Genomic DNA, 144,179 nt, shown 5'->3' with positions numbered 1-144,179 from the left:
TCGTAAATTCTTTATAAATTCCAACTCCTAAAGTTTATACTATTGTAATAGGTGTTAACATAAGTTTAGTTCGTTTGTTTTCCAAATAAGGAACTTGTGGGGGTCAGAGTTCATTGATCGATGACACACACACGTGCAAAGATTTCACGTAAAATCAGAGCAACGACCGATGAATCAAGTAATCATTTAATATTGAATAGAATACATTGTATTCTGCAAGACTAATAGTATTGCACATAAAATGTCCGTCTACATAAGAGCAACGTTCTGCAGTACATTCACGCCACGCAGACATGAAAAACAAAAGGGCGTGGCCTATTAAGAGACCACGGGGCATATTAAGGCCCAGTCATCCCAGTCAGTAAAACCAAGTCAGCCCGACAAGTCAGCCCAACCAAGTCAACCTAGTCGTCCATTATCTACCTCGGTATGATGAAACCGGTTCTACTCGCATGTCAATATCAGTTTTCAGAAAAATATAACCATGAATTTTTTTGTCATTGACACCTGTACCTTCCTGAAAACATGTATCGATATGTCGGTAGTGCCGGCATTGTAATACCGAGGTAGATAGAGCTAGTAGAAAAGTTATGTATTCCTTCTAAATATACACCAAGGAAGATAAAATTAGTAATCTCCCCACAGGTCGTTATTTTTTATGCTAGCTTTAATATAATATTTGTTTTCAAACTTAATTTGAATTATATTTTTTGGCAATTTTATAAACTGTTTAGTCCGCAAGTAAATCATAAGAAACTAGCAATGATTTCCGAGTTAATACAATGCATATAGAACTTTAATTTTTAATATGCTAGCGTCATTTAAATAGTTGATACTAGCACAGTTATTCATCATCATTCTTATTCTTAGTGGTGGGGGTCAGTGCTATGCAAGCTCCTGACGTCACTGCAACCTGTAAAGATATATTGTGACGGGTATTCTTCATCATAGTCAAACCCTTATCCGCACCTGATGGTGCATACGGCATTGCATCTTTTTAGTAAATTGCAAACATTTAGAGCAGATCAGTCTTTATCATATCATACAAACATGGTTAAAATAGTGAGGCAATCGTTGAAGGAAACAAAAAAATGGACACAATATTTATGTCAAACCCTGGTTATGTAGATTGGAAGATCTCTTGATTTCCCTCAATAATCAATCTTCTCATTAAATTTGGTTTTTAAGCAAATTCACTGCTGACTATACCCCCAGATCCTCACACAATAGTTAGAGCAGTTGGAAGGAACTAACCTTTTGCAAAAAATAATAATTTGACCATGAAATGTGATTTTTCCATATGTTTGATGTTGAGACTACATCTTAATCTTTTAAATTATACGCCCAGTATGTTTCTCCAAAGTTCAGTTATGCGTGCTGCAGGAAATTTGGACAAACTCAACATATTGTTGATAGCTAAATTTGTTAATGTTTATAATTATTATGTCAACATTCCCAAGATATCCTCTTTCCAAAGACTCGAGCCTCGTTTGGGATCATGTTCAACCAACGATATTCTTGGAGCATTTCCCCTCTAGCGCATAAATCGAAGAGACATCTTACCCCGACCTAGATTTGTCTGAAGTACGTTTGTCAATGCAAAATATTCTGAGAATGATTACCATACCCCCTCTATAATGCAAGTACTAAAATCAAATATGTGATATAAACGAACATTTCGAGCATCGACTTAAATCAAAATAATATCGGTTTTGGCGCAGATGAGGAACACAGTTCTGCGTGTGAAACAAAACCATAACTATGAACGATTTTTTTTGTCTCAATAGTTGCGCTCTCAGTTTAAAATCCTAGAAAAATAACTGATTGGAGATAAGTCCATAAGCATCATCATTCCCTTTCCGCACTTAATGGTGTATAGGGCACTGCGTTCGTACACCAATCGTATCTTGATATTTTTTGTTACATGGAGGTAAGATGATCAGTCTTACGCTTCAGGCATCAGTCTAGAGACAATGAAAACACCCTTTTAAATGATTTTATATCAACCATGTCGGCAATCGAACCTGAGACCTCTTACTTATTTATTTATTCAAAACTTTATACACAATATATAAACATATAAGGGCGGGCATATTGCCTTAAGGCAATTTCTTCCTATCTACCCAAACCGTTCAGTTTGAGAAAATTTTAAGTACATGGACAGATTGAATTTTACAATTTAATACAAAAATTTTTAAAAAAAGATTATGAAAAAAAAAACACATAAAAAATTAACACGGAGAGGGGATGGGAAGGAAAGAAGAAGGATAAAGGAACAACTTAAATATTTAGATAGTGACGTTTCAATCTTGACTTAAATGTAAATAAAGAAGGGGCGTCTCTAACACATTGTGTAACACTCACCATTCTGACCATATTTGAACATCTGTATTTCTTCAATTCTTTCATCTGTTGAGGTTCGTGAAGTAAATGAGATGAAACCTTTATTTATGCGGGTGAGATTTATCTAATTGAAGTATTTCACCTACAGACTAGACAACGCCTGATTTTTTAAAAATAAATAAACTAACCAATGACAAGTCATAAGCTCTGTAGGTGCCTAGACTTCTGTATTATCTTTTCTTAAATGCTCTTCATCTCTGTTGTAATATTTTAATACAAACAGCTCCGCAGGGAGTTGAATTCAGTCCTTGTCTACAAAGATTTGGACAAAGTCAAAACATTGTTGATCTGCAAGATATTCTGTTATATATTATGTTATTTTATTTTATTAAAAGCCTTCAAAACGGATTGCCTAATAGACAAAAGTGAGCATTTTCAACACTTGCTTCTGTTCGTGTTCAAACGAAGGAATAAATCTGCTAAAGCTGCTCGCGATGTTGACTAAATTATTTTTCCTTTTCATTTAGAAAAAAAACGTACTGAACCTTTGTTAAAATCCTATGAAATAAATAAGTAAAACAAGTTTTACCTTGTTTAGCAGACTACATATAATTCAGAGGAATAGGTGACCATAAAAATATACAAAGCGGTGTATATTTATACATGGTGGCCTCCGTAGTGTAGCGGTGTAGACGCTTGACTCACGCACGGAAGGTTTTAGGTTCGATTCCCGGTGAGAACACAAAAAAAAATTGATTTCTCTCAAGCCTGGGTGTTCTGTGCTGTAATTCACCGCTGTAATTGGGTCTCTTGGCCTGTTGTGGTGGAAAAAAAAATACACAAAGAAATCGTCATTTAACTAAGTAAAAAAATATTATAATTATACTATTCTATAATTACCTTTACTTATTTTTTTCAGTGGTTTGGTAAAAATGTTCACTCAGATAGGGTAGATACGTTTATGTCGGAAAACGGGAATTAAAGTAATTTGTTATAAAAGTTTTTAAAGCTGAGAAGAATTTGTTCCCCCGTGGCATTGATTAAGTAAATAATTACTTTCTATCACCTTCCACTCTTTTACTGGTAAAATGTTTCGAGTTTTTAAATCTTAAAAGCTTAATTTGTCTCAACAAATAAGATTTATTGTTCTTTGGGTTAAAAATTCATTCAATGAAACGCTTCGAAGTATTTAACAAATTCATCTGTAATTTATTGTACTTAAAAACTTATTTTGTTTGAGAAAGTTAAATTTTTAAAGCTGGAAAACATTATCAAAAAATATATATCGATGTTTTAGTTGTTTACAAAGCTTTTGACCAGTCATCGGCAGGTTTAATCGATCATTTTTCATGCTGGGTAACATTGACCATTTAGCTTGTAAATATTCACAGTTTTAAATTCTCCGATATGTTGAATTTGAATTTTTTGGCATATCACGGTATTGGGCCACATCTTGAACCCTGGCATAAAGACGTCTGTCACTTGCAACGCATATAACAAGATGGTGAGCAAGTTAATAAAATGTATGCTTTTTAATATCTTGTGAACTGTTTCTATGGCATATTTTTTTTCTTTTAAGTTAATTTAATTATTTTACCTGTTTCCTTTTTTTTTCAATTTTTATTAGGGCTATGTATAGCGTGTGAGCTCGCCAATATATGACAGTAAAAATTTTATTGTCTTTGAATTTCCTAGAGTTTTAACCATCGAAAAAAAAGAAGATTGCAAATAAAATCAACAGACAATGGAAATTTGATGTGTATTATTTTAATAGATTGTTTATAACAGAAAAATACATAGAGAAATATGCATTTCTATTTTTTGTAATAAAAACAGTCTAGTAAATTCGAATAAATAAAAATACGCTTTATATTAACAATATTAATTAAAATGCAAAAATAATATTGAATACTTGAAAAATAAATATTACTGAGTGTAACAAACATAATTTAAAAAACGGATAGCGATTAAAAGTAAAAACTATCTTTAGTTTAATTCTTATAGCGATAAATACATAAACATTATAAAACAGGAGTTATACAAATACAAAAATAATATTGTAACTAGGCGGCTACCTACACGGTTAAATTTCGAAACACCACGCAATTTCTTATCTCGGCTACGCTATGTAAAATGAAAAAAAATATTTAAATTAATAATTTCATCACGTCATGAAGTCGCCCCTGGGAGGCGCCTGCTAACGTCAATCAACAAAAACATCCTCGTTTTAATTACAATATTTCGGCTACGCCATAAATCACTTTTTTTAAATAATTTCTCACGTCACAAAGTCGCCCCTGGGTAGCGCCTGCTAACGTCAATCAACAAAAGCATCCTCGTTTTAATTACAATATTTCGGCTACGCCATAAATCTCTTTTTTTAAATAATTTCTCACGTCACAAAGTCGCCCCTGGGTAGCGCCTGCTAACGTCAATCAACAAAAACATCCTCGTTTTAATTACAATATTTCGGCTACGCCATAAATCTATTTTTTAAAATAATTTCTCACGTCACAAAGTCGCCCCTGGGTAGCGCCTGCTAACGTCAATCAACAAAAACATCCTCGTTTTTATAACAGTATTTCGGCTACGCCATGAATTTCTTATAAAAAATGTCAAAACGTCACAAACCCACTCTCTGCTCGCTACTGACATCATTTACAAAAACATAATTATTTGTGCTTTTTTCAGGTACGCAACATTTTTTTTAAATACACCTACCTAACCGATAAAATACTATTAGTAATTAAACCAAGGTGTGCTTTAAAGTTCCGTATGGCCAAATAATATTATTTATTATTAGAATATTATCGACATGTGGTTCAAGCATTGCTGCATTCACGTTGCTTTACTTCTGAGAGCTCAACTGCTATGTTTTTCTATGGTTATGTAAATGTCATCTGTCATGTATTGGCGAGCTCACAGGCTATACTTACGCCTTTTATTATTATTATTGTTATTTCTTTTAACTTTTCATCACAAATAAATGAAAACAAAATTGTAAGAAAAATGGTCCTGCCTAAACTAAACTAAAATAAACTGAAGTAAATGAGCTGAGACTATTTAGTTGTGGCAGTAAGGCGCCATTTTATTTAGGTTAGAATGGAATGGTTTTCAGACAGCAACACTAAATCGACAAAGGGTTGCTCTTAGTCACGATTAAGATCAAATTGCCGTTCTGTGATTCAATTTTACCTAATAATTGTTTGCCTATTGCTACCAATTGTTTCAAAAACCTTTTGTTCAGTCAAAGTTATTAAATAATTTTATTTCTCCCGCACCCCCAACCCCAATTTTATTACCGATGTTTTCAAACAGGGCTCCTCTATTGAACATAACTCACCACCGAAAATGTACGATAATTCCATAAAGATATCTCAATACAATTGAAGAAGCCTTTGGGATTGTGAGGGGCAATTATGCCTAAATAACAAGACCAAAATTACCAGAAATCATTGATTTATAGGGTAACATTTCCGCCAACGATGGATAAAACTTTAAGGATATCCATCCCACGGTATCCTTCCGTTCCTTTCCTTCCTCCTAAGGCCAAAGGATTCACGTTAACTAGTTTATTATACCCAGGTATTGTTTCGGCCTATTTCTAGTTTCCACGCTAATGACAAATCAATAATAGATAACATTATCCGAGCCAAAACATTCCGTGTAATTTGTTTATTTGTTTTGTTGTTTAATAGCAAACTACGTGTTATACGACCACGTAATGTTTGATAATCACTTTAGTGTTACTTAAAAGTTATGTTTATTGTATCAATAATAACATTGTTTCTGGCGTTAATTTCATTTGAATACATTGTAATAAATTGTTTGAACGAAAACGATGTATTTTAGAAGAACAACAAATTTGGCAGAATACAACAGAATTTGTTGATTCAATGAGCCGTACATAAGAAAAAAACAGTTGAAAGAAGATAAAAAAAAACACACAATTTATTCATATCTATGATGATAAAACATGTGTGTAGCAAATAAGTTAAAGTTTTTTTATATTTTTATTTATTTATATATACGCCTTAAGGGCATTTTTATGGACACATTAATACATAGAAAATTACTATGATAGACTTTGTGAGAGTGGAAGCGGGAGAGAGGTGTTTATAATTGAATTTGATTCAGTGATCGTTTGAAAGAAGACAACTTGTTATCAAAGAAATCAAGACTGGTATGTTTGTTGGCAGACCTAAGAATTCTGGGCATAGGGGAGTGAAAACCATAGTTAATTCTAAGGTTATCGGTATGAAAGAGTAAGTTTTGTCTGAGGTTTCTAGTTGGGATATTTAATTTTATTGAGCTCAGTAGTTCAGGCGCATCAAAGAGTGAGTTGAGAATTTTAAATAGGACTATAAGGTCGGATTTATTTCGACGGTCTTGAAGAGAACATATATTCAAGGTAGTTTCTCATTTTACGTATATATGTCTCTGGATAAGCCCAACCTTTAGCCTATCTTTCTTAAAAATCTATGTTGAACTGATTCAATATTCCTGATGTAAATATCATAACATGGAGACCAGATAACAGAGAAATACTCAAGGTGTGGGCGAACTAGGGAACAGAAGAGAGTTTTAAGGGTATTGATATTTTTGAAGTCAGCTATGTTTCTGTTAATTAATCCAAAAAGTTTTAAGGATTTATTGATAACATGTTCAATATGAATTGTAAAAGAAAGTTTATTGTCAAGTATAATACCTAAATCTCGTATACTAGACACGGATGATAATATTTCATCGTATTGTGCAAATTAACGGATTTTTGTAAAGCAACAATAATATTATTTTATTATTATGATCGTCTACGCAGCTTTTACATAACAGACACAAAATTAAAATTTAACATTTTATGGTGTAAAAAGTCATGGTATTTAACTTTTCCCTCTGACCAATTATTTCAGGAAGCTGAACTTTTGAAGCTACTAGAAATCTAATACCAGCAATGCCTTAAATATATTTTATGGGCCAAAATGTATTTCCTCAAAACTTTAATATATGTAATATTCGATTAAATATTTTACTCTTATTCCCTTATTGAAAGTCCTGACTTTATTTTATAGCAAATCAGACATTATATTTCATAGATCCGAAACTATACAACGCATTTCATAAGAACAATATCGAGGCTCTACTGACAGAATGGATGAAGTCATTTAAACAAGTTCCGGGAAAATCGCATTTAAAGCTTTTTTATTCTTTCAACGCATTATTTCTCCCCCAATTTTTTTAAATTTTTAAATTTTTAAAATTTTAAAAAAGTAATTTTTATTCAAGGCAAAGCATTAAATTTGAAATCAACATCTACCACATATTTTAAAAAATATTTGAAATATGTAAAGAATGTTGACTTAACCCATTTTGTCAATACATATATTTCGATGTATTTTAAATATTCTTTAATTTAGGTGCAAGATGCTGGTTTCTAATTTTATTAGATTACTCTTTTAAAGCCTAAAAAAAAAAGTCGGAGAAATGATGCGTTGATATAATAAAAAAGCTTTCAATATTTTTATGACCAGGAATTCGTTTTAATGGCTCAATGCATTATGTCAGAAAAGAATCAATATGATAGAGATGAATAATTTTAATTTGCTTCGAATAAACTTTTGGTTGAAATTATGGATTAAATAGGAGATTCAAATAGCTTATTTTTTTAATGAATAGCATGTACTTTTATTATTATTCCCTTTTTTTTATTTACTAAAATATTGTGTTCTAATATAAGCGCATCCACAAATGTAGTCGTCCACGTCCTAAGTAACCTTTTATTCTCGCCATTTACATTTATCTGTTTTAATGTTCTTTTGTCACAGATTCGTTTTATGTAGGTCATATGATGAACCCATCCTAATGACCCTTTCTTAATCTTATCGATTACACCTATCTCAGATTTGCACTATCGCCTGATTTCCTGTCATACATAAGCCCCTCATACATTGATTTCCCACACATTCGTCTAAGAGACCGCATTTTGATAAGCAGATCATGAGCCCTGTAAATGCCTAGAATTTCATATTCCCTTCTCTAAAAATAAATGTTCTTCCTCTCTGTAGCAATAAATTTCAATGTATGATTCATCCGAAGTATTTTGTTTACCCCATGAGAGGGTGTTCTGTTCTTTGTTGTCTCATTTACATAAGTAAAACCATAAAAAAATCTATGTATATGATTTCAGTTTTCAATAAAAATATTGAAAAGTTATACTTTATAGTAATTTTGAGGTTAAATATTTGTAAATACTTCAATCAATTGTAAAAATTAACAAAGGTAACTTTAATTAGGAAGTATAAAAAAAAGAATTTGTTAAGAGGGTTTTTTTTTATTTTAATGTGAGCACATATTTAAATTTTATGAAAATGATTTTAATCTTAAGGTGATTTATAAATAAATACAAAACAATATCAAAACTGTTTTTAAAGAAACAACTATAGCCTCAACTTAGTGTTTTAAGAGAATACTATACAATCATAATTTTAACTTTTGAAGAAGAAAAAAAAATTGTTAAAAATGGTATCATTTCCCAGAGTTCATAAATATGTCGTTATATCGTAAATCGCGTAATCGCTTAAAAACCTTTATGCTAGTTGGTTGGAATTCTTAGTCAGTTGTATCAAAAAAGTTTATTTGTGTTCTTAAGATTATATAATATTTACGTCAAAATTTGGTTGAATTTATGGAATTCTTTAAAGTCAAGTCTAAATTTACTTTTTGCGATGTAAATTGAGTTGCGAAAAGTGATGATAAAGCAACCTGTTTTGACATTAACGAAACAGTAATTTTAAATAACTATTCTGGTGCTACGAGCCCCAAATCGAAAAAAAACCTAAGAACCATTAATAAAACCCAATTTATAATATTAGATACAGTCCATTTAAATATTTAATATACCCTTCTTTATGTGTGATATTTATAATGTAAACAAAATTGGCATGTTTACTTAGTAAAAGGGTTTGTTTAATAAACCAAGAATCAAGCAAAGACAATATTTTACATGTTTAAAGCACCAATTTTGTGGGATATTATTAATCAATAGATTCAAATAAAATCATCTCTTTCCTCTCTTAGCCACACCCATTCACCCCTCACTGTGTATATTTAATGCACTGTAATATTTAAACACTGAAGAAGGAAATGTGTTGCATGTTGAAATCATTTAATTTGTCAATTTAAAAAAAATCTATTAATGATTTTTTAAATTGTGTTTGCACACATTTAAATGATTTATACAAAAGCTTTCTGTTACGTACACATAACCAAAGTTGATTTAACATTTGAATGGACTTTACGCTCACACGTTCTGAAATTAAGGAGGATTGCATATTATTTACAAATTATAATCTCATCATAATTTTCTTGGCATATATTTTGTTTTGATTTCTGGTGCTTTCTCTTAAATATTCAGATATTTATTTGTTCATATTCCTGCGTATTGCCTTAGGACCTTGGACCACTCTTTGGGATAGTATCTCTGAATATGGCTGAGAGTTTTCTGGATCTGTTTGGTTTCTTGAGGGGAGCATTGGGGGCACGACCCTCTCAGAACAAGGGGGGCAAGACCTAAAAAAATAGGAAAACATCATTAAAATATTAGGAACTGACGAAACGTAACGTGGTGGCTGTTTTTTTATTACTTAATGGCAAAACACTGGACCCTCTTTTTTAACAGGGGATACGCTCCACGCAATACCGTGTAAAAAAAACCTATGAAAAAAAGATACTAAAAAAAGATCAGCGTAGGTTTTTATGTAATAAAATTAATTTTGCATTTGAAAAATTTAAAATTGTTTAGTATTCATTGGAACCGTGAAATTACATTTCTCCACATACCAGAAATCGTTTTAAAACCGAGGGTGTTCCATCAGTTTCAATTATACAAAAAAACAATGTTTTTTGTCAAGAAACGAGTAAGTTTTACTCTTTTAAAATTTTGAATTTCGCATATCGCGATTTTAATTCAATTAAACTCTACTACTTTTACAGCCCCTTTCACAGTGAGTTTGGCAAATTATATAGAGGGCCTTTGTCGGATATTGTCATTCATCTTCATGACCATTATAAAAACAATTGGTAGGAAAAACCGAATTACTTGTTACAATATTGTTATTTTATAAATCTTATGACGAGGTTATATTTATGAATATTTTAATTTCCTAACTCCAACGTCCTTCACATAAGTCAACAAAAGATAAATTCCATAATCATGTTTGTAGCACCGCTTATTTTAAGGTTATAAACTACATCAATTTTATAAATTCACAATGAAAATATTATAAGTATCGGTACCTACTACATTTGTCAATTTTAACACCAAGGGTTAAGCTAGGGTTTCCTGGGACAGCGGTGCCCGTATCTTAACGGCCGTAGTGAACGGTGATGCGGTGGGAAGCCGTCGTAACGTCGTCTAGAGAGTGGTTTCCTAGGAAAATGGTGTTAAATGGTGTTGATAACACCGTTTTCCTAGGAAACCACACTCTAGTCATCGTTACGACGGCTGTCCACCGCATCACCGTGCACTGCGGCCGTTAAAATACGGGCACCGCTGTCCTAGGAAACCCTAGCTTTAGCAACACTACTCCCCTTTGATGGGAAAGGACGGCACAAAACATTTGTTCAGTTCAAACCCAGAGACATTTGGCTTCCTGAACAAAACATAAAATTAAAATTTAATTTACCAACCATTATGAACATTTTCTCAAAGACGAGAATTTCGCAAGTATCGGTCAGTATATTATAGGGCACCCCTGAGAATCTCCCATTTCTCAACTGAAGACCTATTATTGTACCTGATTTTTTTCTTAAATATAACATGACATCAACATACTTTAAAAATATATTACAAAGATTATTCACCATCACAATCGTATATTATACGCCAAGGAAGTAAAAGAGCGATGTAGGGTATTTCAATAACTAGTAGTATATTAATTACGGAACATTAAATTATGTTTCAATTTTTTTTATTTAATTTTTATAATTTTGTAATATTGAAACCTTTTAAAACGAGGTTCCAGTGTATTTACATTCACTCTGAGAAATTACTCTCTTATGGTACCAGGAGTGTTCAATGTCCTGAATGAACATATTAAGTTTTCCGAAACGAATCCCATTTTTAAGAGAAGTGTACAAGTTTATAACGGAAGATACCATTTCAGGAGACTGCTATTAGACATTGCATGGATTTTTATACTGTAAATCGTATTGTCCAAATGTTGATTAAAATATAATTTTATGTCATTATTATTATTTTTGATCAATTGAATAATTTGTATGCTTCCACTTTCTATAGTGTGGAATTCCACTCACATGCTCATTTTTTTTTTTTCAAAAATAGTAATACTTAATGAAATTTTAAAAGAACGAACAGATGGGAAGCAATTATAAAGTAATTAAAGTAAATTTTAAATACAATATTAGAAAGAATAACAAATTTCAATAAGAAAAGTAATATTTTTTTTGGAATAAATTATAAAAGTTTGTAAAAGAAGTTGAAAAATTTAAAAACATGCTTAGTGTAATACAAAAAAAAAATTTAAATAATTGTTTTAAATTTAGAAAACCATTTTAAAATAAGATTTTAAACTAAACTAAAAATAATGACTAAAAACATAAAAAGCGATATAAACTGCAATAAAAATTGCAATAAAGAAATTTAATCAAAAAGTTTATTATTTTAAGGGAATAATCATAAAAACATTTATATCTGAGGTGAGGTTCTTAGATAACAATATTTAGCAACTTTGTCAACAGATGTCGCAAGTTTTTCCATAAAAAAAAAAGTATGTTTCATTGTCCATAGACATGTACTGTGAATAAAACACACCATCACCAAAACATCGAAACCGACAAAAACGGTATTTTACAGGAGAACTCGTCTTCCTTTCAATTAACAAGAAATACACTTTGAGAACTTACTGTTTTGACTATTTATTTTATTGATAACATTTATCAATAAAATATTCGAAACAAAACTGGTTTCTCAAAGTATTTAAATAAGAAAAAAAAAATTCTCCCGTAAATTGCTCCTGAAGGTTACGATGTTTTGGCGACCATGGGTCGAGATGGTCGAAATACGCTGCATTATATTTAACAAGGTAGTGCCCTATGGCGCCAATGGGTGCAGATAAGGGTTTGATGACAAAGGCTACGTTGAAGGTATAAGAGGTGGTTTAACACCACCACATATTTTAATATTAAATTAAAAAGTTTTCAAGGCACGTGATTCGTTTCAAGTAACAGTTAATTTCACTTTTGTGAAACTGTTTCAGCACTTGCTTTAACTACATTTTATTTATGTCTACGCTGCTCTAAACTAACTGTTATTTAGAAATTGTTTCATTTGTGAAACAGCAACTGAAAATGGCAGTAATGCTACGCCTTTTAATTGACCAAAACGCTCATCTCTAGAAGGTATATATTACGATTTGCATGTTAGTATAATTTATTCGTGTCCTGGTGAAGAGAGGAGTACGTCTCAAAACCGGTAGACGCAGAAAATTTGATAAGTGATAATGTACAAAAATTTAACAAATATGTATATTACAAAAAAAAACATTTTTGGATTTTCCTAGTTAGTCACATAAAATTGATAAAATATCAGAACATTTTTGCTAAATTGAACATTTACACAAAATAGCTCTGTAATGTCCTTAATAATGATCGTTAAGAGTTTTATAAAATAAAGTACAATGTTTACGGTGCCGTTAGTTTGTTTTCATACCGAACTTCCTAAACCCCCTGTAAACCCAAAATATTGTATCATGTCTCAAAAGGACATTTAATAGCACCATTACGCTATACATCCGACTTATTACACGTCAACGAGGATTTACAAGGACTCTTCTAAAACTTCAATTGTTATTTTATTCATCAAAATGCTAGTTTCTTTATGACACTAGTAAAATAAGTGTAATAATTCATTCTAAAGTGCGACGGAAACGAAAATTCTTTTTACTTGAATTGTTCTAGATGTGTACAAAACTAGTAATATTCAGTACCGTTTTGAAAAATAAGGAGTTTTATTTTTGTTTATATTGGGGACTAGAATTGGTTCTTGCAGTTTTTTTGTGAAAATTAAGGAATCGCTAGTGACTAATTTATCCCATCTTTCTGGCAGCATGTGAATACCATCTTGAAAGAATGACTCATATTTTGAGGCTATCCCCGAATCGTGCCATTCTTTGGCATCTTCATAAGAATGGAAGTGCTGCTCAGCCAGACCACGAGTCATCGATCGAAAAAAGTGGTAATCGGAAGGAGCAATGTCCGGTAAATACGGCGAGAGGGGTAGAACTTCCCATTAGAGCATTTTCAAGTATGTTTTGATTGACTATTATCTCAAATAATTGGCATCCCGTTCAATGCGTGTAGTGAGCCGTGGCACAAGCTTCTTTATGCCCTTAAAAATTCCCGTACTCACACATCCTTAGCCACCAAGGCGCTCTTAGATTCATTTGGTTAGGATGTTTTTAACCACCTTCCGTATACCACTTACTTAGCGCCTTTAGATTATTATATTTTTTCCTCACTAACCTTTCCACATGGGTAGAATTAAATTTTCAACCCACGAGCAGAAAAAGGTTTTGAAGTGGGAGAAGAAGCTGGCGGGAGAGTTTTTCGAGAAGGGCATATAGAAGTTTGTGTTACGGCTCACCACATGCATTGAACGGGATGGCGATTATTTTATTTTATTTTATTTTATTTTATTTTATTAGGGAAATCAACAGTTCTACATACATATTTTTAGAAAACAAACAGATATAGTGTATAAACTCAGAACCAATAACAGATTTCCACATAGTATACAAAGTTAGTAAAGAATATATATATTACATATCAAATAAATACATACAATTTATACATATAAAAATGTTATTTTCAAGTACTCAATAATCAAAGATTTTTTAAATATTAATTTTAAGAACATTAAGTTACTGTAAATTGGGCGGGATAAGGACAAAAATGCTTGAAGATAGGATAAGGAGGGGGGGGGGGGAGATGTACATATTTATTATGTGGAAAAATATACAAGTGTATAAACAAAAGCCAGTATTTTTTTTTCAAAAACGCTTTTTCTAAAAAAAAATATGTCAAGTATCTGAACATGCCTCTTATTTTGTTTTGTATGTGTCTATGCGAGTGCAGCTTACATTTTTTTATTTTTGTAATAAATTAATAAAATAAATCACGCAGGCACAACAACAAACATGTCGAAATATCCCTTACTTTTTAATCGTCTTCCAACAGGATCACAAGGTCCCTCTCCCAAGGCACACCTGAGCTGTCTCATGAGGTATCTCTTGTCACTAAGAGCTGTCTCCAAAGCATCATCAGACACTTGGGATCTGCCGGTGTCAGCTGAACTCGTGAACGCTGCCAGAGCAAGGAGTAGAAGGCACACAGAGAACTGGAAATAATTATTGAAATACTTAAATAAATTAGTTTCATTATCATCATATCCCTAATGGTACCTAGTGGTGCAAAGGCCACTGCATTGGTGTTCCAAATGCAAGGTGTTTGTTTTTTATATTGATTTATTTAAGATAATTTACAGAACGTCATTTTTGTGAAAATCACCTCAAGGGCTCTGTAAAATAAGCATCCTAGCACGCTTTGCAGATACAGAGCGCTCAGGTGGTTGGAATTCTAGTTCCCGATTTGGAATAATGTTGAATTTTAATAATTACATTTTTTTTGTATTAGTGATTAATGTATATTAATTATTCAATGAAAAAACATTTTTTCAAACATTTTTTAAAGCCATCATACTCATATCTACAGCCAAAAGTGCATTAAACACTCAATTGGTACACCAAATGCTGCGCATTTCGATTAATTGTTGAAGATAAAGTGATTAGTCATACGTCCTAGGTGATAGTCTAGAAACAATGAAATATTGCATGGTAAAACAACCTTTAAAATTATATACGTCCATCCAGGAATCGAGCCTAAGACTTCAAGCGTGGTAGGCAAATGCGCTAACTGCTAAACACTGCCAGGTGAACTTACCTTCACTCGATTCTCATTTCAATATGTTCACCTGAGAGTAGCCATCGAGTAGAAAATACTCGTCCATGGCTCTGGTTCTAATTTTAAAATATTTTTATTTCACGTTTTACGAATATGATTACCTTACTGGGCACAACCCGTGTCGAGGCATTCATTTACATGATTTGATATATACTTATAGTGTAAAAAAATAAACATAAAATAATACATATTCATACTTAGATCCACACAGATATATATAAATAATAGTGAGAAAAGAAAAGAAGAAAAAAACAAAATAATATTACTAGTACAGCTCACATATTTAACTACTGTGCAGACATTAGGTCAAGTAACGAGCTACTGTAATAAGCACCTTTACATCGGTAAGTTCCCGGTGGCCCAATATCCGCACAAATGCCAAATATATATGACATATATTCATCGAGACACTTTGTGGATACAAATACAAAGTGTATATGTATGCGTTCATATATGTGTGCATGGATGGCTCGGAGCGTGCATTCGGTATTTTTATTTGTTACCAATAATAACCTCCATAGAAAACCCAAATGTTAATTCCACAATTTTTTTTTTCTCGCTTAGGTATTTTATTTATATATTTTTGTCACATTTAATGTTTATGTCATTTACATAATTAATGAAAACATAATTCGTCTTTTTATGTTTGAAAATCTTCGTTTTCAATACTAATTATGTAATGACTGTGTGTTTTCTGATTAAAATAAAACAAACACGAAAAGTTATTAAAATTAATGACACAACTAATGGATTGTCTTATTCGCCCAAACTAATATTGAACCAACTGCTCTACAAATGTATAGTTTATGTTATGTTTTTGTTCTTTTATTGTGCGTTTTATAACAGAAATAATATAGCTGTGTATAAATTGAATATAAACTTAAATACGTAGTATTAAAAACTGTCTGAACATTTTATTATTTATCTCTGTATATTAAGTCTTTTTTGTTTGTCACATGTAAAAATATGTTTCTAAATTAAATTGTTAAGTGTCCTCGGCACGGGTAAACCCAGTAAGGTCACATTATTTTTATAATTTATTATAATGGAAAACACGAGTTAATAAATAAACACCGTTTCAAATAAGAGCTATATTTGACTTTAACACGCCTCAATTTGCAGGGTGGACACTTAATTTGGTATTATTTATTGTCAAACTTAGTTTTTTCAAATACTCATTAATTTGTTTTTGCATAATATATTATATGCGCTATAACTTTTAACATATTCATGGAACACAGATACGAATTACAAAAATAAAAGTGAATACGTAAAAGAATTGCATAACTATAACAATGGTATTAAATAAATACACATAAGCAACTAAAAATATATACATAAAAAGGAGAAAAAAAAAATTTTCAAGCATACAGAAAAGTTTAGGCGTACATATTGCGAGAAAAAAAAATCAGACTCGTTATATAACTATCAAGTCCAGAATCAAATGTATCAGACTAATCCTCACACTGATTACCATATCTGTGTAGTCTAAGAATAGGCGAGTGCATGTGAACTTGCAGAACAAAGAGGAAATCCGTGGCGGGTATGTCGACCAGGTACACGGAAGTACGCCAACTCCAGCAAATCCGGACCGTCAATGAATAAACTGATTACTTTATAAAGTAAAATCAAGTCTGTTGGAATTCTTCCATTGGAATTAAATAAAGCTGCTGGAATATGTACTTTAAAATTAATATATTTTAGATATTTCTTCTGGACGCGCTCAAGTGAATCAGGATGTACACTATAATGGGGTGACCAGACTGGAAAAACATATTCTAGACGACTTCTAACCAGGGAGCAATTAAATGATTAGATCGGGGTGATATTTTTTTAATTGCTTGTGTTACCCTACAGATTATTCCCAAAATACCTAGCGCCTTTTTTGAGATCTTGTCAACATAGTTGATAAAAATAAGTTTATCATTAAAAAATATGCCAAGATCCTTTATGCTTTGCGTGGTTCAAAAATTGTTTTAAAATTTACGGTTTATTACTTTTAGAAAAAAAAAACTTATCAACTATCTATCTCTAATGCTTTGTTTTTTAGTATTTCGCCGTAGTTTTGTTATGTATTTGAGGCATAAAACTATTATTTGTGGATATAATAAATTAGCGTTTTATTTTATTTCCCAATTTACAAGCACATTAATCCTGATTGTATAGTGAAATGCGCAAGTCTGTGATTATGTATCTGATGATATTTTTTTTTGACTACCGGCACCTAAATACAATTAAGTGGGTGTAAACGATTTATAGTCTATTTTTTTTAAATAGTCATCCCAGAGTAAATAAAAAATATAATATAAAATTAACAAGCTTGATTTAGAAAAACAGAAAGTAGACAGTTTGCCTTTTTTGATTTTTATTTCTGGTTATCAAATCAAATGCAATTTTACATTCCTACTTTCCTTCATTCAGCCTCCACTACCTCTCATTACTTTCCTTATTTTTTCTTCCCACTGTCTGTCTATTTTGTCTCTATTTCTTTTGTTATAATTTATATGAATAACTCTGTTTTAATTACTTCTCATTTTATTTTGTAAGCAGTTTAAATCACCGCTTTATTTTATTACAATCAAGTGAATACATATTTTATTGGATGACAAGCCCAACTATTTATACTTTTTTTTAAATAAACTATGTTTAAACATTTTTAACCTGTGCATCTTTTGTATTCTAAAAAAAATAAATATTTTTAGAATTTAACATAACGAAAACATCTCGTTTTGCACGGTTTTAAAATAACAAATACCAAAATCAATAAATTTTAAAAATATGTATATATTAATTTGACAATGCGTAATAGTTATATATTTTAACTATTCGTTATTGAAATGTCCAACATTGCTATTTTACTTACCTGGCGTATAATTTAATAAATAGTGACCGACCGAAACAAGATTTTCAACCAAAACTGAATTTCGGCTTCTGTTCCAGTTACAGCCGAAACCGTAACTAATTTAGGTAACTTAAAAATCACTTCAAAACGCCCAGAATTAGGTTAATTAATTAATTTTATTTTTAAACCCTACGAGTTCATTAAAATAAGAGTAAAAAAAAACCCAATAAAATAACAAGCATGAATTGAAAGAGTATCGCTTTTTGGTTTAAATGTAACTTTTTACATATGTAACAGTTCTTCAATGTACACTAAAGGAGATTATATTTATTAACTTTTAAAGAATTACAAAAATTAAAGAACTTAGAACTAGAGGTCACCGGTGACCAGTTACGCGGCCGAATCACGAGCCATAAGATGCACCCGAGTACAGCCGAACATAATCCGACACCTCCCGACCGCAGGAGTCGAAGTCTTGGCCAATATTTATCCAAAACCAAGGCCCAAACTCGTTTTATTGGCTGAAACCAAAATTTAAACGGAAACTTCGGTTGGTCACTAATGATAATTAAAGTGGTTGTGAATAATCTTTGTTGCTATTTTTAATAGTATTTTAATATCATTAAAAAATAATGGTAAAATAAATATATATTTTTTTTTAATCCCGAATTGATTTTTATCGAGTAGGTGCTTGGGTATGTATTGTTTTTTTTATTTGAAATTTATTTATTTATAAACCCTTACAGATTAAATTAATTGAACAAAATATTGTTTCTTTTTTAAATTAATATTCCATTCTTAATTTCTAACATCTTTTTTTAAGGTTGACCTTCTTGGCGTTTAATTTTTAATGTTCATAGTTATAGTTTATCATTAAAACATTATGTTTGTTAATATTTTGATTATTTTGTTGTAATTTTCCTTCTAATATTGGACTGCAAGTTTCTCTTTTCTGTTAAATAGACACTATCAAGTTTTGGTGGGTTTTTCTGTTAGTGCATATTTCAATTTATGTTGAAATTTTTGTTTGTTTGGTTATGTGTTTATTATTACAATTGATATTTTGAAGTTATTTTTGTACTTATATTTTTGTTGTCTATTGTTTGTATCTATTTTGTTATTCCTTTCTGTTTATGTTGTTCTTATGTTTATTAATGTAATTTTTTTTTGGCCGATGTTATCAAGTTTTGGTAGAAGGCCCTAATAAAGAAAAAAAAAACTTTTGGTTAGTTTTGTCTGGTAGTTTTTTGTATGATAGCCCCTGTCCCGTTTTAGAATGTTGTTTATGATATGTTCTGATATTTTTGTATTTTGTCCATGTTCACTACATTTTTTTTCAAGTTTTAGTCCTTTGTCTAAAATTACATCTGTGGCTTATTTATGAATTTTAATTTAGAAATTTTATGGATTATAGTTTAAAAAAAAGTTAGATCTATACTAACTTTAATATTATATTGTGCTTTCTTTGTAGTCTATTTATGTCATTTTGTATAATGTATAATTTTTACACGGTACTGTGTGGAATATATCCCCTTTGTAAAAAGAGGTTTGAGTGTAGTTATTTTTAAATTACACACAAACCTTTATTATTTACTTAATTTTATTCAACCGAGTATTCTCATTATTCCGAAATAACAGGTGTCTGGTTTTCCTTTTCACGGGGAGTAAATTTGCATTTATGATTTAAATTTAATGCCCAGAATATGTATGAAACATTGTGTAAACAAGTTTGGCGTAAGAAAACGTACTTATGATATTATTTGGTCATTGTCAGAATTTGCAAAATGTACTCCAAGAACAAAAGGTATTTTAAAACACGTACAAGGTGACCAAAGATTTATGCGAAAATAACAACGAAATTAGGTCCTTTAAAAATATTGACAATTGCTTTCATAAAACTTAACACTACGTTGGAATTTGTAAAAACATGAAATACTTATTGATTTTTGTGGAGGTCTTTTTAATTTCATAATAATCATCATCATCATTCCACATAAGCTCCCTAGTTGGAGTATATGGTATCCTCAGAAAGTCTCTAGGCATCTCTGTCAGCTGCTAGCTCCTGTGCATCTGTCCCGTGGTTCTGACATGAACTGCCGACGAGCAGTCAGCACCGGACGTCCGAAGCTGATACCTTGTAAAGTAGGCGAGCGTGGTTAATGCTCTCAGAAGGCATCCGCAGTATATAGCCCTGCCTTATTTATTGCCTCTGCTTGATGTCCGTTTTCTTATTCTTCATTCCTTACAAAGTCAAACCACCGCACATCCAAAAATCTTCTGAGACATCTATCTTCAAAATTTAATACTTTGCTGCTTTGGGCCCTCGTTAGGTGCCGCGATTCACATTTGTAGAAGAGAATAGGTGTTACGCAGGCGTTATATAGGCGGAATTAAGTTTTCACTGAGTTAAACATCCGATCTCCAGACTGCCATCATATTGTTAAATGTGCCTCCTGCTGTTCCTAGCCGCATTTATAGCTCTTTAGGAAGGCTGCCATTTTCCAAAACGTACTAGTATTATACTTCCAGATATTTTAAAATTTCGACCATACATTCACCATTCTGCTTATATTCGAACATCCGTATTTCTTTTATTCTTCGGTCTATTGATTACTGTAAAATTAAAGAGCTAAAACCTTTATTTTTAGAGGTAAGATTAATCTGACTGAGTTCCTTCACCTACTATTATTATTATATATAGTTGGATAATTTATATAGCCCAATTTTTGTGAAAATCATCTCAAGGACGCTGTACAGTCAATAAATATCCCAGCACATCTTGCAGCTACAGAGCGCATGGACGATTGGAATTCCAGTTCCTCATTTCAAATTATGATATATTTACATTATAATAGGTAGTAGATAGATTACAGCACGTCTTGCAGCCACAGAGCGCACGGACGGTAAAAAATCTAGCTCCAATTTACATTATGTTTTAATTTGAAAATGAAGGTTTGTGCTTAAAAATAAGAGTTAGATTAGAACAAGTCTTGCAGCTACTAAGCGCATGGCGGTTGAAATTCTAGATTTCATCAACACTTGTGAATTAGAAGCAAATTAGAGTTCTAAAATGAGCATTTTTTAATACGTGGACATAGAATTAAAAATAGTGCGAAAGGAGCGTAGAATTATATTTGAATACATCGGTCAACTCGTAAGTTTATTTGTAGACGTCGCTCAGTACGCAACTCCCGATTTGAATTCAACTTTGCCCTGTTGTGTCGTTTTATCTTAAAGAAATAGGATGGGATCACATTTCATGTGTAATTAGCAAATGTATGTGTAAGTAGCAAATGCATAACTAAAAAATTAATCCGTCAGATTGTCGAAGAAAATAAAATGGACATTTCGTATGTGTTGGCCAAAGTAGTACTTTTACTAACCCTATTTTGCTCATCTAATGAGAAAACTAATAAAAATTGGACCTCGAATTAAGCAACGCAGGGGTGGGCATTTGACCGACAAAGGTCCGTGGTTCGGATCCCACTCTACCCCAACTTGATTCCATTTTCAAATAGTGAGTTATTTACAACTCGTTAAAAATGGTCCTCAAAATTGAATATTTGGGTAAATCATAAGAACGCAAATATTTCTTTACAAAAAAAAAATATTTCGAAAGTGTTAAAAGTGTTTCTTATAAATAAATGTTTATGTGGTATAAATAAATATTTGGAAGAAATTAAAATGTATTGAATGAAAATAACCTAAGCAATGCTTTTACTATTTGTATATTCTTAACTTTATATTTATTCGCTTTTTATTTTTTATTTCAATTTTATTGTTTTATTTATTATTGTTTTTTAGTCAGACTGTAGAAAAATGATAGTGGCATTTAACCGTGTATATCTCTGTTTTTTTTTAAATTTTGTATTTATCATATTGTATATATTATGGTTAATCAAGATTTTTATTAATTATTATTTTACTAGTTTATTATTTATGTTTGTTAAAAGCGCACTCGGCGCATGACGTAAGATGTCAAAGTGACGTGATGCCAACTGCGAGCCGTTTTGCATGTGCTTGTTTCCCGAAATTCATGAATGAACGCTTGTTTTTTTTGCATTGATAGTTTTATCATTGAGATTGTAAAAATCCATTCTAGACATTTCGTATATTTTTAACATTATTTCCGATTTGTTAGAATACCATATTTGTGTTTTTTTGCTGTGAGACAATGTTTTCCAACCAACCAAATAACGAGTAAAAGAGTAATGTAAATATAAACAGTATGAACATGAAATATTTGTTTGAGCAATGAGTTTTTCGAGGGTACTACGCCGTGTGCTGTTCGCACTCTTTTCTATAGTTACGGATTGCATGACAGCGTCCAAGCGTACAGGAGGTTCTCAACATCAACCCTGATGATGGACTGAGACAAACATCATTAACAAAATCGATAAAGAAGATCTGCGTTGGTTTGAACATGTAGAGCGAATGGACGGTGAAATTACTGCAAAATATATTTAACGTGCGTTAATGGATGCTACGAACAAGGAAGACCGAAAAAGACATGGCAAGACGAATCAAAACATACTTAAAGATGAACATGTCCAAAGTCGGAATAATCGGCATGCGCGCATGATAAGATATATTAATGTAAATTAAGCGAAGTAGGTGTCTGCAAAGACAGGGTAACATAGCGTTTTATCCTCTCTGCTTATCCCTTGGTTTTCATATTGCCGTTTGGTTAATAAAGTTAGTTAGTTAGTTGATAGATTGTTTGATTGGTCTTGAATAGGATGATGCCAGGTTTTAAATATGTTGATTTTAGGATTTCGTTTTGAATAGGTGAAGCTAGGAATAGAGCGAATTTATAAAAAATGATTTTCTTTTGGGCTTAATAGGTTTTGATCATTTGGCCGGTGGAGGGGTGCTTACGGTCCGGTTCTTCCGATCGGACATGTTTCTTCCGGTTTACTAACAGGCTGATGAACTAACATACCCTATCGTCGGCAGAATAAGGAAAGACCGATAAAAATATAAAAAATGTATTTTCAAAATCAAAATGGATATTGTGAAGAAATGTTTTCATATATAAATATAAAAAAGAATTTATTTTAAAATACTTCAATAGAAAAACGCGACATGTTTGGCCTTGATAGTTGTCACGCCAAGATTTGTGAAAATGTTCTCAACAAGATTTGTTAATGGTCAGGAACAAATAAACACGAATCGTGACGTATTAGAGGCGTGGCCAATGGAATGACCGTTTTTGCAGTAATATAAAATTACAAATTGAAAAAAATAATACTACTAATAAATAACAAAAAATATTTTCTTTATTGGACATTATTTCATAAACCTTTATTATCTACTTGAAAAACGTGAAAAAAAGTTACATTTTCCTACTGGGAAAATTAGACTAAAGATGACAGACCAATCGACTGTATTTACTTCGGTTACTATGACGCCGATAAGGACATTGAAAGCTGTAAATTTAAATTCTTAAAAATGTACGAATTTTTTTAAGCAAAGAATTAAAAAATATATATGTTTGCTGTTCATTACGGCTAAAAAAATGTTTTTACAATGTGCGGATCTGAAATGAGGCCAAAGGACCTTTAAAACGGATCCGGGTAAGTGGGTGTGAAACGGCATGGCGTTTGTTTTGAAATCGTAAAAATTTTGCTGGTGTCGAATCTGCACTTCAAATTATCATGATTTCTCTCATTTTTTATATTAATTTGGTTGATTGCGGTAATACTGGTACCCAATTAAGGTGAAAGTAAGGTACAGTACAACTGTGTTGAAATATTAACAATATCTGGCAATTACACAAACACAAACTTGCTATGAATCATCAGCAAAGTCATTCAACGTGATTATAGAGTGATTATGATAATCATTAAAAGGAGGCATGACTAAATGCATAGTCCAGAGGCCGCGTACGCGCATCAAACTGAAGCCGAATAAACTACTCATAAATTAGTAGTTTTACGTTTTAGCCACTAGGTACTCTGTAGACGTCGCTAAATACGCAACTAACGATTTAAATTCAATTATGCCGTGTTGTGTCGTTTTTAAGTGTCAAAATACTGCTGAAGTTACCAGGGAAAAGGGTGGGATCACATTTCATATCTATAAGTAGCGAATTCACTAATAATATTATTAAAGAATTTGATTATTTTACCATCTGTCAGATTGTGAAATAAAACGAGATGGACATTTTGTAAGTCGGGGTGGTCGAATTTTTTCCCTGCTTTCTATTAATAAGCCTATAATATTAAACTGCATTAATTAACTTAATTTTTACATTATTATTTAGTGTTTTTTTTACGTTGGCGTAGTAAAAATATCTGTTTTATTTTATAGTCCAGTCGGAAAAATATTTTTTGTGGTAAAATATGACACAAAAGTAACTTATATTTGTGTTATGATAATATGTTGTTCGTGATCTAGCAACATTGCGCGGCCACTTCACGCATGCGCGCAGGCGGGATGTCTTGGAGGGGAGGATAGTTGAGAAACTTATGGACACAGTGTGATGAATGTGAACTGGGTTCTACGCGCCTTCTAATATATTATAAATCTATGCTAAATATATTTCGACTCGTAGGTTAAGAAACAATGAAGTACTGTTCATCGATTAGCATATAACAAACTATGGCTTTAATTCTCCAATGACGACCCGTCTTTGTCGTATTGTTTACTCAAGACAAGATCTGGACTTTTTTGGTTTTAGTTTACAACGATTTAAACGAGCACTAAATAAATAGTCCAGACGTTGTCTTGATGTCCCTTATGTTTGTCAATGCTTCTTTTATTATTTTTTAATGTTTTTAACATTTCTTATTTTGTAATATTCATCTCTATAAATTGTATAAATGGACAACGTCCGTAAATAAATAAATTTATACTCTTTACTGTTTATTTTGATTACTGCCTCTTTATTTTTATATTTGTATTTTTTTTGCACCATAACAGGCAATTATAATAGTGAATTACACCACAAAACACCCAAGCTTGAGTAAAATCAGATTGAATTTCTGTGTTCTCACCGGGAACCAAACCCGAACCTTCCATTTGTGAGTATAGCGTCTTGACCACTAAACCACGGAGGCCGCCTTTTGACGTTTATGCATAAAAAACACATTATTTTTAACTCCATGCCTATTTATTTAATAGCCGACTGGTTTCAGAGCTGCCCACTACGTGCTCCTGTGTCCAGGTATAATTTACAAATGATTATGAGTTAACCCATTTTACAGTTTTAAATGTATCTTCTTTAATTGTATATATATATATATATATTATAATTTTAATTATGCAATAAATAAACACAACGTTAGTATTTAAAATATGTATTTTTGGTAATAACTTTGAGTATGTCAAAACGTTTGCAGACTGGCTAGATTTCCTCCCTAGGGAGTTATTTAGATCTAAATATGTTGTAACAGAGTGAGAAACATTTTAGAGAAGAAAATATGGAAGTCTATGCATTTACAAAGCTTGTGACCTGTCATTGACTGGTTTAAGTGGCCACTTTACACTCTGTGTAACATTCACCACTCTGCCAATGTTTGAATATCCACATTTCCTGAACTCTTCCATCTGTTGACTTTCGTGAAGTAAAAGAGCTAAAGCCTGTATCATGTGGGTGAGATTCATCATTTAACTGGTAAAAGAATAAGTATAAAATTGGAAAATTGTTTTCAAGCGTTGCCCAGTAGGTGAATTAGCTCAGCTTCGCTCAATATTACATTTAATTTTTATTTTTTCAACCGATCAATAAATATATTGACCTTTCAGTTTGAAAGAGTTTAATTACATTATATTAACATTTTCAACCAAATAAAAACAACAATTTGACAATTATTACCTTCATGTTGGCGATTTAATTTTTATTTTTTCAACCGATCAATAAATATATTGACCTTTCAGTTTGAAAGAGTTTAATTACATTATATTAACATTTTCAACCAAATAAAAACAACAATTTGACAATTATTACCTTCATGTTGGCGAGGTCTTCCAAAAGCCTTTAGGATCACGAGCAATGAAACCTTTCGCTGAAATTAGGGCCTCCCGAATAATACAAGAACGTCACAATATATTAAATTAACAAACGAAACTAGATCACGCACTATGTACCAATTTCACTCAACGAGGATACAATTGGATTGCTAGACTTCGAAATGTGTCCACTTGATTAATTCAAATCTTCTCTGCAAGTATTCCAGGCTTCGGGCTCAGGCTTTCAATTGTTTTAATTAGTCAATTTTGAAAACAACCGGTAGCTTTTGTTCTGTATGGAACGAATTTGACAGCTTTTGTTTTTTTTTTATTTGAACTAGAATGTACCATGCTATATCTCTTGTCTGTTGTTGTGTCGGCCACTGACGTCTGTATTGGCGGAGTGTTGTGTCTAAACTGAATGTTGTATCGTCTTTCGTAATATTAAAAACAGAAGTGAATTTGTTACTGGTTCGTGGCGGAAGGCAGCCAGGCGGTAGATGGTTCAGGTAGCTATTAGCTGTTTGTTTTCTTCCACTTTCTTCGTATAGTTTTAGGAAACCCGGCGTCTTGTTGCGATTTCTAATGCATTTGCAACTGAGTCACTTTTAAACCATGTCCGGAAGTTGCAGTTCAAATGTAAGTACTCCAAGAACAAACTACCATAAAATTTATAACTTCGCATACCTAAACGATTTTTTTTATTATTTAATTATATTGTATTTATTTTATTAATTTCAAATTATATTACATTTTACATTATATATTCTCTAACTTATTATAGATTTTTAGCCTCTACCCGTGATAAGAAAAAATGTAATTTATTAAAACATATATGAATATGTATATTATGCAACAATAATATTGAATATCAGTCCAAAATAGAACATGTTAAAATATAATGGATATTATTACAGAGTTACAAATATAAAGACAACAAAATGGCGGATTATTTAAAATAAAAATAATAATAATCAAATATAAAAAATATTCATAAATACCTACAAATATTATACATTGTCACAAACCTCTTCAAAATTCCCTTTTCCGCACCTAATGGTAAAATGGGCACTGCGTTGGTACACCTATCGCAGCGTACCTTGATCATTTTTGTTACATGAAAGATGATCAGTTTTACGCTTCAGGAGCCAGACCAGGGACTATGAAATATTCTAGTGTTCATACTCCGTTTTAAATAAATATTTCACATTAACCATGTCGAGAATCAAACCCGAGACCTCTTACATGGCTGGCAAACGCGCTGACAAACATAATAATTTTTTCAAAATAATAAAAAAAAAAACACACGAAAATATGTCATAGAAAATAATGATAATTATAGCAGGTATTATTATATACATTTATAACATTATAAATATTTACAATTAATCATGACAAATTATTCAAAGTATGATATTATTTTTTGGTACTTATGTTTTACAGAAGAGATAGACGGTCAAAAGTTTATTTTTCAATATTTTTTGCATCCTTTCATGTTTCATTTATTTATTAAACTTGTGCGTACATATTTGGATATTATCGGGTTTATTGCCAAACCGTAAGTTCATCAAACCAAACAATAAAAAAATAGTAATTTTAATTTCAAAACAAGTAAAAGATTTATATTTTAGATTAAATAAATCTTACCGATATGAGTCTTTAGTGGGAAAAGGGGAATAAAGTATGAAAAAGAGGAGAAAAAAGAGGAAAGATTGAGGAAGGGAAAAGAGGTGTTTCTTCAAGGGTGATTTTTATTTATTTTTTTATTTACAAGCAAGTAAATAAGTTATTTTATTGTAGATATGCGTGTTATTCTTTTATTAACATTAGTTTTTATTATACTGTCTTAGCTTTGAATTTAAAAAATAGTTTGTATTTTTTTTTGTATAAACTCGTTTTTGTATAAATTGTCAATTTAATGATATATTTTTTATTCTGCTTTTGTGCAAACCCGTTAAAGTGTTTTTCAAAAAATATTTTGGAATTTATTATACAATTATGTTTAATATAAATATTTATTAAACTTGTATGTGGTACAGATGGAAATCACAAATACTTGGTAGAGAAGTAAATGTTAAATATTTCCGAATTCCCCAATATTTTCTTCGTCTCTGTTGAGATCCCAAATAATTTGTTATTTGAATAACCACTACTGCTACTACTATTCACGTCATTTTCCCTTAGGGGTAGGCAGAGAGACTGGACCGCCACACACCTCTATCCTGTCTTATAGGAAACCTGTAATTGGTCCTATTATTTTTGTTTATTCTGTATGTAATATTTATTAATATGATTGCGTTGGTTTCATGAAACTAAAAAAAACACGTTATTAGGTGAAATTCCTCTCAACTATTAGTGAAATCGGCTTCGTGGTCAGGTGTCCCAATTCTCGAGGTATGGCAGCCACGATTCCTTACATAATGTACGGCGTTATCCAATACTATAACCGGCCAGAGCCGTGACAAACGAAACCTGACACAAAATGTGCATTTCCAAGTTTCGTAACACTTACGGATCGCATAAATCCTTTTGTTAAACCGATTCCAGAAATCAAACAAATGTATAATTTATTTTTACTGAGGTATTTATGACGGTTGTCGGTTATATTGTTATATAGACGGCAAATGGACCAATAAAATCAGCAGACCGTATTTCAAATGGCTCGTTTGTCAAAAACGTTTTGCTAACTAACTAACTAACTAACCACCACGCCATTTCCCCGGAGGGGTAGGCAGAGAGGATAGAACGCCACACCACTCTGTCCTGGCACACTTCCTTTGCTTCCTTCACATTCATACATCTTCTCATGCACGCACGTCGATTATTCCGACTTTTCACATGACCACTTTCAAGAATTTGTTGTACTTGATCATGCCATGTCTTTCTCGGCCTTCCTCGACTTCTACAACCAGACACATTCGCATCATAAATCTTTTTAGCCGTTCTTTCATCATTCATTCGCTCCACATGACCGAGCCATCGCAAAAGACCTTTCTTAATTTTGTCGATAATGCTTAACTCAGCCTTGCATTCTGCTCTAATTTCGACATTAGGGCACCTATCATACATTGTTTTTCCGCACATTCGCCTGAGGGATCGCATTTCAACAGCATTCAGTCTACTTTCGTCCCTTTTTTCCAACTCCATGCTTCGCTTCCATACATTAGGGTTGGTACCAGAACTCCATTATGAACTGCTAATTTAGCCTCTTGCGATAGACACTTATTTGCTACGACAGACTTTAAGGCACCATTAACTTTGTTACCGGCACTAACCCTCCTTTCAATATCCTTGTCCATATTTCCATCTCTAGTAAACATACTACCCAAAACGTTTTGCTACTTTATCAAAAATATATACCTATTAAAGAAAGAGATGAAGAACATTTCAGAGAAGGTAATATAGAAGTCCAGGCATCTACAGGGTTTATGACCTGTCAATGGCTGGTTTAAGTTGCCACTTTACACACTGTGTAACATTCACCATTCTGCCCATATTTGAACATCTATATTTCTTCAATTCTTTCATCTGTTGATGTTTGTGAAGTTAAAGAGCTGAAACCTTAATTTATGCGGGTGAGATTCATCTAACTGAATTATTTCACTCACATACTAGGCAACGCCTGAAAATGTTATTTTTTCAATTTCTATACTTCTTCATGGACCAGGTGGATTTATCAACAATATTTTGGGTTTGTCCAAATTTTTTTAGACAAGGATTATATTACCTTCTCTAAAATGTTCTTTATCTCTGTTGTAATATGTTAATATAAACAGCTCCCCAGGAAGTCGAATCCAGTCATTGTTTACAAAAATTTGGAAACACTTAAAATATTGATATTAAAGAAAGAGTTAAAAATTCTTATTTCTATTTTAATTTTTACGATAGTTTGTAAAAGAGAAACAGAAATGTGTAAATAAATACATTACAAATAATTATAGGTATTGCTTGGACCTTTTATGTGTAGATTTCTAGACATATAAAATTTTGAATTTGGCCTACTAGAATATTCTGATAGTGTCTTATCGCGTATGCCCGTGGATATTTTTTGTAATATATAATTATTTAATTTTTAAAAATATTTTTTTTTTTTTGCACCACAACAGGCCAGGAGGCCCAATTACAGTGGTGAATTACATCACAGAACACCTAGGCTTGAAAAAAATCACAATTAATTTTTGTGTTCTCACCGGGAATCGAACCCAGAACCTTCCGTCTGTGAGTCAAGCGTCTTGACCACTACACCACGGAGGCCGCCATTATCATCATTCCTTTTCCGCGCCTAATGGTTCATAGGGCACTGCATTGGTACACCAATCGAAACGTAGCTTGATCATTTTAGTTACATGAAGGTAAGATGATCAGTCTTAACAATACAGGGACTATGAAATATTCTTTTGTGAAAACTCCCTTTTAAATAAATGTTTCATTTCAACCATGTCGGGAATCGAACCCGAGACTTCTTGCATGGCAGGCTAACGCGCTGAACATTACACCACAAGACCGACGTATTCTTAATTATTTATATTTGGTTTTTTAATTCGGAAGTTATAAAAGATGTACTTTTATCAAATTATTATTTTTAGACTGTTGTGTAAGGAATAAAAAAGCACTTATAGTAGGGCCAATTTAATAGGTCACATTTGATACTTCATCAAAATTTAACAATATAACCTTGTAAGGGCGGTAATAAAATTTTTTTTTTTTTTCGACTTTAGAACTGCACAATTGCTTAACTTTTTTCAATTGCGATTACATATTTATTGTAATAACGACAAAAGAGGTAATTTAACGAGTTACTTTCACTAATAAACCATTCTAAACATAATAAACTTTTTATGTTCTAAACGTCGTTACAATGTTGCATCAGTAAACCCTTTTTCTTTTTAAATACTAGGGATGTTACCCAGAAAAATCGAATGTTGATAATTTTGTTAAATTATGTACTTATCTTATTTTGTTCCTTAAATTTACAATAGAAAGTAACAATGGGACAGGGATTTGACTTATGGTTTAAAAAATAAAATTACAGTACTTATAAGTACTTTTTCATAGTAACTGAATTCAATTCACATATATTATGTTTGAAGTCCGAATCGATTCATTAACTTTAATCGATGTTTTTAAGCAAGTCACCTCACTATGAAGCTAAAACTAATGTCAAATGTGACCTATTAAATTGGCCCTACTATAGATATTTAGATTTGCTGGAAGGTAATATTTCTTAAAAGGAAACACCTACTTATTTTATGTTTTGGAATTATGTCCTTTGAAGGCGACTTTTATTTTAACTGGCGCGTCGTGGGGCCGGCCATTTGCTTTATAATAAAACTAATTGTTCTCCTATATAAAAGGGAAACGTATTGAAATCAGAATCATATTAAAGAGACGAAAACTGTTAGTTTGATCAGTGGAGACTGTTACTCACTCCATTCCTCCGCAGGGGTAGGTGGAGAGGATAGAACGCAGTATAACTCTGTTTGCGCATACGGGCCTCGCTTTCTCTACTTTATTAAGCTTTATCTTCGCAGTTGACATTTACCTGTTTGTTACTGTTGTACTTTTAAATTTGTTTTTCTACATTTCGATTAACAAGATTGCCAAGTTCCAGTACCATTAAGACGATACAGAGGTGACTAATATTATTAGAGTTGAAACGGATATCCGATAACCATCCGACTACGGTTTATCTCATCTAATTTGACCATCCGGCCGGATACCGGATAGTAGCTTAATATCCGGCGGATACCTTATATTCATTCAACCGTGAATATTTAATAAAATTAAAGCCACTAAATTTATGTATTGATATCGACCGTGTTGAGGAAAAAGGGAGTAATTCTCATTACTTAAAGTTTTTTTTTAAAAATTATAACGTTCGTCAGTATTACAAAATTTTTTTATATGCCTGAAAACAAAAGCGCAATGGGTAAAACTACCTTAAACCATTGTTAAAAAAATGACCTAAAACCATATAAGTATGCAACTTATTGTTGGATAAGTACCCAATCATTAAAAATAAATAGAAGAATTTTAACCCCTTTTTACTTTATGCTCATTAACAGTTTTGTTTTCAACTATAACAAAAATTCTATACTCGGTGGCCGGATATCTGGCTATCTGGCTTAGGGGCTCGCCGAATATCCGGTATCCGGCCAAACCACTATTCATTTTATCACTACTAATTATTTTTATTATTATGGATAACTTTTACAGCGCCATGTTCGTAATATCGGGAGGGGGGGGGGGGCGCTTTACAAAGTGATGATAAAAATATTTATTTTAATTTTACTTAGAATTTATAATGAAAATAAAATTTTTCAGTTTAACAATTAATTTCGTAAGCATTGAAGTCTCCGAGTGTATGCATATTTACTGTTGTCTTTCAGAAAAAAGTTAAAAATAATTTGAAATAAATGTAAATATGAAATTAAAAAATAAAGTAGTTTTATTTTAAATTTATATTTATAATACGTAAAAATCATAAAGCACGTTTTGTTTAACAGTTATACTTAAGGCTTTATTAACATTCACCATCTTTGAAAAAGTTTAATAGGTTTGATTTATAAGAACAATATCCTACACTAAATATATCCGATACGCGAATAACTATTGCCGAGTTCCTGGAGTCGATTTGTCAGCCTGGTGTCAATTATTGAAACCAGTTGAAAATATAAATATCTAGGAATTGTAATTGACCGAAATTTGCAATGGTAGGCACAGGTTCAGTCCCCGGTATCTGGATTATGAAAACTGTGTCATGTATTTAGCTCACTCAAAAACATTCTGGACTTTAACACTCTTAAAAATGTCTACTTTGCGCTTTTCCAATCGGTGGCTGCTTATAGCATAATTGGCTGGGGAGGTTGCTCGACAATTGTCATGAACCCCTTAATCAAGACGCAAAAACTTCTTCTTAGAGTTATGCTTCGGTGCCCTCCGACCTACCCATCTGAACCATTATTTCAATTGTTAAAAGTTCTTGATATTTGTCAAATCTATATCAAGAATGTATTGACGATTTTCTGGTCAGGCGACTACGGAAGGAGGTCCCAACTGCCAACAGAATGCCCGTACGAGGTTTTCACGTAACTTAAACTTCTTAATACCGAGAACGCGTACGATGTTTGCTCGGAGACACTTTTCATATAAAGCTGCAAGAGTGTTCAACGTCTTGGATGAACATATTAAGTTCTCCAAAACAACGTCTATATTTAAGATGAAGATCCATAATTGGATTGTATTGAGGGGTAGAGACCACTGTATGAGATTGCTTCGGGAATAAATATATAACATCGCTGCTGTCTTCATTATTATCCATATACGTATATGTGTTTATCATCACTGTCATACGTTTTGTTATATGACTTTTCTACATTCCATTTTTTGACATGCATAAATTTTTATTATTTATATTTTTCTATTATTTTGTATTTTGTTTTGATTATTTTGCATATTGTTGTGATTACTTGTATATTGTTTTAATGTGTTAATAAATATTTTTGCTTTATATATCAAAGAGTCCCGACTTTTTTTTTGACGGAATTTTCTAACAAGTAGGGACATAAAAAACATATAATTGTGTCTATGTAAAATTGTGTATTTTGTGCATTAAATAAAAACAAAATTTAATACAGCATTACAAGTATACACTTTCCGTGAATTGATGGTATAAAACTGTGGTACATGGTAATTGTATGTTATCTGAAGAACAAATAAATGAAAATGGTTTAAATCAACAATTTAAACAAATAACGAAAAATAAACCAAAACAATAGCATAAGAAAAATTGTAACATAAAAAAAGAGCTTAAAAACTAAAAATAACAATTTAAACAAGAACATAAGTTGGTCAGCTATCAACAATCATAAATCTCTCATATTCATAAAAAATATGCAATATTTATAAAAACATCCATTGAAAAACTGCGCTAAACTGCTATTGGTAATCTTGCATAGGTACACTTTCATTTTACGTCGACGCTCGCCGAGTTATTACCGCCACAGCTGCGACGGCGACGGTGGGGATCGCACCTTTCTTGGAATACTGTCACAACCGTACTCGCATCTCCTAAAATAATATCCACAGCCATGAGCAGATAAAATATATTACGCCGGTAACACGTCAGCACCAAAAAACCATGAACTTATTTTATATTTTCAAAATGAAAATTTCAGGTCTTGATTAAAATAAAGATGCATTAGAAAAAATCCTGAACAGCATTATGATTTTGTTTTTTAATAATTTTCATTTTATTTACTTTACTAATAAATTATAATTTTCTTTGATTGTAATATATTCCCAACTGCAAATGACTTTCGTAGCTGCAGGGAGGCGATATAATCGGTAAATACGGACGCCTTCACTATGACGGTAGAGTTTATTTTAATAGTAAAGAGAAATAATTTAATATTATTTTGACGTTAAGCGTGGAGTAAAAATTGACAGCTAAGATAGCAGTGACAGCACCATCTATCGGTTGAGATTAACAAATTCGAACTTACAACAGCATATGCGTCGGACGTTTGACGTTTAAGATGATATAATGCGCATGCGCCGCAAAATGCAATGGCAATACTTCGAAAGAAATGTTGCTACTATGAAAAACAAATATTCCTGAAAACATGTATTGACACAATACCAAGGTATAGATAGAGACAGTAGAAATGTCAACCGTCCCGATGGATAAAGTATTCTTTAATAATATGCATGCTTCCACTTTCTATTTTGTTATATCCCAACTCAACACAGGGCTTTTGGCCGTATAGAGTAAGGGATACATTACTATTTTTTTGTTTAAATTTGTATCTTCATGTGAATAAATAATTTAAATAAATAATACTGGTGAAGATAGCGTTTGTAGTCGCCTCTCGGCTCGTGATTACCAACGCTTTCTTCGTCAGTACATATACAAAAAGTATAAAATAAAATCAACTTTTATGTAAAAAAAATTGTATGAAAATTTTCGTCGGTAACCTTTATTTATTTTTTTCATTTATTATTTACATACAATATTACATTTTTATTATTTTTAAAAACATTTTGAAAGTTTTTTATTTACAGGACTCACCAAGCCAATCAATATGGCTTGTCGGTAAAGATCCCTTACATTAAAACATATGATAACACTTCATAGTTGTATAATAATAATAACCACTAACTTAAATTACTAAAAACTTAACACCTGTAATTGAAAATGTTTAAATGCAATTTTTTTTTTAAAAATGTAAAAAAAAATTTTTCTAATTATTCGTAGCATAAAAAATACTTTTAAATTTGCAATTTTGAATTCTCGCAAAAACATTGATTCCATTGGCCACGCCCCTAATACGTCACGATTTATGTTTATTTATTCCTGGCCTTTGAATTTTGTGTAGAACAATATGACGAATCTTGACGTCACAACAACCAAGGCCAAACACGTCACGTTTTTCTACGAACGTATTTTTATTGAATTTATTTTTTACATTTATGTATGGAAACATTTCTCCACAATGTCCATTTTGATTTTAAAAATACAATTAATTATTCTAAATCCATTTCGTAATTTTTTATCGGTATTCGTAGTATGTGGTATTTCCCTATTATGCTTTGTTGATAAATGTTATCTATGGGCCCTGAATTTGTTGGGATGTTTATTTTACAACGCCTTCAAAGTGATAATAATAAAAAAGGACTAAATAAATCATCATAATAATAATTATTATATTAATAATTATGATGATGATGATGACAAGAACTTCCAAAAAATATGTACGAGTATGATCGTTGTGTAAACACGTTTGTCATCAAATAGTTGGATTACATAATATAGTTCTACCTGCAGTTGCATAGAGTGCAATGACACCTTTTCACTTTTAGTCGAGTCACCTTGATGTCACTTTTGGTTAAATATTCAATGTGTAAGCAGGTACTTGATACAACCTGTAATTGTTTTCGTATTAAAGGTAGGTATTTTGTCATTACAAGACACTGGAATAAAGAATTCAATTAGTCACTCGATCATTAATGAATTACCGTTGGCGGTAACAGGTTACCGTCTCAAGTCTTAAATAATATTCCATGCTATGGTTTGGAAGTTATTTAAACAACCGGGAGACTAAAAACATAGCAATGTAAAAATGAATCAGAAACTCAATAATTGATCAATTGGCGTTGGCGGTAACAGGTTATTCTCAATGGTAATTTTCCACTTGTTTTGGAAAATATTTCGATAAATGAAGAGAATAAAAACATATTGGTTTAGGTTACCGTCGAACGTGATTTTCTGTAAAAAAATATTTAAACAAACAAAGATACTAAACCCATTGTCGTCTTGATTCATCTATCCGCACCCAATAGTACATAGAGCACTTCATTGGTACGACAATTACAGTGAATTTGGATCATTTGTTGTTACATAGAAGGAAAGTCTAACGTTTCAGGTGCCAGTCCTGGAACAATAATATTATGTTGCAGTGTTTAACCACCTTTAAAACCAATATTTAACTTCCGCCTTGCCAGTAACTGAACATAAAACCTCGGCGAAGGCACCGACTACTAAACTACGAGGCGGACTTAATCTTTAGCCAGGATTTTTTTCTAATTTTTATATAAATTTGATTTAATGGTACAGCAAATTAAACTTTGTGAACTTTCCATCGTTATCGGGATTTCTTGTTATAAATTGTATGGTTTTTTTGACCTACAATGCCCATACATATGATACTAGAAATACCAAAAATAATATCAGTACTCATTTTACCCGAGTAAAAAATTAAGTAAGATTTTTTTTTTACCTTAAGCGATAAAAAGCCTAGAAAACATTAAAAAAATATGGTCTTGATTAACTTTGATATTAAAAATGATATAATTCCATTAACAATGTTTAAGTTTTCCATATGCTTGCAGACTGGATGGATTTTCACATTGTTGAATTAACTACCTGGTAAAAGAAAAAGTATAAAATTAGAAAATTGTTTTTAGGCGTTGCCTAGTAGGTGATTTGGTTCAGCCACATAATAAAGGTTTCAGCTCTTTTACTTAACAAAAGTCAACAGATGGAGGAGTTGAGGAAGTCTGAATGTTTAAACATGGACAGAGTGGACAATGTTACAGTGTGTAAAGTGGTCACTTTAACCAGTATTTACATGCCTGTAAATGCCTAGACTTCCATATTCCCTTCTCAACAATGTTTTCCCTATCTGTTGCAATAAATTTAAATATAATTGAATGTTTGAATTAGTTCTTAAGATTTTATAAACTAACTAAATAAATAATAAATATTACAATTCCTTCACAACGGAGTGGTCAGATTTACAAATCTCTCATAAAAATAAAGATCCTGTGAATTTTATTATAAAGGAATTTACCATACGCTATTTGAAACAGACAACTGTATAAAACCGTCCATTCTTCAAATAAATTTATGTTATTTAAACTAATTTTTTTTTGGTTGAATGGAGGATATTGCTTTTAGCAGCTAACCGGCCGAAGTACATGTAATATTTTTGTATTTCAAGTTAAATAAATAAATAAAAATATGTTGCGGGTATTATCAGTATGGGAGCTGAAGTGTAAACGTTGTATTAAAATAGGCGTGTTTTAAAACATTCTAGTTTGTTATGGAAAATTCTTAGTGAAACTTCATTGTAATTTTTTTATATGTCTAAAAGATAAGGGATTCTTAAATCCATAAATTCGAAATACCTAGATACCAGTTTCGTCACTTTCACGGCATCTTTGAGACTGGTGTATTTGCTATAACACTAAAAATAATAATACAGAATCAAAGAAGATAAATTATTTGACGATATTTAAATTTATTTCAACAGAGAGGGAAAACATTTTTGAGAAGGGAAGGGAAGGGAATATATGGAAGTCTAGGCATTTACAGGGCTTATGACCTGTCATTGGCTGGTTTAAGTGGCCACTTTACACACTGTGTAACATTCACCATTCTGCCCATGTTTCAACATCCACATTTCCTCAACTCTTCCATCTGTTGACTTTTGTGAAGTGAAACCTTTATCACGTGGGTGAGATTCATCCTGATAAAGGTTTCAGCTCTTTTACTTCACAAAAGTTATGAACAACTCCCTAGGGAGGAAATCCAGCCAGTCTGCAAGCATTTGGACATAATCAAACATATTTGGCGATACTTTGAATTAGTATTTTTTGTCTAAAGGACTTTTTTAAAGTCTTTCGGGTAAGTACAATTGAATTCAATTGAAATTTTGTAATGTATTTTTATATGCATATTTATTTGAAGCTTTTACTTTGTGGTTTTTCATCGTAATTAAATTAATACAAAACAACTTTCATTGTAACCACTGTTTGTTTTTTTCCTACCGACCGGTTTAAAAACTACACAAGCTTCTTTATCGAGGTACACCTTACTAATGAATTATTTAAGTATCACCATAATCTTCATTCCATTTCTGCACCTAATGGTCCATAGGACACTGTGTTGGTACACCAATCGCAGCGTATATTGATCATTTTTGTAACATGGTAAGATGATCAGTCTTACGCTTCAGGTACCAGTCCAGAGACTATAAAATATTTTAGAGTGAAAACACCCTTTTGAATAAATATTTCCATGTTGAGAATCGAACCCGAGACCTCTTGGATGGTTGGCAAACGCGCTGACCATTACACCTCGAGGCCGACGATATTTAAGTAAACCTTGCAATTATAGATATTTATATATATATTTAAATATATATTTTTTAATGAATTTGTATACACTATAAATAAATTAAACCATTATTAGTGGGAATTAAAGTAGGTAAGTATATTTATAATAAGTCTTAATAGTCTTTAAACTTTAAGGAATTTTAAAGTGTGAGTAAAACAAAAGGAATCTTCTTTTAAAAATCAACCTCTCGTTTTTACATGGGTATTCTAAAAGATAAAACTAAATTCCTCTAAAAGATAACTCCAAAGTATTTTAAAAATGCCCATAAATAAAACAGCAATAAATATAAAGTGCATTGTTTTCAACAATGACTTCAGCAAAGCATTTTTACTAAGAAATTATTTGTCGTCTTTCACAAGGATGATAAATTAAATACCTTCATTATTATTTTAAAACAAATTAAAACAAAATTGTTTAAATAAAAGTTGTAATAAGTTTATACTAATTATTTTCTGTGCATATTATCTTAATATTACACAAATATATTTACATATTTCGACTATTAAAGAAATTCTCATTTACAATTTTATGCGCCGACATCTTAATTACTGGCAACAAAATAGCCCAAATATCGTCATCAGCAAATGAGCAGTGTTTTAAAAAATATATATATTTGTTAATATACTTAGAGTATTAAACTAAGACAAAAAATTTACTTAAAATTTTTATACATCGTATTATCAGAGCCATGATTATTGAAAGTTTTGAGAGGGACAAACAAGCAAACTCAACACAGGACTTTGGTTCCATGGAGTTAGAATTTATATCTCAATAAATGTAATATAGGTATATTGTGAATAAAATGAATAAATAAACAAAAAGATAAAAACACATATGTATTTTCAGTTTTATAAAATAAATATACGCAAATTGTAGAATAATAAATTGGAATTACCATGCAATAGTAAATACACAGGTTTATATTCAAAAGTAATTACAATGCAAATTAATATCTATTTGGCAATTTTCGACCTGACTACGGCCCATTGTTTTGCTGCGAACTGTAGCTAACTTAATACCCAATAGTCATAGAATGGTTTTTCTACGTTTGGGCTCCTCTATAGCTTGGCGCATATTGCTCTGAGGTGTAAGTAATGTCTAGAGATGATTTAAATGTGGAAATCCTATTTAAAAAATACTATAGTAAATATGAAGTCATTTAACTGCTGACCATTTTTTTATTTGAAGTCGATTTATCGCTTTTATCTATGCAATGATCGTAAAAAAAAAACAATAAATCGCGTACACATTTTTTTTTTTTTTATAAACATAGTAAATTAAAATTAAAAATAAACAAGGTAAACTAAAAATAAAAAATAAACATTCTTTGGTATGGAGTCTAGGAAGGGGTGAGTCTTAAATGTTTTTTAATTTTAGTTTTAAAAGTTTGATAATTTTTTATAGATTTTAAGTTATCCGGAAGTTTATTAAAGTTTTTTTTACCTAACTAACTAACTAACTAACCATCACGCCATTTCCCCAGAGGGGTAGGCAGAGAGGATAGAACGCCACACCACTCTGTCCTGGCACACATCCTTTGCTTCCTTCACATTCATACATCTTCTCATGCACGCACGTCGATTATTCCGACTTTTCACATGACCACTTTCAAGAATTTGTTGTACTTGATCATGCCATGTCTTTCTCGGCCTTCCTCGACTTCTACAACCAGACACATTCGCATCATAAATCTTTTTAGCCGTTCTTTCATCATTCATTCGCTCCACATGACCGAACCATCGCAAAAGACCTTTCTTAATTTTGTCGATAATGCTTAACTCAGCCTTGCATTCTGCTCTAATTTCGACATGTAATTTTTTACCTATGTACGTATAATGGTTTAACGCTGCTGTTGTTTTACATCTGTGCAAAATTAAATTATTAGAAAATCTAGAGTTACTTGAATTTTGCACTTCAATTGTTTTTTCTTTGAAAGTTTGTAAGATAGAGGCTTTATTAAAAATTTCTTCAATTGTTGGTATATTAAGTTCTTCGAATACTAGTTTTGATGGGTAAGTTCTGGGCTTTTTAAGAATTATTTTTGCAATCTTTTTTCAACTCCATTTATTCGACCTCCAGTCATCCAGATTGCCAAATATCCGGATCGTTATAGGGAAATAGAAAACCTATGCGGGACTTTGCTGTTTAAAAACAAGTTTCTTTATCAAAGCCATTGACTTTGTTGGACACGTTTAAGTAAGTTTTTAATGTGATTCTAATTCGCTGTTTTCTTTAAAAAGCAATAAAAATGTAATCTTAGAGTGAATTTCATGTTTTCTTTCAAAACGTTGTCTTAATTGATTACTTTATCCATGTTTCCGGATTTCAGATTTCATAAATCCGGACAGTTGGAGTGTTACTGTATATTACATCTGCTTCAATACTGATTTCTCAACAAGACGTGTAGTGCCTAAATTGTGTAAAAACAGAGAAAACCCTACTACTAATTTATTTTAAAATAGTGAAACTGCGCAAAGAAACCAATGAAAGGAAAAAAAGTATTTTTTATTTATAAAGGAACTTATTTACACGAACCTAACAGAACATTGAAAACGATTATCTCGAACAAATCCTGTTGGGGGGAATTTCCATTTAGAAATTACTTAAAAAAAGTAATTGTTCTGCTTTACAATCTAAAAGGCCATTTTCTTCAGAAGTATTCTCGCCTATTCTTTATTTTTTCCCGAGGCTAGACTGACAACCAAGGAAAACTTCTGAAAAATGCCTCCAATTTGCTGAAAAACATTCTTAGCTGTAGTTACCCGCTCCTTAATCTCGCAAACGAATTCATTGAAATTCCACAAACAAATTGTTCTGAAAAATAAAATTAAAAATTCCAATTCTCACATTCGACTTCACAGATATGCCTCCAAATAATTTCAATTTATTTGCCAGAAAAGAAAATTTACAAGTCTCTTCTTTTTTATCTCGTTTATGAAGATTACTATCATATCATACTAATGTAATTGTTAACGAAAATTGGACTGTAGCGAAAAACTAAATTCAATCCAGTTTTGTTAAAGGGTGTAAATCATTTAAGAAAGGAAAGGAGCGCGGAAATGGACCAACCTTTGTTACAATGAGGATGTTTTTCAATTTTGGACACTAGATGATGAATTTTTTTATGAATTATGCAACGATTTATGATAACTTTTTCAACGACGCGCGACGATTTCAAGAATTTCTATGCAGTCTAATGTACCTAATGTCAAAAATGTTTTTTGCTTTGTTTCAAATCCAAATGTTATTTTTTTTGTATTTCTTCCAACTTGATGTAAGGTAGGTACCTTAAGGATAAGTCAAGGGAAGGATAGGAAATAATGAAGTGATAGAATGATCGGCCAGGAATAATATCGATATAACTGTTATAAACTAAACAGTTATCTTAATATAAAAATATTTTTTAGAATTTGGAGTCCAGGCGTAATACCATTTTATTTAATCAATAGCTAAACAAATAGTTACATATTATACTTTTTATCATAATATGACAGATTATAAAATTCTGTAATATGACAAATGAAATCATGAATAGATTTTATTTTTCAATAAAGACCTAGGACTTTCTTTGAAGGACACAGACCAAAAGTCAGGAACCAATAAAAAGGATACTAAGTTTTGAAATAAAGATGGTAATTTTTTTGAAACTGCAACTACTTCCGGCGAACGACGATGTTTCGTCGCCCTTTTTGAATTTAATTTTTATTGATGAAATTCAAAAAACCTGTAAGGGCTGTTCGGTTCAATATCGGTGCGAAAATAGCGACTTTTCGTTTATCGAATTCAAAGAGGTCTTAACATTAGCGTATTAGCGTGCTTATAAATTAAAAAAATACTTAGAAAAATCCTCCATTTAGAACTTTATATCGCAAAGAGCCCGAATTTTGTATAAAATTACAAAAAACACAAAATTTTCATTTTCGCTCAAAATAAAAAGATACCCTTTTTTTGGTCTTAATAGCTTCTAAACATCAACTTCATTTTAATTGCCTGACGATTTTTAATATCAAAGTGAAATATGGGTTTTAACTGTTAACCCTAGAGTGTTTAATGTCCGGGATGAATGTTAAAATGTATTAAGTTGTCCAAAACAAAAGCCATTTTCAGGAGAAGTGCATAAGTTTGGGTTTTGTGCAAGGAAAGAGACCATTCCAGGAGTTTGCTGCGAGACATTGCATACATTTATACATTATTCCTCGTTGTCCAGATGTTTATTGAAGTTTATTTTTAGTTTTCTTCAATAATATGCATGTTTTTATTTTCCATTATGTTGTATCCCAACTCAACTGGCCTCCTCTCTGGCCTCGAAGGGTTCAGGATACGTTTATGTTTTTCGTAATATGTCTTTGTATGAATAAGTAAAGCTCTTTTACTTGTCCAACTAAATGACCCAAACTTATCACGAGACAGTGCGGTGGCTGCAATTCGAGTTCCACTCACAAGCCACCCAACCAATTAAGGCGTGTTTTTTCACATTTTTTACAAAGACGTTGTCTTTAAGTCAGACTCTAAAATTTCGTCATCATTGCTCCAATGAGAAATCTCTATGTTATATTGGTTCGCATACTTTAAATCCAGACTCTGTGACAAGTTTGAGTGTACTAAGTGTTGTACTTTAGTTTTAAGCTATGAGCGTAATTTATTATTACTTAATTACTATAAGCTGTCAATGCACGGTTGACTTATTTATAAGTTTGTGATGTTTCTTGGTTCTTTGAATATCTTTAATGCCAACTGCCCAAGATTTGTATTATTTATTTCTTTATTTATTTATTTACACCTTTTATCAAAATACAATTTTACGTTCACTTTGCCCAACTAACAAGGGTACATAACATACCTCGTTCCAAGCTAGGCAATTACATTCGTATATATGATAATAGTTAACAAATTAAAAGAGAGCACAGACAAATAAAATATTAACTTATTCGTTTACACATTTTGATACATACACATACACATATACACAAATATATATATTTACACACACACATATATACACTCATGCGCATACACATACATACATTCATAAAAACATAGACAATTTATTTATGCGAAACTTCATGGTTGCCATCTATTAATACATTTTTTAAAATTATTCCTTATTTTCATATTTTATTTTCGACATCCGGTAAGAATCTCCAATCCGTAGCATGCGTCAACTTTTTTGACTCCCTACGACCAATGTCATGAAAAAACGAGGTCAACACCTACCTCAACTTGACAACACTCCCGTCTTTCCACGATTCTGGCAAAAGGTTATTGACCTTTTTGTTGTTGTCTCGATGCCAGAATAGTGTTGACCCCTTTACTTAGTATCAGATCCCTATTAGAGTATCTTGTATTATGGTTGTGGTTAACGCTTGGGTAAATGTCTCTATTTATGTGTGTAACCACTACCGTTCTCAATATATACTGTTGAATAATATTCAGTACTCCGAATTCTTTGAAGAGCAAGTCACTTGGATAACGAAATGTTTTTTTTTAATTTCTAGGATTAAAAATTTTTGTGCAATTACCACAGGTTCAAGGGCGGTTTTTGTGCAAGCTCCCCAACCAATTAGACCGTAAGTCAACACAGAATTTGCCAGTGCATGGTGTTCCGGACGCGTAAAATCGAATAAATTAAAATAATACATTAATTAGAAAGGATCCCCGGTAAATGTATAGAACTGATGGCTGGGCTCTCAATAAAGATAAAATGGTCACTTTCGAGCCTGGCCTCAGTATTACCGGGGAAAAATAGCTAGGTTAAAATGAATAAAATGTACAAAAATATATTATGTAAATGTCATGTTGCGCGCGTCGCGGCTGCCGACGAAATGGCCCGTACGGGCATTGAGCGCCCGTATTTACGCCACCTGCGGCCGGCGGCATGTAGCGAGTGGCGGGGAAAGATTACCCCCACCACTCCGAGGCAGCCGGCGCGGGTGGGATGGCCGACTCACGGAGCCCGACGCGCACCGCTTTATAAGGCGGTCAATTGGAGATATTAAATCAGTTGAGTTCCTAACTCTGAACAGTTCACACGTGTTTTATTCCGTTCTCCGTCCTGTTCGCCTTCCTGCACTTCGCTCTTCGCTCCGCTCTGCCTGCTGACTGCCTTCGCCTCTCTGCACCACTTGGACCGGGTGGAAAGTCCTTTTCAGGGCTATTGAGGTTGACTTGCGGTCGGCGCAGCTGTGCTCCTACCTTCCGACTTTGTCTTTGGCTCTGTCTGGGAGGGCGGCTTCCCACTTACGCCGGGAAGCTTGACTGCGGCAGACGCGGGTGACGAACCGGCGAAACTTTCATCGTGGTAACGCGTACGTTACATTTGGTCCTTCGAGCCGGATCGTCGCCAGTGGTCTCCAGTCTACAACACACCTACAGCATGCCGGTCAACAGATCGCCTGTGTCGACGCGTTCGGGAACGCGTCGAGACGCCGGCACGGAGCACGAAGAGGAGCTTCAGGAGCCCCAACCGGGGTCTGTACGAGCACATCAGGAGGAGCCCCAGCCAGGGCCTTCACACGACTGCCAGGAGGAGCCTCATCAAGGACTTCTGGAGGAACAAAAGGACTCGGACGAGGGATCCGCACCCTCGGAGCGGTCCATCTCATCGGCGACATTTCGCCGACAGATGGAGGAACGCGAGGCGCATCACGAGAGGCAGGTGAGCAGCCTCAACGAGATCATCGCCGCGCTGAAGGCCGCCAACGCGAGAGAGGACGCCAGACGAGACATGGCAACCCCCCTCACGCCCACCATCGAGAGGGACCTCACATCGCACGGGACGTCGGAACCGGCTCACAAGCCGCTGCCGCTGACGTCAGACGCGTCTAGGACCGACGCAGCCCTCAGTACGAGGGAGGCTGCCGCCGCACGCCACGCCGCACGCTACGCCGCTGATCCGGAGGATACCGGAGCGGCGTACATCCAGCAGCCGAGCCACTACGACAGCAGCCGGGCGAGAGACGGGGCCGCTTGGAAGCGCCCTGTCACCGACGCGGAAGCAGCCTTCAGCACAAGGGAGGCCGCCGCCGCACGCCACACCACACGCTACGCCGCTGATCCGGAGGACACCGGAGCGGCGTACATCCATCCACCGAGCCACTACGACAGCGGCCGGGTGAGAGACGGGGCCGCATGGAAGCGCCCTGTCGCCGACACGGAAGCAGCCTTCAGAGCAAGGGAGGCCGCCACCGCACGCTACGCCGCTGATCCGGAGGACACCGGAGCGGCGTACACACTTCCGCCGAGCCACTACGACAGCGGCCGGGTGAGAGACGGGGTGCCACGGAGGCACCCGGTCGCAGAGGCGGACTCCAGGACGAAGGAGGCCGCCAACACACGCTACGCCGCTGATCCGGAGGACACCGGAGCGGCGTACACATTTCCGCCGAGCCACTACGACAGCGGCCGGGTGAGAGACGGGGTGCCACGGAGGCACCCGGTCGCAGAGACGGACTCCAGGATGAAGGAGCCCGCCAACACACGCTACGCCGCTGAGCCGGCCTACGCCGGAGCGACAAACGCACATTTACAAGGCCGCTACAATGAGCGGCATCGGGACAATGAGGCGCCACCCGCACACAGCCGAAGGGAGGACGCCGACGTACGCTACGCCGCCGGGCCAGGCGAGCCCGTAGCGGCACGTACTATACCACTGGGGGGCTACGAGTTTCGTGACCCGGTGAGCGCGTGGGTACAAGAGGGGCTACCCACGGAATACATGCCGCCGGGTGCCACCGGCGAGCCTGTGACGAAATACAGACAGCCGCCGGAGTGGCACACGTTCATGGCGAGGCAAACCGGCGCTAGGGATCTACCGCAATTCTCCGGCGACCCGCTAGAATGGCGAATATTTAAGGCGCAATTTGATCAATCGACACAGATGTGCTCCCTTACAAACGCGGAGAACATTCTCCGTCTGCAACGAGCCCTCACAGGACGGGCCAAGGCCACAGTGTCGTCTTTGCTGGTAGATCCCCGAAATGTGCCGGACATTGTGAAGATGTTAGAGGCCGCCTTTGGACACCCGGAGATCGTCGTGGACAGAGTACTGGAGCGGATAAGAAAACTCCCTAAACTGGCCGACAACGCATCCCTGGAGGCCCTGACGGACTACGCGGTCGCGATAAGAAACGTCGTATCGACCGTAGAGGGCCTCGATGGAAGCCACCTCTCCTCCCCGAAGCTTCTGTCCGAGATGACTCAGAAGCTGCCACGAGTCGAGAGGATGATGTGGATTATGTCACGAGCGGATACCGTGAGAAAAGCTACCCCCAGGGATCTGGCACTGTGGCTAGCGAGACTGACCGGTGCAATACCGAATGCGGGTTGCATCGGGATCAGCACGGAACCCGCCCGAGTGGAGAAAAGGCGTACCCAAGAAAGGCACGTGTTTCTCACTCAGGACAAAAAATGCCTGTTCTGCGACATGAGTGGACACGCATTCGGACAATGCCGGAAGTTTCTCCGGAAAACGGTAGAGGAGAGGTGGACAATTGTGCGTGCCAAGTTCGTGTGCTACGGATGCCTAGAACCGGGACACAAAACGACCACCTGTGAAGCGGCGAAGTGCGACGAGTGCCACGGGCGGCATCATCGGTCACTACACCGCGAGAGAGTGGACAGTACGCCGAACGAGCAAGTCTTATTGACAAGGCGAACGGAAGTCCCAGTGACCTTCAAGGTAGTGCCAGTAACCTTGAAGGGCCCGCGTGGGTCAATGGAGATCCACGCACTACTAGACGAGGGTTCATCGGTAACTCTCCTCGAGGAGGATGTCGCCCGTGCAGTGGGCGCCACCGGGGCCTGCGAGGAGTTGAGACTCATCGGTGCCAGTGGGAACACGGACACGCTACAATCACAGCGTGTATCCGTAATCCTCGTTAAAGGAAACAAAGAATTTGGTGTCCAGGCACAGACGGTGCGGGTCATGGATCTGCCGCACCGCAACCGAAAGAGCACCAAGACACACGGGCCAGGCATCAAGCCGAAGATGTTAATCGGTCTTGATTACGCCACCCTAATGGTATCTACAGGCCCGCCAGTCCTACAAGAGGACGGGCGGCTAACCATCGAGACGGCCCTAGGAGCCGTCACCTACGGCGGGGCTGTGCACCCCGCCTTTGAATTACCCCCAGACGGCCAGGGTGAAAGGGACTTAGCGGAACTGGTAAAGAAGAGCTTCGCCGTTGACTCGCTAGGTGTAACCACCCTGGAACGTTGCCGCGCCGCAGATGTGCGAGCGGCGGAGCTCATGAGCAGCTCAACCACACAACTACCATCCGGACGATGGGAGACCGGTTTACTGTGGGCGAAAGACGGAGATTCTTTGCCCTGCAACCGGCAAGCAGCCATGAAGCGGCTGCACTCCCTGGAAAATAAACTACGGAAGGATCCGATACTGGCGATCGCATATCGCGCCAAGATGGCGGACTACATTGAAAAGGGATACGCCGTCAAACTAAGCCGCGAGGAGGTAGACGCCCACCATTCGCGCAAATGGTACCTGCCCCACTTCGCGGTGACAAACCCCAACAAGCCTGGCAAGATAAGGGTCGTGTTCGACGCCGCCGCCCAGTTCCAGAGGACGGCGTTGAACGACCATCTACTGACGGGACCTGACCTGCTTTCATCCCTCCTCGGAAACGTGATCCGCTTCAGAGAGGGACGAGTAGCCATCGCGGCCGACATACGGGAGATGTTCCTGCGGATAAGAATCCGGGAAGCCGACCAGCAATCGCAGCGGTTCCTATGGCGGACGCAGGACGGGCAGGAGCCCGACACGTTTGTCTTCGCGTCCATGATGTTTGGAGCGAAGTGCTCACCCAGCAGCGCGCAATTCGTGCGAAACACAGTCGCACGAGCACACGCGAAAGAATTTCCCGCCGCAGCAGAGGCGATCGAGCACAATATGTACATGGATGACTACCTAGACGCCACAGACAGCGAAGAAACAGCTGCAAGCCTGGTACGAGATGTTACCCTCGTACTCGGCAATGGCGGGTTCCGGCTCACCGGGTGGGCTTCAAACAAACCAGATGTCCTGGAAGAAGTAAAGGCCGACGACCGGGCCAATACAGCAGTCACCATAGGGGAAGAAGTAATGACGGAGCGGGTCCTCGGGATCGTATGGGATCCCAAGAGCGACCTATTTATATTTCGGCACGGAGCCGAAAGTGCAGCCATCCCGGAGCGACCCACCAAGCGCGGCATGTTGAGCGCCGCCATGAGTATCTTCGACCCAGTAGGCTTCATTGCGTGCCTCACGATACGGGCGAAGATATTGCTGCAAGCCATCTGGAGGACAAACACAGGTTGGGACCAACCGCTGCAACCGGACCACGCCGAAAAGTGGTTGGAATGGCGCGACCTGCTGGCAGCGAACGGCTGTACAATACCGAGATGCTCGCTGCAAGGGCAGAAAGAACCCGTGACACTGCACGTGTTCTGCGACGCGTCAGAGCAGGCATGCTGCACAGTGGCATACTTTGTGGGGGCCGATACCACAAGTTTCGCAATGGCGAAGTGCAAGGTGGCCCCCCTAAAGCCTCTGTCAGTGCCTAGACTAGAACTCCAGGCAGCGCTACTAGCGGCAAGGATGGCCGCCACCATAAAAAAAGAGAGTCGAGCTCTCATCACCCAAACCGTGTTCTGGACGGACTCGAGCACGGTCCTGTGTTGGCTGCGAACCGACCCACTGCGGTACAGCACGTTCGTCGCAAACAGGCTGGGCGAGATTGACGAGCTCACAGACGTACGGGACTGGAAATGGGTCCCCACCAAGGACAACCCAGCCGACATAGGGACCCGCGACAAGGGCCCACCCGACCTTGCGAGGTCGGGACTATGGTTCGGAGGCCCCGGCTTCCTGAGAAAAAGGGAAGCCGACTGGCCGAAAGAGAAGAAGTTACTACAACAACCGGACGAGAAGACGCTGGAGCGGAAACAACCCCGCCACTTCGTGGGCCACATCAGACGGACGGAGGCCCTACCCCAGGTGCAGCGCTTCTCGTCGTGGACCCGACTCGTCAGGGCGACGGCATGGGTGCTGCGATTCATCGCACGATGCCGCCGCCACGAGTCCCTACCGTCCCCAGGGGGGACCTTTGAACTTCACGCCTCAGAAACACGGGCCGCAGAAATCATGCTGCTGAAGCGGTCCCAGGAGACGGCTTTCGGAGAAGAGCTGGAGCTCCTGAGACGAAAGGCGCCTATCCCGCCGCACAGCCGCCTCCATGCAGCGGCACCCTTCTTAGACGAAGAGGGAGTCATCCGGATGGGAACGCGCATCCAAGCGGCACAGAGCTTCGCAGAGGACTGCAGCGCGCCGCCTATCATGGACGGGACCTGCCCATACACCCGGCTGCTGATCACGCACAGCCACCGGAAGGGTGGCCACCCGGGAGTCGAGAGGACGATCGCCGACCTGAGAGCCAGCTACCTCATCCTGCGACTCCGCGGGGCTGTGAGGAAGATAACACGATGGTGCCCGCTGTGTAAAATGCTGCGCAGCCGGCCCCAACCCCCGCTGATGGGGCAACTGCCTGAGGCCCGACTGGCCTTCAGGACGCCGCCGTTCACGCACTGCGGGCTTGACTTCTTCGGGCCAATGATGATCACCAACGGCCGAAGAAAAGAAAAGCGCTATGGGGCACTGTTCACCTGCCTCACCACACGCGCGATCCACCTGGAGCTAGCGTCGTCCCTCGAAAGCGACTCCGCCATAATGGCCATAAGAAGGATGGCCGCCCGCAGAGGCTGCCCACACGCGTTATACTCGGACAACGCTACCAACTTCAGGGGAGCGGACAAAGAGCTGAAACAGGCCGTAGACGAGCTCCTGGCGGACCCCAGAATGCTCGCCGAACTTACAGTTCGCAAAATTGAGTGGAAATTCATTCCGCCCTCATCACCTCATATGGGGGGAGCGTGGGAAAGACTCGTGAGATCTGTAAAACGAGCCCTCCACGCAACCCTCAACGAGCAGGCTCCAAGAGAGGAGACCCTCAAAACCATATTGGCTGAAGCAGAGTACACCGTGAACAATCACCCGCTCACGCATGTGTCAACCAAGCCCAACGACGAAGCACCGCTGACCCCGAACCACTTCTTGCTCGGGTCAGCCAATACACAGCCAACTCTGGCATATTATAACAAAAAGGAAGAAGGGGCCTGCCTTCATAAGCAATGGAGGATCGCCCAGAAAATGGCCGACATGTTTTGGCGCCGATGGCTGAAGGAGTATCTTCCCACCTTGGCGCACAGGAAGAAATGGCGCGAGCCCGCGCCTCCAATACAGGTCGGGGACCTCGCGCTCATCATGGACCCAAATCTGCCGCGGAATTCTTGGCCTCGCGGCAGAGTCACCCGTGCAGAACCAGCAGCTGACGGACAAGTACGAGTCGTCGAGGTGCGGACCACCAACGGCACCTACACCAGACCAGCGGTGAAGATCGCCGTACTAATGAAGGAAGAGGAACAACGCGCCCAGCAGGAAAATAGTACAGACTAGCTGCACGGGGGGAGTGTTCCGGACGCGTAAAATCGAATAAATTAAAATAATACATTAATTAGAAAGGATCCCCGGTAAATGTATAGAACTGATGGCTGGGCTCTCAATAAAGATAAAATGGTCACTTTCGAGCCTGGCCTCAGTATTACCGGGGAAAAATAGCTAGGTTAAAATGAATAAAATGTACAAAAATATATTATGTAAATGTCATGTTGCGCGCGTCGCGGCTGCCGACGAAATGGCCCGTACGGGCATTGAGCGCCCGTATTTACGCCACCTGCGGCCGGCGGCATGTAGCGAGTGGCGGGGAAAGATTACCCCCACCACTCCGAGGCAGCCGGCGCGGGTGGGATGGCCGACTCACGGAGCCCGACGCGCACCGCTTTATAAGGCGGTCAATTGGAGATATTAAATCAGTTGAGTTCCTAACTCTGAACAGTTCACACGTGTTTTATTCCGTTCTCCGTCCTGTTCGCCTTCCTGCACTTCGCTCTTCGCTCCGCTCTGCCTGCTGACTGCCTTCGCCTCTCTGCACCACTTGGACCGGGTGGAAAGTCCTTTTCAGGGCTATTGAGGTTGACTTGCGGTCGGCGCAGCTGTGCTCCTACCTTCCGACTTTGTCTTTGGCTCTGTCTGGGAGGGCGGCTTCCCACTTACGCCGGGAAGCTTGACTGCGGCAGACGCGGGTGACGAACCGGCGAAACTTTCATCGTGGTAACGCGTACGTTACACATGGTATAGGTGTTTAAAGTCCGGGGCTTTAAGTATATTTCTAAATGAGATGAAAAAATGTATCAAGCGCTTAATTTTTGCAGTTATAGTTTCAATTTGTTCATCCCACCTGTGAGTGCGGTATTGCCTAAAACATAAATAGAGTTGCAAAAAATACAATTTTATTTTAGTGGATGCGTGCTGATTTTTTTATCTACCTTTTGGCAGTTAGAAGGTTAACCTCCATTATTAAAAAAATCTAGCCATGACGATTTTAATGTCTAACATTTATCGTACTCTAAACAATGGACAGCATTGAAGTCATCAACAGTTTAAGGAACCAACATCATAATACACGAAGGTGAATCCTAAACTGTCAAATTACGAGGATTTCTGATGTTACCATGGACCTAATATAATTTACAGCACCGGGCAGAAAAATTAAAAATAAGTGACTCAAAACAATTTTGTTTTATTTTTATTTTATTATAATGAATAACCATAAATTTAGTGTTTCAAACAAATTTTTTATACGTATTATATAAATTAGCATGACATGTCTTTTAGGTTTCTGGCAAAATAAGAGAACGTCAATTTTTAGATAGATTGCCGGTGCTGATATGCGTGATTTCAGTTTAGGGAGGTAATTATGATAGTACTTATAATTACAACCTTTTCAATAATGTTTCATTCATTTCAACTAATTATCCTTGAGATAAGTGACTATGCACTTCTCTGTGCTGGTTATATCTACTTGCAGTACATTTAATTAAATACAGCAATCAGGTCTCTAATTATATTTGTCTATTTATCCTTGTGCCCAATGTTCGTAAACATTTTAATACTCACCTTAGTTTACACAAATGACAAATTCTTAAATCCATAGAAGTACTTGTACAAAATCTCTCAAACTAAGGGACATGTAAATATTATTTCTTACATTATTGTAACTGGTGATTGAATTGAAGTTGCTTCTCTGCAGAGATTTTATTCTTGAAAGATTACAATTTAAATCGGGAGAGCTCTGGTACTGCAGCGACCCGCGAATGGGGACCACTGGACATGATTTTTTTACAAGACAAGCAAAGCAGTAGCAAGATAAAGAGTGAGAAAGTAAAATACCTTTTTTACGGCCTTATCAAGCCTTTGTGAGTAGCTCTACATATAAACCAAAATATGCATCTAATGTGCTGGAACCTACTAAAGGAAAAACACATTTATATCAACGGCATCCCGACGAGTTTTGTATAATCAATATTACTCGTATTATTCGTTCAATCAGAGGTCCGTCCAGTACTTTTGTTTTACACGAATGATGCGAAAGGTCGATTTTTTGTATGATTTATTTTAGAATCTTCCAGCGGTGCTATTCTGAACCGCTTTCGTGGTCATAGAAAACCCTTTTATCTTGTGTATTTACATACAAAATACACGAGATAAACGTGTTTTCTACGGCTGCGAGAGCGTTTGGAATATCACCCCAGTATTATATTTTATTTAGTGATCTAAGCCTCTTTGCAAACGTCACGATTTTCCCCCCGTAACTTCAAACTTCAAGGAAGGATAGGGAAATAAATGTTAAGCTAAAAGTGTTAAAAAGTGGAAGGAAAATTTGAAAACATATGTTAATCTTTTTTTACTTATTCTAGCATATAACAGTATATTGCTTGCTCCTTATTAATTAATGTCCACTGTAACCAGTTTTATTAGCATTCTCTCATGCTCACAAATTTTTTTTGATAAAATTATCAGCGACACAAAGAGCGATGGATAGGTGAATGCTTGATATTTCGTCGAGAGACAGAAGAACCAATACCCGAATAAGTGCGAGATCAAAGGTCACCGATATCGTCCACAAAGTTGCCGACCAGAAATGAAGCTAGGCTGATCATATATCCAGAACCATAGACTTTAGATGGACCAATAAAGTCCCGGAATGGCGACCCAGAACAAGCAGGAAAAGCGTCGACAGGCCTCAGACAAAAAGATCTGATGACATAAAATGTTAGGTTGCGGGAAGTGGTTGAATGTGGTTGGCTCAGGATACTCAGGAATCACCTATTTAGGAAATCTTACAACGAAAATCTGAAGTCACAACAAAACGACCATCTTCTTTTTTTTCTCGCACGTGTATTTTTACGAAATGTGCTTCACATGCTAGAACATGAGATCTCAGGTATTCTAAGAAATATGTCTTTCACATAATCTATTGCTTATGTTTATTTACTTTGCATCTTAATCAAATTATTTCAGAGTACAGGACATGAAATGTGAAATAAACTGAAAAGTTTAACCTCTGCAAAACGCAACCAATATTTTTTTCTACCATGGCGATATTTTGTAACCTTATGCATCTCAGTTTTTAAAGCGATAACAATAACACTATTAAGTAAATGCGAATAAGTACTGTGAACGAAAAATGAATATATTTGTATGGGTGTTTCTGATGTGCACTAATCATTTTATAGAAAACAAGCGGACCCGACAGACGTTGTTCTGCCCGAACGTTGTTCTGCCCGAACGTTGGTTTGCCTGCTATTATAGTTCTACATTATCTCTGCCTGCTATTACGTTGAAAAAATACTTTTCATTAATAAGTAGGTACTTGTTTGTGATTACATTCCAAAACTAAAAATTGTTGATATTCAAATAATGTATTTAAGTAGGTACCTGTTTATGGTTAAATTCCAAAACATAAAATAAATATTTTTTCAAAAAAGGCCTTTTTTTGCAAACTTCAAACTACGGTCTTATTACCAACAAAAGGGTGTACTTATGTAGAAAAATGATTTTTTAAATGTATGAAATTTAATTTTATTTTCGTGTTACCAAAAATCCAGTAAAAATAAATAAATGGGTAGAAATTATCAGGAATTTAAGGAAAGAATCTAATTGAGATCCACAAAAAATAAATGCTGTTTGTAAACATTCAGAAACAATTTTTTTTTGTACACAAAAAAACAATATCTTTCCACTTTTTTCTAAATGCATTCTCCTCGAATACAACCCTGGTAGACCGATTAATAAAACATTTATACTCCTTACTTCTTTTTTACATCTTAGATTGAAGATTTAATATCTACGAACACGCACAGCGCAAAGATCTATACTTCACTAGAAAACCGCCCGTAAATCGGTTAAGCCGTTTAGGAGGAGTTCGGTGACATCACACGTACAGATGAATTATATAAATATAAAGATGACATATCGCTACATGTGGTAATTTAGACGTTATTGTATGTCGCAGGAAACTCAGCAAATGTGTCGAAAACTAAAGACACGAAAATGTTTGGGAACTTGTGGACCTCAGTTTGGAAAATGCAATTTTACAAACACGCACTCTGAGGTCTTTTGCCTAAGCCAGAGACTGACAAACTTTACTAGTTTGCCCTTGAAGGTAAGAAAAATATCACAGATACATTGCGATTTATTCGATTTGAGTTGAACATTTTTTTCTCATTTTAAAAGTTTACTAATTTTGTAACAATAAAAGCAATATTGATTCTTAAATAACGTCATAATGGAAAATGTTGCACGGTAAATGACAAACGTCATTAAAATTGTGGAATAGAAAATTAAATTAAATTTTACAATATATCATATGAATCTTAAATTACATAATATGGGTTACTTTAAAGACGGAAAAAAAACAAAGAAAAAGCCCTTAAATAACTATAACATAGCATGGTTGCAAGAAAAAATCAGTAATATCATAATAATAATAGAAAATACGTTCCGTAATAAATGGTATAAATTTACATAATAGCACTTAGAACATACTTACTGAGAACGTAAATACAAATTTTTTTTTTTTTTTAGGAGAATATTTTACTGAGTAAGAATTATTACTGAAAAGGATTTATTTACTATTAAGTCATCACCATTGACATGGTTACGATACATAATTTAATCATATTGTAAATAACTGTCATAAATATATAATACGTAATACGTATAATACTGTCGTAACCCATGATAGAGGGAATTGTAATAATCACGCAAGGTTGTGATTGCGAAAAGAAATAACTTGTGAACAGAATTGCAAATTCGCTGCGTATGACAAGCAATGAGCTTGTCGTGCACGTACTACGTATCTACAAATAAAATATGATCGTAAAAATCCATACGACACGATAAAATTACAAAATCATCATCATCATTCCATGTCCGCTCCCCAGTTGGAGCATATGATGCCCACAAAGAGCCTCTAGTCATCTATGTCGGCTGCCAGCTCCTGAGCATCCGGCTAAGTCAGGTTCGCATCTCGTAGTTCTGACACGGACTGCCGACGAATAGTCAGCAGCGGACGTCCAGCAGGCTTATTCTGTCACAATTTCGTTTCATAAGTTCGTTCGTTAGCCATATTCCATCGCATTCTAACGCAATCAAAACCATATTTTGCTCTCGTTCCTCGTCTCGTTCTCGTTCATACGATACGAATGAATTAACGAAACGATTGAGTTACAGCATAAGGCCACTGCTTCAAAAATGTAGCAGGTATTTTTTAACCGCTGCGATTTTTAACCCGCGTTATCCTAAAACCATGAGTAATGTTGTAGCGGGTAAACTACCGCGCGTTTTTAACCTTTCCCTTACTGTTCCAAAAACATCCGCGCGTTACGGTGCTTTGTCGTCATTACACATGGAAAAAATGAGATATTTTAAATCGGAAAATGTAATATTCGTATGCAATTGCTTCAAATATTTATAGTTGAAATCAAAAGCGATAATATTTTTTATTGAATTGCTAAAAACATTTTTAAAAACATTAGCACATGCTCGCAGCGCGTCGAAACAACCACCCCTGACGAAAGTCGGATAGCTACCACAGATTACATAGTACAAGTATAGCTTCCAACAGTACTAACTGGCGTCTGAGACAAGTACTAGAAACTTTGCTGTTCGCACGTGTGACGCGTGAAATTTGCTGTCGCTCTCGCTGCCGAATATACCTGTATTATCGAAAGTGAGACGTAAAGAGTGTGTGAGACAAGTGTATATTAGAATTACTCTTTTACTACGCACTTCGCAACATGCGACACATTGGTAAACTTTTTATTGTATTGGTGATTTATTTTTGCCTAAGGTCCGGTAATCTCCGACCTCCGTCCTTCTTTTGAAGGATTTTTGGCATTTATTATTTAAACGTGAGTACAGTGATCTCTTAATTTAGAAAACAACACGTCATAAGCCCTGTCAATGCCTAGACTTTTATATCTTTCTCAAAGAAGTTGTCTCCTTTTGTTGAAAATATTTGTCCTGTAGATATTTTGTCTGTGTCCGGGGAAAAAGAATACAGTTGTGTTTGTAAAACAGAGCTAGAATCGAGGAAAAAATATCGCCTCATAGTGTGGTGATTAGTGCGTTCGCCTGACATGCTTGAGGTCCTGTGTTCGATTACCAGGAAGGTCGAGATAAAATGTTTATAATGTGGTTTATCACAGAAATATTTTGTTACCCTTGGTTCGTTATCCTATGATCAAACTATATTATTGTTTGAAAATTATACTTAGACTCTAGATTAAATTAAACATAACAGTGTCCTATAAAATAACTACAAAATAATACAAAAACAATATAGTTAAACATATTACACTGTTTTAAAAGTTATATGAATATTTTGTACTATATTATAATACTACCTGATACATTATACTAAGGGTATGGACACATCGCACCTTTCGGACGAAAACGACTCAACTCAAAAAATCTACTTTTTGGGAAACCGCAAAAGAAGAATGAAAATTGTGACACTTTCATGTTCTTTCGTTGATTGTTTCGTATTTTTCGAAGTAATAACCAAAATTTTAGTTCAAAATTATACCGAAGGCATTTAGCTATGAATTTGTGAAAAAGAACCGTAACAAAAGTGTATTATAATTTGTTTGCATTTATATTTAAATGTTTAAACAATCGAATGCCCTAATACTTCATTTATAAGATTGTGTTAAATAAAATAATTCATACGTTTATTACTAGAAATAGGAAAAGGAGAAAGCTGCCATTAAAAAAAACAGAAGCCCAAAATTGTGCTATGGATAAAGACATGAAAATGTATAAAAATATACCTAAATGTATGAAGAATCAAAAGAGTTTGAATGAATTTAAAAATAAATGTTTTGTTCAATTTAAAATTATATAAATAGATAGGTTAGTAAAGTTAATAAAAAATAAAATGGTCAAATATATTTATACATTTCTTTTTTCTTTCTACAAATTAACATAAATATTTTAATTGTAGTTAGATTCCTTAACTATTTTCGTAATAGCAAGTTTAAACCCAATTTGGCTGGTGTGAAAAATGTCAATAAACCTGGGCCGCGATTATGAACGGCTATCTTTATCGGTAAACACTTATATCGATATTTATGTACGAACGTTAGGGTGTCCCAGAAAAATTAAAGTTTTATTTTTGCAATGCATACCCTCTAATTTTGTTTGAATGATGTCAAAACACTTATAAATAAAATTTCACGTAAATTGAATCACGGCAACCCGTGCCGACTTGCATCAGAACTTGTTAGAACTTACATAGTACGGCGCGCGCAAACTAAGTGTTAATGTGCTTGTTATATCGTGTTTGTTTTTATAAGTGAACGCATTGTTTTCATTGTGTCAACATGTCTGTGGAGTTACGCAGTTCTAAAACGGAAATATTTTTGGTTGGGGATATAAAATATCAAATTACAGGTTCTAAACTTCCCTCTAATGGACAAGTGCTGGCGGTTTTATTTTATAATATTCGCAAAGTTAATTTAAGCGTCAGTGAAAGTGCAAATCTTACTATTCGTGAGTGCATTATTTATTGGGAAACAAAACTCAAAACAAAATGCAAACAAAACTCAAAATCTGTTTGAGCAGCGTCGACAAGAGTTTGTTACAAATACAATAAATTTGTTTGATATTGCACATGCCAATGCGCTTCAATAAAAAAAGATAAACGAAGATAATGTTTTCTTACAAAATCAGAGAGAGCCAGGACGACCCGGTCATTTCATTCCATTCCAATTGAGAGGAAACAGCCCGATACTATTTAAACTTCTGTGAAAAAAAATTTCGTTACTCCGAAACTAGTGGTGGCATTAGACAGGTGTCAGTTAAGTATGAGAGATTCTGTCTTTATTATTGAAGCAACTATTGAAACACTTGGCCACAACACTGACGAATTTCCTATAAGCAAGTCCTCCATCCAAAGAATTCATACAGAAAAGCGAAAACAGCGCGCAGAAGCTATAAAACTTAATTTTCAAAACGATGTACCAGATACTGTAACTGTCCACTGGGATGGAAAACTGTTGCCGGCTTTAAATGTACGCAAATCTAAAGAGAAACGTCTACCAATTGTTATTTCATACGATAATAAAGAACAACTTAATGCTGTGCCAAAATTAGAAAACTCATCGGGAAGCGAACACGCACAAGTAGTTTGGAATGCTATTGTTGACTGGAATCTTGCAGATAAAGCACAGATCCTCTGTTGTGATACTACTGCTTCTAACTCAAGCCGAATTAATGGTGCATGTGTGCTTCTCGAACAGAAATTGAACAGAGAAATGTTGATTTTTGCTTGCCGCCATCACATCTACGAATTGGTACTAAAAACTGTGTTCGATGCCAAAATCAGCCAAGTCACTACAAGTCCCGATACCCCTTTATTCAAAAATTTTCTAACGATCTAACTGGAAAAACATCAATGTAGAGAAGATACAAAGCCACAAAGAAACGCCATTACGTCTGAACTATTCTAAAATTGATGAACTTTTAGAGTATTACAGAACTGAATTGACCAAAGAAATTGTAAGAGATGACTATCGAGAATTAATAGAGCTCTGCATAATATTTTTTGGCGGAGATAAAGTTAATGAATTTAAAATTCGACCTCTAGGCGCCATGCATCAAGCAAAATGAATGGCGAGAGCTATTTATTCATTGAAAATATCGTTGTTTAGCTCTCAATTCAAAATGTCAAATAAGAACAAAACAGCTCTATTAGACGTCTTTCTGTTTATCGCGACATCCTATGTCAAGCCTTGGCTGTAATGCACTTTAGTGGTAAAAGCGCCCTACCAGGACTTGTGCTTTTTGAAGGCTGTGAAGGCATACGAAATGGTCGACAAACCTATATCAAAAGCGGCTATACAGAAGTTTTGCCAGCATTTGTGGTATTTAGCAGACGAAGTGTCTATCTTGTCTCTATTTGACGATGATATTAACCAAGAAAGTAAGGTAAAAATAGTTGCTAATTTGGCTAAAGAAAATCCATCGGTCCACAATAAACGCTACATCGAGAGAAGAACTTAGCGGGCCTCTTTTCGAAAAAAACATCGATGACTTTGTTTCCATGAACCGCAGATCCTTTTTTAGGTGACTCAAAATTAATGACAGTTTTCTCATGGAGTTTCCTACTTCGTGGCTTGCTAATGTTTCGTTTCAACATGCTAAAATGAAGGTGCAGTCTGAAAGCAGTTCATGATACGGCTGAAAGAGCTGTTAAGTTGACGCAAGACTTTCATGGCTTAATCACAGTGGACGAGGAACAAAAACAATATTTATTACGTTGCGTATAAGAACTCAGAAAAGTATATCCTGACTGTAAAAAACAATCCTTAAAAAGAAAATTTAATTAATAATGTCCTTTAAATAATTAATATGTTTAATACATAATAAATATGATACAATAATCAAAGTACCATTGTTTTATTTACAAAATAAATATTAAGTTAAAATATTCCCCTATGGTTTCCATACAAACTTTTATATTCAAAGTTTGACATCAAGTCGGCACGGGTTATCACTATCCGATTTCAATAATATTTATTATTTCAGTTATTAAGGTCAAATGGAACAAAATAAGAGGGTATGCGTGTCTCAATCTGTAAAAAAAATAATTGCCCTTATAGTCTGGGACACCTTAACGAACGTGTGTATATTTGTATAAAAATTCATAGTATCTTCATCGGTAACTGGTAATTTAACATGTTTATGAAAAAAAAAAGGTAAACCTATTATATTTATCATACAGAAAACTTAATTTTACTTTGTAGATAACATTGAAGATACATTTTATCTTCCCATCATAATCAAGGCCCTGATGTCGTTCCCTTGGGCTGTGCAATCTTGGAAAGGTGAATTAATATAATAATTTGTTGCAGTAATATCTCTATGAAATGGCACATTACGTCTAGTAGTTCTGACCTGTATTTGGAATTTAATCATATTTAGAATCTAACTCTAGAGAGTCTGACATGCCATTTTTTATTTTGAAAATAAACATTAAATCACTCAATTTCCATCTTCTGAATAAACTGTCCAAATCAAGTGTATTTATTAGAAGGTCATAGCTTAAACATTCAATAGGAATCTAGAAAATTCGTAAGAAATAAACCGTGAAAATTTCCTTTGCACTCTATCAAGTTTTAACGCATGAACTTTGTAAAATGGGCTCCAGATAATTGAATTAGGTACATTTATTATAAAAAATGTACTTATCAATAATGTTATGACAATATATCATACTAACTACTAACATTAGAATCTTGTGTATCTGATTAAAAACAACTTTACTTACTAGGTAATTATTTTATGCAACTGGGACAACAGAATATTTAGATACAAATATAATATAAGTACCTATTATTTAAATGTGTTTTAATCGTTTAATAATTTACGCATTTTGTTTAAAATCTATCTATACAAAATTCACACATCGAATACGACAAAAAACCAGGTATAAAGTGCACAGCAAACGAACAATAATAGCAACTTTTATTATTAATTAATTTAGTAATTGTTAGTAAATATAGTAAAACACAAAACAACATTAATTAAAGACATCTATTGATATAATTTTTAAGTTTTATCGGGCTTTAGCAAATACCCAAACCAGACTACCTTTTATACCGTCTGATTTACTGCTGAACTCTGCCATCTTACGGGAGAATTTTGCAGCTTAAGATTTCTTCTTGACCGGCAAACCCTTGGGAACTTGAAACCCACACAAAGTAAGCAAATTATCTTCGTTTTGGAAGTAATCTTCCGTTTAATTTACAGGCTACTCCAAAAAAGAGTCTAATCATTTCACGATACATGAATGTATAAAGTAGTGAATGATAAAATTTTAGTGTACCGAGTCGGCAATATTATTTGGCTAAACTTTAACTTAAGCAGGAAAAGAATTTTATGGACTTGACAAGTGTACATAAAAGTTGTGTAGAATCGATACAAAGAAATTCATTTTCCGTTTAATTTAGATAACAATCACGCCTGTGTTTTCAATTATTATAACGGAATACAGTAAAAAAAATAAAGATGTTATTTAGATTACTCGAAAGTCTCAATTGTCCTAAAACCTTTGTTATAAGTAAATTGAAGACGATACCTGGATGATTAATTAGTGCCTGTCACTGATTGACAGATGAAAAGGAAATTTGTTTACATTCGTTTTACGAGCTTTTTTCGCAATTTGAATTATTACCATTCATGGTCTTGTGATAAATCGTAATGGATAACAGTGATATCGGGGAATCGTCGTGTAGGCGAAAGCCAAGTAACGACAAAATGTCCGATTCAGAGCGTCCTTTGAAAAAGGCAAAGTTTGCTTGGCAAGTCAAAGGAAGATACCATTTGAAGGACCAAGAAGAAGTTTCTGATTGTAATATTCAAGAAAATATTTCTCAAAATGATTCTGCGCCTATTGCTAGTGACGAAATTATCGACGGTACAAGCGCTGACGACACAGAAATTACTTCAAAGGCTGAAGAGAATTTAGAGATATTAGGAGATTATCTATTGAAACAGCAAGATTTCAGTATCAATCCGCTTGTGATTTCTGCTACAGAGTCCGCTGTTGTATGTGAAACGTCTGAAATTCCTCAAGATAGTGCTGATTCTAGTGGAACCAAGGCGTCTCCAGCTGAGGTCCCTAGAGATGTAAAAGTTCCTGTTAGAAATTATAATGTCGATATAGGATTAGCTCAAAGCACTTCTCATAGACCGCTCTCTGAGGACCTGATATATGACTCAGATAGGTGGCCCTTATCGATGGGGAATACTAAACTGATCAAAACAGAAGACCAGTACTTGGCTAGATGGCAAGCTAGACAGGTTTGTATTCATTATTATTTGTCTTCGGTTATAAAAGTGACATAATCAAAATTCTTTGTTTTTTTGCGTTAGGCATTTTGAATTTGTAATAAATGCAACCCAAATAATAAAACTCAAAAGCTTAAACATTCCATTAACTTATTTATCAAACATTTTAATGCATATTTTTATGTAATATACAGCATCTTTAAAACTTCAATATTACATACTTCAATTTTATAATCACATTAAATTTATCTGTAGTGCACATTAAGAATGTAGCTTGTCTACTTAACATAAAAATAATTATTTATTAAAATAGTTTTGATATCAACAATATTTATCTAAATATAATTGATTTATTTATTTACTAAAAGAAAACAACAAAAAAAACAACAATATTTACAAATAAACCAGAACTATAGGCCAATTATTGTTTTCTATATTATATAAATTGCCAAAACATTAAGAAAATAGGCGCACCCGTGAAAAGCCACTCCGTATCATTCCACTTGTAAAATAATGAAATATAACAATAATAATATAAAGTCACACAACATACAAATAATATGTTTAATATGGTTTCTTAAAACTTACATTTTTTCTATTAACGTAACAAAACATGAAAACTATTATGGACAATGACTTTCATGATACTCCTTATATATAATACATAATAAATATATATCCTAAGTGGAGCATGTGGACATCACCCAGACGCCTCCAGGAGACCTTATTGCTAACCAGCACTCACACCTCCTCCAACGTCAATCCCTCATCCCTTAGTTCTGCCAAATTAGGCCAAAAGATACATAAATACAGCAGACTAATTCACCACTATGTTATGTTCATAAATTAAAACTAATTAGTATTTTATTTTTCAGATTGCTAAAGGATTCGTCGACAACACGATCAACCGAGTTCTGGACTCATGGTTAGTGAGTCCTCTTCCGCGGACACAAGGTGATCATCACAGTATTGTACTAGACGTAGCTGAGTTTTTTGACAATCTACCGGCAAATAATGCTGTTGAAAATGAAGGAATTCTGATGGCAATATCAGCCCACGGTCTGCAAAATAATCAGAGTGGATCCCACAGCAACGAATCCAGACTACAAAATAGACCTTTCAGTCCTAGAATATGTACTATTGGCCTGGTGGAGCCAAATTTGCAAAGAGCGTCGGAATCCCCTGATCGGCTATCCGAAGAAACACAATACATATTTTCAACAGATCGTGACGATAATGAGCCGAGTATATTTTCTAGTTTATCCAACACGGAAAGTTCAACGACCACTTCGGTCTCTAATTCAAATGATAATTTAGAACAATTAGACTTACAAAATGACAAATTTGAGCCGGTTACAAATAGAAAGCGCAACGAAACTCCTCCCGATAATACTTCTTCTTCATCTCCAAACTGGAGGCATTTACCTCAACCGTGCAGCTGTTCGCACACTCCGAGAAGGTCAAATATCACTCCTAACATTCCATTCCATAGACGAGACACGCTGGAACAAACACAGCATGCTTCACCACCCTTGGAAGACAATATTTCAGTTCACAAAGAAGTGTCTCATAATACTTTACCGAGTGAATCCAAAAAAGATGATTCTTTAACCGATGAAAAATCTTCTGATGACAGTGTTAATGAAGACTATTGTCCGACTCCTGTGAATTCATCATCGTCCAGTTTATACCCTATACCCAATCATAATGACCAACCGTTTGACGAACATTTTGATTTCATGGACGCTGCTGTTTCATTCGCTATTCAAAACAAAGGTCTTACCTCATTTAGCAGTGTAGATTACGGATAAAAAGTTATCAGTAGTGGTTCTTCTATTTGTATAAAATATATTCTGTGTGATCTTTCATCGCACAAATTTACATATATTTTCTTTTACCCACATCTGTGCCATTCTTATAAAATTCATAACATATCAGTCTAATGTTATTATTATGCTTTTATTAATTATTTTTAATATCTTTATAATTCAATTAAATATTTTTACATATTCAACTTTATAACTTTATCGTTGATTCAGACTAAACCATAAGTGATGTAAAAGTATAAGCATTTTATTACAATTGATTTTATTTGAACAATTTTTATCAAATGAATTCATAAAATATATATATGGAATAATAACTTTTTTATATGTATGTAAATGTATTACATACTTATTATATTATTCTTGTTGATTATCTGTTTCTTACACAGCGATAATATAAATTCTTAAATTTTTCTCAATTCATCATTGTATAAAGTCGTGAATAATACTAATTATAAGGATGCAATCATTGATTAATATTTTTCTTGGAATAGTATAATTATTATTATATTCTCCTAATGCTAAATATTTGATTTATGAATTATTTCTTTGAAATGTATTTACTTATACGTAATCTTTTAACAAAAGTCTAACAAAAAATATCTAAGTTATACATTGGGTTCCTCTACTGACATTTCTAGATGGAACTGCATTTTAATTGTCAGATTAAAAATACTACTACATTTAGTTTTATTCAACTTTCATTTTTAATTTTCACGGACGGACATCGTAAGACTGGTGTAAGACTGAACAAATTTTTATGTTGAATTTAATTGAAACCCTTGGTTTTACTTATATATAACAAGAATTGGTCTACTCTCTTACCAGTCTGACGATGTTGGTCACGATACTTGATCACTGGTAAAAATTAAAAATAAAACTGGAATTAAAACAGTATTTTTACTGCCTTATTTTTATTACCTTAAGTAATGTATGTTTCATAAATCATAAAGACCAACATTTAAAATTTTGAATCCTTGTCTTGTTAAATTCTTTTTACTATAATTTATTTTAATGTATCGAATTTTGCGCACAATTAACTGGGATTTTGACTAAATTGGGATATTATACTTTATTAATTGTATAATAATCATGCCATTTAGTATTGTTAATTAGAGCAACATGTACAACAATTACATACTGCTTTCAATAAAGTAAATTGGATGAATTATTTTTGCCTTTTTACAACTAAGATCTTTTGCCCTAAAGAAAATTTGGAAGCATTTTAATTATGTACAAGATATATGTAGTATAATGTACAGTGACAAAAATATTATTTTATATAAGTTGTACCTAAGTTTCATAATATTATACACTATGGATCTATTAATTTGCTACTCAAAGTTGTAAGAAATTAGCTAGTGGTCATTTTGACCAATATTAGATATTGTCTTGTCAGGACCTAGCATTTTACATAAATTTGTTCCTACAACTGTTAAAAATCGTTAATGAAATGAATGTATCTGAATTTAAGGTGACAATTAAATTACTTTTTTTAATAATGAGGAAAATTAGTGTTCTTCGTGTTATCTATTTTTTTAAACAATACTACCTACAAATATTTGTTGTTTTGATGGCATAAGCCTTCTTTCGAATTTCATTTTTTAATTCCCTTCTTTAATTTTGTACCTGCAATATATAATTATATGAATAAAACTGACAAAAACTACAGGTTTATCTGTCAGTTGTACACTTCTCTATCTTCATTTAGTTTGACATGTGAAAATCAAAATTAATTGTAGACCTAATAAATCTAAAATGGCAAATAAATATGTTCCATTACGAACGATAATAATTGGCAAAGTAATCATCATCATCATTCCCCTCTCCGCACCCAGTGATGATAGGGCATTGCATTCGTAAACCAAATACAGTGTATTTTGATCATCTGTTACATGGAGGTAAGGTGATCAGTGCTACAATTCAGGTGCTAGTCCAGGAACAATGAAATATTGCAATTTAAACCACCCTTAAAATCAATATTTCACGTCCACCCTGCCAGGAATCAAGCCCACAACCTCGAGAACGGTAGATAAACGTGACAACCACTATGCAAAGAGGCGGACTTATCCTCCACTCAATTCTCTTTTCGGGGTTTTTACCTGAGAGCAGCCATCGAGTCGAAAATACTTGAACTGTATCCTTTATCCGCCTTGAATTGGGAAACTAAATATGCATAATAAAAATCGTCAATTTCTTCTGGTTTCAATTTATGGGATTGGTTTGCAACAAACACTCGCATCTTCTTTTCCATTCATTTTGGTACTCGGAGGCTCTTTTAAACTGGCCATATGATGCGGGGTTCGTATCTTCTGCAATTTAATCAATGTATTCTTGGCAGGGTGTTTCATTTTGATTTTGGCCCAATTCCGTTCCTTCCAAAATAATATTTTTCTTGGTGCAACTAATCATGACAAAAATAAACTATTTTATCTGTTGTACATCTTAGAGAGGCTTCGTGCTTCAAATAAATGTACAATCATGTCAGGAAATCATATTTCAAATAAAAATTCAGGTAGAACTAAATTTCCTCATTATAAAAAACAATATACCTATAATAAATTGTACTTTTTCTGTTTTTATGTAATCAAATATAAATAATTATAATATACATATATACACCTATATGTAATTTTATTCCACAGTAGATGAGTGTTTTTCGAGGATATTTTAATGTTTTTTTTAGATTTTAAAAACATTAATAATTAATAATAATAATGGCATATCTGAATAATATGATATAAAGTGTTTACATATTTTATTATGCTTTGGATAGAAAGTGACCGTTTTGTATTTCGATGGAAATTAAATTATTTAAATTCCCCACCCATTTGTTTTTATAACCTAATCTATTAAATATATTTATAAAGTTTTTGGGGTGAGTATTGCTTGCTTTGTGGTTTTATTTATTTATGCATATTTTACTGTTACAAACTATAATCAGTAATAAAAATAATGTGATAAAATAAATAAAACAACTTTGTTTTTAACCACTAATTTTTATTTTTCACCGACCGGTTTCAAAGCAAACAAGCTTCTTCGTCAAGGTTTACGTAACTAATGAATTGATTCTTTTTTTAAAATTTTTTATCATGTTCACTAAATACTACACGTGGACCCAATAAATCAACTCGGTTTTTTCCTTACACGGGTGGTAATTTGATATCATTATTTTCGAAGTAAGACAGGAGAGGACTAAAATAAATATTGTTTATTTGGTTATTAATTATTGTTTTCTCATTATGACGAAGAAGCTTGTTTGCTTTGAAACCGGTCGGTGAAAAATAAAAATTAGTGGTTAAAAATAAAGTTGTTTAATTTATTTTACCATAATGAATAACCACAAAGTTAGTGCTTCAAATATAAACTTAAAAATAATGTGACCTCACTGGGGTTACCTGTGCCGAGGACACATAAACCAGAAAAATGTTTATTTGATAGTACATATTTTCTTTTTTTTTCTTTTTATTCTAAAAGATCGGGGTCCGTGATATATAAGCTCCTATCATTACTGCCATCTGTGTAGATCTATTATGGCCTCCAAGCCTATATCTTGAAAGAGCCAGCTACTGAGCGAAGGGCAAGTGCTTTCATATTGCTAAATCTTCTCCTTCTAGGTCCTAAGACTGTCATAAACAATTCTTTTGCGCACGGTGATGTACTATCGTGTAACCACCAGCAAAAGATGGAATATTCTAAAGTTCAGACATTTAAAAAAAAACATGGAGGCATACTGTTAAATAATTCCTTTTCCGTAATTTATAAAAATAAATATATACATAGTTCCTGGGTAGGGGTGTGTTTTATCCTCCGATGTAAGTAGTCGGTTTAGGCCAAAGTTAAAAAAAAAAAAAATGTGTGTAATAACTTGTAACAAATTTTTTATTTTACGGGTTGTGTACACATGACAAGTCTGGTGAGTAATAAGGTAGGTCTTCTCTAGAGGTGACAGTATATATTTTTAGTTTGTGGAGGTAAATGACCTTAGTACTCTTGGCATTTTTGCCCGCATCACATACGAACAAACCACCGACAGGAGCTTTCAACGTATCTTTTTTTGTGATTTTACCTAATGTTTTGTTGACAGTGAAAATTATTGAAATGATTTCCAGGGCACAAAAAATTGTTGATATGAATATACACGCAGAACCGACATCTAGAAGCTTCAGAAATATTCATTTTAGCAAGGTGTTTATTCAATCTGCAGTGCCTTGTAAGAGCTCTAGTGATAACCTGATACCTAACTTGGCTCTGGCTATGTTTCAATAGGTCAAAATCAAAACTTTGCCAATACCTCTTCAGTATTTCCTTCATATGGCGCTAACATGGTGCTTAGTTCATTACGAGGAACACATTTGGGCAACCCACAGTAGGGCTCTGGGCCTATTGGGACTCTTCAGCTGCTAGCATCACCAATTCATCGACTGCCTCGTTCCCGTCATATTTGAGGGAGTGCCTTGGTACCCAAATCAATGCTGTGCTGATGCACTCACCGATACAATAATAGCTTCTAGGCATTATTTTTACCTTTGATTAAATGCTTATTTAGTTGCCTTAAAATATATTTATTTAAAAAAATGTAAACAAAGAAAATTATAAAGTGCAAACATAATTAGAAAATATGTTTTCGTTGTGCACTTCTCTCCTATTCTCGGTAATGAAGAATATAAAGAAGGAATGTATAGGTAAATCAATTATAATAATATATTCTGGTGAAGTATTAAATATTTTTAAAAAAACATAAAACATTTCTACATATGAAATAGAACCGTGAACGTTTTTAACTCTTAGGTGAAAGTCCTCAAAAAGTGTAGATAAGTCCGCCTCATAGCTTAGCGACTGGCGCTTTTGCCTTCCTTGCTCGAGGTCCTGCGTTAGATTCCTGGCAGGGTGGACATTAAATGTTCGGTCAAAGTGGTTTTACACTGAAATAAACCATTGATCCTGGGCAGTCAACTGAAGTGTAAGACTGAACTTAACTTTTATTTGATAAAAATGATCAAGATATGGAATTAAATACCAATACAGTGCCCTATGCACCAATAGGTGCAGAAGGAAATGGTAACCTCTTTCTTTTGGGTAGACTTTAATAAAACTGGACTATGAATAAACTATAATAATGGGGAAACATTTTTAAAGTAATAATGGTCTGTGAAATACTGTCCAGTAAATAAAAAGTTTTTGTTTTTTATTAGTAGAATAAAAAACATTTTTAAATTTGTAATTTTGAATTCCCGCAAGAACGGCCATTCCATATGCCACGCTCCTGATACGTCACGATTCATGTTTATTTGTTCCTGACCATTCAAATTTGTTTAGAACATTGTCACGAATCTTGATGTCACAACTATCAAGGCTAAAATGTTGCGTTTTTCTAGTGACGTATTAAAAAAAATATATATTTCTTAAACTCGTGTATGAAAACATTTCTTTTTAATGTCCATATTGATTTTGAAAATACAATTAATTATTGTTAATTAATTTCATATACTTTTATCGGTATTCGTAGTATGTGATGATTCCCTATTATTGTAGCATACCTAATATATTATTATGTAGGTACATCTATTTTATTTTGAGTAAAGCTATTTTTAAAAACGGTTTGAAACCTTACTGTTTGGCCAGCACAATACTGTAAGAGTTTTGGTCATAATTAAACAGATCACGCTACTAGTCTGATTTCGATTATACTTGAACGTAATAATATTATTCTGAATATTTTTTATTGATTTTTAATACTTTTCACTTATATAGTTTAGTATAATAAGTTATATTATGACACTTCAGTAACACGAAATAGAATAACGCAAAATAGGCAGTTTTGTACATTTTACATTTTATTTGACTATTTTTATATAAATATTTTTATTATCTACGATCTGAAATCTAAAGCCTTATGATGATCTTTATTAAATCAAGAAACAATTTTTTTACCTCTACGATAAATTTAATATTAATTAAACATTACTTATTTAATAATATTATTCTAATATTAGTATATGTACTGAATATCTACAACATATATATTATTACTGGCTCTTACGCGCGGCTTCGCTTGCATGGTGTTGGGGAGAAATAAGTTAACTCTTAAAAGCCTGTGGTAAATAATGCCTTTGCGCACGGTGATGTAACATAGTATTACCACTAGTAAATGACGGAATATTCTAAAGTTCAGATATTTGAAAAAAAAAAAAAAACAGGGAGACATATTGTTTAATAATTTCTTTTCCACAATTTATGCAAATAAACAAATAATTTAGCCCTGTTCTAGCAAAATAAATTATAAATCACAAATATGCCGCTCATGTTACGCGCGTGCGACCCCCATCACTGCCATCAACCGACTGAAGACTGAATCTGTATTAGACAACACCCACCGCAGAACAGCCTCTCTGTCTTCGTTGTTATGAATTACAACTTCGTGCTCTCTCTTGTATAAGGTATCTGTATAGATGTGTTGCTGAATTAGCGAACATTCATTCTTCGAGTAGCAAGGATAAATATTTTTTGTATTAACATCCAGCATAATTTTACAAATTTTACTTTTCAAATCGGGTGTGAAAATGTCAGTTTGAAGATTACAAAAAATACGAATTCATCATTTATAAAAATAAGAGAGGTATATTAAGTCTTGTGTCCTATGTCGACTAGTGTGACATCACAGCTACACAAGAGTTAATCAATTAGTGTTGGCGTTAGTTAAGCAATAAGGATTTTTCCAATGGAATTATATGTTTTTTCGGGGTAAAAAGTAGCTTGTCGATTGCCGGCCTTCCAACTTTCGCAATGCAAAAAAGCAACGATCCATTAGCGTGTGGAGACGTAGCGCCGTTATTCTGTTTTAATACTAATTAATTTTTCCATTAAGATTTTTCGGAGAAGTGATATTTTTGGGATAAAAAGTAGCTTATGATACTAGTTACTTTTCCAGCTATTCCTATGCAAAAAATCAAGTTGCGACGTAAAGAAAACATAATTTCGCATTTATAATTTCAGTATCGATATGAATTTTATGATATTGTATTCATTATTAATGTCAGTTTTATATCCATAAAAAATACCTAAGTACGTGAAATTGAAAACTAACGATTCTATAAATCAATAAATGCTTTCAACACGGTTTGAAATTTCAATTAAAATCGCGTGCCTAACGCCAATGAAATATTTTTAGTAAATGATATTTCATTAAAATCTCGTTTGTCGTTTTGAGGACCTGTCTATAATGTATAGTAATTTATAAAAGTATAATTATTATGATCATCGTCTTTATCTGCACCCAATAAACAAATAGCAATGCGTTGGTATAGTTAAATCAATCCTAGTTGAGGCCATCCCATACACTCAAACAGCCTAAGTATTAGTGTGTCTCCACAGGATCCGAAGGATACAATAGTGTGCGTTTATTGAATGCGTAGGCCTAATTAACACGAATCGTCCAAATCCACACGGCACGGTAAAATTAGGATGGATTGACATTGATTATATTATGCTGTATTTATTTAAAATTAATTCAGGGGCAACTTTTAAGTGAAAATCCTGCAAAAGTAAATCAAGTGGAGATTATTCACCTTATTGCGTTTGCCTGACATTAAATAAATAAACGTAATTTTAAAAAAATAACTAGGATCCTATGAATATCAACCCACCTTCGGTTGTATTATTGTACCGTGCGGATTTTACCGCTGTGTGAAATGGCCCGTATTTCCAGGTATGATTTATGACATGATTAAAGTAATTGTAACCCAGGTACTGGATGATTTTTGAATTTTTTTTTTTTTAAATCCCCTTTTTTGTAAAATTTACTGAGGGATGCAATGACAAAATAATAATAAAATAAAATAATAATAATACTAAACTGTTATGCAGGGGTAGCAATTCCACTGAATACAGGTAAATCTATTTTAATTACGGTGCTGATTCATGGTAAATATTTTTTTTTTTTAATATTTTGGTGTATGCCTTAAAAATATAATATCATAAATATAAAACATGGAAATCTGGAAAAACATGGAAAAAAGACAAAATAATATTTAAAACTAAATAATAAATATATTGTCATACTCTTTTTTAATATTAAATCTTACCTTGCGGCTAATAGTCTCAGGTAGAACTTGTTCTTTTTGATCTCAAGGTTCCTTGAAGGATAACATGGGTCCTTAGTTACTTTCCATTAGGTATTATTGCAAAATTCTAATAAAATACTGAATCTCTTGCTTGGTTGTGAACAACGGTGGGAAAAGACAGAATAAAGTGGTTCATTTCAAGTTTATTTATTACAAATCAGTAAAATATAGTTTTACAGACAACGGACATATATGTTTCTCAAGATGTTCAACAATTATTTATGAGGAACTTAATTATAGTAAACAGGATTAATAATAATTGGAGCAGAGATCTCTCCTAGTAAGAATTAAAATTGAAAATAGCCCATTATTAAAAGGATTCGAAATTAACCTAATGTGATTACTTCTAAGTGTCCTAGAACCGAAAATAATTTGGGCAGCGGTTCCCCGTAATGAGGATAAAGATTTGAATAATCCTGCGTATCCATTAGTTCACTGTAGTATTACATTAGGAGTCACTAATTTTCGAAGTATATTTCCACCAACCTTTATGAAGAGATGCACGCGAGGTACCCACATAATCCTCTGAGAGATTCGAACCATTCTATATTATTTTACTTGAGAAGGAAGTACTAGGAACACCAGCAATTACGAAGGATCCTAGAAATGGCGTCCTGTGTCGATTTGCCATTGAGGAGAAAAACTGCTGAGTCACGCCTCTGCAGGATGAATCAAAGAAAATGTCGACAACTCAGGTTCAAGGGCGAGATTCGGGGTAACCTGACTCTCCATACTACAAAAAAATGTATTTCATTACAAACGGCTCGAGAAAGTAAGTTAAAAAAAAAACAACAGTTCCGTGCTGTATACTGTACTTACTAAATGGAGATTTGTTAGTTGTTACGTGGTGTATAAGGCTAAACAGCCGTCATAATGGATTCTAGCTTAAAATGATCATACGTATCCGATCGGAAGCTGGTTTAATTAGAATACAAGTTTTTTTTTTGGGCACAGCTCAACATGGTGCATAGGGAATTATACCAAAACTCCCATAGTTATTTGCGAGGGAAAACTGGCCTAGCGCGGCGTGGACACTGCTCGCGAACCAGATTGCAACTGGCCGGCTCGCCAGCGGCGAGTGCTACGGGCCTGTATTCAAAAAAACTAGTGTGGTGGGAGGTATCACGTGACCGCCGCGGAATGTCTGTTGACCGCTGTCGGGTAAAGCGTTTATTTACGCGATTGATTTGTTTTCTATATTCAGTTTTACTTTTAAACTATAACGGTTCTGATTATCGTATAGGTATAATTATTTTTGTCGCGGGACGCGACAATATATATAAAAATAGACATGAATTATTTCCGCATTAACACGAAACATTGCTGTGTAAAATCACTCTGAATAAATATTTCACGTTTACCTGATGCACGGCAACCAAACTCGCTAACCACTATACCGTATTATATTTTTTTTGTGCTTTTCGTTTTATCTGCTGGAAGACTAAACATATTATTTTTATACCATTTTATAGTATTGGGGTAATTATATTAGTTTTAATAGATATTTCATGAGTAACAAAGGTTTTTATCTTGTATGTTTGTTTTTAGTAGGATTGAAGATGCTTTACTAATGATGATTTTTATTTGTCATTTATTTAGCTTCCAATTTATATTAATTTATTTTTCTCAGAAAACGCAATAAATATGTATTGGAAGTCCAAATTATACATTAGTTTTTCCCGTTGTTTCAATATATTATGTTCACGCTTGAGAATGATCCGTTTGCTGTAGCATAGGTTTTTACTATATTATGACATTATACTTATTCTATTTATTAATTACTAGACGTATGCGCCGAATGTTAATTAAAGGTTTTCCCGCCTATTCAGTATTATTAGATTTTGATAACGAGTCAAAGATTATGGTAATAATCCTAATCCTTACGAAGAATTCAATAATAAACCACCAATACCAATAATAAACAACCTAACATCAAGATAAATAGTATCTGACGTGTTACTATAAATTGTTTCATTGTATTTCATATTACAAATTTGATAAGATAAATAAATAAACATGAATACTTCTGAATTAAATAAATAAACAGATTAATATTTTTGTATGCTTACTTTATTTTATGTTTTTTTTTTGTAAATGGCTTTCGTGCATTTATTCAAAATAAAAGAAAATATTTGTAAATAATATTTAAGAAATAAAATATAATATGGAGAGAAAAGAATCACTCTGTATTTAATTTCTATGCAAGTAAGGGTACTGTGATCGCCTCAACTTAAGCTGCGTTACCTATAACTTCTGTGAGCGACAAAAATATTCCATACCAATGACATCTTATAAAAATCGACTTGTAGTTTCAATGTAACATTAAGTTATATATAGTTCCCTCCGTTAGTTCAATTTCACCAAAATAACAATAAATTAAAAAACTTTTTTGATACATTGAAAATTTCGCCCGCTTTAATTAAATTAAAAAAATTATGTCAAGTACAATGTAATAAGTTACCTGTAAAAACAATGTTTAAATTAGTCACTCTCTTGCTACCAAATTATTATACTGATGAAATAACTTTTTCATATTTGTTTATATGACTATGTATAAGTACTTTAAATTTATTTATTTTTCTTTCAATTTAATTTCAATTTATTTATTTTATAAACGTTTATGTACATTACAAAAAAGTTCAATGCATACATAAAACAAAACAATTAATACTTAAATTTAAATATACAAAAATGGTAAAATAAAAATACCCAGCAATTATAGAGAAAGAATGCTATCCTGTCTGAAGTTTTTTTCACTAATGTGAAAGATGTCAATATCCGAAGAGATACGGTTGAGTAAAGACATTGCTCTTCCTACTGGCATTACCATCGGCAGGTTGGTTCTGCAAGCAGGAAGATAAAACAGCTTAAGCTGTCTATGTCTAAGGGAGTCATTAGGAACATATAGAAAAATACTCTCCGTTACACCTATGTTGATCGTAATACCACGGATCAATCGGAAAAAATACAGCAAGTATGCATTTCTTCTTTTCTCCAAACTATTGTAGCCAAGCATTCCCAGTATGAAGTCAGACGGGTACAACCACGGATAATATCGGCACTCCCTTAAGTAAAGATACCTCAAAAATTTCTTCTGAACCATCTCCAGCATAAGAGAGTACTTCAATTCGTGGGGTGCCCAGATCAGAGATCCACACTCAAGTCTGCTTCGCACCAATGAGTTATAAAGAAGCCTTAGAACACGAGTATTCAAGAACACCTTAGCTGTTCGGAGAACAAATCCCAACATTTTGCGCGCATTGTCACAGACAGTCCCTATGTGAGTATTTATTCATTTTTCTTTGTTCTTTCATATATTCAATTACACTTTGTTACAAGTAAATTACGAACTTTTGAATTATTTTTTTATATCTTCTTAAGCATTTTTTTATCGACTTAACTTTTTAACCTTTCTGTAACTGCTGCCTATTTTTATTTATAAACTTAAGCATAAGCAAATTTGTGCTGTAAAAGCCATATCGGCGTTAAATGTATTTAAAAATAAAAATGAATGAATAATGATTATGATATTTACCAAATAATATTTTTGTTTTTTTATAACACCATCTTTGATGATTTCAAAGTGTTTGGCGAATTCACTAAATACTCGTTGTTTGTTTTATATCTGAATTTATCAAACCTTGGACAAACTTAAAAAAACCTACTCCATACCAAAAACTATAAGGACGTAATAAAAAACCGTGTTTTGCTAACTTCCGAGGCTCTAACAGAATATATTCTAATAATTTGAGGATTTTTAATTTTTTCGTTGCTTCATATAATAGCCACGCTGATGATTAAACGTCAAATGGTGTATATAACCGCTTCAAAAGAATGTATGATTTCCATAGTAAATAAATCAACAAATATTTATTTAATAGCTAATTAATATTTTCTCAAGTATCACTCTTATCAATACATAAGATTACTGTTATTCTAATAATGAAACTGTTTTTTTAGTTTATTTTTACCTGCGTATATTTATTGGAAATTTATGTGTATAAACTCTAATATTCTGTCAGAAACTAGGTAATTCGAGTACCTTGCTTTAAGCTCCTTGACCAACTAAAACAGATTATCTCTTCTCATTTTGCAACACAAATTCTCAGTTCATTTGATCTATTGAACATTTAATTGCGTTCTATTTTTGATGGAACCAGTTGTTTGTCAATCGGTAATGAACCATTTCTCCGATAAATGCCACGATTGAAAGTATTGTCCCAATAACTAGTATAATGAAAGGACCCGCTACGTGAGCTATCTTAATTACAATTGGACTGTCATCTGCTTGAACCTGAGACATTTCAAAATCATCAATCCATTTATCAACGAACCCGGCTTCGGATATCTTATAAATCCAGTTGTCCACGCCTTCTTTAAGCGGGGAGAATTTTTGTAGGGCTAGTGAAATCAATTGAGATCCATAGGTCTGCTTTAAAATATTCAAATAACCCTTTTTTAAATGTTTCCTATTAAACAGTTTCACCCAATCTCTTAAGTGCAATACAGTGGCGCTCTCTCTGTTAAACGCAATTCTCTCCACAATATCGTTGTATTCAACTGATGAAACAATTTGAAATCTATTATAAATTTCTTTTATGATTTCTTCGTTTACGCTCGAAAGTAAATCAAACGTTATTGTTGTTCCATAAAAATTCAATCCTTCATCCAACATGTCTTTCATTGTTTGTATATTGTCCTCGTAACTTGTGCTCGTAAGGAATCCTACGAGAGAGCTTTGATACATATTTCTGAGTATCATTGACATACACATCCATAGTGCCACGATGTAACAAGCAAACCTACCCATTTTTTCAAACTCGGCGGGAAAGCCCAACGTCACTCCCCAAATCGTTTCTCCGATACTTCTTACTTCCACAGTTTTATTGTAAATTATTAATTTAAGCAGAGATAAGAGAAAAACCAGTCCAATCACTAAACATATTGTTAAAGTCCACACAATCCACTTAAACGGTAGAAATATTTTTGTAGCCGGGGACGTTTTGTCCGATGAAGCTATTATCCATACTAGATCCGCAGTTATGTATATATTTGATATGCCAACATAATGAGTATTTTCGGCATTGCAAATGAAGACTCCAACACCAATATCCGTGTTGTTAGCAATTAATTCTCCCATGGCCCCTGTCCAGTGAGTTCCATTTATATGCCCCCATCGCTCAATTTCTGACACATTGGATGTCAGCTGAATTGAAAAATTTAGCAATTCAGACAATAAATTGATCATATTGCCCTCGACACCATCCAAAGTAACGGAGTCATCAGTGTTTTGTTTGACTGTCACATAAGTTTCGCGAGATACCGTAGACACACGCACCGGACACCCTCTTAGATTTAACGTTTTTTGTGGAAACAAACTAAGGCTTTTAATGTACGAGAAGTTTGTACACACGCCAAGCTCTACCATTGTTGTATCTCTGCACACGGTGGAGTTGAATGGATAAAATGTGAATAAATGCAACTCTTCGTCAAGATCGGCAACTACAACAACATTTACCATGTTAAATGACGAACAAGCATCCAAAACGTTTTGAATCACTGCTCTCCGTTTTGTTGAGTTTTCCGAGTCTCGTTTTAACACGAATATGATTCTTCCTGCATAAGAAAATCGATCACTAGGAACTAAATTGATATTAGATATAAAAGATTCCGCGTCATCTGAGACAATTATAAAATTTTCAATGCTGTATTTAGTATAGAAAGGACGATTGTGCATGACCGCGAAAGCTGAGAAGTTTCTTATATGAAACACAATTTGATTAATGGTTCCTTGAAGCTCTGGATTATCTTTTATTTGTATTCGATCATCTTCTGTATTCGTGGTTACGATAATTGGCACCCTTTCTTTACGAGTAAAATGTGCCTCAGTTATGTAACCAACACATGCTCCCAAAGCAATGTTTTCGAAGTACCGCTCATCGTGTTTATCCATAAACTCTTCAATGTTACTGGAGGAAGATGGCGCAAACAACTCGTATGCAATGAACATAATAAAACATCTAATCATTGTAAACAGGGAGCCTTTTGCGTAGTTTGGTGATACGATTCACTATTATAACTGTGTGAACAAAGGATAATTATTATACATATGCATGTGCAAAATAATTGTTTCCATAGTTAATTTACCTGACGCTAAAAGGAAGTTACACGCATTCTCAAAATAGCAGTTTACTATCATTTTTAATAATTTGATTTTCTGAGATATTTTAGCAACTGGAATACCTAAGCGTAATGATATATTTTTAAACATTGATAAATGTTACGCAATATAGTTCATCAACACTAGAACAAAAAAAAAATACATTTTATGGACAGTATTTTGTTGAAAAATGTGTACACCATACGTGATCCAGGAATTACGATAGACACAAAACGTATGTTTGATACTAACATTATCTAACGTTTAAAAATAAATTGCTAATAATTCACTTGCTTTATATGAATTTAAACTCCTTCATCATATAACAAGTTAAGGCCAAATAATGAATAGCTTAGAAAATATAAAACTAAAATAAACGATCGGAAAAAAAACGTTAATAATTTTTTTTTTCAAGTCCCTCACCATTAATCACAATATTTCCGTTAAATGACATTCCCCCTCCTTAATAAGATTTTTACCCCTGTCAGTACCATTTAAAAAAAAAGATGTATGTTTAGTTTAAAAACTACACCTGTAAATGGAAAGATATGTAATTTTCGAAACTGAATATTTAGTAGTGCTTCAAATTAATTTATCAATATCTTTCCACGCATTAGGGGTCAACATTTGATTCAGGCAGAAGAAAATTATAGCTTCGGAAATCGTGCTTTTGTCGTTGCCAGCCCCTCGGCCTGGAACCAATAGCGAAATATCACGTTTTTAAAAACATTTTTAAAAGCATTAAGGGTCTATGCCTATGAAATACTGTCGAGAAAACAAATATTTTTCGAACTTATTAGTAGCATAGAAAATATTTTTAAATTTGTAATTTTCAATTCCCGCAAAAATGGTCACTGCATTGGCCACGCCCCTAATACGTCACGATTCATGTTCATTTTCAACTTTGTTTGAAACCGTTAAAATTTTTAAAGAACATCGTCACGAATCTTGCCGTCACAATAATCAATACCATATTGTTTTTAAAATTAATTATTTAAAGTTATACATGAAAGTTCACCATATTGATTTTGAAATAAAATAAACTATTCTAAATCCTTTTTTTGTCTACGAACATTTGGACAAACTCAAATATTGTATTCTAAATTCATTTCATATATTTTTATCGGTATTCGTAGTATGGGATATTTCCCTAAATCATCGACGTCCCAGTCAGCTCAGATAAATCTCATTTCTTTCGTTTACTATGACGTCAACGTTAGCTCAGTTTTATTTTATTTAGTTATTTATTTATTCACACTTTTTATCAAAATACAATTCCATATTCACTTTGCCCAGCTAACAAGGGTACATACCCCGCTCCAAGCGAGGCAATTACATTTTTATATATTATAATAGTTAACAAATTAATATAGAGCACAGACAAACAAAATATAAACTTATTCGGATACACATTTTGATTCATATACATACAGACATACACATATATACACATGTACATACACACACACGTACATACACCCATGCGCATACACATACATACATTCATAAAAACATAGACAATTTATTTATGCAAAACTTCATGGTTGTCATCTATAAATATATATATTTTTAATTATTCCTTATTTTTATATTTTATTTTTGACATCCAGTAAGGTTCTCCAATCCGTGACATGCTTCAACTTTTCTGACTCCCTACGACCAATGTCACGAAAGAGTGAGGTCAAAACCTTCCGTAACTTGACAACACTCCCGTCTTTCCACGATTCTGGCAAAAGGTTATGGACCTTTTTGCCTACGTTATAGTGTTGTCTCGATGCCAGAACAGTGTTGACCCCTTCACTTAGTATCAGATCCCTATTTGAGTATCTTGTATTATGGTTGTGGTTGACGCTTGGGTAAATGTCTCTCTTTATGTGTGTTGCAGCTAGAATGCAAGTTTATGTATAAAATTGTAAAGCGCCCTCAAGGTGATTTTTTACAAAAATGGCGCTGTATAATCAGCCAAACGTACATTGACATGAGGTGAGTGGTGATTTCACAACTGTGTGATGGTGGACGTGTAAATTTGTTTTGGTTTTTGTAATAAATTCAAGTTTGGGAAGCATAAAATGATGGTGACGAACTTTGTAGCTTAAAACTTAATACCTACAAACCAAACAGCAAATGTAAATTAATTCCCATACCTACAATATGTAGCAATATTTCCATTATCAGATATTGCATGCAGGACAAATAACAGCTATTTGTGGTGGTAATTAGAGGGCACTTCCATTTGGAAAATCTGAGGGATAATATGCTCAAATTCTGTTAATGACTGTCGCATATCACAACAAATCTACGACCACGTTTATTAGGGCAGTGGTCGGCAAACAGCGGCTCGCGAGTCACGTACGGCTCGAATACGGCTCTCCAGGGCCTCGATTATGATGGTAAGACAAAGAAGTCATACCTTCACCTTGACGGTATAGTTGAAGATAAATTCCCTCTTGCGATTATAAAGATATACTACCGACCCCCCTCACTTAAAGTTTTAGGTCGGTACATCGATATAAAACAAGGGGAAGCGTACGTCACGGAACACATATCTACGCTTTAAAATGACAAAGCTTCAGTATGACGTCATAGTTGAAAATAAAAGTCTCCCGACTATATATTTTTTCAAATTTTATTTTTGCACCACAACAGGCCAGGAGGCACAATTACAGTGGTGAATTACATCACAAAACACCTAGGCTTGAGAAAAATCACACTGAATTTTTCTGTTCTCACCGGGAATCGAACCCGGAACCTTCCGTGAGTGATTCAAGCGTCTTGATCACTACACCACGGAGGCCGGCTTAAAGGTACACTACCGATACCCCCACTATCAAATTTTGATGTAAGTACATCATTTTATACCGACGGGTCTAAAACCCCTCGATACGTTTATTTACGTATTAAAAGTGACAAAAAATTTGTCCCACCATGCAACTTTTACTTCAATTATGATTTATTAAAATTTTTAATCGTTTTGAGGTGAGCACTTTTCTTCTTAAAAGCCCATTAAAAATATGAGAGAGAAATAAGTAAATTTTAAAGTCGAATTTAATTCTGACATAACTGTCACTTTAATAAAACGAACGCCTAGATGTGAACAAATGTCGCTAGATTCTCTTCTATTAACAAATAAGAGTATCTAGGTGTTAGAAAGTTACCACTCTAAAAAAATAATTAATTTATTATATTTTTTCCATCTGTTTTACTATCTTTCCGAGTGTATGTATCGAGACGTTAAAGGAGCCGGCTTTGTAGTCGATCGGTAGATACATACTGACGATCGTTAAGCGTACTGTCTAAGTGATTTCCAAAAATCATACAAAATTCATGTTCAAGCGAGTATTTTTTGCTTTAATTGGGATTTATTGGAGTTTATAATCGCTTTGAAGTGAGCACTTTTTATTACAGAAGCCTATTTAAACTATAAATGAGACCTATTTTAAATGTTAATGACGTAAGGAACACGGACTAATTGTTTGCGGTCATTCCATTGGCTTGTTTCAATTATATGATGTCGATATGACAAGTAGGTAGAACATACCGAGGTAGTACAGAAGTTAAGTATACCGTCTCGATATATACAGATGAAGATAGCGTTCATAATTAAGGCACAGCTCATGTTTCACTTTTCGTTTGATTCATTTTTGTCTATGGGTCCTCGTAATGAAGAACTTTTAGGATTATTGCCACTGAGAGATTTAACACGTGGCGACGATATTGCAAACGATGTCATTAAATGCAGAGAACCATAAAATTAAACTCGATATAATTGTTTCGATTTCAGGAGATGTTTTTTCAACAGAAGGTTTCTATCTATATTTATTTAACGATATCTTTTTTATTTAGTTAATTATTTTGTTGTATATTTTGTACAATACTACTACAATACAATATTATTGAACTTTTTTAAAATCTAATCAACAGAGTTATGGAAGCCCTGGCAGATTAGCATTCATGAGTATATACATATATAAAAACACCTAATCTAATCTATTCAAATTTACAAAAGATATAATTATGGAATAATCTAAGCGGACATGGCAAGTGTATAATCGCGAGTCAGGACTCTCAGGAGTGACAACACCGCCTGTTTCTTGAATGCTTGCCTTTGCTGTAGGAACACATTTTTATTTTGTATATTATATATATTTATGTTTTTTTCTATACAATGATATTTTTCAATGTTTTTATTAATTATTGTTGTACAATTCTATTTTGCTTTAAATTACTGATATTATTGATTGTTTTTATTTTTTATCCTATTTTCTTATGTGTGATTTGAAAATGGTTTTGCTAATTATTTATATTACGCGTTCCTTTATTTTGTTTCAAACTAGTACTAAAAAAAATGCTTCGTCAAGTGATTCGCATTTTTGGTTACAAATATTATTGGTAATTTAATTGTTTTTTTTTTCTCGTTTCACCATCATATAGTCTTATCTTGTATAAAATAATATTTGTTATTTTAAAATAAATACGTATTAATATTTTCTGAGATCAATTATTTATTGACAATTCTCGATGAAATTTCATTGTAATTATGTAATAACTTATACTTAAATATATTTACATATAAGTTATTAATTTTAAAACACTTCCACTTATTTTTTTGACCAATTACGTCCATCGATAATAATAAGAATAAAAAGTGGGAAAAATTAAATTATATTGGAAATAATAGCAATAAAATAAAACAAGTGTTACAAAAAATTAATCTTTTAAATTCGTTTTATAATAAAAAATCTTTGAACCAAACATTAATTAATAGTAAAGATCAGGTCAACACATTTGAACAAAGCGGAATATATGAATTAACATGTACTTGTCCTGGTTTATATATAGGACAAAGCGGGAGAGCAATTAAATTTATACTGAAAGAACATTTAGCTTCACATATATTAAATTACGATATATCAAACTATGTATCACATTTAAATGAGTTAAAACACAATTTCGACGAATCAAAAGACATATTTTTTTTACATATATGACATTCAATATGGGATTGCCCTGAACTATTATATGTCATCAACTTCAGGGTGCCTGGAAGAATGACTAGACAGGTGCCACCGTTTTGTAGCAACAATTCACGGACAGTGTATACTTGTAATGCCGTATTAAACAGACTTCATGAACTCGGCAATAGTTATTCCCACGTATCTGATATATTTAGTATAGGGTATTGTTCCAATAGAACAAACCTTTTGAACTTTTTCAAAGATGGTGAATGGTTATTATATTTAATTATTCATGCATTTCATGAAATATACCGTTTTTTGTTCACTTGCCCAGCTGTACGAAACAGTACTTATGATTTTCTTGTTGTATTATTGTAGAATGTTTTATTATTTAATTTTGTTTTTTACATTTATTCTTGAATTATTTAAACTTTCTACTGAATATGGTGTATGATTTTTAGGTTAATTTTTAAAATATAAATCTTGTATTAATTTTTGGTTTAACTTTTTTTATAAATCTTGGGTATAAGGAAATTTATGTTTAAAAAAAATAAATATATTAAGCCAAATATGTTAGTATTATAAATTTTTGTAAAAGGCAGATTTGCCGTTTAAAGGTCTAAAGTTAGAAAGATTAAAAATTTTGGAAATAAAAATCTCATTAAATCAGCAAATAGAATTAAAAAACTCACTCTTCTTAGTCCTCTTAGTTGGACCCTGTACATTTCAATAAAACAATTAATGCTTTTCATATAATAGAATCCTCTCTTACAGTACACCGCCAACACATATTTCAATAATTTGTCCCACTCTGTTCCATTGAAATATTGCGTATGTTAGTATCATATGTATCTCTTTCAACTTATTTTTAAATGTACCTACACTTCAGATGATATTTAGTTTTAAATAAATTATCCTTACACTGTACGCAGTAATTGGGAGTTGTGTGGAGACCACAATACATAACAAACATTGAAAGGATTGAAAATGTTCAACGGAATTTTTTTAAATACCTAGATTATAAAAACAATAAAACGTTTTGTACTTACAGCCAATCTGCCAAACAAAATGGGTTTTTACCCTTGAAAATAGACGCACTGTATCTGAATTATACTATTTACATAAATTATTGAATAATAAAGTAGACTCTTTTAACCTACTCTCCAAAATTAATCTTAATGTCCCCTTTCGCGTGACGAAAAATAAGTATTTATTCCGTCTGCCAGTCTGTAGCACAACACTTTTTCCTCTATCGTTCTTGTTCTAACTATAATGCTTTTTTTTCATCTATTGTGATATCTTACATGCCCCTTAATTTATTTAAAAATATATTAAGACTCATTATTTCTGGCTCCGATACGATTCCACTTACTATTTAATGATGCTCACACTTACACACACCTGAACACTTACTCCTACACTAATACACATAAACACACATCTACACTTACTCTCATACAAATACACATAAACACACCCTTTTGTTGTAACACAATTTAATAATATGTATGATTCTTATTTAAAAACTTTGCTGGTCTGTCTTTAAACTGTATTTTTTTAAATTCTACTATATCGACGATTGTTGACTGTTTGTTTTTTTGAAATAAATAATATTCACCAGTCCGAAGATGCCCATTAGAGGGTGAAAGCACTAATTGGTCAAACAAATAAGTGGAAGGATACCAAGTATTTTTAATGAATACCTTATATGTAAATATGAGTTATTAAATCTTCGTAATAATGTTTTCATTAATTATTATAAAATTCAAAGTTTTTTTATAGTTTTTTATTATCGTTCCAAAAATTATTTTTATGTCATTTCTTTTTGTCTATTATTTTTGTGTTATCGTTGTCATTAATTCTTGTTTGTATTTTTCTTATGTTAATTGTATATTTTTTACCAACAATTTATTACAATAATAATTATTGTTTTTCTTTTGTATCTTAACAGTTTATTTTAAAAATTAAGCTATCCTTTTAAAAAATATATTAATTGAATTGTTATCCAAACTGTCAAATTTAGCATTGTACAATATTCAAACTTTGTAAATCATTTCAGCTCAATACAGGTTTTAACGTAAAGAACTGAAATATATACAACCAAATGTAGCTCAATTCCTGTATTTGAAAATAAATTTTGAAGACGAACATTTATTGAGAGATACTCGAATACTATTACATCATTCACCAAGAAGCGTTTTGTGCTCAGACATTTAACAAAAAAAAGGGAACTGGTAATCAAGATTGCCAGCACAATAGGGAAGTATCACATACTAAGAACACCGATAAAAACACGTGAAATTGAATTATACAAATTAATTGTATTTTCAAAATCAATATGGATATTGCGAAGAAAATTACACGCATTTTTTTTTTTTTTAAACTTTTAAAAATATGTATCGATAAAAACGCGACATGTTTGGCCTTAATAAATTGTGACGTAAAGATTCGTGACTATTTTTTATGTAAACTTAAACGGTCACAAACAAAGTTTAAAATTTAACCGAATAGTGGCGTATTATTTTTTTTATTTTTAATTTTATTTTCTTTTTTTCAGGAAACATACAGTACAGTTACAAAGTTTAATATTTTACACAATTAGACTTAATTCTAATGGACCAGTGAAGTTTCCATATTAAAAAGCAATTATATGTAAGGTTAATTATGAAAGTATAAAAAAGAGAAGGAAAAAGAAAACATATATGAGAGTTGTTTAAAAATTTAAATTTAAGTGAAAAAAATATATTTTAAGGTTTGTAGTTTGTAGTGAGTATTTAGAAATGGAATTAATATTAAAAATGAAGAAAATTTGTAAGAGTAATTAAAAATGAAGAATGGAAATAAAGAATGAAAAACATGCTCAGATGTAAAAATAAAAAAAAAAAGTAATAACATTTTTTTTGAACCGCTTTCGCGGGAATTTAAATTTTAAATGAAAAAATATTTCTTATGCTACTAATAAACAAAAAAATCAGTATTTCATGGATAATTATTAATTTGAAATTGTTTTTTTTAAATATTTTCGTTTGTACCTTAAGCTATTTACTCGTATTAAAGCCAATTCAATGAATTTATAGTTGATCTAGTGATTGGATACGCAAGTCTTTAGCTGGCACTTTGGCTTTCAAGAAGAGCCAAAATGTTTTTTTTATTTTTATAAATCGTATTATCGCGCTATGATATATTAAAGTTTTGTATTTCTAAAATAACTCCGCGTGTGACGTCAGAGGTTCTCCTCTGTCAGTTCTCACGATTAGTTCGTTTAAGAAAGGCAAACAGGATATCCTTCACAGCTCTCATATCATTGGTTGGTTAATAGAATAAAAAACTCTGCTGCACAATTTAATGCTTTAATCTTTACCGCGCGCAAGAAAACATTTTTTTGGATCCAATTTCTCGTAGGGCTTAAGTTTCTCATTATTGTACTGCTGATATTTGGCTCTTTTGACTAATGAGTTTGCCGACCACTGCATTAGGGTATGCGACATAACAGTTCTAAGTTTGTATTTATAATATATATAAGTCTGGAGTGTTGATGATAACATTAGCGACGGAATTACAAATCGCTCTAAGGGCCTGTGAAGGACTGTATTGTTCAAGAGTGAAAAAGGAAATTAAATAGCATCAATTTAACCCTTTAAGAGACCACGTGTCGACTTTCCCCCATACAAACTTATTCCCGTATTTTCTCCCTGTATTAAGTCACTCGAGCAATGATTTTTTATCTTTATATATATAATTCCTCTGTACGTGTGATGTCACTGAATTCTTCCTAAACGGCTTAACCGATTTACGTGCGGTTTTCAGAGAAAAGCGCTGTGCGTGTTCATAGATATTATTTATTTAACTTTTTGTACATAATGTTATTTGTACATTAGCGGGCTTATTGACAAATGGCAATTTCTTTCAACCAACCAGTAAAATAAAAGTTTTATTTTTATACTTCAAGTTACGGAACATATTCAGTAGAAAAAAAAAAAAAAAAAGCTAAAGATATATAAAAAAATAAACGTGTTTGTTTATAAATTACCTTAAATCAAAACTTTTACTCAATGGGAAAAAGGAAAAAGAGGAAAAAAGAAAAAGGAAAGGAGGAGAGATTAAGGAAGAGAAAGGAAATGTTTCTTCAGACGTGATTTAAACAGAGATAATGTAGTAACATCTTTAATGGTGGATAGGAGATGATTCCACAGTCGAGCCGCATGGGCACTATATGAGTTAGAGAAGAAAGATGATATCAATCTAATATGTAAAAAATAAGTAAGGAGCTTGAATGTTTTATTCATCGGTCTTCCAGGATAACATTCAAGGAAAATGCATTTACAGAAAAATAGAAAGACGTTGTTTTTTTGTACACAAAAAAGTTTGTTTTTGAATATTTTCAACCAGCATTTGTTTTTTGTGGATCTCATTCAGATTCTTTCCTTCCATTCCTTATAATTTCTACCCATTTATTTCTTTTTACTGGATTTTTGGTAATACTAAAATAATATTAAATTCAATACATTTAAAAAAATCAAATTCCTACATAAGTACACCCCTCTGTTGCTGAGAAGACTGGAGTTTGACGTTTGCAAAAAGAATGCTATATTTGTTAAAATATTTATTTTATGTTTTGGAATTCAACCATAAACAAGTACCTAGGTACCTACTTTAATTAAATATTTGAATATTATCAATTTTAAGTTTTGGAATTTAATCACAAACAAGTACCTCCTTTTTCATTTATCTATGAAAAGTCTTTTTCGACAATAGCTGTCGGGTCCGCTAGTACACTAAACATATACACCATTGACGTGTCCTTATCGTTTGTTTTTTTAATGAATAGTCTTTTTCAGGATCCAGGACCATCCAAAATCCTTTAAAGCGCCTAGTTTTATCCGCCGTCTTCAGGCGTACGGTATACAAATATGATGAGTCATCATTGATGACTATTAAAATAGCAAAACGTGCTGTAACTGAATTGTTTTTTCTGATACTGTTTCTCAAAAAAAAAAATCAAATTCAGTTCAGTTTTGGAGTGCGAACATCGTGACTCCGAGACCTAATCAGACCGACGATGATGTACAGTTGTCTGTCGCATAGTATTCAGAAGGCATCTGCGAGAGTGACAGAAAAACTCATCAAATCGCTCTTTCGCCACACATCGCATATTTAGTTCAGAAATTTCCAGTCATCACAAATCTAACCACCGTGCATTTGGTAAAGTACACGGTAACATTTCTCTGTCCAGACGGATGAAGAATGCAGTTCCAATCGATAAAACGTACCCCCGTGTCTAAAGTGCCACAACTCTAAATGCGTCAAACTGAGAAAAACGACTTAGAAAATTTTGACACTCAAGTTTTGACCACAAATAAATATAATACAATGTACTTAATATAATAATTATGCTATAATACTTATTAAATGTAGATTATTATTTACTAAATGTTATTAAATATTTGTAGATAACCACTATCCGACTTTTCTATGTCTACCGGTTTCGAGACGTACCCGTCTCTTCGTCAGGACACCAATTAAACCAGCATGTAAACCAACATGCGAAATCCATACGAAACCGGTAGACATAGAAAAGTTGGTAAGTAGTCATATACAAATATTTAATAACATTAAGTAAAATGTTTCACTACAAAGTTGATGCTTTAAATATTAATAATAGATTATTTATTGAAAATTTTCTTCGATTGTTAACTTTGACATTTGACTAAAAACCGGATTATACGCAATAGCATATTACATATTTTGGCTATTTTAACGGCATATTTTACTGATAACTTGCTAATAAGGCATATTTACGATATTTTTATCAGTAATTTTTAAAATGTAAAAGTTGCAATCGACAATTGAACTCCAAATTGCCAGAGACATTTCCGCATAAACTTGACGAGATATGGTTTCTAGAAACTCACTTTATACTAAAGTAAGAAATAAGAGTAATAAATAATATGCCGAATAAAGAGTAAGTAATAAATGGAATAAAACAAAAATAAATAATAAAAAACATAAAAGTATCAGGATATATAAAAAACAAATAAAAGAAAAGTATGGAAGAAAAGCAGATTTGTCAATTTTTGCTGATTGCTAATCTCGAACTTTAAAAAAATTGACAACCTCTTCCTATCGATGTGATATTATTTATCAATATTTATTAATAACAAATTAAAATACAATATTACAACTAAATACAATTTTTTACATTAATCAAATACATATATTTACATTAACGTTTCCCATTACGTAAAAGAAATAAACAATTCTTGTGTACATAATGGGGAGTGACGTCTTACAATAGATTATTTTATTTTAATCAATAATATTTTAAGAATAACATAAATAAATTACAAAAAAGATATTAACGATGTTTTCAATCAGTTCAAGCAGAATTATAAATGTAATTTTTTACTTCTTTCTTAAATTGATTGTATTTCTGACTGTACTTTTTATTATCTTTGTTCATTTCATTAAAGAAAAATATTCCTCTGTAAGTATAATGATGTTTTGCAGTAGTTGTTTTTAATTTAGGAATTAAGATATTACCACCTGTTCTAGGTCGCGTACTTACGTTTTGAGACCTAGAAATACTACTGTTTATTTTATCTTTATGTATTAGATATATGTATAGTGTTTACGTAGTGAGTGTAATACTTAAGCATCTTTCAGCCTTTAACATTTAATCCGGTCTCTAGATATGACTATTTATAAATATCATGTTAAGTGTGCCATTACGCATTCGTATGAGGTTTTAATAAACTTTTTAGTTACGGCAGTTTGGCATAGTAGGTTCGCTTCATTCCAAATTCTATTAAATGTCACACTTAACTTAAAACACGGTTTTTTATACTTTAACCTCATAGTGCAGGAGTTGGCTCGGTCGTCTATCATGCTTGAGATTCTAGGTTCAATTCCAGGCAGGTGAAATTGAGATATTGGTTTGAAACATCGTTCTATATTACAATATTTTGTCGTTTCTGTATCGTCTGGCACCTGATGCGTAAGATACCTTACCTTCTATGTAACAAATATGATCAAGATTGCACTAGCAATGCTGTGGCTACTACATCACTCGGTGCGGTTAATAAATACGCAGTTTAATTATTTTTCACAAAAATACATTGAAACTGCTTCAAATGTGACTGATTCAAATAATTTCTGGGAAAGAACAGATGTGAACTGAACTAATTAGAACAATTTTTCTTTCGATTCAATAAACAGAATTTTTAAATATATTTTTTACCACTAACAGTCATAGGCGGCTTTGATGTTAATAATTCATACGATAATTTGTTAAAACAGTTTCTAGTAGTTTCAATTGCATTTAGATAATTTAATAAGGGTCAGTGACGATTAAAAATAATTCCAAATCAAATATTTATTTCTCAATGGCGTACCGTATTTAGGACTTTAAAAAAAAGCATTATGAAATCATAAAATACTTTTAACTACTATAAAAAAAACAAATCAAATATTATAATACATTCACGAAATTTTACTGTATACACGGAATATTACGTCGGTAGACATAAGTCGAAACATAATTCATAAAATATTTAAATAATTTTCAAACAAAATCAAGGAGATATATGGCCACCTAGTAATGCAATGGCCCTTTTTACTATCATTGACGAGTTTTGAGGTCTTGAGATCAAACTCTAAAATTTTGACCTTTATTATTTATTAATTTACCGACTAGGGTAAGAGAAGGCATAATGGGAACGCGGGGCATAACGGAAAATCCAATTATACAAATAGTTAAGGTGTTAACAGGCAGTCCATTTTATATCGAAATTTAGCGGTTAGTACGGAAGCGATAAGAGAAGAAAGTGGAAGCTGTTTTTTTTTTTTTAATGAAAAATTTTGTAACTTGAATCATAAGAATATAACTCTTATTTTATTGGTTGGTTGGAATAAATTATCATTTGCCAACAAGCCCTCCAATGTACAATTAACATTTTGTATAAAAAAAAAAATCAATACATTGGATATCTTCAAATGAAGATCAATGTATCATATTTTTTGTTTTGTACAAAATTTGTGCACTACTAGACACGGGAGCATAACATATCCTTAGGTACGGGGGCATAATGGGGAAATAGTTTGCGCTGTGCTGATTAACGAATAGTACAATATTCTTCCCCAACCGGGTTGTGTAAAAAAACAATTTTCAATTATATAATTAGTTCCTTATCCTAAGAATACGCCAAATTCTAGTTTAATGTATAATAGAAGTGTTGTGATAATTAATAATAGTCAAAAGTACGTCGGTTTCCCTTAAATCCCCCTCCTCCGCTATTTCTACAGTCCAAAAAAGTTTAAAAAAAATTATTACTTACATATTTTATATACAAGTTTGACGAAAAGAAAATACACTTATAAAAATATTAAAGCCTGGACAGAACAATAATGTTTAAATAAATAAATAAATAAAAAATACTTAATTGAGGTATCTACACATAAAAAGAAATATTTAAGTAATTTTTTTCTAATGATTTTAATAAAAATTCATACAAACGTTACATAAAAGTTATAAAAACACAAGAGTCTGTAAATTGTTTAAAAAAATACAGGCATTTTAATTCATTCAAATTTTATGGTATTTTTCTTAAATTCTGCGCTAAATGCCTTCAATAATTACTTTTTTCACAAACTCTTTTTTAAGAACAAATGCGTTTTGTCCTTTTTATAGGAAGAATATTTTGGTTGTAAACATTTAATTTCTTTAGTCTATTTTTAGCTCAATTTTACTATTCATGTTGGTCATTCTACAAAATTTATATATTTCTTTTCTTTAATAGAATTTCCGCTTACGTTCTCATTATTTGACAGCCATAAAACAAAATTAAACAGCGTAGAGAATATGTAAAATCCGATTATCGGTCGCCTTTGAAAGTACATATTTACTTTTCCTCGAATAGTATAAATATAAATGTCTACTTAAAAGCTGTTTGTTCTTGGTAAAGAATATTTCTTAAGCCTTAACTCTCAATAAAATAAACGATTTACTGCGAAAAAAGCTCAGTTTTTACACGAAGTGAACCAGTACAATTACTGGTATTTGGGCTTGATTGGAATTTTATCGTCATGTTTTATTAATTTATTATATCAATTACAAATAATCAGTATAAAACAGATTCCAGGCAATGAAAAGTTTTTTTTTGGTTAAAATAGTGGATCATTGAGTTTGTGCATAAATTTTACAGAAATTTAGTGATTGTCAGTAAAGAATGTTTTTATTGTCATGCGATATTAAAAAAAAAAAAATGTATTTAAGCAACCTAATATCAAGTATTTTTTATAATTATATGGGCATATGCACAAAATCATAGCACAGCTAAAATGTTCTTAAAAATAATTATTATTTATAATCTCATTTCTTGTTCACAATATGATTAAAAAGGTCTTAACTAACATGGTGGTATTTTTCAAAAATAGTTTTATACATTTTAGTAAGTTTTTATAACGTAAAATGCTGCAAGTGTGCAAGCCATTTTTTTTAACTGTACACAACAATTAATCCGTTTTTGTATCATGTTGTTTGTTTTACATTCGAAATTTAGTACAAAAATCTCCATAATCTACGGATAATTTTACGAAATTATAAATAATTCCATTAATCTATATTAAAAGTATAAGATTTTTATTTTGAGCTCTTGTTAAAATGATAACGAACTTATTTATTTATCATAATGACAAAATAATGAACTCTTGATTTCGTACAATTTATTTGTTAGGTTAGGTTAGGTAATGTCGCGTTTCCATAAAATCAATCTATCAAATCAGTTTCGGACTAGGATATTGAAAGTTAAATTAACACATCCATGGTTGTGTGAGCCTTGATTAAAAAAAACATCACAATATATAATATAAGTACCAACAAAATTTAAACTAAAAGTACAAATAAAATATAAAATAATAAAAAATCGTTTTGTTGCGGAAGTTTTTACAAATTATAAAATCTTAATTCGTACGTTTGCAAATAAGAAAAAAGTCGGTAAAATTAAGATTGCACAAAAGTAAGACATAGGTGTACAAAATATCTTAGAAATGTGATTATTTATTTATTTTATTGGGTAAACAAATAGTATGCACAAAACATAATATTGTCAATTTCTTTGTGTATAGTAGGACACCCATACACATACCAAAAAAATGTTTACTTTAAATGAAACAATTCAAATTATGTTAAATAAAATAAATGCTTAAGATAAGGAATGAAAAGATATGTTTAATAAAAAACATATTTATGTACGTGCTTCTCTCAATATTTCTAAGACTTTTGACTTAAATTTTCGTTCACTGTCATGAAAAATATCAACTTTGGTAAATCTACAGTTATATTGCTCGCATATTTCAGATTATTTTAAATAGTTACTTGACGCTTTCCCAGTGTAAAACAGAAGATATTGTCTTGTCGGTCTAGATTCTAGATGTTACATGAAATGGAAGTATTTCAAGTAGAACAGGGGAATAAATTTTATTGTTTATTAGTTTGTACAAAAATAAATGGTCTAACACATTTTTCTTCGATTTTGAATAGAGTTTATGAAGAAACATGTTAAAAAAGTGAGAGAATCTAGTACTGAAAAACTCCCTCTGAGATGTGATAAATATAAATGTCGAAAGCAATATTGTTCAATATACAGGTAGCCTTTTCAATAGCCATAACCATTAACAGGTTGGTCCTTTATATTGAAATGTGGCACACTCTAAGCTGACACTGTTTAAGTCTAAGGTAATTAATTATCTGGATCATAAAAGCTAACGCTCCGCATAATTTCAGAGTTGTAGACAGTACCTCGAAACCATGTAAAGAATTAACATACCTCTTCTTGAAAAAATTGTCTTCATACGTATTATAATAAAAACACAATAATATTTCGGGAATTACTAATTGTAATTTTATCAAAAGTGAATTATTAAAAGTAAAACATTTATTACTTAAATGTAAAGCATTTACTTTGTGGTCGAAAATTTTACTAAATGTCATTAAATATTAGTATATAACCACTTACTGACTTTTCTATGTATATCGATTTCGAGACGTACCCGTCTCTTCGTCAGGACACCAATTTAACCAACATGTAGAACACAGTATACACCTTCACCATAGTCATCATCATCATTCCTATTTCGCATATAATGGCGCATTTGACACTGCATTGATATACACCAATCGAAGCGTATCTTGATAATTTTTGTTACATAAAAGTAAGTTGATCAGTATTACGCTTCAGGAACCAGTCCAGGGACTATGAAATATTCTTGATCAAAATATTTCAAATCAACCATGTCGGGAATCGAACCCGAGACCTCTTGCTTTGTAAGAAAGCACGCTGACCATTACACCACGAGGCCGACAATCACCATAGTTGTTGCACAAAAATATAAAACCAACACGACATGCATTTTAATAAACACATGGACTGATTAGAGCGAACATGCACTGATAATATTATGAAAACATGTTATGTTGTTTGAGAAATAGTTTTAAAAAAATGGGCAAGGGGATAAAGGGAGGGGCTTGAGTTTAATAGGTTTAGAGTTTTCATTACAATAGAACATCGTTTAACGGGCTATATTGAGAGGTTGTTTGATTATTGATCAAAATAACATTTTTTTGAAGGTTTTTTTTAAACAGGTAGACCTAGAAAAGCCAGTAAGCGGTTATATACAAATATTTAATAACATTAGGTCAAATATTTATTTTATGCATCGAATGTTATTTTTTCATTGTGATTCAATTAATTATTCTTTAGATATTAATCCTAAAATTTCCATTCTAAAAGTGACAAAGATGGCAGTTATCATCCCTACAAAAGTAACGCAACCTGCGAGGTTTATCTCAGTGCACAAGTTTTGGTTTAAATTCTTCGGCCAATGGTACAATAACTACCCCATTCTGTCATTTATATTCTGGTTGCATCTGGCGTACAGAATCTCCATCTGGTGGATGTTAACGGTTTTCCCCGTAGGGGGGGAAATCTTTTACCTGTACCACACTGGAGATGACATAGGAAAAGTTGCAGAAGGGTAATTATGTTTAAAGTTGTAATTTTTTAATTATTTTTATTTGAGTATTTCATGGTTTTTAACTGTTTTTTTTTCTGCACCCTATAGTGCATAGAGCGTAGCGTTGATGCACCGACTTTTTATTTCTCTTCAATCCGTGCCTCATGTCTGAGGATGGTAATTACGCCTGACTCCAGGCATGGCTCGTCTGTTAACAGTCTTCCTCCATCTGGAACGGTCTTGTGCTCTTCTATAGCCATTCGTCAGTGATGATTCTGATAATTCAGTGACTGTGCCGCTCTATTTTGTCAGTTGACGTCCACGCGACCTTGTCCCTTTGACACTTCCCAGGAGAATAGTTTTCTCCAAACTCTCAGAGTTCCCCCAGGAAATATAGCCAAGAACTGCAGAATTCTTTTCTCGCACATGAATGTTAGTCTTTCTCTTATGTCCAGTTTCTGGAGTATAGATGTATTCGTACGTCTGGCCCTCCACGAAATCCGCAGCATTCGCCACCAACACCACATTTCGAAAGCTTCGATTTTTTTCTTTTCAAATTCTCTCAGTGTCTAAGTTGCGCAGTAAGAATAATGGCACTACTTTATTAGCTCGATCAATGACCATAAGCTTTGTTTTGCTCATATTCATTGAGAATCCCAGGTCTAAACTAGCAGCATCTATTCGGTCAATTAGTTCTTTCATTTCAATCTCTGATGATGCAATAAGTGTGGTGTCATCAGCATATCTCAGTTTGGATAACTTTCTTCCTCCAATTGAGAACTTTTTTTATTACATGATGGTAAAATGATCGGTCTCACGCTTCAGGTGCCAGTTCAGGGACTATTAAATATTTCAATTTAAAAACACATTCCAATGATGGAATTCTTCGGGAATGACTCCTGTTTTGCATATTTTCAACAAATCTTTTTAAACATAGTTTTTCGTTGTAGTAAGGTTTCATTAAGGCAGATATTTTTACTTGAACAAAAACTAGCTAAACTCACATACTAGTTGTTTTTACTTGTAATAAAATCTTTGGATGTGATATTGTTTTGGTAACGAAAACCAGACAAAGATAATTAATCGTTTTTTATTATAATTCATTATTAAAAACATAAACTTTAATTAAAAAATAATCACTAAAAATCATTTAAGTGAGTTTCTTTGTAAAGATTTGAGAAGAAATACTATATATGCGTTTTTACTTGCTCTACAATTCTCTGAAACTCAGTTAATGGCGGTAATATCATTTAACCGATTATACCTGTAGATGGAGGGTAAAAATTTGAAGTTAATTGTATTTATAACTCAAATATGCCAAAAACGTAGTTAACCGGTTTTCCTTCAATACCCACGATATGAACCCGACTGCACCCAATACCACCATTATCTCATTTTTACGAAATTGTTGACTGCTGGTTGCTGCTTTCTGCATATCTACGTTTATTGTGTTTAGTTTTTACGATAACCTGTCTACATAAAATTATGTTTCGTGTACATGACATAAAACGAATATGTTTCAGACGTAAAACGCAAAAGTATGGAATCCATTATAGTTTTTCTTTATCTTGTCCTGCATTTCCTTTTCTAGGAATGGAGAATAAAATAAGCTATCGCGCTTTCTGAGTAATGCCTTCGGGCCAACTTCTGACTGTGAAAACGTACGAAAAAACTTCGTTGAAAGACATCATTTTCGCATTGACATTTTTCCCTTGTTCTCTTTTTATTTATTCGCATAAAATAGTATAAATAGTTTATCAGATTGTAAGATAGAATATTAACCATGGTTTGAATATATCCAAATGTTTGATGCACATTACCCGCATGATGAAGGTTTCATATATTTTTTCGTAATTTTATTTTTAATTTATACCAAAAAAAAAATAAATATTTTTTTTACTATACTATCTACTTTTTATATTTTGTTTAATGTTAAAGCTGTTACTTTCCAAAAAAGAGACTAGCTCTTGTACTTGAAGAGTGAGTTTTACTTCACAAAATTCAACAGAAAGAAGAGTTAAGAAAATGTGGACGTTTAAACTTAGGCAGAATAGTGAATATAACACGAAGCGTAAAGTGGCCATTTAAACTAGTCAATGACAAGCCATAAGTCCTGAAAATGCCTAGACCTTCATAATCCTTTGTTTTCCTCTCTACTGCAATAAATTAAGAAGAAAAAAACATTAATTTTACAGGCAATATCAAGATTCGGTAGTTGTCGTTTTGTCGGTATTTTAAATTTTTATGTAGAATATATATTTTTTTTGCACCACAACAGACCAGGAGGCCCAATTACAGTGGTGAATTACAGCACAGAACACCCAGGCTTGAGAAAATCACTTTTTTTTTGTGTTCTCACCGGGAATCGAACCCAGAACCTTCCGTTTGTGAGTCAAGCGTCTTGACCACTACACCACGGAGGTCGCTTTATATATATATTGTTTAAGTTAGTATTTTTTTTTAAATTGTTTAAGCTGGCGCATGGCTGTGTTTTGTAAAATTCAAATGAATTCATGTTATATAATTGAATGGCGGCTGGCGGATGGCTGAAAACACTTTTCAATTTTTAAACTTTTTTATACCAGTTGGTCGAATAAAAAAAGATTTTAAGTATGTCCAAATGCGCGTAAAAACAGCTTAATTTCACTCTCATATATTTCTCCCACGTTGTGCGTGAAATCATAATTCTATCAATAAAAATAAATTAACCCAAACATAAGTATATTTCGCTCTTTAAAATTTAAATCGGCAGACGTAAAAGACGAATAAAAAATACTTGAACTTAGATCAAACGGATTACACCTATTAATAGAGAGGGCTTTTTTTAGAAAAATTTCAAGAAAAAAGATGATTCCAGCTAAAAACACTTAGATACTACGCGAAAAAGTTTGAAGTAAGAGGCTTAAAGGATTTGCAATGTGATCGATTAGAACTTGGATACTTTTTTGAACAACGATGACAAATAATAATGTCCTTTTCTAAGCCTCCGATTTATACGTTTACAGTCGTGAATCTTGAATGTCTGGTATATTTATTAAGCAATTTTTTTTCATAATCAAAATTGTTTGTTTATATTTGTATGAATGAAAAAGTTTATATTGAAATAGACAAATTCACATGACAGGTGATTTATTTTTTTGAATAATTTAATGTTTTTTTTAAACTTGGATAAAACTTATATAAATATATAAACTTTGTATACCATGTGGAAATCTGTTATTAGTTCTAAGTTTATACACTATATCTGTTTGTTTACTAAAAATATGTATGTAGAACTGTTGATTTCCCAAATAAAATAAAATAAAATAAATAAAATAAAATAAAATAAAATAAAATAGAGTAACTGCTTAAATGTATTATGTTGAGCTGAGCACTGAACTGGACGACATGCTACATATTAGAACTGTCTGAGGCTGTTCAAACTTCACATTGTTATCGCATTGTATGAACTACATATTTATATTTTATTAACATTCACGGCAAATCTGCCTTTTACAAACATTTATAATACTACATATTTGGGTTAATTAAAAAAAAAAAAAAAAAAATCCTTATACCCAAGATTTATATAAAAAAATATTAAACCTAAAAATTATACGAGATTTATATTCCAAAAATTAACCTAAAAATTATACGGCGTATTTAGTAGAAAGTTTAAATAATAAATCATTCTACAGTAATACAACAAGAAAATCATAAGTACCGTTTCATACAGCTGGGCAAAGTAAACAAAAAACGGTATATTATAAAATGCATGAATAAATAAATATAATCACCATTCACCATCTTTGAAAAAGTTCAAAAGGTTTGTTCTATAGGAACAATACCCTACACTAAATATATCAGATACGTGGGAATAACTATTGCCGAGTTCATTAAATCTATTTAATACGGCATTACAAGTATACAATGTCCGTGAATTGTTGCTACAAAACGATGGCACCTGTCTAGTCATTCTTCCAGGCACCCTAAAGTTGATGAGAGATAATAGTTTAGGGCAATCCCATATTGTAGTAAATTGACTGTGTTATCTGACTGTGTAACTTAGGGTGTTAATATTTATATATATTGTCCAGTGTTTATTTGGCTTATTTATGAGATTTTGAGGTCGTGTACTAATTCCGTGTTTCCCAGCGATTTTACATCCACTTGTATCAGCAGTTTGTTAGTAGTCAATTAAATGTTTTGATAATCAATTGTTGACATGCAGGAAATGTTTAAAAATTCTTTTCTGAATTGTTCATAATATGATTGAAGATCGGCTGATAGATGTTTATAAAAAACCACAAGCCAAAGGGCCCAATTACAGTGGTGAATTACAACAAAGAACACACAGGCTTAAGAAGAATCTCATTATTTTTTTGTGTTGTCCCCGGGGATCGAACCCAGAAACTTCCACGTGTGAGTCAAGCATCTTAACTACTACGCCACAAATGCCACTAATTGTGATAAATAGTAATCAATTTCGACATTTTTTATAGCGCCAATTCCTCGAGTAATTACTTCAAGGGCGCTGATGATGATTATATCTATGTCTAGGGCTCATGACCTGTCATTGGTATTGGTTGATTTTAGTGGCCATTTAATACGCTTTTTAACATTTAATATTTTAAAATTAAAACATTTTAAAAATAAAAATAAAAACCTTTAAAAACATTATTTTATGTCGACCTTCCCAGCATTCGAATTCGGACCCTCAAGCATGGTGGGTGAACGCGCCAACCACTACAATTGCCAAATCCGTCCCGACTCAGAGACAAACAACACAATTATAATAAATTGTGCTTTTAAGTTTTAAATGTGTTGACATACTCCCTTTCTTTGTTTTACAGGCTGTACTTAATGCTGAGTGAAGCTTACATGGCTTTTAAGCTTATAGCCTTCATGTACAACCGGAAAAAGGTTCTATTACTGATTGATCACCTACACAGTAAAGAATTTTACGCAACAGAACCGGAACATGTAAACTTCATAACGAACGCAATTGGTAAAGCTCGCTTCGTTTCCAAGGGATATCTTTACATGTGCCTCTCGGCAATCGTAGGTAAGTAAATCACCTTATTTATTTGTTTCTTAAAATAAATCCATTTGTAGATTTTTGTGAAGATGAATAAGTGATTTAACTAACTGGTTAAAAAAAATATAAAAATGGGTGAAATTTTTTATCAGATGAAACTTACCCGCATAAGTAAAGGTTTCAGCTCTTAAACTGCATAACAATTAACAGATGAAAAAAAATAAGAAATATGGATGTTTACACATTATGTTAATTAACGTTACACAATGCGAAAATAGGCCATATAAACTAGCCAATGACAGATCATAAGCTCTCTTAAGGCTGTAGTCTGGTAAAACGAACGCAAAATGAGGAAATCATATGATTTTGCCATTTTCAAACAAATGTTTTTTTTCAATCGCGCAATAATAAAAAACTAAAACAAATAAATTTGATAAAAACAATATTTCAAAAAAATATTTTTATTAAAAGATATACTAAAAAGTTTTATGTAACGAAAATATAATTATTTTTAGACCGGCAGATTACGCCATTTCAAATTTAGACTAAACTTAAGTATCTAAGATCTCAATAAAGACTAAGTATTGAACAAAAATTTGCTGCTAAAAAAAGATAATAACATAAAAGATGTTTAACATAAAAGTGGCGGCGGACCAATTTTTTTTTTGTTTTTAAAAAGAAATACAAACATTTAAATTCACATACATTTTTGTGATATTTTCCTTTATTTTTACTTAAAATTATGCCTTCGGTAATACTTTAAAAAAAATTAAATACTTTAGTTGAAACCTTTTTTCATAGAATTGTTTTCTCTTTTTTTTAAAAAATAAGATAATTCTGGTTGTAATATTCAATTAAAAACAATTTCTTATTGACTTTTTTGTGACTTTATGACCAGCCCTTACCGAAAACGATTTGGGTACAGTCTTTAAAAATTTCTAAAAACTTATTAAATATTGTTAAAAAAAAAATCGCTTACTATTTTATTTTATTTAAATGGTGTTATGCAAAGATGTGTCAAGCAACAAAATCAAAAATTTGAGTTTTTGGAAGAATTGTACTCCAAAAGTGATATCCTTACTTTGGGAAAATAGTTTGACGAGTTTATGATACACTTACAAACTCTCTAAAATATCTCGATGCGTACCGAAAACCATATAACTGGACTAAAAATATTGTAACACTGCTTTAAGGTTCTTTACGTATTGTTGCGAATTAATATCAATATGTGGCTAACATCATAACAATATTGCGATAATGTGTTAACTTCGCAAAAGGCGCTTTCCTTGCCAGAATTGTCGACAAGTTTTGTTTATTACCAACGGCAGTCAACTTTTTGTAATCTAGGAATTCATATTGGAAGTAAATCAAAATGTATTTTACATCTGGTTTAGAATATGTAGCTTTTTTTTCAATTTTATTTATTTTTCACAAAAAAATTCCATAGCAATATAATACATTCAGTAAAAACGAAAAATTTATAGTATTTTTTAAAGCAACATGGTTTAAATAGTTTTTGCCTAATTGTATAACAAAGGTTCTCTGTAACTATGTAGTATCCCACTTTCGTGTTAATTTATTTAATTACGATTTTTTTTTTAAATGAGGAATAATCTTATATATATAGAGTATATATATCTGGAATACTTGAGTTCTTATTATTTACTCAAATATTACAATTTCGGACCGTTTCCTGAAAGTCGTAAATAACTAGCACTGGAAAAATGGAAACCGAGTTGTGGTAGTGTGGGTTTTTTTAAAAAAAGTTTTATTTATTTTAACAAATCAGTAACATACATAATTGAATTTTCATTCCCGCAAAGCCGAAACTTGTCTGCGGGTTACATTACATTAAAAAAACTTAAATATAAGTAAGTACATAGTTTAATAATAAATAAATAATAACATATATTTATATGCACACTTAAGTTTCACTTGCTGTTTTTAATATTTTTTTGACTATTTTTTAGAATGAATTTAGGTTTTTTTCCTCACGATTTTCAGCTGGTATTAAATTATACAGTTTTGGTTCTACACTCTCCATTGTTCTATCTCCATAGTAGTTCTTCTGTCGTGGCACCGTCAACTGCTGTGTCGATACTTGTTGGTTCACGATCTGGTGGATTACTTTGGATTTAAAACTGCAATCGAGGAATTGATCTGTCATTATCTTATACTGAAACTGTTTGTTAATTGGCAAAACATTAACATAATCAAATAATATTTTATTGTTGTCTTTTGCCTCAATCAATCAATTTGAACCTTGGACCTTTGGCCCGTGAATCCACAATACTACCACGGTACTACAACTCGGTCGATAAAAAGATAATCACCTTTTTTTGTTCTAAGTGTTTTTTTATATCAAACAGCCAAGCTAAATCTCAAAGATGATCTTAACTTACCAAAACGATGAAACCGATCTCTGGTTATTCCAAATGGGTATAGGTATTTAAATATCAATCGTCTTTTATTTCTACCATAAATATCTAAAAGTTATCATAACCTAGTTTCTGTTGGGATATCGGCCTATTCCGATTGATTTTCATTTGAATTATTCCCGTAAATATGTTCCCTGTTCGGAAGTGGATTTATATGTAAGAAAAATGTCTTAATAGTTCTCTTCAGTATTTTACTGCCTTAAAGATTTTCTTTTTCACCCTATTGATCTCTGATCGACATAATTTTAACACAATATTCTTGAAAACACATCGACTGCTTAACTTATCTTCGAGGTTAGAAAGTCTAGTAAGTTTGTTTGTAGGTCAGCCGCGTTGACCTCTTTGGGAAAATGCTGAAATAATATGTTCCTTCTTAAGGGTTTTTATATTCTTGACACGACGCAAAAGTTAGTAAAATGATGTTGCAGAATCTGTCTCAATAACTTTGAATTAGAATATTTACGAGTATCTTATTTATATGATGCCATAATACCACTCTTTTTATCTATTATTGGAAACAATTTATGGTCGTGTAGCAGAGAACAAAGTACTTAAATAAACATTATGAGGTTGCTAACGTTCTAGTAACGAGAGAACTCTTTTAATACCCCGTCATCGCTCTAATTTTTTTGCCTCCTCTTTCACAGTAGTAGCCGCTCGATTGTGGAATAATCTACCCACTAATGTTAGAGACGCCCCTTCTTTATTTACATTTAAGTCAAGATTGAAATGTCACTATCTAAATATTTCAATTGTTCCTTTATCCTTCTTCTTTCCTTTCCATCCCCTCTCCTCTCTTCATAGTAAAGTGTTATTTTTTTTTTATACATATATTTATTTTTGTTAATCTTTGCTTTTAATTTTTGTATAAAATTGTAAGATTCAATATGTCCATATATTTATAATTTTCTCAAACTGAACGGTTTGGGTAGGTAGGAAGAAATTGCCTTAAGGCAATATGCCCGCCCTTATATGTATATTTATTGTGTATGTATATAAAGTGTCAATAAATAAACACTGAAACACCTTTTTTGAGTGAAAAGCTGATAAGAACCTAACTTCACACTATACGAGCTTCTATATTACACTTGAAAGGACATCGATCATTGCATTTCTTTCTGATCGTTTGTCTCACCTGCACGCAGGGCTTTTGGATTTACTATTTTTTTTTTTAACATATAAATTATCAAGTCCTACTGAACTGCAAAAAATGCAGTTCGTCAGCAGGTGTTTATAGTTAAATTATGTTATGTAAACACAATCTTATCTCTTACATTCTATAAACATATAAAAACTCTTATTACCATGGAAAAAAAAAGAAAATATGTACATCGAAAATAAAAATTGTCCAAATAAAAAAGAAAAGCACACAAAAAATAAAAATAAAAAACCACGTTTTAAAACCCAGATTCTCAGCAGACGTCTTTCTCTTGAGCCAGATAAGTTTTTTTGAATTTTTATATTTAATGGGAGCATATCATATATTTTTGGTATACTGTACTCTAGAGTTTTTTTACCGTATTTTATATTGAATTTAGAGAGAGTTAGTCCATTTGCACTATTATAGTTTAATGATGATAAGATAAGGACATTTGTAATTATATTTGTACTATATTAAGATCTTATAAATACATAATATTATGCACTACTCCGGATGCTAAAGAGCACTTAAATTTATAAAATGTGTTTTTTTGTATTTAAATAGAAATAATGATGACGATGATAAATACTTTAAACTTAAAAACCACACCAGTCTGACAAAGTTGCAATAGCAAAAAACCAATTAAAAAAACCGAGTGGATGAAAGTGTCACTAAATGTTTCAGACGTGTCTAACAAAGGGTCAATTGCACCAAAAAAGACAAGTTAAAAAAATTAAATAATTTTTCCGTTTTCGTCAAAATGTACAAAATAAAACAATATGGATTCAAGTACGCGATTTTTTAATTTATTAATTTATTTATAATAAGATTATTTTAACAAAAGCGCATAAATTATTTATCTATGTTCGACTTAATATTTAATGGTGTAGCTGGCTTCGAATGGATAAACTCTTGAAAGGCTGTGCTAAAAAAAGTCCTTTGAGTGCGGTGCTCTAACATCGTATTTTATCAAGCAAAAAACTGAACATTCTGAAGTTTAGGCATTAGAAAAAAAAAAACATGGAGACATTATGTTTAATAATTGCCTATCCATAATTAATAAAAATAATAATCTTATTTTATATCTACAGGCCTGTTATAGCAAAATAAATTTAAAATCATAAAGGCGCCGGTCATTTAACTAACGTACACACTACTCACTTCTTATAACCGAATGAATCTCTTTCATACAAACATCGGCCACTGAACAGCGTCACTGTTTTCTTTGTCATGAATTCTATTTTCGTGCTCTCTTATACAGTTTAACAGGTTTATTGTTGTTTTAGCGTCACTTTCGTACATATGTATAATTATTCTTCGCATAGCAAGAAAAAATACTTTTTGTATTCAAATTCTGCATATTTATACCTTTTTATCGAATCACGCGGTTAACCAAATATAACAAAAATCAAAGACAAAAATGGAAAATCAGTAAAAAACAAGGAATCAATCTGAAAAGTGATAGAAACATTCTACACGGAATACTTTACATCAAATATAAACCATAGCGTGCAAGAAGAGGTGTAAATAATGAATGTAGGATCTGAAGAATTGCCGGAAATTAAACAAAACTAAACTAAATTAAATATGCCTTGAAGTATATGAAAAATAGTTAAGCCCCAGGTGAAGGCAAAATTACTAACAAAATGTTAAAATTAGGTGGTAGAAAGCTAACAGAAGCCATAAAAATATTACTCGGTAATGTTTAGAAGAGGAAAAAATACCCGACGATTGGCAAAATGCAGAAATTTACTCATTGTTTAAATAAGGCGACAGTGACAATCTCAAAAACTACAGACCAATCAGTGTTACATCACACCTACATAAATTGTTAACAAAAATTCTAACTAACCGATTGACACAAAAACTTGATTCTTATCAACCTGTAGAAAAAGCAGGCTTTTGCAAAGGCTTTGGAACTAAAGACCGCATCCAATCTATTTGACTACTCACATAAAAGTCAACTGAACACATAACACTACATTTAGCTTTAATCGACTATCAAAAAGCGTTTGACTCAGTTGAAAAATGGGCTGTTATTGAAGCATTCCAAAATTCTCGAGTTGATTCTAGGTACATTTTTTTTTTTTTTTTTTATTATATTGAAAACATATTATACATAATTATATACAATATTCCCAAGGAGTTTTTTTAAAAAAAACTCATTTAGGGACATACAGATAATAATTTTTTTAAAGACGTTTTTAAATTTTAAACTATAATATTATTTAACAAAAGCAGAAAAATTAAAATTATGATATACTACAAATTAAAAAGGGTATAAAAAATACTTGAAAATAACAGAATAAAAAGAATACTAGGCATGGAAATAAATTCAAAATAATGTTTACATTATGCAATCTGGGAAAGAAAATTGAAAAAGTTTAAAAATTACATGGATGTATATATACATACTGAACTAGTACAAAATAAAATCATTTTTTTTAATTAACAAAATATGCGCATTATATTAATAAAATTAATTTATGACAACGCTACTATGGATGTGAGAATTAGTGAGGATACAAAAACTGATAAAATCAAAATAGAGAAAGGCATCAGACAAGGGGACACAATATCGCCAAAGCTCTATACGCTAGCTTTAGAGGATGTATTTAAAACCCTCAATTGGGAAAATCTGGGTGTAAAGATCGATTGCATGTACTTAAGTTACCTCAGATTCGCAGATAATAAAGTGGTCATAAGTAAAGACATGGATGAACTAGGCGAAACGATTATGGAACTACATGAGGCTTCAAAAAGGATTGGTTTGGAAATAAATATTTATAAAACAAAGATTATGAGTCCAACAGGACGAGACATTTTCATTAACAATAATAAAATCGAAGTGGTTGATGAATATATATATCAAGGACACAAAGTCATACTTGGTAAAGATAACTAGATAGCGGAGTTACCAAGAAGAAAAGGGCTAAGGTGGGCTGCTTTCGGCAAACTTAAATATATGAGTGCAAATCTTGGCACCTTACCAAAGCTCAAAACACCAAATTTCTGAGTTTTGAGAGAAAGTGCTTAAAAAGAATATTAGGTATAAGGTGGTTCGATTTAATAACTAACATTAAAGTCCGAAAACGGACGCAGCAGCCTCCTATAACGAGCGTCTTGAGAATGCGGCGGTGGACCTGGCTTAGTCCTAACATAAACCCAAGTTGCCTCTTTTTTAAACCTGCGGGATCACGCCATCCTGGAAAGCCGTCAATGATGACTTTATTTGGCGGAATTAAGGGGCACTGAATTGACATGGAAAGAAGCGAGAGTGATGGCTGGCGATAAGGTCTCCTGGAGGCAACTGGTGATGTTCACATGCCCTACTTAGGAGCGGATTTGGAAAAGAAGAAAAAGAAAGAATATATTTTTGAAAATAAATAAGTCCTTATATGCTTGAAAAGACAAGTATATGAATTGTGCATATTGGCGGTGACAACATACGGACTAGAAACCATGTCTATAACACAAAAAAGTAACCAGAAATTAAAATGCACGCAACAATCCAGGGAAAGATAGATGCTCGGTGTATGTCTAAGAGACAGAATAAAAAATGAAGAAATAAGGCGCTGAACCGGAGTCGTGGATATCATGGATCGTGCAGTGAAATTGAAATGGCAGTGGGCAGGGCACTTGGCGAGACAAAATGATGGCAGGTGGACACCCAGAATAATAAAGTGGAGACCATGGGCAAACAAAAGAAGTGTTAGAAGGCCACATAAAAGATGGGTCGACGACATTGCCTCTATTGCCGGTAAAATATGGATGATGAAAGTGGGTGATAGAAAGGAATGGACACGTTTGGAAGAGGCCTTTATTTTTATTATTTTTTTTTTTTTATTTTCTTTTATTCAGGAAACATACAGTACAGTTACAAAGTTTAATATTTTACACAATTGGACTTAATTCTAATGGACCAGTGAAGTTTCCATATTAAAAAGCAATTAAATCTAATGTTAATTATGAAAGTATAAAAAAGAGAAGGAAAAAGAAAACATAAATGAAAGTTGTTTAAAAATTTGAATTTAAGTGAAAAAAAAAATAATATTTTAAGGTTTGTAGTTTGTAGTGAGTATTTACAAATGGAAATAATATTAAAAATGAAGAAAACTTGTAAGAGTAATTAAGAATTAAGAATGGAAATAAAGAATGAAAAACATACATACATACATATCCATCAGTGGAGAGAATAAGGCTGAAGAAGAAGAAGAAGAAGTAGAAGAAGAAGAAGAAGAAGAAGAATAATATACTTATACAATTTCCAAAACTGATAAATGTTTATTTGAAGATTACAAATATATTAAATTCACATTTTATTAAATGGAGACTCATGTTTCCCCACAGCTACACAAGAGTTAAGTTGTCATCCTGTCATAGATTTTTTTAAATCTAAAATAAAATGATGTTGTCAAACTTCAAGAAAGCGCTATATTATTTAAAGTAATTTCGTTCATATAACGAGGTTATGCCAATATGCGCCAAGCCTCAACTTCAAAATAAAATATCTGTTCCACGTCAGCACCGTTTTCTTTGCCTTTTTGTTATTCTTTAAAAAACTGAGGCAATTTAACAATCTTTCTGTCAAAAGAAAAGAAGCCAGTTGCGTTAAATAAAGTTTAAGCCTTTGATTGATGATCTACGGAACGTCTCTACGGAGGGATCATACATCTTTAGGAGTACAATAGAACCCAACGTTGAGTCTTCGTTCAAGTATACGTACAAAACTTAAAGATAATAAGAATATACCGCTAAAAAGAAAGCCATATTGATTTATTTAACCAATTTTTAACCTCACGCAAAAAAGGTAAAGAATTTTTCCAATATGCGTGTGTATTATATTTTTGGTATCAACGTTTTATAAAAAAAGAATCTTTGAAATTCAGCAAATATTTAACACATTTACACAAAATAAAAACAATGTCACAGGATAGTCTGTATGTAGCTGTAGACAGAATGCAGAGCCGTGAAAGGTGGAGGCGCATAGTGAATAGAATGTCTGGGGAAAGTACTTATGATCGTGACCCTCAAAACAAGAACGAAGAAGAAGAAGAAAATAATACATTTTTTGATACTGTTCGTCTATTTGCAACATGGTCATGAGGAAAAATGACAAAATCCGTCAAAATTTTTCTCAAATTCACAGTGAAAGGGGTCATTAAAACCGAAGAGTAAAATTTAACTAAAATCGTGGTTTATGAAATTGAAATACATAAAAAAAAAATAATTTTGTTTTTAGCAACTATTTTTTTCCACCGACCGGTTTTAAAGCTAAACAAGCTTTTTTCTCAAGTTTGACTTAACTTATAAATTCTACCCTATTTTATTTTATCTTATCAGTATGCTGCAAATGAAAGAAATGAATCAAGTCTTTTTTTCTTGAAAGGATGATAATGTGATATGGATACGTTCGAAACTAGACAGGAGTGGACTAAAAAAAATATTGTTTATTTGGGTATTTATTATTTGTTCTTTTTATGAATCGCTTTGTTAATTTCTACGATTTACAAATTGTCTAATTTTATATTCAACATTAAGAACTTTTGTTCCAGTGTCTGATACTTCGGGATTTTCCATTTGTGGTTCTTTTGAATATAAGCAGTGAAATAGTAAGCAAAAATACTAAACGTTCTGGACGAAACTAAATCCTGACGTCACGAGTGATCCATCATGTCGCGTTTTCGTAAAAGGCGTATTTTTTAGAAAATTATGAATGAAAACATTTTCCACAATATTTATGTTGATTTTGAAAATACAATTATTTTTTCTGAATCCTTTTCAAATATTTTTATCGGAATTCGTAGTATGTGATTTTTCCCTATTTGAGTACAAACGCAATGTCCTATCACTGTGTTGTGTTTGTAATGGTAACTGAGTTTATTTTTAATGTAAAATAAGTTTTGAATGACAACGGTTGGTGATAAAGTGAAACAGGTAATTTTAAATTTTATTTTGTACAATTTTTGGACTAGAATTTGATAGCAGTTTCATTACGTTATTTTATAAAGAAATAAATTCAAATTGAAACTACTGAATTCTCAATGCACATTTTTTTTATTTCAGAAGATGTTAAAGAATGTCCCATTTCAGGAAAATATTGTATGTAGACACAAAATATTTTTATTTTTCCAATTACAAACACGTATAGAATATTTAAGAACGCCTCAAATGCAATTTGTTCTGAAAGTAGTAAGCAAGGCTTTTGTAATTAGTAATTTTGTACACGAACTAATTATTACTGTCCGACTTTCCCACTGTGCCAAACTCTCTAATTTAAAGTTGTATTAATTACAAAGACTTCGTTTGTTCAAATTACTGGTTTTCTGTACGTGTACATACAGTACTCAGAACTAACAAGCTTCTAGAATTAACTTATTATTGATGGAAATAAAATTAACTTGACAATGAGAAAAGCTCTAAAAATATTTATTTATTTTCGCCCATAGGACTTTTATGTTTGCATACTGTGAATAAAAATTTACAAAAAATATATTTAAAGTATAACTTCATATTTTCATTGTATTAAATCACTTAATATATTTGATCTACCTACCGGATTCAGTACACGACTGTTCCATTTTCAAGGTTTAAAATGAACTAACACTATATGTTTTATTTTATTTATAACATACTGAAAAATACATTATCTGCTAATATGGATTCCGTGTTCATTCCTTGAAATAAAACGTATTCTGAGATATGTACTGTTTTTAACAGAAATTGAAAAAATTAACAAGAACAGATAGTTTTTTTTACAATAAGACAAATGTCATAACTATGATAAATAAGCAGACAATGTTAAATTTATTAAATGACTTCTTTTATGCTTTTATCTTGAGTTACTGGTCAATTAATTAGAACTGACGCGTTCGCAAAACTTACACAAACGCATTTTGAATCTACAGGATTGATTTTAAAAAGGTAACATGAAATTTTAACCAAATGTGTCATCTTTAAAAAAAATCCCAGATGGATAAGAGATTTGTAGTTATGAAAAAAAAACAGTAGGTCAATAAAATGTTAAATATGAATTTATTTTTACACAAGCACATTTTGCAACTATAATATTTTTTTATAATATTTTGTGCCCATCATTTTCGACGAACTTAATAATAAAAAGGCTAGTTTTCTGCCGCCATTCTCGGCCATTTATTTTTTAGAAGCGACACGTTATTAAATAAAATAATAAACGATATTTATTTAACTGTTTTTATTCGTTTCAATAGATAAGTGATTTATTCGAAAAGATAGCATATTTGACTTAGTCAATTTAAATCAAATGTGCTATCTATGAAAGTATTTTTAATCAATATTCTGTACGTTAAAAACGTGTTTGTGTAAGTATCTCGAACGCGCCAGCAGTAGAAAATGGACCTGTATATGATTAGATCAAATGAGAAACTATATTTATTAACCAGTATTTTAAATTCGTAGCTAAAAATTGAAATCATATTACTATATTTTTACTATTAAGAATAGTGGTCTTTGTCACGCTCATAAGCGCATCTGAGCGCGAGAGAGATAGAGATTATTTTCATAATGCGTTTGCCGTGCGATGACATTCCGTAGATTATTCACAGATACTACACAATACGTTCGTGTAAGTTTTGCGAACGCGCCAGCTTAAAAAAATCTTTACGATATTTATATCTCCCGACTCGATGGCAACTCTCAGGTAAAAATCCTCAATAAGAAAATCGAGTGAAGATAATTCCGACTAATAATGTAGTGGTTGGTGCAATTGCCTACCAAGCTCGAAGTCCCTGGTTCGATCCCTTGAAAGGTCCGCAATAATATTTATTAAAAAATCTATTAAAAATCCTATAATGGACATAGGCTATTGTGATACAAGTAAATATCGGTTTTGTTACCATTCGTGTTTGCAATTTAGTCATGAGAATAAATGCCAATATCCGGAAAAGGCCTTCCAGATCATTTCCCAACACAAAGTGAAAGTAGTAAGTTAAATTCAATTAAATCGCGATAAATGAGATTGAAAACATTAATTTAATAACTTGTATGATGCAAAAAAAACTTTAAAAAAATAAAATAATAATAATTGCGTTCTTATTATTTACGCAAATATTTAATTTTGAGGGCCATTTTCAACGAATTGTAAATAACTCACTATCAGAAAATGGGAATCAAGTTGAGGTAGAGAGGGATTCGAACCACGGACCATTGATCCGTTAGTCTGAGACACTAGCCACGAGACCACAACCCGATTATATTTGATCTTTATATATATATAAATAAATAAATGTATATATGCCCGGGACTTGGAACATAAATTTAAATTAAACTTAAATTTAAATTTTTAAACAACTTTCATTTATGTTTTCTTTTTCCTTCTCTTTTTTATACTTTCATAATTAACATTAGATAATTGCTTTTTAATATGGAAACTTCACTGGTCCATTAGAATTAAGTCCAATTGTGTAAAATATTAAACTTTGTAACTGTACTGTATGTTTCCTGAATAAAAGAAAATAAAAAATATATTTTTTTTTTAAACTACAACAGTCCAGAAAGCCTAAATAAGTGTTTTTCAAATGAAGTGAATAAAGAACAGAGCACCCAGGCTTGAGAAAAATCACATTTCAATTTTCGTGTTCTCACCGGGAATCGAACCCGGAGCCATTACACCACGGAGGCCGTTTTATATGAGTGAAACCGATGGGAAGACCAACGGTCTTTAAACATCATTTAAATTATATTAAATACGTAGAGGATTGTACTTTCACCGCAATTCCTGGCCTGGCACCTAAAGCGTACGGATGATCACCTTACCGTATGTAACAGATGATTGATATATGCTTAATTTTATGAACTAATGATGTGCAATATGCACCGTCGTGTGTGAACAGGGTGATATGGTAATGATGATGATAAATAATAAAAAATAAAAATGTTACGTAACTACAAAATTGTAAAGCGCCCTTTACGTAAATTTTTCTCAAATATAAATAGTACAATTGTGTACAATTTTTTATTTAAAATTTTGATTTAAATCTACAAAATGATTTTGCCAACAATGCTCATATGTCCAAAATGCACTGAATATTATTCTTCCTTTGAAGAAATATTATACATAATTGCTAAATCTATATCAGCAATGAATTTAATACACGAACTAAGGGATGTCTTAGACTCTTTGGATCAAGGGACAAAGGGGATTTTCTGTTTAAACACTGGTAAATATTGTCAAAACAATCCACGTTCAGTTGGAATTAGAATAGCCATGTGGAGGTATGAATATATTTGCCTACGGACAGAAACCCGAAACAAACATAACAAAAGGATTTATGTAGAAGTTTAGTCTGAAGGAAACAGTACGATGTTATAACAGTTATTGCTGTACGAAATATTTTTATTTATGTTTACGTGGAAAAAAAAACATAAAAATAAACACCTTAAAACGAAGATGGGTAATATTTTAGAGAAGAGAAATAAAAAAGTTACTGGGCTTATCACTTATCGTTGGCAGATTAAAATGGCCACTTTACATACTGTATAATCCTCACCGTTCTGCGCATGTTTGTTCATCCATATTCCTTCAATTAAATTATTTGTGAAGTTAACCTTTAAGTATTTGCGTAAAAAAATACTATATCTGTATGTTGATTTGTATTTTCTTTAGTATAGTATGATATTTAATGTTTGATAACTTTGTATATATTCATAATATCTTTTTTTTAAATATTTTTTAGTAAATTATGACGGAGGCATAGAGGGAGACTAAAGTAGAGGAAAAGGGCGTATTTACTGAATGAAAGCCTTTTCTATCCTCATTTTTAATTCCAATCACTAATAAAAAAAAGGGTATTGAAAGTAATTCGTGAAAATAGCGTGTATGACATAGTCACTCGGGAATATATAACAGTTTATTTTATTTTATTGCCTTAAGGCAACTTCTTCCTACCTACCCAAACCGTTCAGTTTGAGAAAAATTTTAATACATGGACATATTGAATCTTACAATTTTATATAAAAATTAAAAACAAAGATTAACAAAATAAAAATATACGAATAAAATAAATTAACACTATACTATGAAGAGAGGAGAGGGGTTGGGAAGGAAAGAAGAAGGATAAAGGAACAATTTAAATATTTAGATAATGACATTTTAATCTTAACTTAAATGTAAGGGCGTCTCTAACATAAGGGGGTAGATTATTCCACAATCAAGGGGCTACTACTGTGAAAGAGAAGGCAAGAAAATTAGAGCGATGACAGGGTATTAAAAGGGTTCTCTCGTTACTAGAACGAAGAGATAGTCCATGTTGTGAAAGAGGTTGGATAAGCTCTCTCAGATAAACAGGCGAAGAGGGATTATTTGGAAGATTGTGAAGAAGTGATATAATGTGAATGTTTTTTCCATGCCTGATACTGAGCCAGTGTAGTTGCGTGCGATACTCGGTTATGTGGTCAAATTCGCGAAGATCGAAGATATGACGAATACAAATATTCTGCAATCGTTCTGACTTGTCAAGTACTTCAGAGTTAGCATCTAGATAACATACATCCGCACAGTCTAGGAGTGGAAGAAGTAAGCTCTGGACTAATGTTTGCTTAATATTAATTGGCGAAAAATTCTGTAATCTTTTAAGTGAGTGCAAACTGATTTAAAGTCTAAACAGTTGTGGGTGAAGGTGGGTTTTCTCCCTAAAACATTTATTGATGCAGGTGAAATTCATCTCACTGAATTATTTCACCACTCTTCTAAATATTTATATTATTCTACAATTTTTCTTTATTTTAATTATTATAATTTTTCAAATAATTTGCATGTTAATGTTATGATTGTCCCGAAGAAGATACGTGTACTTCTTGATAGATATATATATATATATATATATATAAAAGTCGGAAAATTGAGATATACAAATATTTACCGACATTAATAACAAACATATTGTTCCGTACCGTATGTGAAAATTCCGCTGAAAATATCATAAAAACATACCTTTTAAATCAATTAAGTAATAATATACCAGGTTAAACCAAATCAAAACAGTTAATGGAAAATTATTCATTATGATAAAATAAATAAACAACTTTGTTTTTAACCACTAATTTATTATTTTTTCCACCTCACCGGTTTTAAAGCAAAGAAGCTTCTTCGTCGAGGTTTACGTAACTAATTAATTATTTCCTATTTTATTTTTATCATGTTTACAAAGTCCATTAATATTATAAATCTGGGATATTCCGATCAAATTGTAATGATTGCAATTCAATTTACATTGGAAAAACTAAAATAAACTTTTACATTAGAGTAAAAGAACATTTAAGATGCTTAAATAATAATAATTTTTCTGAATTCGCAAATCATGTGATAGAAAATAATCATAACTTCAATAAAGACACTGGATTAAAAATACTTCATGTTAAAAATAAAATATTAAAATTAGATAACTTTAATATCTTAGAAATTAAAAAAGCGATTAATAAGAAAAAAATCATTAATAACCAAATTAACAATATTTCTTTTAGTTCACTCCTGTCTAGCTTAAAAAATAATCATTTTAAATTACCACCCTTTTAGGAAAAAAAAACTTGATATACTGGCTCCACGTGTAGTATTTAGTAAAAATGATAAAAATAAAATAGGAAACAACTCATTAGTTACATAAGCCTTGACGAAAAAGCTTGTTTGCTTTGAAACCGGTCGGTGGAAAAAATAATAAATTAGTGGTTAAAAACAAAGTTGTTTTATTTATTATACTATAGTAAATTACCACAAAGTTAGTGCTTTAAATATAAATATAAATTACTCATTAATTTATTCCCCAAAGATAAAAACTCTTATAACCGGTTAATTCCTAATCATGTATCATATCTCGAGGATATCTTCAAATAACTTAGTTAATATTTCTAAAAATATTTTGACGATTGTTGCACACCAAAAAACCTTTTAAAGATTTACATCAACAGGAAATCGCTACGCTTAAATAACGTTAAACGAATACAAACTATTACCAAGAGGGGAATTTGTTTCTTGGTTTCTTTCAATGTTTTTCAAACAAACTTTCCGCCCTTTATTTTTTACTACCCTCGCCTTAACTTATTTTGCCAAGAAGAGGCAAAAAATACACGAAAGTTGTAATGTGAGAAGCTTGAAGCCAACGTATTAGACTTAAATAAATACTTTTTACTGTATTTTGTTTTATTGTATATTACTGAAGTAAATATCAATTATGAGTATTTTGTAGTACTTTGATACTCGTATTTCTTTAAAAATAAATTTAAAAAAAAAAAAACAGATTTTTTTAAAAATGGAGAATATCGCCATGAACATTGTCATAATATCAAGACAAGAAAAATACCAGACACCCATTTTGAATAAATACAGCGTAGTAAAAATATGCTTTATTTAAGGGAGTAAATAATTACAAAAAAGGCAAACAGAATATGTAAAAAATAACATTAAAAAATAATATAAACTGAAAGAAAAAGAATAGTAGAAAAGCGTATATTATGTTGAGGTGTGTATAATTATATCTCCTTTGGTTTTCATTGGAACATTGTGTCAAGAATCTATCAATATTTTGAACCTGAGCAATAATTTTTTTACTTTTTAAAAAAAAAATATTTGTTTATTTTTCAAAACATACATTATTTAAATAAAAATATAATTACAAAAATACACTTTAGAAAAATACACCTTAAAATTAAGCTACAACATGAATTGGAAAAAGTACCCACAAAGACTACAGCGTCTGAGCGTGGGCCACTAATGGCTATTAACGGGCCAATAACGGCACAAATCTGAAGTTGTCGTTTTTTAATTAAGTATTATAATAATATAAATGTCACGGAATTAGTTAACGGCATAAGTAAAAAAAAAATACCAACGTGACCGTAAGCAAAAACGATAATGCTGCATTATATTTTTTTTCTCAAATACAAGAAATAATAATGATAATGATCACTTTGCCATTGTTATTTATGAAAACATTCGAGTACAGATGGCATAAATAAGCAAAATTTCAATGGAGCCTTCGTTTTTTTTAATAAATTTTAGTTTACTGGTAGCACGAGTTTATACTCATATGTCCCTGCTCTCCTGTAAAACGGGTTTTTTGAGTTGTGCCACTGTTTTTCCCGGTGTCCGATTTATTAAAATTATATTTGTCTTTGCATGGTTTTTATTACTGATTCCTAATTCCTAATTTCGTAACATCATTAATTAATGTTGATTCTAGGATTTTCATTTAAATCAAGGATTTTTATAATTATTTTAATGACAATGCGTAAAAACAGCTAGCGTTTAAATGACTTGACGTTTTTTTTGACACATTGATTTTCAAGGTGTAAATATAGCGCTATGTACTTCTTTTAGTTACGATCGTCTTTTTTAAAATCAGTAATGCATGAACAATCTGCCAGTCACAATAAATTGCTAAAAAAATATATCAGTTCAATATATCACTTGACTGTTTCAGTTGGATGCCTCATGCCAGTCACAGAAAAATTTCACGTGCTTCCCACGAATGTTAAGTACCCTTTCTTCGACGTTATGTTAACCCCAGCCTACCAAATAGTCTACCTTCTACAAATATACTCCAAGACTGCTGTGGTTCTTCTGGATGGCGTACTGGATACGATCATGCCTGCATTTATCGCGCAAGCTCGTAAGAAAACAATATTTTTGTATGTAAAACACGTGAGAAATAAAACACCATACAACAGAACCATTATTGTGTAAAATATAATTAAAACGTTATTATTTTAAAATGTTGCATGTACATGAATAAAAAAAAACCCACAGAGGGTTGATTGAAACAATTGTGGCTGCTTTTGAAAAAATAAATAAATTTCACATTTTTTTCTCATAATGGAGTTCCCGCACGCGTCGGACAGCTCCTTAAGCTGGACATTGCTTGTATCAGCGAAACAACGCGTAATGATTGTTTACTTTTGCTGTCACCAGAGTGCGTTTGTTGAGGGGTGTGGATTGGTGGGCAGTGTTTTCCTGCTCGCGAATCAAAGCGCTCTGCAGTTGCAAACCGCGCAAAATGTTGTTAGAATATTTTTGTTGGTATAAATAACAATATTGCCTTACAACGGTATTTAATATAATTAATTCTTGTTTACAGGTAAGTGATTAATTATATTTAAAAATAGATTTAATTGGTTATTCCACATTTTTTCATTAAAAATATTTTATTCTCTTAAATCTAACGGCATCTAAGACCGGAGAGTTTTATTATTCACAGTTCGTTTATTCTCTTGTCAGATTGCTTTACTTTTTTTACAGATGATATAACATTATGGTAAAACCAGCAGCACTGCGACTAAATAAAGCTCAAGACAGTGTAAACATTTAAATAGTCATGGAAATTTTTTTGCAGAAGAAACCTTCCCTGCAGAGTACATCTGTAATCTATGGTGTGCCTAAAAGCACTCAGATTAATCATTTAATTTTCCGTCTTTATTTGAAGAACTATCATTATTTTTTATTTTATTGTTTCTAGTAGATAAAACCTATTTTGTACCCCTTAGAATAAACAAAATGTGAACTGTCCGAAAAGAAGGGATAGCTTTTCAATTTATTATAACTAAACTTTAATATGAAGCTAAATATATAACAGTTACTAAGTGTAAATTTTTATTCCATTTCTGTCAAAACATAATAATGAATATCCTGAATTTTTGAATGAACCGATTTGTGTTGAAAATTAATTTGCCTTTTTTTTAATTTCCAAAAAACCTTATGTGTCTAGTATTGGGCGTCGTGTCCCTAATCATAAAATATCTTACAATTTAAATTGAAAAATGACCCTAAAATAAAACTAAGACAAATAATTTTCCATTTAATCATCAAATGCTATAGTAAATAATACCGAAATAAAAATGTAAGAGATCGCATAAAAGATAATGATGAGGAAATTGTAGTTACTAGTACTAAAAACTTCAGTAAAAATTCAGTTAAAAAGTTTAATAAAATTCTAGAATCCGTGTAATCATGATCATGATATTTTCTTATTTTTCTTATACGCTTTCCTCATTTAGTTCTTTATTCTCGGCACTAAAATTGTTTTACTCGTTTTTTATTCGCATTTTATTCCTATTATCACGTTACGGGCGTAATATATTATTAAGTTTTTTTTGGTTCATTTTATAAGATTTTTTGTCAGTTTTTGGTTATACTTTGAATGGGTATTCATTTTTACTATTCAGTCGATCGTATTCTAGTTCATTAGTCGAACAAATAAAATAAAATATATAGTCGTATGTAAGATACGCATATTCAAGTTAAATTTCACTCTATCGTATTCACTACGGCATTGCAAAATGCTATCAAAAAAGAATAACTCCGAAAACAACATATAAATATTATGGATACCTAGTTCGAATGAGATCAAGAGCTTTTTTGAGAATGAAATATGGAAGTATGAGCATTTACAGTGTTTGTGACCTGTCATTGACTGATTTGGTAAATAACTTTACACGCTTTGTAACACGTTTTATGGTTCCAATTTGCAATATTCCATTTTTTATTTGATTTAATTTTACTGGGAAAAAAAGGAAATGAAATAAATAAAAAAGTTGTGACCGACCGAAGTTTCTGCTAAAAATATTCAAAAATTTTGGCAAGGCCAAAACCTGTAGTCGGGATGTGTCGAATTACGTTCGGCTGTTCTCGGGTGCATCTTATGGCTCGTGACTCGACGGCGTGACCTGTGAACTTCAGTTTGTATTGGCTTTCGACTGGTGAATATTGTTAGTTATTAGATAAATTTTATGTCATTTATTTCATTGAATGTTTAATAAATTACTTATTTCAATAAACTTATAAACGGAATTCACTTATTATAAATGACATAATCATATTTTAAAAAGGCAAATTAATCATACACTGATAAACATTTCACACATAGAGACTTGAAGCGAGCGATGTTGGAGATTAGTCTTATAGACACGGTTTGACATGAGATTATAAGAACCAAAACACGAGTGTTGGACTTTAATAAATGAGTTTCAACGTTGAAATGATGTTGGGATGATCATTTTTCAGAATCCTGTGTAACTCGTTAGTTCGGACCAGGCTTGAAAGTGCTTCGGTGATATGCAGCCTACACGAGGCGAGATATTCCCTCATGTTGAGAGGGCTCAGAAAAAAATCTGAGGTATCTCTATATGAGGGATTATGGTAGTTATCCGTGGCTTTATCCCCCGGATTTCTTTTGAGCATGCTTGGGACCAACGTAAATAAATAGTTGAGCATGCTAGAAGGGATGGTTTTGCACTGACCCATTTTTTCAGACTCGTAACAGGTTTCATCGAGATTTCAGCCATTTTAGAGAGTATCAATTTTTATGATCGTGATGGTTATCTCCCGACTTCCAGAACCAACCTGCCACTGGATTTGCCGATTATAAAAGCAGTCAGGCAGCTGAACATTATCATTTTGGAGATCGACATCTTTTACATCAGTAAAACAGGTGGTTTAGTCCTAAATAAAAAAGTACCGGAGCACACCACCACATGGCAAAGTAGGATGAAAGTGAAAGGGGGAGGGGGGAACACATGTTTAGATTTTTGACAGTTATCGGTAATAAATACGTTTGTTGTTATTTAAAATCGTTTGAAGAGACTTAGGTAGATATTTTTTTGAAACGTAATATTTGTTCCTGACCAGAGCCGGAGCGCCGCTTCGCTCAGATAAAAAAAGTGCCGGAGCGCCGCGCGCCGCTTCGGTGCGCTCCGGCCCGACTACACCACTGAGTATATCTATGGTTAAGAGGCAAATACTCTTGCTATTAGAGAGAGTATTATTTCTTAATAATGTCGAAATTTATTAATTAACGAACACTGTCCATGTTAACAATTTATAGGTTTTGAATATAACAATTAAAGAATAGTTAAAAACCTATTTAAAAAAGAAAAGAAGCATTGACAAACATATGGGACATCAAGAAGGAGTCTAGACTATTTATTCAGTGCTCGTTTAAATCGTTGTAAACTAAAACTAAAAAAATCCAGATCTTGTCTCGAGTTAACAATACGACAGAGACAGGTCATTGGAGAATTAAAGCCATAGTTTGTTCTATTCTGATCGATGAACAGTACTTCATTGTTTCTGAACCTACGAGTCGGAATATTAAATTTAACTTATTCCAGTAATGATAGAACATCGATTATACCATTTAGTATCTCGAACATATATTGAATACCAGAAACTTAAAAGGCTCTATGTGCCATGGACAAAAAAGGAAAGCAGACGGGAAATTAAAAATACACATAATAATTCAAAGAAAACATTATTTTATTTTTATGCCAAATCAACAAAAGAGCATATTTTAATGTAGTTTAGTAAAAAATATATAAAAAAGACATATTAAACTAAGTATAAAATCAAAAAAACAAATAATTTAAAAGAAAGTCTCATGTACCGTTGTTAGTTTCTTTTAAAAGGGCCAAAGTGCCCTGCTCTCTAAAGCAATAAAGGTGTTAGTGCCTTAGTGAGAATAAAGAAATAGGTACATCCACTGTTTCATCTATCTATAATAGTGATGTGACGACGATGAAAATTCCCATGGTATTTATAATTCAGTATAATTACTATTTAGCACCCAACATCGTGTATATCTAAAATTCTATTATAAAACTGTTTATGTTCTTCCGTGTGCAAGTAAGGTATTAGATTTTTGAGATCTTTTTTCTTATCTTCTGTTATTTTGCTCTTGCAATTCAGCATGGGTAAGAAATAATTATCTAAATCCGATAACTTTTTGTTCTTCTTCAATAATCTTACAATTTTCCAGGGCTCCATAGAGTTGTGGGTCTCTTTCATTTTGACAACGAAAGGATTATCACTTACGAATTTCAAGCGATGAGCCTTCGATATCTGCATTGTGGTAGTATTCAAAAATGTTTCGGCAGCCAATTTAAAATCCATGAAATCATGTGATGTCATTGAAATAACATTAAAAGGCTGCTTGTCACGAGTATTTTTCATCATATCAACAAGATCTGCAGGAACAATGGAATGTGTTACTCGTTTCCTTTTTTCGATTAAAGCAAAGTCCCTGTCGCAGCTAAGGAATGAATGCCCGCTCATTAAAAATTTATGCTCTATCGATGTAAAAACTTTTTTATACACAAGATATGCCCATAAAAATATCATCATTTTATTTTTATTTTGTCCACTACAATTGTCACTCCACATGATGAGATTCTCCTTTCTTATAAAATTATTAGAAAACATTTTGTAAATGCAGGATGCTATCGCATTTCCCCCTCTTCCTGTAATAGCTTCATGCCACATAAGCATATACCCATCACCGGTATTTTCGATATGCACACCCAAATTGAAATTTGATAATTGTCGCGAATAGTACATGGGCCCATGAGTTAAAGTTGGTGTCAGCAAAACTTGTTGCAAGTCCATGGCGGCAGTGCATATATTACTACTCGGCATCTGTGATTTTTTTATATCAAGTGACATCTGTTTTGTTGCTTTTTCTGCTTTTCGATGGTGTAATTCAAGTTGATTCTTCAGTATTGTTTTATTAGATGGATCGGCATTTATTTTAGCAACATAGAGGTCGCACGTTGCACATGTATCAGTTCGTTTCTGGCCAAATTTTAAATTCGGAAACTCCTTTCCAAAAATTTTAGAGTAGAACTTATATGTGACTTTTGACTCCGGAAAAGATATCTTAAATGCTTTAAACAAACGATGTATATTTAAATCTGGACTTAAGTATTCTTTCTCTGATCTCGCTCGACCATAATGACTTACAAGTCTGGGAAACATATTTACATGTTGTTTAATTTCATCCTCATCTTCGTCTGAATATTTTCGTTTTTTCTTATTGATGTTTCCTCTTGATTCCAAGTAGGTTGTATGTCCTTGTTTCTTTTTATCGAGTAGTACTTGAATCTTTTTTGGAGAAAGGGAAAAAATGTTCATGAACGTTGCTTTGCACACACCGACAACATTTCCCTTGCCATCTGGAAGCATATAATATGCGGTGCATTGTCGCCTACTTAGAGCAGGAGATTCATAGGTTCCATGCCTTCTTCTTTTAATTTCTGTCAAATGGATTAATCCCATCAGAAAAGAAGATTGCTTTTCATTGTTTTTTAACGCATAGAATTCCGTGAACAATGACATCTTTTGTTCGAAAGGTATTTCTTTGCAGTTATAGCTGCATTTGCAGATACACTAAAATAAAAAATGAAGTGAATGAAAGCAACATAGATAATATTGGTACGCAACCGTGGGCGTATCTTAGGGACTTAGGGTCAATATCTATCACTCAGTAGAAACTAAACTAGAGGAACTAAATGTGGTGGAGTGTAATAATGATATAGTAATTTCTCCCGGTTGCAATCATTAGGGCGTAACTTATTTTCTGATATGCCGTTAACATAGTTATTTACACATTAATAATAATATTTACGAAAATATCCATGAAAATATAATTATTAAGGTTTAATTATCTTTAAACGAATTTATAATAAAAAATATATTTTTAAATTCTTTTTTTTGCTCTCCTAAAAACAAGTAAAAATAAAGTTTCACCCAAATACCTCTGACCGGGAGATTTAAAAAATTGAATTCAATACAAATACTCCATTTAAACTATGTCATGGTTGGCAGAAAATTACAGGTTGGCACATCCCTAGCGCATGATGAGTGACATTTTATCTAGTAGAGACAACCGGTGAAGATTTAAAACAATGTACAAACCTCTTGATTTGGGGGTCGTTTTGCAGGAATCAACTTTCTATTGGATGTAAAATATTCTTGTCCAGAATCTTTTAGCTTCTTTCGGGCCACTTGGGCACTTTTTTCCCCCTTTTTACGTCTTTTAACGCCACCACTATTCACAGAGACCGGTTCATTGTCAACCATTTTGATACAAATAGCATATGACTGGCGATGGCACTTAACACCTTTTAAAGGAAAACAGATGTTGGTACTTACAACCAACGCCATCTTTAGAATTTTTTATAAAATATTATTTGTACTACAATGGCATTTATACCCTTCTGTAGGACATTGGCCTTGGCACATACTATCCATTTCTTAAATAAAATCATTTTCGTTATTTATGGCACTTACACCCTTTTAAGTTTCTGGTATTCAAATATGGAATTAATATTAGTTTTACGTTTTTGTACACTAGAAATATTTAATATTGACTCTATATCAGCATAAGAATAATAACCTTTCTCTAGTCCAAGCCTCTACGCTACTTTTTGAAACAAGCGATGTTGGACTGATTCAATGTGATTTATGCGATGGGCATAGAATGGAGACCAGACCACGGAGGCATATTCTCGAAGAGGGTGACAGTTGAGCAAAAAATAGTTTTGATTGTACGAACATGAGTAAAATCAGAGGATATTCTTTTAATGAAGCCAAGTAATTTCAAAGATTTATTTACTGTATTATCTATATGCTCATTTTATTTCAGTTTAAAGTCCAAAACAATTCCTAAATCTCTGATGGACTTAACTACATCCATTTCGGAGTTTTCTATAAGGTATTCGAAGGAAATCGGTTGTTTTGTTGTATGAAATGACATTATTTTGCATTTTTTAATATTTAGTTCTAATTTATTGACTTTACACCATTGCGCATTGGTTAAAAGAGTGAATGTCTGATTGAAGAAGAAAACAGTCTTTTAAAGTTTGAATTATTTTGAGAATTTTGTTGTCGTCCGCGAAGAGCCAAAAGTGAGAGTTAGAGAATTTTTGTGAATAGATTTATTTTTATTGATTTAGAGTTAAAGAATGATTTCATTTATTTATTTAAGATTTTAATAACTATTGCTGAAAAATTCGTGGCTTGATATGTTGTCACAATATAACACCTTAAATATTTTGTTATTTGTAATATTATTTTGGTAAAATAAATTTATTTGAATATTTGAAAAATCCTCGGTGGTTGAGCCGATAATTTGTTTCAATGTATTTTAGCCAGAAGAATCGCATGTTTGTAGATACTGGCTAATTTTGATTTGTGAGGTTGCCACGCCTGACGGGACATTTTGTTGGTTGGCAACACTGCTCGTCCTCCGCGCCTCTCTTCGCTTTTTCAACGAGTTATGTTCGCACGATTTTCTAATTGTTGAAAAGTATTTTTCGCTTTTTCGCCGTAAAAGTTAATATAACGCCGCAAACATTTTATCATCCATCGCCATTAATCATCATCCGCCGCGCCGCCTCCAGACTCCAGACAATTGTGTGCATGCAGTTTTCCTGAACACCAGTTTCCCCGTTAGCGCGTGAGCTGATCGCCGACAAGGAAGAATACTAAACACCAGGTTAGTCAGTGTTTTTACATATTGATTTTCTCTGGTTTGAGTACATTTTAAAAGATTGTTGGCTGCATAATCCACTAGCTCACATTGGCAGTTTTGGAGAAAATAATTTGATTGTCCGACATAAAAAATATATTTAAATCGCAAAAGGAGAATTCTTTTGTTGATATTTCTTGATAAAACTCCATAGTTAATGATTTTGATAAATTATAAATAAAGATATCAATGAAACTTCATGGTTTAGTTTTAATTTATTATTATTTTGACCAACAAGTGCTTTCGCCTAATTAGACATCTTTAAGACTAGTGAATTGTTTACAACGGGGAACCATTGATAAATTAGAATCATTAGAAAATAATAGAATTAAACTTAATGCAGTAATAATTAACCAGCAATCGGAATTATCGAACTCTCCTTTACTTGAACCATTAATTTAATATATAACTACGCTCTGTTTGATTTAATTATTTACAACAAAAATAATATAATTAACATAAACTTGACCATCAAAATGTATTTATTTATTTATTCACACTTTTTATCAAAATACAATTCCATCTTCACTTTGCCCAGCTAACAAGGGTACATACCCCGTTCCAAGCTAGGTAATTACATTTTAATATATTATAATAGTTAACAAATTAATATAGAGCACAGACAAACAAAATATAAACTTATTCGGATACACATTTTGATTCATATACATACAGACATACACATATATATAAATATACACATATATACACATGTACATACACACATACGTACATACACCCATGCGCATACACAGACATACATTCATAAAAACATAGACAATTTATTTATGCGGAACTTCATGGTTGTCATCTATAAATATATATTTTTTTAAATTATTCCTTATTTTTTATATTTTATTTTTGACATCCAGTAAGGTTCTTCAATCCGTGGCATGCATCAACTTTTCTGACTCCCTACGACCAATGTCATGAAAGAGTGAGGTCAACACCTTCCGTAACTTGACAACACTCCCGTCTTTCCACGATTCTGGTAAAAGGTTATGGACCTTTTTGCCTACGTAATAGTGTTGTCTCGATGCCAGAACAGTGTTGACTCCTTCACTTAGTATCAGATCCCTATTAGAGTATCTTGTATTATGGTTGTGGTTGACGCTTGGGTAAATGTCTCTCTTTATGTGTGTAACCACTACCGTTCTCAATATATACTGTTGAATAATATTCAGTACTCTGAATTCTTTGAAGAGCAAGTCACTTGGATAGCGAAATGTTTTTTTTTAAATGACTTGGATTAAAGATTTTTGTGCAATTGCTACAGGTTCAAGGGCGGTTTTTTTTTTGTATTACTTCTTTTCATAAACATATGTTTTATCTAGGTATGTATCTCGAAATATTTCGTCATTCATCTTTAGGTATGTAAACTTCCCTGTCAAAAAATCAAAGTATTGTGCTAACTTTATCTGTTAAAATGAGTATTTCCTACTTTGTTGTATTTCGCCATGTGTTCTTTTCCCACCTTTTTAATAATAAATGCTCAATCCCAATTTTGGTCCAAAAACTCCCAAAAATAAACTGTTTAGCAAAGTAGTTGTAAATATTTATGTTTTCCGTCCTCTGTTTAAATACTTATTTGATCTTCTTATCTCCAAAATATGTTAAGAATAGTATAAAATCTGTTAACGTTGTAAACAATTTACCAGTTTTGAAGATGCCTACTTAAGCGAAAGCGCTCGTTGGTCAAAATAATAAAAAAGTAAAACCAAACCAAGAAGTTGAATCGATAACTTTATTTTTAATTTTATCAAAATCATTAACCATGGAGTTTTATCAAGAAAAATCATTGAAAACATCACTACTTATAGTACTGAAAAATTTTTACGGTATAAATGCTGATTGAGAGATTAATGCCTCCAAAAATCTTGTTCTCTTTCATAAATTTGAGTCAACAAAAACAGGAGTGTTTTAATTTTATAAATTTACAGTCTCACATCATTTAGATGTTAGAATGAGGTTACATGCAATATTTGATCTGCGGTGCTATTCTGTAAGTTCAATTCTAATGATTTCTTATGATTCTAATTTATATAATTTTTTCCTGTTGTAAACAATTCACCAGTCTTGAAGATGCCTGCTTAAGCGAAAGCGCTCGTTGGTCAAAATAATAAAAAAGTCAAACCAAACCTAGAAGTTTTATTGATAACTTTATTTATAATTTTATCAAAATCATAAATTAAGATTACAATTGTTTTGCGTTACAAAAGCATGATTTGAGTAAAAACTAAATGTCTCTGTAACCTCAAATGCCAGCTCAAAAAAAAAAAGAAATAATATAAGTTGAAACAAAAAAAAAAATATGTTTGCAAAATAATATAGATCGCAAAATAAGTATATTTACGTCCGTTTAAATATGGTATTTATAGAATTAATGCATTTTGATAGATTAAGTTATAAATTGAAACTATTTTATCATTATTAGGATAACAGATCTTGTAAGAGAGGAACATTACTGAAAATGTTTTGCTCCGTAGAACTTTCAAGAAATCCATTAGGTTAAAGCGTTTTAGTGAACAGGGGTAAAACGTGTACAAGTTTTAAAATTCACACTTAACCGACAAAAAAGAGTATTTATTTGCCTTGTCTACTAGAAGTGCTTTCGTAATTACACGAAGACGTTATCATATAAGAAAGCCTTAATAATGTTCATATTATTTTTAGTAAACTGAAAACTGTTTTTTTTTGTCCATGTGAATATACCCAAATTTGAAAAAAAATGTTAATGATTTAAATATCTAGCCTTTATCTGATGTCAAACTAAATAAATACTTTTTCATAAAATCATCATCCTTCAAAACTATAAAAAAAAACGTCCTGATGGACGCAGTATGTAAAAATCCCGAAAAAAAAATCGATTGGACATTAGTCCGCCTCATAGTATCATGATAAATATATTTTGAAGTAAATTCGCTATTTTATTTTACTGTCCCTGGACTGGCTCCTGAAGCGTAAGATTTATTGGTTTAAGTGACCACGTTGCACTGTGTGTAACATTCACCATTCTGCCTAAGTTAAAATATTAATGTATCTTCAATTCTTCGAACTGTTGATTTTTGTGATGAAACTTACATACATCAATAAGGTTTCAGTTCTTGAATTTCACAAAAATTATCACATAGAATAATTGAAATAATGTAGAAATAGGGCGAATAATGAATGTGACACAGAGTATACAGTGGTTGCTTAATCTAGCCAATTACAGGTTTAAAGTCCTATAAATATCTAAACTTTCGTATTCCTTTCTCTAAAAATGTTATTCATGCCAAAAGTGATCATTTTAATTAAAACTTTAAATAAAGACCCATATTAAAGCACATTCATTTCAAATCTGTTTTAAAAACATGGAAAAGCCTTTTTGTTTTTAATTAATTTACTATTCCATGTGAAATATGCAGACTCGTTGATTATTTTTAACGTCATCCTATCAAAGTTTAAAAAAATTCAATCGGCTTTTGTCGATTGAAAGTAAATTTGAATATTTGTACATCTACAGTTTAGATTAACACTTTCACGTCCGAATATCTTTGAACTAATGGCGCGAATATTGTACTAACGAGAATTTTTTTAGTAAAATTATTATTTTTTGTTCACGTATAAAATTTTGTTATCAATTTAATTAGACTTTTATCAAAATATTGAACTGAAAATTGATAAACAAAAAAGTCTAAAAACTATAGTAAACTAATAAATAAATAAACGCAAACTGAATAAATAAATAATAATGTTATGCCAAAAAGAACTTTGTTTTAAATTATAAAGATATCACCGCAATCAACTTATAAAATAATTCAATAAAAGTCACTCAAACCCCCCCTACACATAGGTTTTCAAAAAAATAATTTTTTTAACTATGCAAAGGCTTAAAGCGTGAAATTAGGGGATGAATTTATTATCATCCTAAACCATCTGCAATATTTCTGAAAACCCGCCAAGTACCTGTTTTGTAAACTTGATAAAATAAACAATTAATATTGTTTGTTAATATCAGGACTTTCATCAATAACTATGTACGTGTTCAATCACCTTTTTAAACGCTTTATCAACATTTATTTATCCGGGACCTTATTCTGTAACTAATTTGTTTCGTCATTTCATTCGTATTGTATGAGCGGGAATAAAAGCAAAATACGATTTTGATTGCGTTAAAGTGAAATTGTGACAGAATAAGTACAGACAAAAATACGTAAGAAATTAGTATTTGACCTAAAAAAGCTCAACAGAAATCAAGTGATGATTATCACTAGAGCCCTTACAGGACACTGCAAACTAAACAAGCACCTTGCTAGAATGAACTTCACCGAGACTTCTAAATGTAGGATCTGCAGTGCAGATGAGAAAACACCTATGCGCATTCTATGTTGATGTGATGCTTTACATCATAAAAAAGGCCTAATTTTCGGGGGATCACTAGTTAAACCTGAGGATGTTAAAGAACTCGCCCCCTACTTGACAGTCCGACACTTTACGGATCTGGCTTGGAGAAGGAGATTTAAGAAAATGAGAACTCCCGCCTTCCACATAGAAGCCAAACTCTTTGTAAACCCGAGCTTTGAGGTCAACAACTATTTATGAGGACCCGTAACAATAGATCTTCACCGTTCGGAGTGACGTCAGAAGCTTGCATAGCACTGACTCCCACCTCTAAGAATAAAAATAACAATAAGAAAAGCATTAGTATTTTTTTACTAGTAAACAATACAATGGTTTATTTTTGTAAATCTGTTAGCTTCAAAACAGTCTTACATCAAGTGAAATTAGTCTGTTATTTAACATATTTGTTAGAACTATCTTTTCAAAAAACGTGTGTGTTTTTTATTTGAATTTTCAAGGAGTCAATATAATAAAAACATGTTTATGAGCCACCAGCTGCTCATAAGAAAACAAATGGTAGTCATTGGTTTGCTGCACTAGTAGTAATTCAAATCGCCACCTGTTTTTTGAAATAACGGTTGGCAAATAGTTAATCTATTTAATTTTTCTATATCAACATACATATATATTGTAAGCATACAGCTTACCCACCACGTACCGCACACCGCATTTGAAGACATAAATCTCCTCAGCGGTGCCCACATACACAGCAAAATTGATCGTTGTCTGACAAGAAAAGCTGCCCGAGGCAGTTTTCTGTAATTTTGTAGTATTAACATCAGCGGAAAGAATATAATCCAGAAATAGTTTATTGAATTGTGGAAAAGAGTTAATTCTTCAGTGACTAAGATTCAATTGATTGGACATGATCAATTAGCCAAAATGATTACAAAACTTTTTAAAAGCTTTAAAATTCGTTTTGGAAGCCACTAGATCTGTGTATTTGACAATACCTATAACAGAATCATGAACAATAGCGAGATGTTCCATTTGGTAAACATAGAGAGGAAGAAAAGGACAAGACACGGGATGTGTTCAGTAAATTGATAAGGATATCAGCAGCAGACCAAAGAGGTATCAACAATGTTTAATTTTTAATTTTATGTTTTTATTTAGCTACACCTGATAAAAATTGCGTAGACGTTAATCAGGGATAACACAAGAATATTTTAAGAGGTGACGAATTGGAGCAAAAAATAAAGGAAACCCTCCCTAAAAGGAAAGATTCCCATTTTTTTTTTTTTTTTTAATTTAATTTTTTTATAAAAAGAAATATTTGCGTTCTTATGATTTACCCAAATATTCAATTTTGAGGGCCATTTCAACGAGTTGTAAATAACTCACTATTAGAAAATGGAATCGAATTGGGGTAGAGTGGGATTCGAACCACAACCCGATTTGATTGCAATAAAATTATGACTTGGCCAGTTTTCGTTGCATGCTCACGATTTATATGCTAATTGCAACGTGTCGCTGGTCGGATGTGTTAAAATGCCGGTATGCAACGCATTAATTTGATCCTTTTTTTTCGTTAAGCTGATTATTTGTTTTTAAGTTTCAAAGCCGGTCGGCAACGAGTTATTCTGGACGTTTGTTTTAAAATACCGGCCGGCAACGTGTTAAGCTAGATGTTTGTTTTCAGTTGGTCAACTGGACATATTGACATTCAACCTGGAGAATATTCAAATGCTGGCGGAGCGGCATGCCGAAAAACAAAAAGCCTCGTGGAAAAATGAACCAGACGTACGAGGAATACCAAACAAGGGGTGCAGTTTGGGGACGGTGATCAAGGGAAAGCTTGGAGAGTACATCAACCATCATATTAGCATCGTTAGGTATGCATACTCAAATATAAAATTAGCATTCACATTGTGATTTCGCAATGAAATATGAAGAGCATTATCAAATGCTAATATAAACTGCTAAATTAAAAAAAAATTATAAAAAAGTAAAAAAAAACAATAAGCTGTTGCAAATGTGAATAATCATCAAAAACTAAAAATGCAATTTTTATTTCAACAGAGAGGGAAAACATTTTTGAGAAGGAAATATGGAAGTCTAGGCATTTACAGGGGTTATGACCTGTCATTGACTGGTTTAAGTGGCCACTTTACACACTGTGTAATATTCACTATTCTGCCCATGTTTGAACATCTACATTTCCTCAACCAGGCCAGGCCACTTAAATCAGTCAATTACAGGTCATAAGCCCTGTAAATGCCTAGACTTCCATATTCCCTTCTCAAAAATATTTATTCTCTCTGTTGAAATAAATTTAAATATAAATAACTCCCTAGGGAGGAAATCCAGCCATTCTTCAAGCGTTTGGACATACTTAAACATTGTTGAAATAAATATGCAATTACAATATTTGAGTTTGTCCAAATTTTTGTAAACAAAAGACTGGATTTTACCCCCTCGGGGGTAATTAATATTAACACATTACAACAGGGATGGAGAATACCTTAAAAAGGGAAAATGGAAGTCTAGGCATTCACAGGGTTCAAACCAACTGGTCCAAGAAGAAGTTAAAAATTTGAAAATTGTTTTTAGGCGTTGCCTAGTATGTGAAATAATTCGGTCAGATGAATCATCCATAAAGGTTATGGCTTTTTAACTTCATTAAAATCAACAGATGTGAAATTGAAGAAATATGGATGTTCAAACAAAGGCAGAATGGTAAATGTTACACAGTGTGTAAAGTGGCCACTTAAACCAGCCAATAACAGATCATGCCATGTAAATGCCTAGACTTCCATATTATTTTATTGAGGGTAGTCTCCATCCCTGTTGTAATTTGTTAAATATGCAATTGAATTCAGAATTTCAAAAACCAAACAATTATCACAAGCATTAAAACAATCGAATTCAAGTAATAAAAAAATACAAGATGTGTTTCAAATTAACACACAGGTATTGAAAAATATCATCATCATTATTACCCCTTATCTGAACTCGAAGAAACATGCATGTTGTAACTCCTGGGAGAACAAAAAAAAATTGATAATAAAAAATATAAAAAATCTTATGGGTGGTTTTGTATAAGCGGTAACGCGTTTTTACTCTGGAAATGTAAAACTGTAAATATTTAATATGTGATAGGGGAAAAAAAAAAGTAAAATGTACAATTCATCCTATTTCACATTTATCATTTATGTACTCCTTACAATAAACAATAAAAATAAGGGCCAATGTAAAATATCATTTTTTCTTGCCAACATTGTGTAGAGGGTCGATGTCAATCACAAAACTTATTTAGTTAAGTATTTTATAAACAAATAGATATATGATAACGTTTTTTATTGGTATTCGTTATTAAACAGTTTTGAACACGTCAAACAGTTTATTGTAATGCCACAAAATGACTAAAATATTACTCTCCTGATTTATTGTGATTTTTGGCATTGATCTTCATACATCTAAACCACAGATTACATGTCGAATCCCCCAGAAATCGAACCAAGAACCTGAACCATGGTAGGCAAACGTGCCAACCACTACGAGAGAGACTTTTCTCCATTCGATTTACTTTTCCGGGAGTCAAAAACATTTGTCCTGGAGTCTAGTTTTATTTCATGCACAGAACCGCATTTTTTACCCTCCCGGGGTGTATTCCAAACGCTCTGGCAGCCGTAAAATACACTTTTATTTAGCGTATTTTGTAAGTAAATACACGAAATAAAAGTGTTTTCTACGGCCACGGAAGCAATAAAATTAGTAAAAAGCTGAAAACGTTGGGAAAAATCCAAGATGTAAAATCTCACTAAGTGTTTTGAGGAGAAAATATCAAAATTTCAGTAAAATATTAAACAGAACATTTTATAAATAAAATGTTTGGCTTTTATATAAAAAAAGGTGGAAGTCATACAAGCTGAGTGGGCAGGGGAGCCGTTGTAAGCTCCTTACTGAATTAATTATTTGACATATAATTTTAGGTGCTACCTTAAAGGCCGTTTACACGTGAACAATATAATATTGTACTGTTTCAGGACTCGATAATTATCCGCATGTAAACTGCAATTTGTTGAAAAGATTTTTTTCTGAGACACTGTCATGGAAATAAACGGGCAGCCTATCTTCGTAAAAAAATGGTTATCGCCTCCACCGTGCGCGGCTGCATTGTCTTCGTATAAACGCGTACGGACAGAACCTTATATCAATAGCGATTCGCTCGACGTGTACGAGTCGCTCCTCCGCATTTTTTCTGCCAAAAATGTTGGCAGAATAAAAACATTTTTATTTTTTAGTTGATTCCTGTAAAAATTTCAATATGTCATGGTATGAAATAATGTATATGACAATATATCGTGAACTCACTCGTTATAAACGTCTTCGTGCGTTAATTTTCTCAGTGCCCACGTGCTCAAGCCCAAACTACTGTCGAATTTTCGTATTGTCCTAACGTTCTGTCCTGCGCGGCTCAAGCTGTTTACCGAGCTATAACAAAATAATATTGTTTTGTTTTAGATAATTTTGTAATCGATACTTGAAAACAAGTTTTAAGTGCGTAAACTTAATAATGAAATACGCAAAGCCGTAAAAGTAGTATTGTGTTTGTTCAAATTTTTTTTTTGTTGTTAAAATCAACATGGTAACCAAAAAGCAAAAGTAACATGAACTTGTTTCGAACTTAGTTCTTTCGAATAACATGACTTAAACTAATTTTATTTTTTAATATACACGTCACGCAGTGCCTTTTACCTTAAAAAGATACACATTAAAAATAATATAAACATTTATATATAATGTGAAAAAACTTTAAATTAAATTAAAAAGTATTATTTTACAAAAATACTATATAGATAACACAGCAGTTTTGTATAAAAAAACATACTTAAATATAAAAAAAATAATTAAACAATGTGTGCAGACAAAATTTTAAAGGAAAATAATTTATTTGTATTTTTCTTTAAAGGGTAAAAAATATAAGTAAATTAAATACAATGAAATTTATTGTTGAAATATAGAAAGGAAAAAAAAATCCGAAATTTCATCCTTTTCTCCAACTTTTCGCAGTCCTAACTGAGCGGAACTGCATACTTAAATCATTTTCTCAATTTTGGTGACACGTAAATCTTTATCTAAATGCCACGGAAATACGAAATTCGTTAAATACTGAGACTAAAAAAACTTATTTTCGAAAAAATTTGCATTTTTTCAAAGGGGAAAAAATTCGTGGAATAATTGAGGCTAAGAGAAAATCTTAGATTACAAAAAAAATAGCAAAAGCATTTATCATTTCATGCTATAGTTAGCATGCGAATGTTTTTTTTTTATAGCATTAATTTTCATCACTAATACACATAAGTACTAGTCCTGCATTCATACCACGTTCGCGGAATGCCAGCATTAAAGAAGAATGTTTGTTTTAAAAGCAAGTAAAACGTGTTTTAGAATATCTGTATATATTTTTTATTTTGTCACAGACGCACAGCTGCATACATACAAATACAAGATAAAGTTTTGTACGTATGACATTTCTTTGGTCCTTTGGCGTCCGTTTGAAATGGTTTTCATGTGAATTTATTATTAAACATACTTCAAAAGAAATGCTTTTGACATACGTTTTAATAAAAAAATATATTAAAAATATTTTTTTTGTAACATTAAAGCGAAATGTGTTTTTTTTATTACAAAAAACAAATAATTACGCCATTTCCTCATAGGGAGAGAAAGCAGAGAAGATTAAACAAAGAACGCCCATTGTCTACAGTCCTGACTTACTCTGAATTCATACATTGCAAACATTAAGCGCTTGATCCATTTTTTCATCCCACTTAGAAATAAACTTAAATATTGTGTTTGCAGACAATTGGTAGAATTCCATATTTAATTTGGTAATGTATCCAAAATAAAACAAGTTTATTGGATTATAATTCTACTTTATTTTTTATAAAATAAACGAAGGGTATATTGTGACGCGTTTCGTCTTGTAAGGACATTTAAACGCGTCACAATATACCCTTTGTATATCTTATAAAAAATAAAGTAGAATTATAATCCAATAAACTTGTTTTATTTTGGATACATTACCAAAATAAACTTAAAGTCCTGAACCTGAAACACCTACACCATGCACTGGCAAATTCTGTGTTGATTTATGGTCTAATTGGCTGGGGAGCTTGCACAAAAGTCGCCCTTGATCCTGCAACAATTACACAGAAATCTTTAATCCGAGTAATTTTTAAAAAACCATTTCGTTATCCAAGTTACTTGTTATTCAAAGAATTCAGAGTACTTAATATTATTCAACAGTATATATTGAGAACGGTAGTGGTTACACAAATAAATAGAGACAAATACCCAAGCATCAACCACAACCATTATACAAAATACTCCAATAGGGATCTGATACTAAGTGAAGGGGTCAACACTGTTCTGGCATTGAGACAACACTATTGCGTTAGCAAGAAGGTCCAGAATCGTGAAAAAGCGGGAGTGTTGTCAAGTTGCGGAAGCTTTTGACCTCGATCTTTCATGACATTGGTCGTAGGGGAGAAAGGTTGATGCATGTCGTGCATTGGAGATGCTTACTGGATGTTAAAAATAAAATATAAAAAAAAGAATAATTAAAAAATATATATATATACAAATGGCAATCATGAAGTTTTGCATTATATTAAATAGTTTGTTTTATGAATTTATGTATGTGTATGCGCATGGGTGTATGTACATGTGTGTGTATGTATGTATATATGTGTGCATATGTATATGTGTATATATATATATGTTTGTATATATGTGTATGTGTTTGTGGATGTGTATGTGTGGTATGTCTATGTATCAAAATGTGTACACGAGTTTATAATTTATTCGTCTCTGCGTTCTATTAAATTGTAGACAATTATCATGTATTAAAATGTAATTGCCTAGCTTGGAACGGGGTATGTACCCTTGACAGCTGGGCAAAGTGAACATAAAATTGTATTTATGATAAAATGTTTAAATAAATCAAATGCACGCACGCCGATTATTTCCACTTTTGACATGTTCATCTCTTAAGTATCTGTTGGATTTGGTCGTGCCAGGTCTTCTTCGGTGCCCGTTGTTTTCTGAATCTATGAATATTTGCATCGTAAATATTTTAGCGGTTGCTTTGCGGTCCATTTGCCAAGAGTATTTATGCCCAAACCAACACAATAAGTACTCCTATCTCAATTTAGTCAAAAATACTTGCCTTACATGATGCATGGATTTTGACATTTTTATAACTATCGTATATGGTTTTACCACACATTTTGCCTGAGAGATCGTATTTTGACAGTGTTTTAACTTTCGAATTCCAAATCCATGATAAAATAAGCATATATTTGTTTTTTTATTTTGATTTCAAGTCAATTGACAAATAATACCTAAGAATCAACTATGTTTCTTAAGCTATGACGAAATCGTCAGCATTTATATAATCATTTGCTAGTATTTTAGCAGATTTAATAAACTTGTAATTAACTCCATGAAATATGTAAATTAATATTTTAATTTATTTCAACAGAGCGGGAAAATATTTTTGAGAAGGAAATATGAAAGTCTAGGCATTTACAGGGCTTATGACCTGTCATTGGCTGGTTTAGGTGGCCACTTTATACACTGTGTAACATTCACCATTCTGCACATGTTTGAACATCCACATTTCCTCAACTCTTCCATCTGTTGACTTTGTGAAGTAAAAAAACTGAAAATGCCTAGACTTTCATATTCCCTTCTTAAAAATGATTTCCCTCTCTGTTGAAATAAATTTTAACATGAACAACTCCCTAGGGAGGAAATTCAGCCAGTCTGCAAGCATTTGGACATACTCAAACACTGTTGTAAATTAATCTTCATTTTAATACACGCAACCCACGCAACAAAACTTGTGGTAAAATAAGGTGAAAAAATATAATCATCTTTACGCGAAAAACGTTCAGTATGGTATCTTCACATTTAAGTGATTGGTTTTATGTTCTCGTTGGTAAATATTTTATTTGAATTTGTAAGGTATTTTATTGCAATAATATTTTGCAATTGAAAGCACTTTGAAAGACGAAAAAAATGTTACTTCAAAATGTCCTTTGTCATTCTTCGTGCTGCTGCGGATATCCTAATCAATCTTTTGAACACATACTGTGGTCTTGTCCCTCCCTACGATTACCGAATGGAACTTCTCGCTACTATCCATGGCCCTGTTATAGGTCTTGTTGGATTCACAGATCTGGCGGCTACCAAAAAGAATTTCGAGGCTTTTAAATAGCTTTGTTATCATTTCGGCTATTTAATATCCAATCAATTTAATCCCAGTCAGTCAGAAAAATTCAATTAGCTCTTCTTTTTTTCCAACGACGTGCATATTACATCCTTCAGATAACCTTTTTTAGTACAAAGATGCTAAGGGTACCAGATTACAGCTCCTTCGGGCAGCTTCTCTCTTTGGGCGACGAGAAATTTTTTCGTGTATGTAGGCACCGCCAATAAGACTTATGTCCTCAGATGGTGCGCAAGCCATTGTCATTCTTCGAACCCTCATAAATCTATTGTTATGAGTACCAAGTTAGCTATCGGTAAAAAGTTTTAAATTTTAATTGGTCTCCTGGTATTTTATTACAGGAAACCACCTAGTCTTTTTTTTTCTAAACAATTAAATCAATCGCACTCCATCCTCCCGTTGCAAAGTATTATTTTAATGGATGCGCTGTAATACTTTAAATTAAAAAGGGCTTTATATTGTTACTTTTTTTACTAAAACTTGGCACTGGAATTCGCCGGAATTAACCTTGATTTACCCAAATTAACTGGAATTTAAATCACAACTTTATCGCTATTTAAACCAATTGATGTTATTACTTATGTCTTCCAGTAAATGTAGTGGAAAAACGTATAAAATAACAAATTAATTATGGTTACCCTATAAATGCGTTAGAAATATTTTATTTTTATACCCTAAAAGTCATGTCCAATGAACGAACTCTTTGTTTTTTTTTTAATTATTAAAATTAATATATTTTTTTATATTTTTTTTTGTTTTTAACAATAAACATAAGTGATAAAACTGAGTATTCAAAAAATAAAGCATAATTACATAGCAATAAAATACATATTAATAGTAAAAATAGCAAACAAAAAAATCTCACAAAGGCATGGCCTGTTCGTGGGTATAAAATAAAATGTTAATGAATTTTTGCTCCTATAATAAATAATGGACAGTTAAAATTTTTGTGTAACATAAAAAAGAAAATGTAAAATATTCTGTTAATTATTACATGGCATTTTTTTTTATAGTAATTAATTAAGGAAATAAAAAATATTTAAAAAAAAACACAAAAATATTATTAAAGGGCAACAAAACAAATCATAAAAAAAAGAGTTCATATCTTTAGTTTAAATCCAAGATAGTGCATGTTTTTAAAAGAAGGAAACTTTTTAAAGTTTGGAATCAATGAAATATTATCAGTAAAAAAAGAATAAAAAAATTTTGGGACGATAAAATATGCATGTCTCTGTGCGAGCCTCGTTTTACAATGTGGTATTTCTAACACACGATTCCTTCTTTGACATTGACGCTATACCATATACTATTGTACACTTCAGAAGCCTATATAGATACATAACACACCTATTTTCTATGTGTTTGTTTGCCTTAACTTACGTTGAGTTAGTAAGTTACACTTAGAATTTATACCTTGACTATTGGTTATTCTTCGTTCTGAAGAGGTTTAGGCATCCCAAAACCAGTAGTTGGGAACAATAATATGCGAACATTACATATGTGATTATTTCTTCATTTACAGTTATATCTCAAAAGTTGAAGACGCTTTTAGTGCTGCCGCCGCAATTCAGTTTATGTTGAGTGGACTTGTAATTTGTCTTATTGGAATACAGATTCTTTCGGTAAGTAGAGATTTTTTTTTTTTTTACAAAAATTGAGGATAAATCTGTCTCGTTGTGAACCGGTTGGTACATTCGCCCACTATTTTTGAGGTCATGGGCTCGATTCCTGACAGGGTGGATGTAAATTATATTGATTTTAAAGGGTTGTTTAAACTGCGAAATTTCATCGTTCCTTAACTGGCCCCTGAAGCGCAGGACTGATCATTTTACCTTCATATAACAATTAGTCAAAATACGCTGCTATTGGTTTACAAATGTAGCACCTTATATACCACTGGAAAAAAATAATTGATAATTCTGACCTTACAGTATACTTATATTATAAGTTAATACGAAAGTGTATTTGTTTGCTTTTTTCTTGTTTCTATCGCGTTCCAATCTTCTTAATGTTTAGCACAAAGATATCCGAAAAGCTAACAATTGTCATAAGCTACTTTTGTTTTAAAAAATAATCCTTTTTCGGGAAAACTTTTAGTGGAAAATTAATACTCAGTGGAAAATGAATTAATAATTAAACAGAATGGCGATTGTACGTCGCCATGATAGTTGATAGACCGGCAAGCGATATAAACTACTTTTTTATACAGAAAAAAAATCTCATTAGATCGGAATAATTCTTATTGTTAAACGCCAAAACTTATTAATTTACAAATATCTCCTTAATACCACGCGAGCGAAGGGAAAGAAAATCCAATTCTGTAGGAAATTGTACTTATTTGTATGATTTCTTTATTCAAAACACGTAACCGTCGAGAATACATATTTTTTTGATACAAAATTAAAGTAGAATAATTCTTTGCTTCCGACTAAATGGAAAAAATACGTTGTTATATTTCACGTTTTTTATGCAACAAAGTTGATACATGTTGACGAAAACGTAATTATGATTTAATTTAACTTTAAACATTTTTAAAACAACATTTTTTTGGTGAATTCGGCTCTTAGTCAAAACTGCTATCCATTGCATAACGGAATGATCAATTGATGGTGATTTCATTTATTTTTTGTTATACCAAAACACCATTAATAATGAAATAAAAATTAATAAGGCGATGAATTGAAACAAAATACCATGTCAAGAACCCTTCAACAATGGCCCAATATTAATAAAGCGCAATACTCCCAAATTAGAGTATAAGCCTCTTAATAATAGTTTCACTGATATGAAAGGTATCGGATTTCCGAAGAGATCATGTTAAGCTGCCTGACTGCTCTTCCTTTGAACATGACCAGAGGCAGGTTGTTTTTGAAAGTCGGGAGGTAAAATAGTATGTGCTGACGCTGCCGTAGATATTCATCCGGAACGTAAAATCTCATCATCATCATCATCGTGTCATCTTTGATGATAAATGCACTTTTGTTCCCCATATGAATGAGATGGTAAATAGAGTCACAAAAACACTACGCTTTGTTATCAGAACCACAAGAGAGTTTAAGTTTTTTAATGCATTAAAAATATTATACATGACCCAAGTAAGAAGCCAGTTAGAACATGGGTCCTCAGTTTGGTCTCCTCATTATGTTACCCATATAAACAGCATGGAGAAGGCTCAACACAAGTTTTAAAGATTTATAAATTGCAAATTAAACATTCCAATTGAAGAGCTCAACTATAAATGTTTAATGAAGCAGTTAAAATTAATATGTATTAGTTATCACCTTCTATCGAAGGGAAATTTCAGATTTTGTGCAGCTTTTCAAGTTATTAATTAATGTTGTTGACAGTCACAAACTTAAAAATTGTGTGAATTTTTATGTGAGACAGCGTGGAACGAGACAAAATACTTCTTTTGCTGTTGATTTGCATAGTTTAAACTTTGCCAAATACCAATTAATTTATACCAATTAAAATCATAACTTTTTAATCACTTCTTTTTTAAATTATAAAAATGTACTAAGTGTTATACTTATTTTACTGTTTATGCTATGGTACATCGCCACTGTTACTTCAATACTTTTTTATTTAAACCCTTTATTTATTGTTAATTTGCTGCATACCTATGTCATAACTTTTTTTTTATTTTTCTTTATTATTTCCTTATTTTCTGCTGATTTTATTTCACGTGTCTATATTGTTTATACTGTGTTAAGGTGGTTTTTTTTATTATAATTGTCTCTCAATATTAAATATATATTTTGTCAAAGGCGTAAGCCGTCGAAATAAATAAATAAACTCAATTGTACTACTGGGTGGGCTTTGGTTTAATCCGGGAGTCTTCTTCACTTTTGCAGCCTCCTGCCCTTTCTTTCCAGACCCTCACTTACATCATTGTCATATCTGCACTGAATAAAATAAAATATGATATTCTCTAAAACGGGCGATTTCTCGATATAACCTCTAAGCTTGAAAAATGAGTCAGTGTGAACCTATCCCCTCTATACTGCAAGCTGTTGGTTCCCAGCATGCTCAAGAAGAAATGCAATGGGAAAAAGCCATGGAAAATTACCATACTCCGTCACGAGAACTGATTTCTTATCTGAACCCTCTCCAATATAAGGGTGTATCTGAGTAGTGTAGTATCAAAGACGGACATTTTTCATCTAGATGATTTTTAGCTACACCCACTTTTTAACCCCTATAGATCGATTGATAGATTATTCTTGTTTTTCTATCCCAATACTTTGATTGTTTATATCAAAACACATATTTCGAGTAAAAATATCAATATTTCATCACCAGTTGCTGAAATTAACCTGTAAAAAATCAGTTGTCCGCTTTTGATTCAAAAACTTGTAGATGTCCGCCTTTGACTCAAACTTAGTCATAGACGTCCGTTTTTGATCCAACCATTCCAATCCATTGTCAGGTGTGAATTTGGTATTGTGGCAATGGTTTTTTATAATAAACGATGGCAAAATTTTACTCAGAAAACCTTTAATTTTAGCGTATCACAACGAACTGACGTCAATACACTATCCGCCATGACAGTTTACTTATCACGTTACCCAAATACCGGTTTCTGATTGGTTAGTTGTACAGGTGTTCGATTTTGGAACTAAACTAGTATGTAGAAATCCGATTTTGAAATAAACAACGATTTTTGATGGCGATTTTCTGTACTTTCTATCCGTTTTAACGCATAGATAGTACCATTCAAAAGTATGAGTCAAAATCTGTCAGTATCAGTTGTTATCTACATTTTCACCAAAGTAGCAGATGCCCGTCTTTGACACTACACTACTAAATCTCTCTTCATGTGGACTTCATATCATCAAAACCTGCTTAGTGATTTTAGTATATATATTGTTGGAATGTGGACTGCATGTTTTTGCTAACATAAATAGACCGATCGCTTGGTTTCGAATTCTTAGGGATTTATTGTAAATTTACGAATATTAACTGAATTACTTTACATAATTAACTCAAAGTAGTGGCTAACCTAGCATGGGACAATAATCGTTTAAATCAAGGAACTTTAGACTGATAAGAGAAATTGCAGAAAGAGAGCGCGAACGGCTTTGCGCTCCTTTTTATGAATTCACTCCAAACACATCAGTATGCTCAACGCAAGTAAAAATAACATAAAATAATTAAATTATTGAAGTTCTTAATAAAAAAAATACATCCTATTTCAGTGTTAGTATATTTTCATGCTTAAAATAATTTTATCCCATTGTGAGAAAATTCGAAGTAAACAGTTTTTATTAACCAGTAAACGAAAGACAAACATCGTTTTATGCGAAATTTCATTATCATTTTTTTATCTTTATTATTTTTCTCCTTTAAAGGATTCATAAACCTTGACATGGCTATTAGTAATAGAACTGCTTATTACAA

General features: G+C 32.8%; 5 protein-coding genes and 1 long non-coding RNA gene across 6 annotated transcripts; 3 read left to right on the top strand and 3 right to left on the bottom strand.

Moving 5' to 3' along the window:
- Positions 1–8,651: 8,651 nt before the first annotated feature.
- Positions 8,652–26,655, bottom strand: LOC148284769 (putative odorant-binding protein A10). The gene is made up of 3 exons (XM_088235100.1): positions 26,172–26,655; positions 14,575–14,755; positions 8,652–9,909 (listed from the first exon to the last, which is right to left on the bottom strand). The coding sequence occupies exons 1-3, from the start codon at positions 26,175–26,177 to the stop codon at positions 9,767–9,769; spliced, it is 330 nt and encodes a 109-aa protein (XP_088091226.1). The 5' UTR covers positions 26,178–26,655; the 3' UTR covers positions 8,652–9,766.
- An 18,570-nt stretch (positions 26,656–45,225) lies between these two features.
- Positions 45,226–51,357, top strand: LOC148284768 (uncharacterized). The gene is made up of 2 exons (XM_088235072.1): positions 45,226–45,694; positions 46,295–51,357. The coding sequence occupies exons 1-2, from the start codon at positions 45,226–45,228 to the stop codon at positions 51,355–51,357; spliced, it is 5,532 nt and encodes a 1,843-aa protein (XP_088091198.1).
- A 10,896-nt stretch (positions 51,358–62,253) lies between these two features.
- Positions 62,254–65,040, top strand: LOC148284767 (uncharacterized). Its single transcript, XM_088234998.1, has 2 exons — positions 62,254–63,171; positions 64,035–65,040. The coding sequence occupies exons 1-2, from the start codon at positions 62,569–62,571 to the stop codon at positions 64,968–64,970; spliced, it is 1,539 nt and encodes a 512-aa protein (XP_088091124.1). The 5' UTR covers positions 62,254–62,568; the 3' UTR covers positions 64,971–65,040.
- Positions 65,041–77,249: 12,209 nt separating this feature from the next.
- LOC148284766 (glutamate receptor ionotropic, delta-1-like) lies at positions 77,250–78,629 on the bottom strand. The gene has a single exon (XM_088235061.1). It carries the CDS (start codon positions 78,627–78,629, stop codon positions 77,250–77,252), a length of 1,380 nt encoding a protein of 459 aa, XP_088091187.1.
- Positions 78,630–96,158: 17,529 nt separating this feature from the next.
- LOC148284764 (4-vinylanisole receptor-like) lies at positions 96,159–140,401 on the top strand (the record flags this gene model as incomplete). Its single annotated transcript, XM_088234987.1, has 5 exons — positions 96,159–96,253; positions 101,065–101,276; positions 118,280–118,468; positions 132,180–132,372; positions 140,302–140,401. Coding segments are annotated over exons 1-5 (774 nt in total), but the record flags the coding sequence as incomplete, so codon positions are not given.
- LOC148284765 (uncharacterized) lies at positions 122,088–124,926 on the bottom strand. Its single transcript, XR_015823923.1, has 2 exons — positions 124,540–124,926; positions 122,088–124,011 (listed from the first exon to the last, which is right to left on the bottom strand). It is a non-coding gene; the product is annotated as an uncharacterized LOC148284765 (long non-coding RNA).
- Positions 140,402–144,179: the final 3,778 nt, after the last annotated feature.

This window comes from Micrasema longulum, unplaced genomic scaffold (genome assembly GCF_059751315.1).
Source record: "Micrasema longulum isolate JH-2025_06_02 unplaced genomic scaffold, ASM5975131v1 h1tg000091l, whole genome shotgun sequence".
Taxonomy (NCBI): domain Eukaryota; kingdom Metazoa; phylum Arthropoda; class Insecta; order Trichoptera; family Brachycentridae; genus Micrasema; species Micrasema longulum.
The sequence above is the reverse complement of the archived record's forward strand: the minus strand, read 5'-3'. Positions and strand labels throughout refer to the sequence as shown.

Excerpts from the sequence above, each read along its gene's own strand:
- LOC148284769 (XM_088235100.1), bottom strand. Across the intron at positions 9,910-14,574 it reads TGTTGGAAGACGATTAAAAA|GTCTTGCCCCCCTTGTTCTG; the intron begins GTAAGGGATATT and ends CTATTTTTTTAG.
- LOC148284766 (XM_088235061.1), bottom strand. The coding sequence starts at position 78,629 with ATGGTAAATGTTGTTGTAGTTGCCGATCTTGACGAAGAGTTGCATTTA.
- LOC148284767 (XM_088234998.1), top strand. The coding sequence starts at position 62,569 with ATGGATAACAGTGATATCGGGGAATCGTCGTGTAGGCGAAAGCCAAGT. Across the intron at positions 63,172-64,034 it reads CTAGATGGCAAGCTAGACAG|ATTGCTAAAGGATTCGTCGA; the intron begins GTTTGTATTCAT and ends TTTATTTTTCAG.
- LOC148284768 (XM_088235072.1), top strand. The coding sequence starts at position 45,226 with ATGCCGGTCAACAGATCGCCTGTGTCGACGCGTTCGGGAACGCGTCGA. Across the intron at positions 45,695-46,294 it reads TAGGACCGACGCAGCCCTCA|AGACGGACTCCAGGATGAAG; the intron begins GTACGAGGGAGG and ends ACCCGGTCGCAG.